Raw genomic sequence first — 144,179 nt, forward strand, 5'->3', positions numbered from 1 at the left:
TGGACCTAAAAGAAGCAGAAGCTATTAAGAAGCGGTGGCAAGAATACACAGAATAACTGTAAAAAAAAGATCTTCACGACCCAGATAATCACGATGGTGTGATCACTCACCTAAAGTATGATCACTCACTTCACATCCTGGAATGTGAAGTCAAGTGGGCCTTAGAAAGCATCACTATGAACAAAGCTAGTGGAGGTGATGGAATTCCAGTTGAGCTGTTTCAAACCCTGAAAGATGATGCTGTGAAAGTGCTGCACTCAATATGCCAGCACATTTGGAAAACTCAGCAGTGGCCACAGGACTGGAAAAGGTCCGTTTTCATTCCAATCCCAAAGAAAGGCAATGCCAAAGAATGCTCAAACTACTGCACAATTGCATTTATCTCACACGCTAGTAAAGTAATGCTCAACATTCTCCAAGCCAGGCTTCAGCAACATGTGAACCGTGAACTTCCTGATGTTCAAGCTGGTTTTAGAAAAGGCAGAGGAACCAGAGATCAAATTGACAACATCTGCTGGATCATGGAAAAAGCAAGAGAGTTCCAGAAAAACATCTATTTCTGCTTTATTGACTATGCCAAAGCCTTTGACTGTGTGGATCACAATAAACTGTGGAAAATTCTGAAAGAGATGGGAATACCAGACCACCTGACCTGCCTCTTGAGAAACCTATATGCAGGTCAGGAAGCAACAGTTAGAACTGGACATGGAACAACAGACTGGTTCCAAATAGGAAAAGGAGTACGTCAAGGCTGTATATTGTCACCCTGCTTATTTAACTTCTATGCAGAGTACATCATGAGAAATGCTGGACTGGAAGAAACACAAGCTGGAATCAAGATTGCCAGAAGAAATATCAATAACCTCAGATATGCAGATGACACCACCCTTATGGCAGAAAGTGAAGAGGAACTAAAAAGCCTGTTGATGAAAGTGAAAGAGAAAAGCAAAAAAGTTGGCTTAAAGCTCAACATTCAGAAAACAAAGATCATGGCATCTGGTCCCATCACTTCATGGGAAATAGATGGGGAAACAGTGGAAACAGTGTCAGACTTTATTTCTTTGGCCTCCAAAATCACTGCAGATGGTGACTGCAGCCATGAAATTAAAAGACGCTTACTCCTTGGAAGAAAACTTATGACCAACCTAGATGGTGTATTCAAAAGCAGAGACATTACTTTGCCGACTAAGGTCCGTCTAGTCAAGGCTATGGTCTCTCCAGTAGGCATGTATGGATGTGAGAGTTGGACTTCAAAGAAAGCTGAGCACTGAAGAATTGACGCTTTTAAACTGTGGTGTTGGAGAAGACTCTTGAGAGTCCCTTGGACTGCAAGGAGATCCAACCAGTCCATTCTAAAGGAGATCAGGTGAAAAGACAGCCTTCTGAATGGGAGAAAATAATAGCAAATGAAGCAACTGACAAACAACGAATCTCAAAAATATACAAGCAACTTATGCAGCTCAACTCCAGAAAAATAAACGACCCAATCAAAAAATGGGCCAAAGAACTAAATAGACATCTCTCCAAAGAAGACATACGGATGGCTAACAAACACATGAAAAGATGCTCAACATCACTCATTATTAGAGAAATGCAAATCAAAACCACAATGAGGTACCACTTCACACTAGTCAGAATGGCTGCGATCCAAAAATCTGCAAGCAATAAATGCTGGAGAGGGTGTGGAGAAAAGGGAACCCTCCTACACTGTTGGTGGGAATGCAAACTAGTACAGCCACTATGGAGAATAGTGTGGAGATTCCTTTAAAAATTGCAAATAGAACTGCCTTATGACCCAGCAATCCCACTGCTGGGCATACACACCCAGGAAACCAGAATTGAAAGAGACACGTGTACCCAATGTTCATCACAGCACTGTTTATAATAGCCAGGACATGGAAACAACCTAGATGTCCATCAGCAGAGTGGATAAGAAAGCTGTGGTACATATACACAATGGAGTATTACTCAGCCATTAAAAAGAATACATTTGAATCAGTTCTGATGAGATGGATGAAACTGGAGCCGATTATACAGAGTGAAGTAAGCCAGAAAGAAAAACACCAATACAGTATACTAACGCATATATATGGAATTTAGAAAGATGGCAATGATGACCCTGTATGCAAGACAAAAAGACACAGATGTGTATAGCGGACTTTTGGACTCAGAGGGAGAGGGAGAGGGTGGGATGATTTGGGAGAATGACATTGAAACATGTATACTATTATGTAAGAATCGAATCGCCAGTCTATGTCCGATGCAGGATACAGCATGCTTGGGGCTGGTGCATGGGGATGACCCAGAGAGATGTTATGGGTAGGGAGGTGGGAGGGGGGTTCATGTTTGGGAATGCATATACACCCGTGGTGGATTCATGTCAATGTATGGCAAAACCAATACAGTATTGTAAAGTAAAATAAAGTAAAAATTAAAATTTAATAAAAAAAATAAAATAAAGGAGATCCGCCCTGGGTATTCTTTGGAAGGAATGATGCTAAAGCTGAAACTCCAGTACTTTGGCCACCTCATGGGAAGAGTTGACTCACTGGAAAAGACTCTGATGCTGGGAGAGATTGTGGGCAGGAGGAGAAGGGGACGACAGAGGATGAGATGGCTGGATGGCATCACTGACTCGATGGACATGAGTTTGAATGAACTCAAGGAGATGGTGATGGACATGGAGGCCTGGAGTGCTGCAATTCATGAGGTCACAAAGAGTCGGACACAACTGAGCGACTGAACTAAACTGAACTGATTTCTAAGTACTTTATTCTTTTCATTGCAATGGTGAATGGAATTGTTTCCTTAATTTCTCTTTCTGTTTTCTCATTGTTAGTGTACAGGAATGCAAGGGATTTCTGTGTGTTAATTTTATATCCTGCAACTTTACTATATTCATTGATTGGCTCTAGCAATTTTCTGGTGGAGTCTTTATGGTTTTCTATGTAGAGAATCATGTCCTCTGCAAACAGTGAGAGTTTTACTTCTTCTTTTAAAATCTGGATTCCTTTTATTCCTTTTTCTGCTCTAATTGCTGTGGCCAAAACTTCCAAAACTATGTTGAATAGTAGTGATGAGAGTGGGCACCCTTGTCTTGTTTCCAACTTTAAGGGAAATGCTTTCAGTTTTTCACCATCAAGGATAATGTTTGCTGTGGGTTTGTCACATACAGCTCTTATTATGTTGATATATGTTCCTTCTATTCCTGCTTTCTGGGGGTGGGGGGTGGAGCGGTTTATCATAAACGGATGTTGAATATTGTCAAAGGCTTTCTCTGCATCTATGGCAACCCACTCCAGTACTCTTGCCTGGAAAATCCCATGGACGGAGGAGCCTGGAAGGCTGTAGTCCATGGGGTCGGTGAGGGTCGGACACAACTGAGTGACTTCACTTTCACTTTTCACTTTCATGCATTGGTGAAGGAAATGGCAACCCACTCCAGTGTTCTTCCCTGGAGAATCCCAGGGATGGGGGAGCCTGGTGGGCTGTCATCTCTGGGGTCGCACAGAGTCAGACAAGACTGAAGCGACTTAGCAGCATCAGCTTTGAGATAATCATATGGTTTTTATCTTTCAATTTGTTAATGTGGTGTATTATGTTGATTGATTTGTGGATATTGAAGAATCCTTGCATCCCTGGAGTAAAGCCCACTTGGTCATGATGTATGATCTTTTTAATATGTTGTTGGATTCTGTTTACTAGAATTTTGTTAAGGATTTTTGCATCTATATTCATCAGTGATATTGGCCTGCAGTTTTCTTTTTTTGTGTGTGGCATCGTTGTCTGGTTTTGGTATTAGGATGATGGTGGCCTCATAGAATGAGTTTGGAAGTTTACCTTCCTCTGCAATTTTCTGGAAGAGTTTGAGTAGGATAGGATTAGCTCTTCTCTAAATTTTTGGTAGAATTCGCTGTGAAGCCGTCTGGACCTGGGCTTTTGTTTGCTGGAAGATTTCCGATTACAGTTTCAATTTCCATGCTTGTAATGTGTCTGTTAAGATTTATTATTTCTTCCTGGTTCAGTTTTGGAAAGTTGTACTTTTCTAAGAATTTGTCCATTTCTTACAAGTTGTCCATTTTATTGGCATATAGTTGCTGATAGTCTCTTATGATCCTTTGTATTTCTATGTTGTCTGTTGTGATCTCTCCATTTTCATTTCTAATTTTGTTGATTTGCTTCTTCTCCCTTTGTTTCTTGATGAGTCTGCCTAATGGTTTGTCAATTTTATTTATCTTCTCAAAGAACTTTTAGCTTTGTTGATTTTTGCTATGGTATCTTTTCTTTTTCATTTATTTCTGCCCTAATTTTTAAGATTTCTTTCCTTCTACTAACCCTGGGCTTCTTTATTTCTTCCTTTTCTAGTTGCTTTAGGTGTAGAGTTAGGTTATTTATTTGACTTTTTCCGAGTCTGAGTGAACTCCGGGAGATGGTGATGAACAGGGAGGCCTGGCGTGCTGCGATTCATGGGGTCGCAAAGAGTCGGACACGACTGAGCGACTGAACTGAACTGAACTGAACTGAAGCCTGTAGTGCTATGAACCTTCCCCTTAGCACTGATTTTATGGTGTCCCATAGGTTTTGAGTTGTTGTCTTTTCATTTTCATTCGTTTATATGCATATTTTGATTTCTTTTTTTATTTCTTCTGTGATTTTTGGTTATTCAACAGCGTATTGTTCAGCCTCCATATGTTGGAATTTTTAATAGTTGTTGTGTTTCCCACCCCACCCCACCCCCAATTGATGTCTAATCTTACTGCATTGTGATCAGAAAAGATGCTTGGAATGATTTCATTTTTTTAAATTTATTTATCAAAGCTAGATTTATGGCCCAGGATGTGATCTATCCTGGAGAAGGGTCCATGTACACTTGAGAAAAAGGTAAATTTCATTGTTTTGGGGTGAAATGTCCTATAAATATCAATTAGGTCTAACTGGTCCATTGTATCAATTAGGGTTTGTGTTTCCTTTTAATTGGCAGTTTTAAGTTCAGAGAAATAAGTGAATTGCTCAGGCCACATTATTCACCAGCCATGGAGAAAGGATTCAGTCACCACCTATGCAATGTCAAGGTCACCATTTTCCCACAGCAGGATTGCACTTCTTGTGAGACTTCCAGGGCTCCTTCCCAAGACTCCTGCAGATAGCTGTTCAGGTTGAACCTCACCCACGGGAGAACTGCTCACATCTATCCCATCCTCAGCTGACCTCTTGTGGCCTGATCCCTGCAGATGCTTCCACCAAAGAAGATGCTTTCTCTTCCTGTTCACCAAGGTGCCTGGCAGGATCACAGCACCTCAACCCAGTCCATGAACAATCAAACTGTTAATCATAATATTACTTTATGACATTGGTTATCAGGGTTACAGTCTGTGATCTACTTCCTGGTAGTCAGTAATTTTTTTCTGGTGTTGGTGGTGTTGTTCAGTTGCTAAGTCATGTCTAACTCTTGTGACCCTATCGACTGTAGCACCCCAGGCTTCTCTGTCCTTCACCATCTCCCTGAGTTTGCGCAAACTCATGCCCATCAAGTTAGTGATGTCATCCGACCATCTTATCCTCTGTCATCCCCTTCCCCCTTTGCCCTCAATCTTCCCCTGCATCAGGGTCTTTATCAGTGAGTTAGCTCTTTGCATCAGGTAGCCAAAGTATTGGAGCTTCAGCTTCAGCATCAGTCCTTCCAATGGATATTCAAGATTGATTTCTTTTTGAATTGACTGGTTTAATCTCCTTGCAGTCCAAGGGACTCTCAAGAGTCTTCTCCAACACTGCAGTTCAAAAGCATCCATTTTTCAGGGCTCAGCCTCCTTTATATTCCAACTCCCACATCCATACATGACTACTGGAAAAACCATAGCTTTGACTAAACAATGCACGTCATGAAATATCCTTCCTGCCCTTGTTGTCTGTGCTCCACAAAGGAGGGAATTTTGTGAGTTTCTCTCTGCTCTTTCCAAGTTCTTGCACAAGCAGTTGCCTGATAAACACTAAATAAACTATGAAGTAAGTTATTGTACACCTCAGATTTGTCCCTGAATGTCTGTACTGTGATGGGTTAAATTGCATCCTGTCCCAAATTTGGATATTAAAATTTCAAGCCTAGTGACCATGTTTGAAAATAAAGTCTTTGCAGATTTAATTCTTTAATCAAGGTCTTGAGAGTGAGTCCCTAATTCAGTTTGACTGGTGTCCTTACAAGGAGTGGAAATTTGGACACAGGCCTTGGGAAGATGAAGGCACAGAACAAGTGATGCTTCTACAACACAATGAAGGGCAAAGATGGCCCATTCATCTCCAGAAGCTGGGACAGCGGTGTGGGACACATTATCCCACACAGACTCAGAAGGCAGCTGCCCTGCTGACCCTTTGATCTGATCTTTTCTATGGCTTAACACACCCAGTTTGTGGCTTTCTGTTATAGTAACCACAGGAAACCATTATATGAATATCTGTTGACTGATTGATCACTCTCTAGGTTAGGTATAACTTGCACACAATTCCAGATATCGAATTTTGTTATCATATGTTTTATCATCATCAAACACATATTGTGTAGAAACCCTGGCATTAAAGAAAACCAGTGAAGCACCAATACGAAATTCCATATAGTGGCTACCTTACATAGTGGGGTGTGTGAGATCCTGATACAGTGTGATATGGTATCATAGACGGCTTCTAATATACTAGAAAATTTACCAATTCTGGACATTCTTCTAAACATGATTCCACAGTATGCATCTTTCATGTCTGCCTTTCTTCACTAAGTACCATGTTAGGAGATTCTTTGTTCTTCTTAAGGTGGTGTAACGTTATGACCAACTTAGACAGCATATTAAAAAGCAGAGATATTACTTTGCCAACAAACGTCTGTCTAGTCAAAGCTTTGGTTTTTCCAGTAGTCATGTATAGATGTGAGAGTTGGACTGTGAAGAAAGCTGAGCACCGAATAATTGATGATTTTGAACTCTGGTGTTGGAGAAGACTCTTGAGAGTCCCTTAGACTGCAAGGAAATCCAACCAGTCCATCCTAAAGGAGATCAGTCCTGAATAGCCATTGGAAGGGCTGATGCTGAAGCTGAAACGCCAATACTTTGGCCACCTGATGTGAAGAACTGACTCATTTGAAAAGACCCTGATGCTGGAAAAGATTGAAGGCAGGAGAAGGGGATGACAGAGGATGAGATAGTTGGATGGCATCATGACCTGATGGACATGAGTTTGAATAAGCTCCAGGAGTTGGTGATAGACAGGGAGGCTTGGTGTGCTGCAGTCCATGGGGTCGCAAAGGGTTGGACAGGACTGAGCAACTGAACTGAATTGAATGGTGGTGTAATAGTCCACTGTGTACATAAGGAAAGTTTTCCAGTATCTAGGTATCTTGAATGGGCACTTGAGTTGTGTCGACCTTTGGTCATTGAGAATAATGCTGCTGTGAATATGCATGAAATAGCTCCTGGTGGTTGAATGCTTTAATCCTTTGGGCACACTCCTAGGAAAGGAAGTTGCACTTTTCTTATCATTAAAAATTCCTATACTAAATGTCCTCCATTTCACATGCTGTGGTTTTCTTTCATCTTTTGGTGGCCCAAGTTTCAGGGCCTTCTTGCTGGACAGGTGTGCCTGGGCAGGGCAAGAGTCTGGGGTTGGACTCCCAGCTTGATCCGCACACAAAGCCAGCACAGAAGCTCCCTTCACTGCACAGTAAGCAGAGCCAGGCCCTTGCAAGGGTGTCGCCATCGTGAGGTGGGTGCCCAGCATGCAGTAGTGGACTTGCTGAGATCTGGCAAGGTTGCAGGCCTTTTGGTGTCACTGGGGATTATTCCTTCTGTCTTTGGGAGAACTTCTTGGCTTTGACTCTTGCAAGTGAAGCAGGAGTGTGAGCGTGTGTGAAGCTACCATCTGTGACAGGAGAGGAGAGAGAGGGCTGGCTTCAGTGGGCAGGGGAAGACACAGGTACTTAATGCAATTTTATTTAAGAAGTCGGAACACCCCCCATCCAACCATTTCCTGCCCTTAGCCCACCAGATTGGCAGCTTTCCCCTCATCCCTCTAGGCTTCTTTCCTGTGTCCTGGGAGCAAGAATCTGCCAAGGGCTCAGTGCTCTTGAAAATGAATGAAGAATGTCCGGATCTCCTTCGGGTAGATGGTGACCTCGGGGCTTCCTGGCGGTGGCAAGGGCCGACTGGAGTTGCCTGGGAGCAGAGAGGGTCTGTCCAGCACGGCCCCTGGACCACCTGCTTCCCCAGGTCCCCTCCTTCCGCATCCCCCTGACAACACAGCTCCTGCTGCGTCTGTGGCTCCCACTGTGGTCACAGCCTTCAGCTTTCCCCTCTTGACAGGACTCCACTTCTGGGGGGCCTCTTTCATTTCTGGCCTCCCCTGAGGGCACAACACTTTGAAGACATGTACAGGGGTCCTTGCCCCACTTGGCCTCATATTTCCATGGGTTGCAGCACCATATATGTGCCTAAGAGCCTTCTCACTGAGGCCATGAGGGGGCCCTGCCCTTGATCTCAATGGGCTCTCCTTAGACACACCCTGGGGTTTAGGCTTCATGCTTGGGATGGAAGTATTTCGTCCATTCATCCACACCTGCTGCCATCCATCTGTCCATCCATCCATCCCTGAATCCAGTTCCTCCACCCATCTATTGTTGTCACTCCATCCAAACTTCAGTCTTCCATCAACCATCCAACTTCTTTCCATCTATCCTCTCATCTATCCACCCATGCATACATCATCCATCCATGTTCCTTCCTTCTTTCCATTAATCTTTCATCCATCAATTATCCAACCATGTATCTTCCCGCATCCATACTTTCCTTCCTTCCTTACATCCTTTTTTTCCAACTAAATACCCTTAATTCCATCAGTTTATAATACACTGGCTAGGTGTCTATGAAAATCACTGCAGATGGTGACTGCAACCATGAAATGAAAAAACACTTGCTCTTTAGAAGAAAAGTTATGACCAACCTAGACAGTACATTAAATAGCAGAGACATTACTTTGCCAACAAAGTTCTGTCTAGTCAAAACTTTGGTTTTTCCAATAGTCATGTATGGATGTGAGAGTTGGACTGTGAAGAAAGCAGAGTGCTAAAGAATTGATGCTTTTGAACTCTGGTGTTGGAGAAGACTCTTGAGAGTCCCTTGGACAGCAAGGAGATCAAGCCAGTCAATCCTAAAGAAATCAGTCCTGAATATTCATTGGAAGGACTGATGCTGAAGCTGAAACTCCAATATTTTGGCCACCCGATGTGAAGAACTGACTCCTTGGAAAAGACCCTGATGCTGGGAAAGATTGAAGGTGGGAGGAGAAGGGGACAACAGAGGATGAGATGGCTCGATGGCATCACTGACTTAATGGACATGAGTTTGAGTAAGCTCTGGAAGTTGGTGATGGACAGGGAAGCCTGGTGTGCTGCAGTCCATGGGTTTGCAAAGAGTCAGACATGACTGAATGATTGAACTGAACTGCAGTGTCTACCTACATACCCAGACTATGCTGTGGTGCAGTAGATAAAGAAGAGATAAACAGGTCAGAGCCAATTGACAAGGAAGGAGGAGCAGAGGAGGCACCTGGCTCAGACGTGAACCTGAGGGAGCCTGACTAGGAGCTGGTCCAGATGAAGATCAAAGGCAAACCAGGTGGAGGGGGGAGCAATGGTAAACGCTGGGAGGCAAGAAGCAGCCTGGGGTTCACAGGAGTAAATGTCGGGTGTGCAGTGTAATGCACACCATGGAGGGTATCACAATCCTTCAGGGTACACATGCAAATCTTGGGTTTATCTAGACCTAGGTGGCATGTGTGGTCTTGAACGCACATGTGCACAAACATTCACACAGCCACACACACATAGACACATACACTCTGTGTGGAGCCCTGGCAGATGGAAACTGAACTGGAACTTAGAGTCTACGATCTTCTTTGGTTGATTCAGGAAGACTGAGACCCAGAGAAGGAGAATGGTCAGCTCCAGGTCACACAGGCCTTAGGGGCAGAGCTGGGGTCTGGCTGGGGTTTAGGCTGGGGACCCGGGGCAGGGTCAGGACCAGGGCGTCCGAACCTCTGTGGCGGTGAGGGTCCCCCATGCTCCAGGTCCAGCGATACATCTCGCTCACATCCCAGGTCTCTGTTAATGAGCGCTCCTCCACAGACACCACAGAGCCCAGTCCCCTCAGCACAGACTGCAGGACAGAGCACAGGGAGGGTGAGCACCCGGACCCCAAATCTTAGCAGAGAATCCAACAGCAGCAGGGCGGCCGCACCAGGGCCCAGGGCCCAGCATCCCCCACATTCATTGTAGTGCAAGTCTGTGCGAGAGGAGGGGCAGTCCCATTTTACAGATGAGGAACTGAAGCTGGGGGGGGGGGGAGGGTGGCGGTCGGGGAGCTGACTACCCAGGGCTGAGGTGGATCGGCACTCCCAGCAGGTGACAGTCACGTTGAGCCACTCCAACATCGAGTGCCTGTCTCTCCGTGATGCTCCTGGGAGCCCTGCATTGCCCTGGGATGATGTCAGTTATGTTCTGCATCCGCTTTCCCCAAATGAGCATCAAACCAGCCTCCAGGCTGAGAGGGGAGGTGGGTGAACACTCTTCCTGGGAAGGAAGGACAGGCAGCTGCCCTGAGAGCAGGGGTTGTTCTGTAGGAGCTTTCCTGACCTGGGGCAGGGGAAGGCATGGAGGGCAGGCTCCCTGTGCTGCTTCTATCTGCCCTCTGCCTTTACATCTGCTCCTAAGGGCCGTGCAAGCTTGAGAGGACAGGGGTCTGGGACACTGACACCCATCAGGTATGCTAAGTGCCAGGCACCTGTGTGCACACAGTCCCATCCCAGCCTCTCAGCATCCCTGTGGGCAAAGACTCTCTCCTCCCCATTTACAGGTGAGGAGACTGAGGCCCAGAGCCCAGGGGCCCAAGAAGCCCAGAGGAGGCATGCAGACTCGCCCCTGGACTGTGTGACTCTGATAACCCACTAGGGAGTCTGTGCAAGAATCTGTTCACTTTCTTATTAAGCATTTAACTTCTGTGTTGTGTAAGAAGATGTACTACAAGAAAAAATGATAAACAAAATACATGTGTGCTACATGATGGTAAATTCAGAAGACCACTGTGAAGGAGGGTGAGGGACCCCCAGTTCCTTTTTGAGACCACCCTGATGCGGTGTTTGCCAGGTGCCATCTGAGTCTGGAGCAGTGGCTGCCCTTTACTGGAGCACCCGTGAAGAGATACCCCATGCCCAAGGTAAGAGAAACCCAAGTAAGATGGTAGGTGTTGCAAGAGGGCATCAGAGGGCAGACACACTGAAACCATACTCACAGAAAACTAGTCAGTTTAATCACACTAGGACCACAGCCTTGTCTAACTCAGTGAAACTAAGCCATGCCCTGTGGGGCCACCCAAGACAGGCAGATCATGGTGGAGAGGTCTGACAGAATGTGGTCCACTGGAGAAGGGAATGGCAAACCACTTCAGTATTCTTGCCTTGAGAACCCCATGAATAGTATGAAAAGGCAAAATGATAGGATACTGAAAGAGGAACTCCCCAGGTCAGTAGGTGCCCAATTTGCCACTGGAGATCAGTGGAGAAATAACTCCAGAAAGAATGAAGGGATGGAGCCAAAGAAAAAACAATACCCAGTTGTGGATGTGACCAGTGATAGAAGCAAGGTCTGATGCTGTAAAGAGCAATATTGTATAGGAAGCTGGAATGTCAGGTCTATGAATCAAGGCAAATTGGAAGTGGTCAAACAAGAGATGGCAAGAGTGAACGTCTATATTCTAGGAATCAGCGAACTAAAATGGACTAGAATGGGTGAATTTAACTCAGATGACCATTATATCTACTACTGTGGCCAGGAATCCCTCAGAAGAAATGGAATAGCCATCATGGTCAACAAAAGAGTCCAAAATGCAGTACTTGGATGCAATCTTAAAAATGACAGAATGATCTCTGTTCGTCTCCAAGGCAAACCATTCAATATCACAGTTATCCAAGTCTATGCCCCAACCAGTAACGCTGAAGAAGCTAAAGTTGAACAATTCTATGAAGACGTACAAAACCTTTTAGAACTAACGCCCCAAAAAGATGTCCTTTCATTATAGGGGACTGGAATGCAAAAGTAGGAAGTCAAGAAACACCTGGAGTAACAGGCGAATTTGGCCTTGCAATGCGGAATGAAGCAGAGCAAAGACTAATAGAGTTTTGCCAAGAAAATGCACTGGTCATAGCAAACACCCTCTTCCAACAACACAAGAGAAGACTCTACACATGGACATCACCAGATGGTCAACACCAAAATCAGATTGATTATATTCTTTGCAGCCAAAGATGGAGAAGCTCTATACAGTCAGCAAAAACAAGACCAGGAGCTGACTGTGGCTCAGATCATGAACTCCTTATTGCCGAAATCAGACTTAAAATGAAGAAAGTAGGGGAAAATGCTGTACCATTCAGGTATGACCTAAATCCAATCCCTTATGATTATACAGTGGAAGTGAGAAATAGATTTAAGGGTCTAGATCTGATAGATAGAGTGATGAACTATGGAATGAGGTTCATGACATTGTACAGGAGACAGGGATCAAGACCATCCCCATGGAAAAGAAATGCAAAAAATGCAAAATGGCTGTATTGGGAGGACTTATAAATAGCTGTGAAAAGAAGAGAGGTGAAAAGCAAAGGAGAAAAGGAAAAATATAAGCATCTGAATGCAAAGAATAGCAAGAAGAGATAAGAAAGCCTTCTTCAGTGATCAGTGCAAACAAATAGAGGAAAAGAACAGAATGGGAAAGACTAGAGATCCCTTCAAGAAAATAAGAGATACCAAGGGAACATTTCATGCAATGATGGGCACCATAAAGGACAGAAATGGTATGGACCTAACAGAAGCAGAAGATATTAAGAAGAGGTGGCAAGAATACACAGAACTATACAAAAAAGATCTTCAAGACCCAGATAATCACGATGGTGTGATCACTCATCTAGAGCCAGACATCCTGGAATGTGAAGTCAAGTGGGCTTTAGAAAGCATCACTACGAACAAAGCTAGTGGAGGTGATGCAATTCCAGTAGAGCTATTTCAAACCCTGAAAGATGATGCTGTGAAAGTGCTGCACTCAATATGCCAGCACATTTGGAAAACTCAGCAGTGCCCACAGGACTGGAAAAGGTCCATTTTCATTCCAATCCCAAAGAAAGGCAATGCAAAAGAATGCTCAAACTACCACACAATTGCACTCATCTCACATGCTAGTAAAGTAATGCTCAAAATTCTCCAAGCCAGGCTTCAGCAACGTGTGAACCGTGAACTTCCTGATGTTCAAGCTGGTTTTAGAAAAGGCAGAGGAACCAGAGATCAAATTGACAACATCTGCTGGATCATGGAAAAAGCAAGAGAGTTCCAGAAAAACATCTATTTCTGCTTTATTGACTATGCCAAAGCCTTTGACTGTGTAGATCACAATAAACTGTGGAAAATTCTGAAAGAGATGGGAATATCAGACCACCTGACCTGCCTCTTGAGAAACCTATATGAAGGTCAGGAAGCAACGGTTAGAACTGGACATGGAACAACAGACTGGTTCCAAATAGGAAAAGGAGTACGTCAAGGCTGTATATTGTCACCCTGCTTATTTAACTTCTATGCAGAGCACATCATGAGAAACGCTGGACTGGAAGAAACACAGCTGGAATCAAGATTGCCGGGAGAAATATCAATAACCTCTGATATGCAGATGACACCACCCTTATGGCAGAAAGTGAAGACGAACTCAAAAGCCTCTTGATGAAAGTGAAAGAGGAGAGTGAAAAAGTTGGCTTAAAGCTCAACATTCAGAAAACGAAGATCATGGCATCTGGTCCCATCACTTCATGGGAAATAGATGGGGAAACAGTGGAAACAGTGTCAGACTTTATTTTGGGGGCTCCAAAATCACTGCAGATGGTGACTCCAGCCATGAAATTAAAAGAAGCTTACTCCTTGGAAGGAAAGTTATGACCAACCTAGATAGCATATTCAAAAGCAGAGATATTACTTTGCCGACAAGGTCCGTCTAGTCAAGGCTATGGTTTTTCCTGTGGTCATGTATTGACGTGAGAGTTGGACTGTGAAGAAGGCTGAGCACCAAAGAATTGATGCTTTTGAACTGTGGTGTTGGAGAAGACTCTTGAGAGTCCCTTGGACTGCAAGAGGATCCAACCAGTCCATTCTGAAGGAGATCAGTCCTGGGTGTTCTTTGGAAGGAATGATGCTAAAGCTGAAACTCCAGTACTTTGGCCACCTCATGTGAAGGGTCGACTCATTGGAAAAGACTCTGATGCTGGGAGGGATTGGGGGCAGGAGAAGAAGGGGACAACAGAGGATGAGATGGCTGGATGGCATCACTGACTCGATGGATATGAATCTGAGTGAACTCTGGGATTTGGTGATGGACAGGGAGGCCTGGCGTGCTGCGATTCATGGGGTCTCAAAAAGTCAGACACTACTGAGCGACTGAACTCAATTGATCTGAGTCTGGGTAGTCACACCAGGGTTTGTCTCCTGAGGGTTCCTCCTCCTGGGGGCCTGACTCAGTGATGTCGGAGAGGGACACGGGAAGGGCAGGTTACCCGCAGGTTCACCGTCACAGGCCGAGACAACACTTGGTCCTGGTCCACCTCATACAGGTGCTGGAGCCGCAGCAGGACACAGCGGAGGTCTGCCTTGGCCTTGTCCTTTCGGTCTTGGGACAGAAGGAAGGTGGCATGAGGACACAGTCTCAGCCTGGCACTTTACACTCTCACCTCCCTTTCACATCTTCACTCTCCCTCGGATGCAGCTAACACAGCCCCACTTTGCAGGTGACCAAACAAGGCTCAGAGAGGGGCGGGCACTTGCCCAGACACACAGCTGGTGTGCATAAAGGAGGGAGGAGGACTCCAACCCAGGGGCAGCCAAAGTGGTCACCTCCCACCACCCACACTGGGGCCGTTGCTGAAGTCTGGAAAGTCTTCGTTCTTATTCACTGGTGAGGTCCTCATTGGGCCTGTCCCTCCAGCCTCCTGTTCTCTGGAAGAGTCTCTCTGCCTCAGCCCCTGTGAAGGGGAGTGTGGCCTTGTAACCCTGAAGATGAGGCACCATCACAAATGTGACTGTACACAGTCACTGCGGTGTTATTTCTGCCACCGAGACATAGGAAATGTGTTATAATACAGCCTCCATCTTCTGGTCCTTTGAGACCAGATGAGGAGAGCAGTCCTGCCAATCCCACAGAACACGGGGACAAAATGACCTATGCTGTGGGAGGACAGTGATGCCGTGGGCTCCTTGTTACTGCAGCCTAAGAGGTCTGCAAATTCTCTTCTTTCCATTCATAGAGCCGAGGTTAGGGACTGGAGCTCTAGAATCAGGGAAGGACTTCTCGGTGCAGAACTTGAAGTTGACGAGCATAATGGTGATGAAGATGGTGGTGACGATAATGATAATGATGGCAATGATCATGCTGGTGGTGATTCCTTGAGGTTTCAAGCAACATGAGGGGCAGCAGGCCTCACAGCATCCCTTGCGGCTGTGGCTCCCCTGGCTCAGTCTATACCAAACTCTCTCTAACAGGATGGACTTGACCTGCCCAGCCACTTTCATCTACAGAGTTGAGCCAGCAACTCAGCAACACCCCTATATCAGGGACAAAGATGACCTTTGGCTTCTGCCTCTTTTTCCTCCTCCTCCTCATTCCACAGACACTTACACTGGAGGGTGACAGCCCTTGGTGGGTCTCTGAGAGCAGAAGGGGGATTGAGGCATAGTGAGCCATGCTGTTGAGATACATGCAGTGTAACAGAGCAGGTACAGTGGAGCAAACACCTTGGTGATATGAATAATGGGTACCTGGCAGTTGTTTCCTCCTCCAGGAAGCCATTCCTGATCACCTGCTGGGGGCTTCCCTCTGTACACAGTCACTGCATCTGATATTATCCAGACCCACCTTGTTCCTGCTTGCTGAGTGATCTGCCTCCCTGTGGGCCTCAGATACCTCATTGGGCAGATAAGGAAACCAGGTGACCTCACAGAGCCTGGACAACTCTGAGGAGGGCCCTTTGTCTGGTGAAGGGTTGGGGGACCAGGCTGACATGGGGAGGCAGGAGTGAGTCTGGACACCTGAACACCTGCCGCACCTTTCTGGAGAGTCCGCAGGTGCTCTGTGTGGTCTGAGCTGTACTTCCAGCCGGGGATGCTGAGGATCTGCAGGTGGACGCCTGGGGGCAGCGTCACAGCCTTTTGCTTCCAGGGACCTGAGCCACGTGGGGCAATCTCTGAAAGGCAGATGGACAACAAGGAGAGGCTTTGGGCCAAACTCTCCTCCTGACTCTCACAGCTTGCCACACTAAGTCCCCCACTTCATCTGATCTCACTCCCTCCCACCTGTGGCCCACACGGCCGGCAGCCTGAAGCACCTGTTGGTGCAAACGCCCCAGCCTGCCTTGAATCTCTGGTCCAGTCAGTTCAAACTGCAGACTGGGAGATGGGAGCAGAGAGAAGATGCCATTTCTTCAAGAACTTGCAGGGAGTTCAGACAGAGACCTGCTCTGAGAACAAGATGTCAGACGCCAGCTCCCGTGCTGTCATCTATCGCTGCCTCTGCCCAGAGGGACTCAGCCCTCCACTTCCAGGAGATGCTCTGTTCAACTCTGGGCTCCAGCTGGAGCTGCCATCTCTTCACAACTCCCAGGCCTTAGTGATTGGCCAGGCTTGGGTAACGTGATTCGATCTGGGCCAATCAGAACCTCTCCCTGGCATCTCTGCTCTTGAAACAGGAGTGTCAAGACTGCTTCCCTGGGGCTTCCTTGGTGGCTCAGACAGTAAAGAAACTGCCTGGAATGCAGGAGACCCAGCTTCGATCCCTGGATCAGGAAGATCCCTGGAGGAGGAAATGGCAACCCATTCCAGTATTCTTGCCCGGAGAATTCCTTGGACAGAGGAGCCTGGTGGGCTACAGTCCGAGGGGTGGCAAAGTCAGACGTCACTTAGCGACTAATACACACACACACACACACACACGCACACGCACACACACACACACACAACTGTATGACCTTTAACAAGTCATTGAACCCTCTTTGCACCTCAGGTTACTCACATTTAAAATGAGAGGCCTGCATCTGAGGCCCCTGATCACTTCCTGCCCCATAGTAGCCCAGATCCCTGCAGGCACCAGCTCAGCTCCAGCACTAGACAGGTCAGCTCGCCCGGGGCAGTGATGACAGGTGCACTGAAAGGACCCCCCACCTCACCATTCATCTCTCTGAGCATCACGACAGGCCGGTGCTGCAGCGCCAGCCCGCTCCTCTGGTGCAGGCCACTGGTGAGGGCCCTGGATCCCAGAAGGAGCCAGAGCACTGGGTGGACGACCGAGGTGTCGTTCAGTGTGAGGTTGTTGCCCAGGGCACCCTTGTCATTGTTCCACAGCCGCCGGTGGAGCATGACCTGCAGGGGACAACTGTCTGACTGGGTCTGCCTGCGCCCTGGGTCCCCGAGAGTGACCAGCAGGGCCTCCTCCTACCTCCACCTGACCGTTCCTTTGGCTGGAGACGCCGTGTGCCTGTGTGGAGAGCAGCACCAGCCTGCTGCGTCTGCTCTGGATGAAGGCTGATTGGACCATGGGGTAGTAATTCTGTGGACAGAAACATTGGCAGGTTGGTGGTGGGGGCAGTGGACCAGGTCAGCCAGCAGGTCCAGGGTCTCCCTCTGGCCCCAGGTGGCCTCCTGCATGGACACAGCAGCAGCCCAGGGTGGTGTGGTAGTGAGGGGAGGGGCTCGGACTTGTGAGATGGACACACTTGGATTCAAATCCAGCTCCACCGCTTCCTGACCTTATGCCCTGGGGGACTCAGCCTGCCAGGCCTCAGTTTTCCCATCTGTAAAATGTGCCCCCAAGATCCCCCTTGTGCAGGGAGTGAATGAGACATTTGTGCCCATCCAGCCTGGGATGCCCCCAGCCAGTGGTTCCCAAGTAGAAAGGGGCTGGTGTCTGGGCTGGAAAGTGCTCATACAATCTTTCGTTCTATTTGTTTGTTCTATTGGGGCAAAATGACCTGTGTTGATGGTCCTGGACCCTCTGGATCCCAGACCACGGTGGGTGAGGGCCAGCCACAGAGATGAAGGGACAGAAGCTCATGGAAGACAGAGCAGTGGGGAACCACACCCCTTCTCAGGGCCCCAGTGGAAGGAGAGACAACTAACAGGGACGGAGGCTCAGGAAGCGCCCAGCATGGCGCTGCCCCTGGATCATCCCAGTGCTCAGCACAGATCTGGGGGAGGTTGCTGTCTTCCCAGGAGAGCACCAAGGCCCAGGGACACCTTGGGACACACCCAAGGTCACGCTGATGGAGGGCAAGGCCCTGGGAGCTGATTGAATTTGGAATTCAGCCCCTGCTCAGCTCTCCCTGGAAGACAGGCTGTGACTCAGCTCAGAGCAGCCAGGGAGGGTCACACCCTATTCAGGCCTAGACAAGTACCAGGTGCTTAATCCTCAAGCAACCCCCAGTAGGTCACCCATTGACCGAAGAGAACCTGCGGGGCACCCAGGAAACCTCAGGGACACACCTCATACGTGGTGGCTCCAGAACTCTGAGACCAGGTCTGAACATGCCTGGGCCACAGGCCTGAGGGGCAGACACCCTAAGGGAGATGCTCTGGGGCTTAAGGGATCTCTCCTGCCTTCTGAAAACCTGCCATCAGGACTATATCTCTGGCTGCTGTGCCCCCAGGACAGCTCAGGACGTACCCGAGCGATGGTGTTGCTCTTGTAGTTCCTGTAGGGCCTGCGCTGCATCTGGTAGCCGTTGTTGTCCGAGTAGAGAGCCCGCCCCGTGTTCAGCTTGGTGCTTGTCCTCAGGATGGCCTAGCGGTTCAGCTCCAAGGGGCCCACCCGGTACTCCTGCTCTATGCGATGGCAGAGCAGCTCCCCGTCAGAGCCCTGGGGCCCGCGGGCCAGCCGGGAGTAGATGGCGAATGTGGGCTCACTGTCGTTCACCTTCCTGGAGGAGAAGAAGGACAGGTAGGTCAAGCCTGAGGAGTCTTCTGGATGCCCTGCCCTTCTCCTTTCTTCCTTCCTCTCCTTGTTTCCCCCCCTCCATCCTTCCTGTAGGTTGGGGGCTGGGTAGCTTGCTTGGGCAATAGAACAGGAGGGACCCTGTCCTCTGAAGACTGGTTACCCGACCAGGCCTGGGGGCTCTGTCTGTCCTGCTCATGAAAACACAAGAACTGCTCTCGTGTCTAGGTCACTGCCACCATGGGCTCCTGTCCCGCCTCTGGACTTAGGTCCCACCAAGGTGACACAGCGCAGGCAAGCAGAGCAGGACTGCAGAGACTGGAGCAGCTCATGACTTCATCGAACTTCCATGGAGGAAGGACCGTGTGCCAAGCCCAGGTCCAGGAGCTGGGTGTCTGAAGCACGACAGGCCCTCATTTCCTCATTCCCCTGCCTGTAAGCACCTCCATGAGCTGAGCACAAGCAGGGGGCCACCCTCACCTGTAGAAGTACTGCCGGATCTCAGTCACCAGCGGTCCCTCTACGATCTCCATCCTCACAGCCTCCCACGACTGGCTCTGCTCTACCATTGGGTGTAAACACATAATTATCTGAAATGGGGCCATGATTGACATCACTCTTCACATGATACTCCCTGAAACTCTGGGTGACCAGTACTGTTCGGTTACTCCGCCTGCACAGAAAGGAAAGAGAAAAGAGTGTCATCGTCATGGACCATGTGCCATCCTTATGCCAGAACCAGGCTCACAGAGCCTCTGTGGAGATGCCAGCCTGGAACCAGGGGTGGACACAAACAACCTCCCCAGCTCTTCAGTGACAGCTATGCGGTCACTGAGTGAAGTCCACACACTTGGCTTGGAGGAGAGCTGGCTGGACCCACCAGAGCCCACGCAGCATCAGACCCTATCTGTGTCCAGGACTGGATTCCACAGAGGAGGGCACACAGGCTTCAGTGCAGGCTCCTGGGGATACAAGTAGAGAGTGTATCATGCCTGCAGAGGCTTTGCCTTCGTTAGCCAGGCCCCATTATCCTAGATGCCAGCAGGGGGTTACCTACTCCTTCAGGAGGTCATCAAGCCAGGACATCGTGGAAGTCACACTGGTGCTGTCCCCATGTCACTTGCCAGGGCCTTCAGTTAACCCTTCATCCTTTTCTCCAGACTCTCACAAGTAGGGATTATGAACACTTCTCAGGGCAGAGGCATAGCCCTCTGGGAGATGCGACCTCATTTCCTGAGATCCCGCACACAGGAAATGCCAAGAAGAACTCAAAGTCACACTTCATTCTCACTCCCTTAGGTTAGGACTGGTGGCATGGATACACCGGGGATAAGGGAGGAATGGGCTCAGAGCCTTGCACACATGGGTTTGCGCTGTTGCCCTGGGTGTGGCCTACGCAAAGGCACAGCTATGCACTTGCATCCCAGCTGGCCCTGTCTGGCAGCAGGGGTTGAAGAAGTGACATGTCTGTGCTCCTTTGCGGATTTCTGTAGGGTTCTTGTGGCCAAGGACAAAAGAGGTCTTGGAGGAGTGCCCTCCTGAGCTCCTTAGAAGAGGGGAGGAGGAAAAGAACCCTTTTCATTAGTCTGGCACCCAGGCCTTTCTCATCTGACCCCAGGCCCCCACCCCTGGCTTCCTTGCATAAGAGGTCCTCTCAGTGCCATGTTGAGACTTGCAAGTCAAGCCCCACTATGGGAGACATTCCCAAGTCACGCACCTAATGATGGATGTGTATCTAGAAAATGGGAAGAACTCATATTGTTGTTGTTGTTCAGTGGGATAATACATGTCCAACTCTCTGTGACCCCATGGGCTGCAGCACAACAGGTTCCCCTGTACTCCACTTTCTCCCAGAGCTGGTTCAGATTTATGTCCATTGAGTCAGGGGTGCTATCCGAGCAACTCACCCTCTGTCACACCATTCTCCTTTTGCCTTCAATCCTTCCCAGCATCAGGGGCTTTTCCAATGAGTCGTTTCTTCACATCAGGTGGCCAAGGTACTGGAGCTTCAGCTTCAGCATCAGTCCTTCCAATGAATATTCAGGGTTGATTTCCTTTAGGATGGACTGCTTTGATCTCCTTGCAGTCCAAGGGACTCTCAAGAGCCTTATCCAACACCACAGTTCAAAGGCATCAACTCTTTGGCACTCAGCCTTCTTTATGTTCCAGCTCTCACATCTGTACGTGACCACTGGAAAAACCATAGCTTTGATATATTTTGGACTTCCCTGCTGGCTCAGATGGTAAAGCATCTGTATATAATGCAGGAGACCCGGGTTCGATCCCTGGGTCGGGAAGATGCTCTAGAGTACTCTTCTTGGAAAATCCCATGGACAGAGGGGCCTAGTAGGCTAGAGTCCATGGGGTCACAAAGAGTCAGACACGACTGAGTGACTTCACTCCTACTTCTTCTTCTTGATATATACGGACCTTTGTTGGCAAAGCGATGTCTCTGCTTTTAATACACTGTCTAGGTTTATCAAAGCTTTCCTTCCAAGGAGTAAGCATCTTTTAATTTCATGGCTGCAGTCACCATCACAATGATTTTGGAGCCAAAGAAAATCAAATGTGTCATTACTTCCATTTTTTCCCCTCCTATTTGCTATGAAGAGATGAGACCAGATGCCATGATCTTAGTTTTTTGAATGTGGAGTTTCAGGATGGCTTTTTCACTTTCCCCTTCACCCTCATCAAGAGGCTCTTTAGTTCCTCTTCGCTTTCTGTCATTAGAGTAGTATCATTTGCATATCTGAGGTTGCTGATATTTCTCTCAGCAATCTTGATTCCAGCTTATGATTCATCCTGCCCAACATTTTGCAAGATACACCCTGTATGTAAGGTAAATAAGCAGGAGACAACATGCAGCCTAGATGTACTCCTTCCCCAGTTTGCAACCAGTCCATTCTTCCATAGCCACTTCTAACTGCAGCTTCTTAACCTGCATACATACTTCTCAGGAGAAGGATAAGGTGGTCTGGTATTCCAATCTATTCCAGAATTTTCCACAATTTGATGTGATACATAGTCAAAGGCTTTAATGTAGTCAATGAAGCAGATATTTTCCTGGAATTCCCTTGCTTTTCTATGATCCAATAAATGTTGGCAATTTGATTTCTGGTTCCTCTGCCTCTTCAAAACTGAGCTTGTACATCTGGAAGTCCTTGGTTCGCTTATTGCGGATGTCTGTCTTGAAGGAATTTGAGCATAACCTAGCTAGAGTTGGTGCAAAATAATTGTGGCTTTTGCATTGTTGAAATTTGCTGTTTGATACTGGAATATATTCTTTAATGAATGAAGTTATATGTCATTTGAATGTGCATTTCTCACTTTATGCTTTTCTGCTAATGACATTGCTTCCTGTTTGTTTTATATTTATTTTAGGCTACAGAAATGATGTTAGATAAAAAGCAAATTTCAACGATTTTCTTATTTGAGTTCAAAATGAGTTGGAAAGCAGCAGAGACAACTTGCAACATCAACAATGCATTTGGCCCAGGAACTGCTAACAAATGTACAGTGATGTGATGGTTCAAGAAGTTTTGCAAGGTAGATGAGTGTCTTGAAGATGAGAATATTGGCTGGCCATCGAAAGTTGACAACAACCAATTGAGAGCCATTATTGAAGCTGGTTCTCTTACAACCAGGTGAGAAGTTGCCAAAGAATTCAATGTCGGAAATCTATCATCATTCAGCATTTGAAGAAAATTAGAAAGATGAAAAAGCTTAATAAATGGGTGCTGGCACCCCACGCCAGTCCTCTTGCCTGGAAAATCCATGGACGGAGGAGCCTGGTAGGCTACAGTCTATGGGGTCGCAAAGAGTCGGACACGACTGAGCAGCTTCACTCGCTCATGAGCTGACCAAAAATTTAAAAATCAGCCTTTTGAGTCTCATCTTTTCTTATTCTATACAACAACGATGAACCAGTTCTCAATCGAATCATGAAGTGTGGCAAAAGTGGATTTTGTTTGACAACCATCAACAGCCAGCTCACTGGTTACCCGAGAAGAAGCTACACAATCTTCCCAAAGCCAAACCTGCACTAAAAATGAAAAGTCTCGGTCACTGCCTGGTGGTCTGCTGCCCATTTGATCCACTGCCTCTTTCCGTATGCCAGCGAAACCATTACACCAGAGAAGTATGCTCAGTAACTCCCAGATGCTTCCACAACCAGCAGGAGACAGAATGCTTTCCAAGAGTTCCTGATACCCTGAAGCACAGGTTTCTATGCTATAGGAACAAACAAGCTTTTTTCTCATTGCCAAAAATGTGTTCATTGTAATGGTCCCTATGTTGATTAATAAAGATGTATTTGAGCCTAGTTATAATTATTTAAGGAGCTTCCCAGGTGGCACTAGAGGTAAAGAACCCACCTGCCAATTCAGAAGATGTAAGCCACGGGGGTTAGATCTCTGGGTTGGGAAGATCATGTGGAGGAAGGCTCGGCAACCTACTCCACTATTCTTGCCAGAAGAATCCCACGGACAGGGGAGCCTGGCATAGGGCCGAAAAGAGTTGGACATGACTGATGTGACTTGGCATGCATGCACGCACATAAGGGATTTAAAATCCACTGTCTGAAACCGCAAATACTTTTGCCCCCAAAAAACGAATTGTTTGTGAAATGAGCACAGTTGTACAGCAGCGGGAACATTCTCTGGCATTGCTGCTGTTAGGGACTGGAATGAAAACTGACCTTTCCCAGTCCTGTGGCCACTGCTGAATTTTCCAAATTTGCTGACATATTGAGTGCAGGACTTAAACAGCATCATCTTTTAGGATTTGAAACAGCTCAGCTGGATTTTCATTACCTCCACCAGCTTTGTTTCGTAGTAATTCTCCCTACGTTGAAAGAACGTTTACAACTCCATAATAAAGAACAACCCAGTTTTGAGACGGGCAAAGGATCTAAAAACACATTTCACCAGAGGAGACGCACAAATGGCCAACAGGCCCATGGAGAGATGTTCAACGCCTGTAGTTTTCAGGGCACTGCAAATCAAAGTCACAATGAGATGCCACATCATATCCACTAGCATAGCTATATCCAAAAGGCAGATAAACGCAAGTGTAGGTGGAGATGTGGAGAAATTGGACCCTCATACACTTGAATAAGAATGCAAAATGGTGCAGCAACGTGGGAAACAGTCCAGCCGTTTCACAAAGAGCTTAACATAAGAGTTTCCTGTGACCTAGTAATTCCACTCCTAGGAACTAACCCAAGAGAAAGAAAAGCTTTTGTCCACACAAAATCTTGTGCATTCATATTCACAGCAGCCTTTTTCACCATAGCCCCAGAGTGGAAACCACCCGCGTGCTCATGAGATGAGGACTGGACAAATGAACCAAGGGATATCTGTCAGAGGAATATTATTGGGCCCTGAAGAGAAATAGAGTTTCACTCACACTGCATTGTGGATGAAACTTGGAAAAGTCAGGAAGATAGACAGCAGGACATGAGTTCTCCTCCTGGGAGGCAATGTGTAAGGTTGTGGCTTAGACGTGAGGCATCTGAAGGTGGGCAGGGAGGGGTTGGGAGCTGGAGCTGGCATTTCAGGGGGTCTGCAGAAGGGGCATAGGGCTCTGATGACAGCTCAAGCTGGCCTGCAGACTCCATCTTTCCCAGCCAGACACTGGAACGGGGTAGCACTCAGAACCTGCTGGGGTGAAACCCCATTTCTGCTGCTCCCCCACACTCTCTGCAGTCTATCCTGCCTCTGTGCCTCATGCCCTCTCAGGAAGGACTTGTGGGCTGACTGGAAGACCGGGCCCCATCGGGGGCAGGGGTGTCCTGGTCTGTTCTTTCAGACTGCTGACAGATGACGGGGCTGAGCTCCAGGTGACACTCACTTCACACCAATGCACCTGCCTTCCTCCCCTTCTCTGTCTGCCTCTTCCTTCTCTTTCCTTACCTCACTTTCTGCCAGATGCTCCCCCAAGCTTCCTGTCCACTCCCCCCACCCACAGACTTCTGCTTTGTTAGGAGACCACATCAGGAAACAGATGTGGATGTGTTGGACAAGAAGCTGAAGAGGAATAGAAACTGCCTGGGATGAAACCTGAGCATGCACATGGAGGCTTCAAACTCTGGGGAGACTTTCCTGGGCTCAGCTGCCAAAGAGTGCTGGTGAGTGAATAAATACTTGAGTGGATGAATGGATGGATGGGTGGATGGATGGATGGAAGGATGGACAGAGGATGGATGAATGAATGGGTGAATAGGATGGATGGATACATTGACGGATGATGGATGGAAACGTGCAGGGTTAGGTGCATAGATGAGTGGGTGGGTGAGTGCATAGATGGATGGGAGTGTGGGTGAATAGATGGATTTTTGTGGCTCTGAATATTAAAAAGTAGATAATACGACTATTACCAATTCCCAGGATGTGATCTGCAATGCCCCATTTTCCGTGAATCAAACTCTTTGGAATAAACAAATTCAAGAATGGCTATATGGATCTGGCCTAGATTCTCACTACTAAACATACACCTGATTGCACTGCAGGGAGCTTCCCCACCATCACACCGTCACCCTGCAGCTGAGGAAATGGAGACCCAGGAAGGGCATTACTTGCCCAGGTCCCAGGGTCCTCCTGGCCTCAGAGGCAGCAACAACTGCACCTCACCTCTCCCAGATGCTGTGCATCAGGTTGGTGTCCTTGTCTAGGAATACGGTGTAGCAGTCATTCTTCACAGGCACTAGGCTTCCGCCCACCTGCTTGCCACTTCTCCTGAGTCTAAGTCCAAACTGCCTGGAGCTGGCCAAGGAGGTCACAGGCTCCCCAGTGTCCTCCTGGGGCCTCCTGCTGGGCTGGATGCTGTAGTGCCTGTAACTGAGTCCTGGGATGGTGGTCAGCACGTGCAGGTCATAGGCAGAGGGCATCTCCTTTGATCTTTGGAACTGAAAGGCATGAGGGACAAGATGAATGATGGATGTCAGATGTGGAAGATGCCTTAGTCTCCTTGGAAACCCTGGCCTTACACACCTGGTGAATGGAGTGCTTGCTCTGCACTGAGATAGCTGGGTCATCCATCACTGGGCTGAGCTGCTTTCCTCTCCTGCATCTTCTCTGCACAACAGAATCAGTCCTCTTCCCCCTTCTTCCTTCTCCAGCAGGGCTGCAAACCACCTGCCCTCCTCCCACACTCCTTCCTGTTCCTGCCTCTGAGCCTTTGCTCATTCTGTTCCCTCAACCTGGAAGCCTCTTCCTTGGAGGGTGGGCTCTTGTCTCTTAATCCTCCAATTTCCCTGAGGAGGGAGGCTTCCAGGTCACCCCTGCAGGCCTTTCTCCATCTCCACATCATCGGATTCAGGCAAGGGAACTGGGTGACACCACTGAATGCACGTGGGGAGTGGGGGATGGGGCTCACTCGATAGGGCACAGATGTCATCTCTGGGTCCTGTGTGGAGGATTTACGGAGCTATGAGCAAGTTCATGTTGCTTCTTACAGCCTCCAGCCTGGCCTTTCTCTGAACTAGCAGACACCCTGTCCCCACCCCACACGCCATACCTTTCCTGAAGGTTTTCCTTCACCACGCTTATCATCTGTCCCTTTCCACGCTTTCTTATTTTCTTCCTGCCTGGATCCCCCACTAGAATAGGAGCCCCCCGAGGGCAGGGACTTTTGTCTACTTGGTTGTTAAAGTTTCTCCAGTGCCTAGAGTAACGCCTGACACATAGTAGGTGCTCAAGAGTATTGAAGTGCATTGACACTTAGAGAGTGCTGCCTTTGGGTGGGGAGGGGGATGTTTCGTGTTGGGTCAGCTCAATCCACCCCCTCCCCACACCTGACCACAACAGAGGAATCTTCCTCTGCTGTCTCAGTTAAGGACTGCTGCCCTGGCCAGCAGGTCATCACTCCGCACTTCAACTCTCTATATCTGTGTCTGTTCCTTGAATTCCATGGGGACTTCAGTGTCAGGGACAAGCACTCAGCTAGGGGCCACACCAGAACAGACATGCAGTCGTGTTTACTGAATGGCTGACTAATGGCATCACCTCCTCCACCTCATCTGGGAAGGGCTGGCTGGGTGACAGTAGGGTCACCTTCAGACAAGTCTAGCTCCAGGTCTGGGAAGGCCATGGGGAGGGACAACACAGGATGTGGGTGTCTTAGAGAGGCGGTTGGGCCCTACCTGTAATACAGCACCTCCATAAAGGTGCACATTTAGGACTTCTGATGGACTTCTCATGCAAAGTGGATATTTTCCTGAGAGCATATATGCTCTCCATGTATCCCAGACCACTGTGAGACCTTATAGGGTAAGCACAGCAGAAGGGACTTCTGGTCAACTCAGATGCCCAAAGCCTAGGGTCAGACCCCTGGGTGGATCCAGACCCTGACGGTGACTCACCCCATGACACTGTCCTCACAGTGAGGGCAGCGTGTCTCATGTTCCCTTTAGACACCCTGTGTCTGGGGGCCCCGCGCAGAGCAGGGGCAGCAACAGTGCACGCACCATAGGCGGGGTGTCCCCCTCACCTGTGCAGGCACAGGGCGGCCTGACTCGTCTGTGATGCTGACATTGGGGAATTCCACAGTCAGGGTGATGATGGTGGTGACCGTCCAGGCCAGCGGGTTGTAGACCACTGCAAAGTGTCCCCCAGGCTCTGGGCCTGCACACAGAAAACAGGCTCTACTGACTGCTGGACCTGACCCACATCTCATCCCTGATGCCCCTCAGAACAAGAGAAACTGAGGCAGGTGAGCCTGGCCTGCAGAGTCCAGAGGGAAGGACAGGTAGACACATGGGCTCCCATGTGCAACTTCCTCCTCATCTGTTCAGGCTGTGTCCTGGATCCCAGGTGGGGTGGGGGAGGCGTCGCCCCAGAGATGAGCTCCTCATTCATCTCTTCCTGTCAGCCCACTTTACTGGTGAGGACACAGGTCCAGAGCAAATGGTCAGCTGTCCAAGGTGACCCATGGCTTAAGGCATGGCTCCAAAGCTTGAGTGCTTGGCAATGTAGACAGAACTCTCTGGACCTTGGAGGGTCAGGGTCAATCACCAAAGTCAGCACTGGAGCACTCTTTGGTATGAACCTGGATTCCCTTTCCACTCCTTCCCCACCCCATATGCCCCAGGCTATGACCATGTTTGATGACTTCTGGATCTGGCCTCTGCCCATGCAGTTCCCATGGCTGGATGCCTTTCTGGGGTCTCCACCTGCTCCTTCCTTGGGGAGCTGCCCCCGTGAGCTCATGGGAATGGCTGGCCTCACCAGACACTGGAAGGACCCAGTTCTACCTCCCTTTCTATGCCCATCATCCCCTCCCACGCCAGTCCCTGTGGACAGGATTCCAGTCTGCTGCACTCCTGACCCCAGGGCCCTTCCAGAGTCTGAAGGTAAGATGGGACTGCACACAGAGCCGAGGGCAGAGCAGGGCAGGGGAGGGGAGGGGCAGGGTGGGGAGGGCACAGTGAGAGAGAGCAGGGTGAGTGTGGACCCTGGGAAGGTGGGCGGCCCACATGCTCCTGCAGGGACAACAGTTGTCTCTGTTGGCCCAGGATTTTCAAGGATGAAGCCCGTCAGCTGCAGGCAAATGGGGTGATACTCACTCTCCACCTGTGAAACCCTCATAGACAAAGAAGCTAGTCACATGGCCGCCCAGATGTGATGTGCCTCCAAGCTGAGCTCAGGAGGGAGTGCAGGGGCCAGACTGGCCAAGGTCCCTGAGAAAACTGCATGCGGTCTGCAGAGCTGGGGAGCACTTGGCGAAGGGTCCCAATCCAACCTGTCTGACCCTGGGCAGGGCCATGAGCTGCGTGTTGTGCATGGGTCCTCAGCTATGAAGTGAGGACAGTGACCATTTCAGCTTTCACGATGTGTGATTCCTGTTAAGTCGCTCAATAGTGCGTGACTTTTTGAGACCCCATGGACTGCAGCATGCCAGGCCTTCCCATCTCTCTCCATCTCCTAGAGCTTGCTCAAACTCATGTCCACTGAGTTGATGATGCCATCCAACCGTCTCATCCCCTGTCATCCTCTTCTCCTGCCCTCAGTCTTTCTCAGTATCAGGCTCTTTTCCAATGAGTCAGCTCTTCACATCAGGTGGACAGACTATTGGAGTTTCAGCTTCAGAATCAGTTCTTCCAAAGAGTATTCAGGGTTGCTACCTTTTAGGATTGACTAGTTTGATCTTCTTGAGTACAAGGGACTCTCAAGAGTCTTCCTCAGCACCATACCATAGTTCAAAAGCATCCATTCTTTTGCACTCTGCCTTCTTTATGGTCCAGTTCTCATATCCATACATGAACACTAGAAAGACTATAGTTTTGGCTATATGGACCGTTCTCAGCAAAGTGATGCCTCTGCTTTTTAATACCCTCCCTAGGTTTGTCAAGGCTTTTCTTCCAAGAAGTAAGGGTCTTTTAATTTTATGGCTGCAAGTCACCATCTGCAGTGATTTTGGAGCCCAAGAAAATAAAGTCTTCCACTGCTTCCATTTTTCCCCATCTATTTGTCATGAAGTGATGGGACCAGATGCCATGATCTTCATTTTTTTTGAATGTTGAGTTGTAAGCCAGCTTTTTCACTTTCCTCTTTTACCTTCCTCAGGGGCTCTTTAGGTCCTCTTCACTTTCTCCCATAATGGTGGTGTCATCTGCATATCTGAGGTTATTGATATTTCTCCTGGCAATCCTGATGCCAGTCTGTGCTTCATCCAGCCCAGCATTTCACATGACGTATTGTGCATGTAAGTTACATACGCAGGGTGACAGTATACAGCCTTGATGTGCTCCTTTCCCAATGTTGAAGCAGTTCATTGTTCCATGTCCGATTCTAAATGTTGCTTCTTGATCTGCATGCAGGTTTCTAAGGAGGCAAGTAAGGTGGACTGGTATTCCTATCTCTTGAAGAATTTTCTGCAGTTTGTTGTGATCCACACTGTCAAAGGTTTTAGCGTAGTCAATGAAGCAAATGTAAATGATTTTCTGGCATTCTCTTGCTTTTTATGATCCAAGGGATGTTGGCAGTTTGATTTCTGATCCCTTTACCTTTGCTAAATCCACCTTGTACATCTGGAAGTTCTCCATTCACATACTGCTTAAGCCTAGCTTGAAAGATTTTGAGCATAACCCTGCTAACATGCAAAATCAGCACAATTGTGTGGTCATTTGAGCATCTTTGGCATTACTGTTCTTCGGGATTGGTATGAAGACTGACTTTTCCAGTCTTGTGGCCACGGCTGAGTTTTCCAAATTTGATGGCATGTTGGGTGCAGCACTTTAACAGCATCATCTTTTAGGATTTAAAAGAGCTTAGCTGGAATTCAGTCACCCCCATTAGCTTTCTTCATAGTAATGCTTCCTAAGGCCCACTTGACTCACACTCCAGGATGCCTGACTTGTAGGTAAGTGATCACACCATTGTGGTTATCAGGTCATTAAGTGTTACATTAAATTGTGCAAACAATATGTTGGCAACATCCAGAATGTGTTAGCATTTTTTCCTCCCTCTAGGAACAACAGCCCTTCCTCAATCATAGAGAGGAAACAGGGCTCAGAGAAGTGAAGGCACCTGCCCAGCTCACACTGAAATGAGGGCCTCCGCTGAATGGGACTTGAGTCTGACGTTCAGATATCCTGGTCCATCCCCTGACCCTCAGGCTCTCTTCTCAGAATGGGGCAGACGCCTGCCATGGCCCACTGTGCCCCCAGGGGCCTCGCTTACCCGAGTGGGCTGGAGACCTGTCCTGGATGATCGAGGCCATCAGCTTGTGCACCCCTTCCATCCTGGTGCTCAGGTGCTCTACAAACATGTCACCAACCTTGACAGCGTGAGTCCCAGTGATGGCGTCGTGGTGCTGGACCTGGGCCCCCAGCAGAGCAGAGCAAGAGTGGGGTCAGGCCAGCCTCTGCTCAGCACCTGCTGTCCTGATGCCCACTGGGCCCTGACTCCCCTTCCCTCTCAGCAGGTGCTGCTGGAGAATTGGGGTTTTCTCATCTGTAAAGTGGACCTGTAGTGACCATGGACTGGGAGGTGTGCTGGGTTGGGAAAGGGGAAGCACACAGCCCAGGAGGGTCCAACCCTGTCCTGTCTCTACGAGGCATTGCATTACCTCGGAGACTGCCCAGCGGAGCTGCTGGAGCTGCTGCAGGCCCCAGGCCGGGTCCAGGAACCAGTGGGGAGCCAACAGCACGTAGCGTGTGAACATGGACTCCCCGACATACAGCAGAGCGCTGGCTCTCCTCGCCAGCCCCTTGAGACCACTTCGGGAGGCGTAGAATCCGGTCCAGGCGTACAATAAATCTAGGAGCAAAAGGCCAGGAATGGGTGTCAGGTCCTGCCCACAGAGGCCCCTGAGCCCCATCTGGGAAATGCTGAGGAAGATGAGGTCAGAGATGGATCTGCCTGGGTTCCCGTAGATACAGTCTAGGCCTGGGATGATCTCAGGGTTCCTGGTCCAGCCAAGTTAGCAATGATACAAGATCCCTGGAAGGTCTGGGCAGCTGGTAGTGTCAGGCGGGACTGGGGCAGGCCTGGAGAATCCCGAGTGCTGAAGGACTGTGGCAAGGACAAGACACCCAGTGTGCACCTGGGCCCCTGGAATGGCCTGTGGGGAAAGGCCCTGGAATGGGGGATGATGGCAAGACCCAGAGGGAAGGGCTGGAGTGTGGCAGCCCTGTATACCTCTGAGGACAAAAGAGATCCTTTGCTGGCCTGCATCTCAGTAGGTCCCTCTGTCTGCCTATCAGGAATGAATGGCAGGGGGGTGGGAGCTGGCATACCCCTGTAGCTACTTCCCTGACCCTGGACAGAGTTCAAAGCAGGATTGGGAGGAAACTGCCAAGCACATGAGGTCTGAGCTGTCTCTCAGTAAGTGTTTCATCTCTCACTCTTCTCGACTCCTATGGCTTCTGCAGACTGTGCTGTGCCTTCACTTCAAACACTCTCTTGCTGAGTGCTCCCAGTTAGGTCCTAGGGTTGGGCAAAGGTGGCTGGGTGGCAGGGCCTGGTCAGGGTCCCTGGGCTGCCCTGGCTCATGGAGTCCTGGCCAGTCTCTCCCCACGCCCACACCCCCTAGCTCCTCTTTCTCTGCAAAAGGAAGCAGGACAACAAGGATCTTTGAAGGATTCTGGCATTGTATGCAGTAAGGGTTTCAGATGTTCAATAATTTCACCAACACCATCCCCCATGGATGCCCTGAGCAAGGGCTGGACTGGGCTGTGGAGGGCATTTCTGTCTCCCCAGCTGTCAGTGGGAGGCTGTGTGTGCATAATTCTTGTCTGGCTTACAGATAGAGGAGCTGGACCTTCTAGAGGGGGTCCGCTTGGAGGTGGGTAGGGCTGGACCGGGAAGAGGCACTGATGCTGGGCTTCCTTCAGGGCATCAGGCCCCTGGCTAGCTTCCTCAGCATGGAGTGCCCACAGCATGTCCAGGATGGCGCCTGGCCTCCCAGGATGGAGATGCTGCTGTCAGTGTTAACAGCTGCATCTGCTGAGCCCTGGCTCTGGCCCAGGCACTAGGCTAAGGGCTCTCCTCATCTCACTTCATTCTCACACTGGATGCGCTAACTAAGATGAACGTCCCTGCTTTCCTGACACAGAACAGTTCCACGGTGCACACAACCCACCACAAGGCTCAGTCCACGACCTTTCACCCTGAGCCTTGCCGGCCACAGCCAAACCCATCCTGGCCTCCAGGACACAGGTTTGTGGGAGACAAGGTCCCCAATAATGCCTCTGTGGCAGTAGGTGAAAAGCGGGGCCCTGAGGGAAAGAGGAGACAGCCGATCGAGACGTAAGGTCAGGAAAGGCTTCCTGGAGGAGGTGACATGCATGCATGCACGCTCAGTCGTGTCCGACGCTGCGGCCCCACGGACTGCAGCCCACCGGGCTCCCCTGTCCATGGGATTTCCCGGGCAAGAATCCTGGAGCGGGTTGCCATTTCCTCCTCCGAGGGATCTTCCCTACCCAGGGGTCCAACCTGCATCTCCTGTGTCTCCTGCATTGGCAGGTGGATTCTTTACCACAAGCACCACGTGGGGATCAGAGGAGGCGACACTACAGGACAATTGGGACTTTGCAGGAAGAGGAGGCGGGCACGGGCCAGTCCTCCGGCAGCACTGCAATAAAAGGCAGAGACGGGACCTGCTGCGTGTGGACAGCGTGAGAGGCTCCGGGAGCTAGGAAGTGGGCAGAGTGTGGAGGGCGTCAGGCAGGAGGGTCAGGGCCTGTACCTCCCCCAGAGCCCCTAGCAGGCTCCAAGCAGAGGCCTGAGCAGGCACTGAGTTTGGGGGCCCCTTTCCTCCCTGGCACCGAATCCCTCCCTGATCCCCCACCAGAGGCTCCTACCTGAGGAATAAGGCAGGAAGTCTTGGTGGTCTCGGACCTTCCAGGAGAGCTGGTGAGCGTGCACAGCCTGGAAGTAGTTGCCCAGCGTAGCGTACTGCACCGAGATGCCGTGCTGGTATGTGAACTTGTTGACCTCCTCCATTACACGGTCCATGTTGCTGAATTGCAGTGAGGCGTTGAAGAACTGCCTGTCACATCCCTGCAGGCCCGGGGACAGAAGCAACGCCCTGCCCTTCTGGGTGCAGAGCCCAGCCTGCAGGGGGAGAGCCCCTCCTATCCCCATGACCACACGCACTCTCCACAGCGGGCATGGATCCCAGGCCCTGTGCTGGGTGTGTCTGCCTCTCTGCCATGTTGAGGGTGTTTCCCCGGCATTGGTTTGTGTTACAGCTGCAGCTTTGTACCCTTTCACAACATTCCCCAATTCTGCACACTCTCCAGGGCCACCTTTGGCTGCCAAAATCTGATCTCTTTCTCTATAAGACTTGTGAAATTCCGCATGTGAGATGATTCAGGTTTTGGCTTTCTGTGTCTGATTGACTTCACTTCCTGACTGTTTTTAAACCCCAGCACATTACTAGATATTACTAACCTTAATTATGGTAAGATACTAAACGTGAATAAAAAGGATAATGGCTTACTTGAATTTACTGACCTTAATTACATCCTCTGAAAGATACCAAAGTATAAAAACCAATAAATTCTTGGAAATATATAATCTAAGCTATGCATAAATAGAAAGAATGAACAATGGATTCCTAGTAATAAAATTGAACCTGGATTCAGATACCTGTCAAGAAATCAATGATCAACTCTCAGTGGAAATTTCTATCAACTACTGAAGAGGAACTGATACACATTCTTGTTAGTCTGTCCCATAAACTAGAACTGGACAGAAAAGTTTCAATATAATTTCTTGGTCAATTACAAGGCCAAGATCACCCTGACATGAAACTAGGCAAAGAAGCCTCAATATCTCCTAGGAACATAGACACAAAATCAACAACACATTAGCAAAACAAATTCAAATACATGAAGACAATATTATACCATCTTCAAGCAGGATTTATTCCAGGAATGCAGGGATTGTTCAACATCCTCAAATCAATCCATGTACTACAGCACACTAAGAAAATGCAAGATAAAAATTGTATGATCATCTCAACAGATGCAAAAAAAGCATATGACATAATTCACCTTCCATTTATGATAAAAACTCTCACCAAAGTAGAACTGAATGGAAAGTAGAGAGATCTTATATGACAGCTGACAACTGACATCAATTCAAGGATGAAAAGATAAAACCTATTCCTGTGAGATCATGAAAAAGACAAGGGTGATCCCACTCACCACTTATTTAACATGGTTTTATAAAGCATAGAGAGCAGCAAATAGGAAAGGAAAGACATGTAAATTGGAGCAGAACCAGTAAAATTCTCACTAATGGCAATTATAATGGTGTTATAGAAATAGAGATCATATAAAACCCGAAAGACAAATCTTAAATGAATAACAGCAGTAAAGTTGCAAGATAAAAATATCAATGCACATAATCACCTGCTGTGGTGTTCCCACACACTAATAACTAATCATCAGAAAGAGAAATGAAGGAAACAATCCGATTTATAGTTACGTCAAAAAGGTAAAATACCTAAGAATACATTTCATGGAGCAGGTGACAGCCCTGTACACTGAAAACTAGATGACACGGTGATGATAGAAATGGAGGAAGACACAAGTGAGTGGGAAAACACTCTGTGCTCATGACTGCAAGAAGAGGGCCTCCTTTTCCAAAGCCATCTACAGATTCAATGCAACACCTATGAAAATTCCAAAGACTTTTTCACAGAAAGAGAACCACCAATCCTAAAATTTGTGAGAACCACAGAAGACTCTGAGTAGTCATAGCAATCTTTAGTGGGAAGAACAAAACTCGAAGCATCGTGCACCCTGATTTCAGACTTCACTGCAAAGTCACAGCAAGCCAAATAGTCTGGCACCAACAATAAAAGATACAGATGGATCAATGGGATAGAATAGAGAGCTCAGGAACAAAGCCGTGTGTGTATGGTAATTATATTACAGCAAAAGGGCAAGAATATAAACTGGGGAAAGGACATCTTCTACCAGAAACGGTCTGGTGAAAACTGAACATCCTCATGTGTAGAATGAGGTGGGACCACTGCCCGACATGGTACTCAAAGAGTAACTCAAGTTAAGCAAAGACTTGATTTAACTCCTGGAACTGTAAGGGCTTCCCTGGTAGCTCAGCTGGTAAAGAATCCACTTGAAATGCAGGAGACTCTAGTTCAATTCCTGGGTTGGGAAGATCCACTGGAGAAGAAATAGGCTACCCACTCCCATATCCTTGGTCTTCCCTGGTGGTTCAGCTGGTAATCTGTCTGCAGTGCGGAAGACCTGGGTTCGATCCCTGTGTTGGGAAGATCCCGTGCAGAAGGGAACGGCTACCCACTCCAGTATTCCGGCCTGGAGAATTCCATGGACTGTGTAGTCCAAGTGTTCACAAAGAGTAGGACACGTGAAACTATAAAACCTCCAGAAGGAAGTGTAAGCAGTAAATTCCTCATCCCTGGTCTTGATGATGAGCTTTTGGATCAGCACCACGTGGACAAGCAGACTACATCAAGCTAAAAGCTTCTGCACAGCAAAGAAACACCATAAATAAAGACAATCTAGGAAAGGAGAGAAAATATTTGCAAGTCATAAATCTGAAAAGGGTTACTATCCAAAATATGTAAAGAACACACACAAATCAGTAGTAGTAATGCAAACAAGTCAGGTGAAAAATGGACAGAGGTCTTGAAAAGACATTTGTCCAAGGAAGACATGGAGATGCCAACAGATGCGAAGAGATGCTGAACAAATAAAATTAGACAGAGGTACAACCTCACAACTATTAGGACAGCTATTGTTTATGAGAAAAGAAACAACTCACGTATGTCAGGATAAGGAGAAAAGGAGATATTCATGCGCTGTTGGCTTGAATGTAAATTGGCCCAGCCATGATGAAAACAGTATGGAGATTCCCCCCAAAATTAATAAAAGAGCTGATTCAGCCATCCCCTCTCTTCATACTTATTCAAAGGCAACAAAAATACTATTTTGAAAAGACTTTTGTATCCTCATGTTCACTGCAGCATCATTTATAATAGTCAAGGCGTGGAATCAACCAACCATCAATGGATGATCAGATCAAGAGAACGTGCTTTACATACACAGTGTTATTCACCATCAAAAGAGGAAACCCTGCCATTTGCAACAACATGGGTGGAACTTGAGAGCATTATGCTCAGGGAAACAGTCAGACAGAGGAAGATGAAATACTGTTGGTGTCATGCACATGTGAATTAACCGAAAAGAGAAAACACGTGAAAAATGGGTTCATGTACAGAGAGAACAGATTGGTGGATGCCAGAAACAGGAGGGTAGGGTGGATGCATGATGGAGGCCGTAAGGTACAAATTGCCCTCTACAAAGTTAGAAGGTTGTAAGGTTGTACTGCACAGAATGGAGGCTGTGGTGAGCAATACTCTATTGTTGAATTGAAAGTTGTTAAAAGGTAAATTTTAAAGTTTGCATTTCAGAAAAAAATTGTGTAACTATTTGTGGTGACAAATATTAACGAGATCTTTGTAGTGATCATATTCCAATACATATACATGCATACATAAAAGTGAAAGTCAAAGTGAAGTTGCTCAGTCATGTCCGACTCTTTGCAACGCCATGGACTGTAGCCCACCAGACTCCTCAGTCCATGGAATTTTCCAGGCAAGAATACTGGAGTGTGTTGCCATTGCCTTCTCCAGGGGATCTTCCCAACCCAGGGATTGAACCTGGGTCTCCCGTATTGCAGGCAGACGCTTCACCGTCTGAGCCACCAGGGAAGACTCATAAGCATACATACATAAATATAATTCTTGAGACAGTAAACATTTCATTGTTTTTTTTTAACTGCCTACATATATGCCTGTCAAGCTGCCAAATATTAATATATTTTGATTTAAGTTATCATACCAGTTTTCCTGTTTACCTAATATATACAATTTTGGTCAAAATTTATTAATATTTGCTCATATATACTGGAGTAGGAAATGGCAAACCACTACGCTATTCTTGCCTAGAGAATCCCATGGACAGAGGAGCTTAGAGGGTTACAGTACACAGGATCACAAAGAATTGGCCACGACTGAGTGACTAACACATACATACACACACACACACTCATATATTAAAAATAATTTAACTTCCCCCCCCCCCCAAAAAAGAGACAGTTGTATGCAAAGAAAGCAGGCTGTATAGCTTTTCTGATGGCCTGAGCACAAATTCCACTTCCCTAGCTGCCCTGCTAAGTACCTGTGTGGCGTCAGAAAGATTCCCTAACCTCTCTGGCTCTCGGTTCCTTATGAGTAGCAGATGGGACACCATAGGGCCTGCCCCTGTGCCCAGTTGGGCAGAGAAAATGGGGGAGACACATGCATCCCATAGAAGAGTACCAGGCACACATTGGGTGCTCCATACAGTTTAGCTGTGACAACAGTGGTGACTGGGTGTTGGGCACTGTCCCCTGGGGGTGTCTTTCCCATCTTGACCTCAAAACTAGCCTATGAAGCAGGTCCTGTCATCATCCCCATTTCACAGATGACAAAAGTGAGGCCCAGAGGGTCCCAAGTCTCACAGCCCCTGAGTAGGGAGCCAGGATTCAGGCCCAGGCCTCTGCTGCCAGCATTGAGAAGGAGAAAGGAGGGGAGAGCTGGGGAGAGGCTGGAGCCTGCGTCGGGGAGGGGATGCCTCAGAGGTGGAGGTGGTGGGGGTGATCCAGGGTGGGGGGAGGAGCTGGTAGACTGGGTGAGGACTTGGGAAGGAGGACTGAGCCAGGGCTGGGATGGCCCATTGCCTGGATGGACACTGGCCTGGCTAACACTGAGCACCAGTCCCGAGTGGACCCATGTGCTGAGATCGGACGCGTGACAGCACGTCCTGGGCAGAATTGAGGAACCAGGGCCTGGTTGGGTCCCCAACTTACCCAGGGCCAGAGGAGGTGTGGTGTCTGGAACCAGGTGGCTCGTTCCCCCACGTTGTACAACATGGCCTCAACAAAGGACTGGAGACTTTTCTGAGTGACAGGTAATTGCATGTTGGGGTACCAGCCATCCGCAGGTGGATGTGGGAAGATGGGTTCACCATCCCAGTAAAATCCTTCACTGAGAGAGGGAGAGGAGTATTAGGGGGCCCAGCCCTGAGAAGGGCAGCAGCCCGAGGTCTGGGAGACAAGCAGAGCTCAGCAAGGTCAGAGCATCGCAGCTTCTGTTGCAGACAGGGTGGTGGTAGGCAGATGAGAGCTATGTGGACAGAAGGTGTCACGTTTCAGTCCTGCAGGACCTTGGCCACATTACCCTGAAAGGCCCATGATTTTTCAGCTGTTCTGTGGAGCACACACCCTCTGCGCCCCAGTTCTTCCACATGGATCAGGTATGATTTGTGTGATCATTCATTCTTTAGGTGACCTCTGGGTCCATCAAATCTTATTCCAAGAACCCCGAGCAGGGCTGTGACCTAAACGACGCAAGTGAGATATTCACCTTTGCACAAAACTTCGCACTTGCAAAAATCTCAGTATCACCATGATGAGATTTTCACACTTTTGAAATAAAATATAATGAAAAAAACATCATGATGAACAGAATCACAAAATTCTGTACAAAGATAGAGCAGCACCACAAAATCCTCAGACTCCAATATGGCCCGGGAGGCTCTGACCCCAGGAAGGAACCTCAGGGCTCTGGACAGCCGCCGGTGAGGGTCTCGCCATTCATGCTGGGCAGCAAGGAATCACACAGGAGGGCCCATTGACCAGCCCACGGGAATGACCAATTTGAAACACTGTGAACCTCAGTCTCCTGATCATAAAATGTATGAAGATCACTGAGAGGACTGACTGAAAGCACTGGTGGAAAAGCTGAGAAGCAGTGCCAGGTGCAGAGTGGAGCCCAATGTCAGTAACCTGCTAGTGAGTCCCCCCAGGTTCTTCCCCAAGCTGCCCCTTCATCCCACTTCCCCCGTTCATGAGGGCTCAGCCCCTGCCCACAGCCTCACAGGCACAGAGGGCAGAGGGGACTGGATGTAGGGCTGCCCACGAGACAGCCCACAGCGGGGCTGAGGACACAAAGGCCCTGATACTGCCTCCAGAGCCCAGTGCAGCTGCCCCGTGGCTGCTACTGTGGGACCTTGGCTGCACGTCCAGGCCACAGTTGTTCTTTCTGTAAGATGGGTGCTCAGTGCGTGCCCTCAGGGCTGGCCATGAGGGGCGTGGCTGAGGTGGTCCAAGGAGGGTGCTGGGATAGGGACTGGCCCGAGGCAGGTGCTCACGAGCAGTAGCCGAAATGGTCCAGGACGTGTGTGAAGATTTCCTGCTGCGCCGACAGGGATCTGGACCCTCGCCACACGAACTGCAGCTGCTGCAAACCCGGAGGGATGGAGTGAGTGCCCAGGGGCAACATGGCTTCCAGCTCCCCCCATCCAGGCCCCACCTGAGTTTCATCGCTCACCGCCCCCACTGCTCTCAGAGGTTCAGGTCAAGATCCTCCTCTGCTGCCCCTTCCTCAAGGTTCCCCCTGACCTCCCAAAGCCACAGGAGGCAGAGGAATCAGCCCTCCAGATGCTGCCTATCTGCACCTTCATCTGACCCTCCTCAGGGCAGGACTCTCTGCCAGGGCCTGCCAGCCAGGCTGTCTGTAACTCGGCTTGAATGTCCCCAAACATTGTGGAGCTCATTATGGATCATTATAGGTGCAGCAGTGTTTTTCAGTTCTGATGGTTAGAACGTGGATGAGTAGATGCAGCTCACGACTCACCTGGTTAATCTGCATGGCCTCCTTCAGGTAGTAGTCAATTCTGGAGATAACATGGGCATTGAAGCCTGACAGGGCAAAGAGGGTGGGGGTCGTGGCAGATGCACCAAATGGGTCGACCTGCCAGGAGAATTGTGGTCGAATCCCAAATGTTTCATAGAGAAAGCTGTGTCCTTCTGCAAAGAGATAAAGCTCCTCAGTGACTGAATGGTGGCCCATCACCCCCTCACTCTCTCAGGCTTCGTGCCCTTCTCCAGGGCTGAAATTCTATTCCAGACCAAGCAGGGTCTTGGTGAAACAGATACGAAGTCAAATGGCCCATTCCAGAATTACCTAAATATTCATCTATTTATTCATGGTTTTCATGGCATCCTTAGGTGCAGAGATCAAGGTGACTACAGAAGTCCCCAGATTTGAGAATCTATTGGTTAAACTTCCCAAAGATGCTCCTGAAATATAATACCTGAATACTCTGAGCTGGGGCTAAAGTCTGCATGTTAAGGTGAGAGAACAAAGCCTCAATGAATTCAAGTGCCTGGTGCCAAGTCAAACTGCCCTTCACTGATGAGCTCACCAGTCTGGGACACTGGCTCTGGCCCAGAAGATTCCAGGGTTCTGGGGCAAAAATGAGATCAGATCCACAAACAAGGCCCAACCAGGAGGTGGGTGACTGCTGGGAGGCTGGGGGGAGCCTGGAGCAGGCTTGGGGTCTGGTGAAGAGGAGGTGATGAAATCCACCAGGTGGCTGGACTGGGGGCGGGCTCTGAGGGCTCAGGGACCAATGGGAGCAGCAGATGGTGTGTATGAAACAGAGGAGACCAAGAAGGAGCAGCTGGAGAGGAGGGGAAGACCTGGGGATGGTGGGTCTGAGATGGGGGGTCAGTAAACTGTGTAGAGCACACCCTGACCCCAGATGGTCTGTCTGAGGAGGGCAGGCCCGATGGGTGTTGATTTGGTGGCCCCTAATTCCACATTCTATTCTTGTCTGGAGAATCCCATGGACGGAGGAGCTTGGTGGGCTACAGTCCACGGGTTGCAAAGAGTCGGACACGACTGAGCGACTTCACTTTCACTTTCACTTTCAATTCCACATTCAGTCTTTACTTCATTCAGGGAACACAAACCCAGTCTAAAGGGATGACATCACTAGTCTCATAGGTCATGGCAAGATCATTCACATCTGCCAGACTTTAAACACAAAGAACAAATATTAAAAGCAGCAAGGGGAAAGCAACAAGTAACACACAAGGTGTCTCTCATAAGGCTAACTGCACATCCTTTACCAGAAACTCTGCAGACCTGAAGGAAGTGGCAGGATAGACTTAAAGGGATTAAAGGAAAAAACCTGCAGTCAAGATTACTCTACCCAGCAAGGACTGCATTCCGGAAAAATCAAAAGCTTTCCAGACAAGCAAAAGGTAACACAGTTCAGCAGCACCAAAGCAGCTTTACAACAAACGCTAAATGAGCTTATCTAGACAGAAAACACAAGAGAAAGAAGAGGCCTAAAAGAAACCCGAAACAAGGAAGTAAATGGTGATAGGGTCACAGGTGTCAATCATTACCTTAGATGTAAATGGACTCGATGTTCCTACAGCAAGATAGGGACTGGCTGAACTGATATAAAAACAAGACGGCTGTGCATGCTATCTACAAGAGATCCACCTCAGACCTAGGGACACACACAGACTGAAAGTGAGGAGCTGGAAAAAGATACTCCACACAAATGGAAATCAAAAGAAAGTGAAAGTAGCAATACTCATATCCGATAAAATAGACTTCAAAATAAAGCCCTTTACAAGAGACAATGAAGGATCCCACATAATGAGCAAGGGGCCAATCCAAGAAGAAGCTACAGCAAGTATAAGTATATATGCACCCAACAGAGGAGCAGATCAATACATAAGGCAAATGCTAAAAACTGTTAAAGGGGAAATCCACAGTAACACAATGACAGTGGGTGACTTTAATACCCTACTCACACCAATGGACAGATCATCCAGGCAGAACATTAACAAGGAAACAGAAGCCTTAAATGATACATTGGACCCTTTGGACTGTTTCATCCAAAAGCAGTAGATTTCACATTTTTCTCCAGTGCACATGGAATATGCACAAGATAGACCACGTCCTAGGTAACAAATCAAACCATGGTAAAATTTAAAAACCGAAATCATTTCAAGCATCTTTTCTGACCACACGCTATAAGGATAGATATCAATTACAGGGGAAAAAATCTATAAAAACACAAACACATGGAGGCTAATCAATATGTCTTGAATAACTAAGAGATTACTGAAGAAATCAAGGAAACATAAAAGAAAAAATACCTAGAAGCACATGACAATGAAATCATGACAACTCAAAGCCTATGGGTTTCAGTAAATGCAGTGCTAAGAGGGAAGTTTACAGCAAAACAAGAAACAAGAGAAAAAGAAAAAAACAAGAAACAAGAGAAACATCAAATAAACAACCAAACCTGACATATAAAGCAAATAGAAAAAGAATAACAAAAAATACTCAAACTTAGCAGAAGGGAAGAAATCATAAATATCAGAGAAGAAACAAATTGAAAAAGAAATGAAGGCGGTAATAACAAAGATTAAAAAAAAAAACTAAAAGATGATTCTTTAAGAAGATAAACAAAACTGACCACCCATTAGTGAGACTCATCAGAGACACATATACCCCAGTTTTCACTGCAGCACTGTTTACAATAAGTAGGACATGTGAGCAACCTGATGTCTGTCAACAGATGAAAGGATAAAGATGCTGTGGTACGTACATATGATGGACTATTACTCAGTCATAAAAAAGTGCATTTGAGCCAGTTCTGATGAGGTGGATGAACCTAGAGCCTATTATACAGAGTGAAGTAAGTCAGAAAGAGAAAACCAAATATATATTAATACACATATATATGGCATCTAGAAAGATGGTACTGATGATCCGATTTCCAGAGCAGCAGTGGAGATGCAGACATAGAGAACACACCTGTGAACACAGCAGAGGAAGGAGAAGGTGGGGCGAATTGAGAGAACAGCATTGAAACATATACATCACCATATGCAAAATTAGATAGCCGGTGGAACTTTGCTGTATGATGCAGGGAGCTCAAATTCAGTGTTCTGTGACAACCTAGAGGGGTAGGAAGGGCTGGGTGGGTGGGGAGGGAGTTTCCAGAGGGACCAGACATATGTATGCTCATTAATGTTGACATAAGGCAGAAATCAATGCAATATTATAAATCAATTAACCTCTAATCAAAAATAAAACTTTTTGAACGACATGCCTGAGAAGCCATGCTACAGCAGCAGAAGGTCAGAGGCCTGCCCTCTCCCAACAAGATCCTGCCCACTCTGACCCCTACCTGAGAAATCATCTTGACCTTAGACTGAGCCCATGTTGACCTCCTTGCTTCATTCTTCCTGTCCAGAGCCTGACACTCAGAGGGGCTCAACAAAGCTGAAGAGGAGGGAATGGATCCAGGACCAGTGAGGTGTGGTCCAGCATGACCCGCCCATAACATCAGAGAAACATGGCACACTGTGGATACAACCACAAGTGGTGGTCCAGGAAATCAGGGATGGTGGTTTGAAAAGGCCCCACTGAAAGTAAGATGTACACCCCTGCCCCTACACACACACACACACACACACACACACACACACACACACACTCACTTGGGGGCACAAGTTACACAGCAGGACCAGATGGGCCCGGCTAGAGTCATTTGACTGCTGGCTGCATGGACGTCCTTGCAGCTCTCTGTGCCTCAGTTTCCTCACCCTGAAAACAGGGCTTGAACACCACCACCTGCCACCAAGCTGTTCAGAGGCCCCCAGGAGAGAACAGATAGGCAAGCACTTGCTTCAGCCTCCTGAGAGAGGGGCTGAGCTCTCAAGCACATTACTGACTGGGCCAGGCTTGGTCAGAATGAGCCCCTCACCTGCTGGCAGCAGGACTCGGGTAAGACTCAGCAACTTTTGAGCCTCAATTCGACCTCAATGAGTGGGCGTTTGTAAGACCCCCTCATCTCTAGGACTGCCTCTTGGACTGAAGGACCGAAGGAATTAAGTGAATGCCTTGTTCTTAGAACAGGAGGTCATTATGGGATGAAGTCAGACCCATCAGCTAGGGTCCCGGCAGCCTGGCTGGTGTTGGAAATGGAGCCCCAAAGAATCCCCTGGGGAGGATCCAGGGGTCCACATCCCTTCCTGTCCCAGTCACGGGAACTCGACTTTGCCTGGATTCTGGCTGCTGTGGTTAGGCCAACAGGGTCAGCTCTGGGGTGTTCAGGACGGTGGGCATCATGGGCTGAGACCAGAGGCAAGGGATGCTTCTGCTGTGGGCACCTGGAGGAGGACGGCTCAGTGCTTACTCCCTCCCTCTGTGCCCACCATCCCTGGTCAGCCCTGGACTAAGTCCTGGGGACCCAGAGAAGAATCAGACGCTGGTCACTGTGGGAGCAACCTGTAGTTCATGGTGAAGACGGGAGGTGCTCGAGTATTGTGGCCCCGGGGAGAGAGCCTGGACCATGAGACTCATCAGCTGAGTCTGGGTGGAAGCAACAGGAAAGCTTGTTCTGAAAGCACAGAAGACTCTGATAGGGAGCCGGTCAAGGGAAGCAGGAGGCAGAAGGAACAGGTGGTCAGAAAGTGATCCCTGAGGCTGCATTTTGCAGGCTGGGGAATTCATATGATAAAACTTAAAGCTTCTCTTGGAAGAAAAGCTATGGCAAACCTGGACATTGTATTAAAAAGCAGAAACATCACTTTATCATCAAAGTGCCACAGAGTCAAAGCTATGGTTTTACCAGTAGTCAAATACAGACGTGAGACTTGGAGCATAAAGAAGGCTGAGCGTCAAAGAATTGATGCTTGCAAATCATGGTGCTGGAGAAGACTCGAAAATCTTGGAAAGCAAAATCAAATTAATCAATCCTAAAGGAAATTACCCTGAATATTCATTGGAAGGACTGATGCTGAAGCTGAAGCTCCAATACTTTGGTCACCTGATATGAAGAGCTGACTCACTGGAAAAGATCCCGATGCTGGGAAAGATTGAGGGCAGGAGGAGAACGGGGTGACAGAAGAGATGGTTGGATGGCATCAACGACTCAATGGACTCAATGAGTTTGAGGCAACTCCGGGAGATGGTCAAGGACAGGGAAACCTGGTATAATATGGTCCATGTGGTCGCAGAGTCAGAAACGACTGTGAGGCTGAACAACAATACAAACTCTACTCAGTATGCTCTGTTTGAAATATCCCAGTTTAATCTTCATAACACTCCTTTAAGGTAGATCTTGCATCACCATCAAGCACTTTCACAGAGGAGGGAACCGAGCCCTAATGAGGCTGCATCATGTGCCAGGGTCACAGGGTTGGGAGTTAGCAGAGTCAGGAACCAGCCAGGCTGGCTCATCTAGAATCCACACCCTCAGCCCCTGCACTCAGGCACACATGGGCACGGCGCCAGCAGTCAGTGCTGACTGGTCAGTCTCCTGCTGAGAGGGGAAGATGGACTCCAGGACGAGGGCTCAGACACCCAGTGTCAGCCCCGCAGGAGGCCGCACGGACCCTGATCTGGGAAAGGGTAATCGAACCTGTGAGCTGGAGGATCTGGTCATCAAAATGAGTCACGGCCTTGTCGTGCATGACCTGGCCTCCAAGGACAAACTCCAGGCGACCTTCGGCCACGAGCTGGCGGACCTTGGCATAGTGGGCAGAGAGAAAAGGCCAGGTTACACCTCCCGGGCTGAGCCAGTTGTATTTTCTGGGCACATGCCCATAGCATCTCATGGTCCTTCTTTCAAACTCCACAGCCTCATTTATTCTGCAAAAGCAGAACGCTGTCTGTCCTGGTTAGCACTGCGTCCAGCTCCGAGAACAGCACCTGTCCCTGGCTGCTGCTTCGTCAGGCGTATACACAGGTACATATGTCCACAGCTTTTGCTTTTGAATGAAGCCAAGATTATGGAAAACTTGCAGGAACTATACCAAAAAACTCCCATAAATCCTCCAGATTATCTCATTGCTAACATTTTTTACCTCTTTATGTTAACACTCCCCCATGTCAATACACACAGTAAGTTTTTTCTAAGCCATTTGAAAGTACAAGTTATCAACTGTATGCCTTTATCTGAATAGTTCAGGTCATTTTTGAAAGAAAAAGATCATTACAGCTGCTCTGGAATGATCACCACTCAGGCTGTTTCACATTAGTAACGTGCGCATGCATTCATGCTCAGGTTCTCAGTCATGTCTGACTCTTTGCGATCCCGTGAACTGTGCCCCACTCGGCTCCTCTGTCCATGGGATTCTCCACACAAGAATACTGGAGTTTATCCTCTAATTTCCAACACTTCCTGAGCATTTGTTTCATATTTTTTATGGTTTCAGGCTAGTACGTTTGTAGAATGCTCTTCAAATTGCATTTGGCACATGCTTGCCTAGCAAATAATTTAGAAGACAAGAATGAAGGAAATTTCCTGGGACTTCAGTGTGTAGGATGCACTTTCAGTGCTGAGGATGTGACTCTGATCCCTTCTTGGGCTTCCCTGGTGTCTCAGGTGGGGGGGGGAATCTGCCTACAATGCAGGAGACTCGGGTTTGATCCCAGTGTTGGGAAGATCCCCTGGAGAAGGGAATGGCTATCCACTCCAGTATTCTTATCTGGAGAATTCCATGTACATAGAAGACTGGCGGAGAAGGCGATGGCACCCCACTCCAGTACTCTTGCCTGGAAAATCCCATGGACAGAGGAGCCTGGTGGGCTGCCGTCTATGGGGTCACACAGGGTCAGACACGACTGAAGTGACTTAGCAGCAGAGAGAGAAGACTGGCAGGATACAGTCCACGGGATTGCAAGGAGCTGGACATGACTGAGTTGCTTTCCTTTTTACTTTAACTAGGGAGCTAACAACCCACAGATCTCATGGTACAAAAATAAAGTATATCCATGAAAGAAGGGAAGAGCGGAAGCATAAATACAGTCAGAGGCCGCGACGCCGAGCACACCGTGCTCCTGGCAGACTGCGGCGCGGATCTGATCCGGAAGGACTGTCTTTGCAGACCGTTCATTCGAGAAATGTGGAATGACACCTGCTGCGTACTGTTTCCAATGTGCACCTGCTTCATGTTGGGCCCCATCCAGGACCTGGAGTCAGCCCACACAACTCACGGAAAATTGCTAGTTTCCAGGGACTTCCCTGGTGGCTCAGACAGTAAAGCGTCTGTCTACAGTGCAGGAGACCCGGGTTCAACCCCTGGGTTGGGAAGATCCCCTGGAGAAGGAAATGGCAATCCACTCCAGTACTATTGCCTGGAAAATCCCATGGACAGAGGAGCCCGGTAGGCTGCAGTCCATGGCGTCGCAAAGAGTCGGACACGACTGAGTGACTTCACTTTCACTTTCAGGGACATATTGAATTTCCTGTCTAGGTCTTAGCCAGCACACCTAGCTGTGAGAGGAGGATTAAGGGACTTGTGTCTGGGCTGTCCATATAAAGAAGGAAGAACTGCCCAGTGGACACCAGAGAGCTATGCTTTGATTAACAGTACTGACCCAGAACCCACCTGTCAGGTATAAGCTGTGTGACCTTGAGCCAGATGCCTGCCCTCTCTGAACCTGGACTAGCTCTGTGCAGTAGGACAAGGGTCCTCACCTTGCAGGCTGTGGGGAGGAGTCAGTAGAGTAACCTGAACAAACCTGAGCCCAGCACTTGGCCCACGGCAGAGCCCATCAGATGGGAGGCCCATCCTCTCGGCTCCACAGGCTGCAGGGTCACATCCCCTCTGGGGACCTGGTGGACACCTGGCTTGACCGTCTGAGCTCTCTGACTTGAGCAGGTGGCTGAGCCTCTGAGTTTCACCATCAGTGACTGCTCTGAGGGCAGGTGATGCCTGGAAGGGACCATGCCCCAGGCACCCTAGGTGCTTACATCCTGGGCACATTCTGGGCACAGCCTCTCTGAGGAGGGAGGATACTCTTGCTTCCAGATGTGGGACCAGCAGCTGCTGAAGAGACAGCCCCACCTGTGACCACACAGGGATCGGGGAGGACCTGGCCCCAGGCACCCCCTGTGATATGGAGTTAATCAGCCCCAGAGGCTAATCCACAGGGATTCCTGCACCCCTGGCTGGTCCTGGGCTCTGGTGCCCATCGGGGCCACGCAGATCCACAAATGAAGTCAGAAGCTGTGGACACAGGGTCACCCCAGAGCGCGCAGTGTCAGAGGTGACCGCATTCACACCAGCTGAGTGCCTGGCTGGGCTGCCAGAGCTTCAGTTATTCAGGAGAAACCAGAAAGGCAGGATCAAACACAAACCTGTCCCCTGGGCATGGGGCTGACCACAAACCTGTACTAAATGGACCCTGGAAACAGCTAAGCCAGGTTGGGGCCTCCTGGATTATGCAGCCCCACCCTGGACTCATGGAGCACAACCCAGGAGCTTCCTGAGGGTCATCCCCAGGACTCCCAAGGCATCTGCTCTCAGCTGCCTGGTGAGGACGCCCTGAGGGCAGCATTACCTGGCCTTTCTGCTTGTCTGAGGCGACGCCATCCCACCACAGCCGGAAATACACCTGCTCCACGGCGATGAACCTGTGCCTCCTCTCAAGGATCAGTTCCTCCACCACGGAGTTGTAGACATTGGTGACATAAGCCTGCATGCTCTCCTGGGGTGGGGAGGGGGAGAGACCATCACTCCAGACCCGTGGGGGAAACCACAGGGCATGGACCAGGGACCGAGGAGGAACATCCAGGGAGACATGATGTGTGGGGGCCACCGGCGCTCCCCCCCAAGCCTGTCCAGGCCCTGCAATCAGCTCCCCCTGCTCCTCAAACAAGGGAGCCTGGTGTCCACTCTGTGATGGACACACGGTGAGCCCTGCACTGAGACAAGGACCCGGGCGGACCCCCTTTGATGGGAGCCTGCCCCTGAGGAGAGTCATGAGGAGACAGACACTCTACATGACAGACGGTTGTGTCAGTCCAGCCAAGGCCCCGGGCCAGCCCAGAGGGGCCTGCTGACCACTCCTGCTGTGGAGGACAGACCAGTCGACAACAGGGCCCAAGGAGTGAGGTCCAGGGACCCTGATGGGCCTTCTTGGGATGAAATGATGGGGAAGCCTGTGTCAAGGGCTGAGGTTGAGAGGAGCTGACAGCTTGAGCATCTCTCTGGATCGATTTACCCCTGCACCCCAAGGCAGGGAGTCCCCAGGATGGAGCTCTGTCTGCTCCCATCTGGATCAGGCTGGCTCAGCATGCTTCCCAGAGATGCTGATAAAGGAATGCAAGGAGCCTTGGGAGGGGGTGAGCGGGCAAGGCGGCGATGTGTGCTGACTTGGGCAGCACCCCAGCCCAGGCTACACTGTCCCTTCTCTAAACTGGGGGTGACGAGCATGCTTCCCTGCATGTCGGCAGTTCCACACGCAGGTGGGTGACCACCCACAGAGGCTGCCCAGTGAGCCGGAACGAGACTCAACCCTCAGCCTCAGGGCCTCTTGCTGCCCGACTCCCTTTAAAATGAGTGCCTCACTTATTAACGACTCATGGAAAGCATTGTATCCATGATCACAGAGTGGTCATATTCACTTATTTCCTTCCTCCTGCCAGAAAAGAGCTTGTGCAGGCCTGGGTAATCATTTCAGTTACCTGCCCCAGAAACTTATGGAAATCAGTCCTGACCTCTTTTCCTCTGCTCTGTTTCATTCGTTCACTCAAGGAATATTTGAGGAACACCTTCCACCCATTGCAGCAGGGGACACATTCTCACCCCTGCCCACAGCCAGCCCATGTGAGTTGCTCATCGTGCCCGACTCTTTGTGGCCCCATCAACTATATCCCACCAGGCTCCTCTGTCCATGGAATTCTCCAGGCAAGAATACTGGTGTGGGTTTCCATTCCATTCTCCAGGGGAACTTCCTGACCCAGGGATCAAAGCAGGGTCTCTGTCACTGTAGGCAGATTCTTTACCATCCAAGCCACCAGGGAAGCCCTCAGCCAGTCCATAGCCCAGTAGTGATGGATCCCAGGCTGAGACTCCTGATGGCAGAGACCCAGGACACAAACCCACTCTGGAGTCCAGATGGAAAAAGAACCGCAGCTTCAAGAGGGGTGCAGGGGTCACTCGGGCCACCTACCTGTACAGTGTGCAGCCAGCCCACGTCCATGTGGCTGTGGGGAACCACAAACACCCTCAGTCGTGGCTCAGAAAGAGCTCCCAGGGGCCACATCAGGCCCAACTGCAGAAGCAGAGGCAGCCAGCCCCGCGGCTTCATCTCCTCGGCCAGCCCAGGGGCTGGAGGACGTCTGCCTGCCTGCAGGGCCCGGCCTCCTGCCAGCTGACTGGGCCTCAGCCTTTGGTGGATGCAGTGGGAAGGAAACCAGGAGTGACACCCACACGGATGGTGTCACCTGAGCAGTGCAGGCAGGTGGCACTCGCTCACTGCCTGGCAGCACTCTGCTCCCATCTGCGGTTTCCTGACCATCTGCCTTTAGACAAACCCCAAATACCGCCTCCCCTGGGGGGACTGCCAGCTTCCCTCTGGCAGGGCCTGGCTCTCCTCACCCCTGTCCTCATGCCTTTCCCTTAGGCCTCTCCCGGTATTTCCCACTGGGCATCTTACCCTTCCCTGCCCCCAACCCACTGGACTGGCTCCTTGACACTGCCCTGCAAAACGTAACACTCAGTGTGGGGCCTGCCACCACCAGGACGCCCACCGTGATACACTCTCCTTCACATGAAACCCCAGACTGAGCCTTGCAATAGCAATTGTAATATCTCTTTTAAGGAGAAACGTTGGCTTCCACAAATAGGACCTGACAACCCAAGGATGCAATTACAAACAAAGCTCAAACTACTGCACAACTGCACTCATCTCACCCGCTGGCAAAGTCATGCCAAAATTCTCCCAGCCAGGGTTCAGCAATACATGAACCATGAACTTCAAGATGTTCAAGCTGGTTTTAGAAAAGGCAGAGGAACCAGAGATCAAATTGACAACATCCACTGGATCATGGAAAAAGCAAGAGAGTTCCAGAAAAATGTCTATTTCTGCTTTATTGACTATGCCAAAGCCTTTGATTGTGGGGATCCCAATAAACCGTGGAAAATTCTTAAAGAGATGGGAATACCAGACCACCTGACCTGCCTCTTGAGAAACCTATATGAAGGTCAGGAAGCAACAGTTAGAACTGGACATGGAACAACAGACTGGTTCCAAATAGGAAAAGGAGTACATCAAGGCTGTATATTGTCACCCTGCTTATTTAACTTATATGCAGAGTACATCATGAGAAACGCTGGGCTAGAAGAAGCACAAGCTGGAATCAAGATTGCTGGGAGAAATATCAATAACCTCAGATATGCAGATGACACCACCCTTATGGCAGAAAGTGAAGAGGAGCTAAAAAGCCTCTTGATGAAAGTGAAAGAGGAGAGTGAAAAAGTTGGCTTAAAGCTCAACATTCAGAAAACAAAGATCGTGGCATCTGGTCCCATCACTTCATGGGAAATAGATGGGGAAACAGTGGAAACAATGTCAGACTTTATTTTTGGGGGGCTCCAAAATCACCGCAGATGTTGAGTGCAGATATGAAATTAAAGACACTTACTCCTTGGAAGGAAAGTTATGACCAACATAGATAGCATATAAAAAAGCAGAGACATTACTTTGCCAACAAAGTTCTGTCTACTCAAGGCTATAGTTTTTCCAGTGGTCATGTATGGATATTAGAGTTGGACTGTGAAGAACGCTGAGCACCGAAAAATTGATGCTTTTGTATTGTGGTGTTGGAGAAGACTCGTGAGAGTCCCTTGGACTACAAGGAGATCCAATCTGTCCATTCTAAAGGAGATCAGTCCTGTGTTCTTTAGAAGGAATGATGCTAAAGCTGAAACTCCAGTACTTTGACCACCTCACGCAAAGAGTTGACTCATTGGAAAAGACTCTGATGCTGGGAAGGATGAGGGGCAGGAGGAGAAGGGGAAGACAGAGGATGAGATGGTTGGATGGCATCACCTACTCAATGGACATGAGTTTGGGTGAACTCTGGGAATTGGTGATGGACAGGGAGGCCTGGTGTGCTGCAATTCATGGGGTTCCAAAGAATCGGACATGACTGAGCGACTGAACTGAACTGAACCTGAGGTTGCACAGCTAGTGGAGGAGCAAAAGGCCTGAAACTCAAAATTACATCTGGATCAGGGACAGTGACCTTGGCAGGAAACCTAAGCTCTCTGGGTCTCAGCAGCCCATCTGTAAAATGGGACGCCCTTACAGGAGCTGGGGCCTTTGAGGGAATGCACGTGAGATGACAACCACAGGATCTCCTTACTGGGGGACAGCTGGCACGGAGGTGCACCTGCAGGGGCCAGAGTGTTGCCTGGGGGTCTCTGTACCCCTCGCTCAGGAGCAAGGGAGTGGGCTCTTCTGTCTGATACTCAAATGCCTGAGTGGCTCTTAATACCGCTGCCAGACCTGAGACTCACTGTCCCTTCTGGCCACCGTGTCCTCTCCCCCAGCAAATACATGTGGAGAACACGGTCTCCAAGCAGGTCTCCATCCTCTCTCCCATCCCCTCCCTGGTACCCACCTGACCTGCCTTGACCTGCACTTTCCTCCCATTGAGTGTCTTAAACAGTAGACATGTATTATCTCAGATCGGAGACGAGAAAACCCCCAGAGAGTTAGGGGTTAGGGCAGATTCTGTGACTTCAGGGCTTGTTGTTCTTCACTGGGTGCTTGCTAAATCACTTTAGTCAAGTCCAATTCTTGGGGACCCTATGGACTCCAGGATCTCTGTTCATGGGACTCTTCATATAAGAATACTGGAGTATGTTGCCATGCCCGATTCCAGGGTATTTATCCAACCCACAGATCTAACTTGAATCCCTTATGTCTCTGGTATTGACAGGCAGGTTCTTTACCAGTAGGTGGCTCAGATGGTAAAGAATCTGCCTGCAACGCAGGAGACCATGGTTCAGTCCCTGGATAGGGAAGGTCCCCTTGAGAAGGGAATGGCTACTCACTCCAGTATTCTTGTCTGGAGAAATCCATGGACAGGGGAGCCTGGTGGGCTACAGTTCTTTGGATCACAGAGCCAGACACGACACAGTGACTAAGACACTTCAAGAGAAGGTATCGGTTCCTTGCAGGGACAGGCTACGGCACAGGAGCGGTTCTTTCTGGATCAGGCTCTGTCATGCTGAGTGGTTCAGTGGAAGAGGCTACTTGAGGTTCTGGGACACATGACCTTGGTTCCTGGCAGCAAAGTGTTGTGAAGCGAAAGGGCAGGTGCACATGTGTTCAGCTCCAACGAGGTGCACCAGGAACTGCACACTGAGCCCGGGCACCATGAGAACACACGGTCCTGGCAGGACCCCACAGCAGTGCCAGCTTGTCCCCAGTGTCACACATGGGTGTGCGGCCTGTGACCTCTTCCTGATCTGGGCCTTAGTGAATCCTGAGAGCGTGAAGCAGGACTCGTGCTGGGTGTTCCAGAGAAAGAACGGCCCGACCCTCCTCTGCGCTGCGTGGGAGTTTGTAAGATGGGCCCACCAGCACCACTTCCATGCGTTCTTTGTGACATGGGGCTGTCTGTCCCCTAGGGCGTGTGACCAGCCTGGGGGCTCAGGATGCCCTGATGGACAGACTGCCTGCGCTACACCCGGTGCCAGGATCCACCCAACAGCCGCAGGGCCCCGGCATCCTCTAGCTTCCAGCCTTCCACGGCTGCCCTGTCTGCCCTCTGGGAGCCTGACCCGAAGCCTGCACCTAGGCCCTCCAGCACATGCCTCCCCCTGCCTTTCTGGCCTCACCTCCCACCCACTCTTCTGCTCAGTCCACCCTGAAGCTGCTGGAAGCTCCACTGCCCCCCATCCTCACGACCCTTTTCCTCTGCTGAGTCCTGGCCTCTGTGCTCCTGGCCTGGAAGGAGCCCCATCCTCCCAGCACCACAGCTGCAGGGTCAGGGCCTCCCTACAGGTTGAGCCCTTTCCCGGGTCAGGCCCTTTGAGGTGCTGCTCCCTCTGCTGGGAAGCATCTTCCCCCACTTCCTGTCTGGCAGGTGCTATTCCCCCTTTATGTCGCCTCATCTCTGAGAGATTTTCTGTGGGCCTCCCATCCAGCCTCCATAGCATTTACTGATGAATAGTTTTCTCTATTAACCTGTGTGTTTGGTCCACATGGGTCCCTCATGTCCTTTGCGGGATCAGCTCCAGGAACAAAGCAGGACCTCTTGATCTTTCGAGAGAAAGAACTCAGGGATGTAACTGTCATGGACATGGCTGCCCCCCTTCTACCATGGACGACATGGCTGATACCCACAGCACAGCATATCAAGCTCAGCTCAGCAGCTCCTCCCAACTCCGCCTCCACCTGCTGTGTGACGAGCCCCTCACTCCTGGAGCAGGGCAGTGCACACCCCCTGACAGCCTGACTCAGAGCCCCGGGCTCCTGACCTGCACAGTGGGCACTCGTAGGTCTGTCCATAGGGTGGTTTGGATACTAAGCTGCTGGAGATGTACGTGCCCCGTCAGTGCCTGACCACAGAGGTAACTCTCCTCATACACAGCAGGTCCACCCCACCCCAGGCTGCAAGGCTGCCTGCACCCCATTCTCAAGTTTCCATCAGTTAAGAGCCACTGAACCCTGACTCTGTGCCAGGCTCTGTGCTGGCGGTGAGGGGACAGGAGTTGTGCTGCCCCCAGGATGTCCCTGTGGGGAAACAGGACTTGGCCGCGGTGGCTCTGACCACAGGAGAATCTGCTCTGCTGGTTTGGACGTGCTTGGAGGACCCTGGAGGGCTTCCTCCAGGAGGGGTGGAGGGCACAGGGTGCTGGGGAGATGGCTGGTCCTGGGCCAGGGTGTGGTAGGAGAGCCAGGGCGAGGCTGGGTCTTGCAGGCTCTTTCTCTCTCTCTGCTCTGGCTTCCTCTCTTTAGAACTCCACCTGTTCCCTCTCCCTGGCCTTCTCTCCTCTAATCTCACTCTGGGGCTGGGAGATGGGTAGGCAGGGTTTCAAGTCCATCCACACTCCTGCACTCTAGGGGTCATTAGTGTCCAGAGGGGAGGCTATTGTTCTGCACTGGGTGAGGCAGCTGGAATCAGAAGGTCAGTCCTCCACTCATCTGTCAAGATCACACGGGGAGCAGCTCTATTTCCCTCCTTGGAACTGGCTTCCAGGGCTTTGTCCAGCTCTACAGGGCATCCCTGGGGAGCAGGGGAGTTCAGACAGCTCTCCCCCCAACAGAGGGCATTTGGGGCTGGGGAGAAGGAAAAGTTTTTCAGGGCAGAGTCAAACATGCGCAGTTTGAGAACCTTCCTCTCTACCCACTCCCGTTCAGCCTGTCTTGCATAAAATGCGCTTCACACTGAGGCAGGCAACCCCAGGGCAGAACCTGGGCACAGAGGCCACCGCCGCATGGCATGACACGCTGGCATATGGCCATCTGCTCCTGCCATCTCTTCTCCCCTTCTTGTGCCAACCTTTCTGAGGGTACCCACCAGCTCCAGAGCCCCTCCGTGTCCTGCTCTGTCTCATAATGGTCACCAGGGGCACCGAGTCCTGAGGCAGCTGCTGTTCTTGGTCCTGAAATTATGAGGCCAGTGGGATCTTTAATATTAATAATCCTTACAGTGGGTTTCCCGTGTTTCACTTGCTACATGATTTCCTTCCATCTTTCGGTGGCCTGAGCTGTAGGAACTTCCTGTAGGGCAGGTGTGGCCAAGCACCAGGGCAAGAGTATGAGATTGGACACAGAGCCTGGCATCACACATCCGGGTCGGTAGGCCAGTGCTGTAGCTCCCTCCCGTATATCTTAGGCATATCCCTCCACAGCAGGGCCGTCTCCACCCTGGGATGAGCCCATGAAGGTGCCCGGGACACAGCAGGGCCAGTGGTAACGCTGGTGGACTTGCTGAGATCTGCAGGAGGCAGGCAGATGCATTTTGCTATCCCTGGGGATTGTTCCTTCTGCCTTTGGGAGAACTTCCTGGCTTCGACTCTTGCAGGTGAAGCAGGAGTGTGAGCGTGTGTGAAGCTACCATCCGTGACAGGAGAGGAGAGAGAGGGCTGGCTCCAGTGGGCAGGGGAAGACATAGGTCCTTAATGCAATTTTATTTAAGAAGTCAGGACACCCCCATCCACCCATTTCCTGCCCTTAGCCCACCAGATTGGCAGTGTCCCAGTCATCCCGCTAGGCTTCTTTCCTGTGTTTTCGGTCCAAGAATCTGCCAAGGGCTCAGTGCTCTTGAAAGTGAATGAAGAACGTCCGGATCTCCTTCGGGTAGATGGTGACCTCGGGGCCTCCTGGTGGTGGCGAGGGCTGACTGGAGTTGCCTGGGAGCAGAGAGGGTCTGTCCAGCACGGCCCCTGGACCACCTGCTTCCTCAGGTCCCCTCCTTCCGCATCCCCCTGACAACACGGCTCCTGCTGCATCTGTGGTCCGTGGTTACAACCCTCAGCTGACCCCTCTTGACAGGACTGCACTGCCAGGGAGCCTCTTTCATTTCTGGCCTCCCCTGAGGGCACAGCACAGTCAAGCCAGGTACAGGGGGCTCTGGCCCTGCTTGGTCTTGTTTCTCCATGGGTTGTGGACCTGGATATGTTCATAAGAGCTGTCTCACTGAGGCCATGAGGGGCCCTGTCCTTGATCTCAGTGGGCTGTCCTTAGACACAGCCTGGGGTTTAGGCTTCCTCCTTGGGATGAAACTGGCTCCTGCATCCATCCCTCTATCCATCCATCCCTGCAGACATCCAGTCACCCACCACACACTCTCCCATCCTTTCATACTGCCCTCCACCCTGCGTCCTCCTGTCCATCTGTTCAACCTCCGTCTACACAACAGTCCATCTGCCGCCCATTTCCCTCCCGTTCATGCATCCTTCACTCATTCCCTTTCCTTCCTTCCTCTTTCCATCCACCCATCACTCAACCATTGACCTGTCCATCATCCATCCTCTTTTTTTCCTTCCCTCCATCTTTTTTTCTATCAAATCTTCCCTTTATCCATCTGTCTATCATACATTGACTACGTGCCTACTCATGCAGCCAGGCTATGCTGTGTGCAGTAGACAGAAAAGGAGAGAAATGGGACAGAGCAAAGTGAGGGAGAGGGGAGAGCAAGGGAGGCTCCTGACTCAGCCCTGGGCCAGATAAAGGGACAAGGGCTTTCCAGGCGGAAGGAACGGCAGAGGCCAGTGTTTCCAGCCAGAAGCAGTGGGTGCGTGCAGCACAAGGCAGAGCAGGGCAGCCGTCCCAACACCTGGGGCTGCACCTAAAGTCTGGGGCCACTCAAGGCCGCAGAGGGTTGTAGTCTTGGACACACAAGTGCATGCACGCACACACACAACCTATCTGTGGCTCTGGCACGTGGAGACTGACCTGAAGCCTAGAGTCTATAACCTTCTGCAGCTGATTCAGGAAGACTGAGACCCAGAGAAGGACGGCCAGCTCCAGGTCACACAGGCCTTAGGGGCAGAGCTGGGGTCTGGCTGGGGGTCAGGCTGGGGACCCGGGGCCGGATCAGGACCAGGGAGCCCGGACCTCTGTGGTGGTGAGGGTCCCGCCTGCTCCAGGTCCAGCGACGCATCTCATTCACGTCCCAGGTCCCTGTGAGTGAGCGCTCCTCCACAGACACCACGGAGCCCAGTCCCCCCAGCACAGACTGCAGGACAGAGCACAGGGAGGGGTGAGCACCCGGACCCCAGATCTGAGCAGAGAACCCGACGAAGAAGGGCAGCCACACCGGGGCCCGGGCCCAGCATCCCCCACGTTCATTGTAGTGGAAGTCCCATGGGAGGAGGGGCAGTCCCATTTTACAGATGAGGAACCGAGGCCGGAAGGAACTGCTCCCAAGTGCCGAGCTGGATCAGCACTCCCGTCAGGTGGCAGGCAGGTGGGGCCACCCCAGCAAACACCCAAACACCAGGGTTTATCTCCTGAGGGTGCCTCCTCCTGGGGGCCTGACTCAGTGATGTCGGAGCGGGATACGAGAGGGGCAGGTTACCCGCAGGTTCACCGTCACAGGCCGAGACAACACCGGGTCCTGGTCCACCTCATACAGGTGCTGGAGCCGCAGCAGGACACGGCGGAGGTCTGCCTTGGGCTTGGGCCTTCGGTCTTGGGGACAGAAGGGAGGTGGCATGAGGACACAGTCTCGGCCTGGCACTTTACACTCTCACCTCCCTTTCACATCTTCACCCTCCCTCGGAGGCAGCTAACACAGCCCCACTTTGCAGATGAGCCAAACAAGGCTCAGAGAGGGGCCGGCACTTGCCCAGACACACAGCTGGTGTGCATAAAGGAGGGGGGAGGACTCCAACCCAGGGGCAGCCAAAGCTACTGCCTCCCACCGCCCGCACTGAGGCCGGTGCTGAAGTGTGGAAAGTCTTCGTTCTTATTCACTCGTGAGGTCCTCATTTGGGCCTGTCCCTCCAGCCTCCTGTTCTCTGGAAGATTCTCTGCCCTGGCCCCTGTGAAGGGGAGTGTGGCCTTGTGACCCTGAAGATGAGTCACCATTGCAAAGGTCATGTGTCAGGTCATTGCCACCAAGACCTAGGAAACGTGTCGTACTAGAGCCTCCACCTCTGGTCGTTGGAGAACAAACGAGAAGGGCCACCCTGCTGGTCCCACAGAGCAAGGGGTTGAAATGAACTGTGCCGTGTGAGGCAGAGAGCGTGTGGGCTCCTTGTTACTGCAGCATAAGAGGTCTGCGAAGTCTCTTGTCTCCATGCAAGTGATGGGTTTAGGGACTGGAGCTCGAGAATCAGGGAAGGATTTCTGGCACTGGAAAATGATGCTGGAGATGATAATGGTGATGCAGGTGATGATGAGAAGGGGGTTGTTTGTTTCTGGGGAGGCAGGCGGCCCTCTTGCCATCCCCTGTGCTCCCCTCACTCAGCTTCTTACACACACACACGTACACATACACACACATACGTTGGAGCCAAATGACTCTGCTGCTGCTGGGAACCCCGTCCACCCCGTCAGATGAGTCAGGTGGGCAGTGGTTCAGGGATGCTGGAGGTCAGGGTCAGTAAGCCACGTGGCTGCAGGCATGAGCCAGCCTTTCATAGATCCAGTTTATCAGGCACAAAGGTAACTTCTGGCCTTGACCTCTTTCTGTTACTCCTTCTTAATTGGGCTGACACTTATATGGGAACACCCTAGGCCCTGAGTGCAGCTTTGGGGACACAGCAGTGGCTGGGGCACTGTCAGCCCTGTCCTGGAACTGCTCATAGCCTAAAGAGGCAGGTAAGGGGTACAGGACCTCTTCGTTTCTGGAAGATCTTGCCTCCACCAGGAAGCCCTCAGTGATGCCCAGCTGGGACTTTCCTCGGATCACTGTCATTGCTCTCTGATGAGCTGCCTGCTTCCCTCTGTGGACAGGGGTGCTCTGAGCCCAGGGATGTTTCCTGTGTCATCCATGGCTCAATCCACAGTGCCTGACATTAGAATCATTTTTCAAGGCATGAACGGAAACTCATCAAAGTCATGCTTGAGCCCAAAATTCAGGTTGGACATCGGTGTAAGTGGCTGCAGGAGAAGACCCTGGAAGAAGCAAGACCTCACAGAGCCTGGACGACTCTGAGGAGAGCCCCTCTTGTCCAGTGATGGGCTGGGGGACCGGGCTGACATGTGGAGGCAGGAGTGAGTCTGGACACCTGAACACCTGCCTCACCTTTCTGGAGAGTCCGCAGGTGCTCTGTGTGGTTTGAGCTGTACTTCCAGCCGGGGATGCTGAGGATCTGCAGGTGGATGCTTGGGGGCAGCGTCACAGCCTCTTGCTGCCTGGAACCTGAGCCACGCGGGGCAATCTCTGAAAGGCAGATGGACAAGGAGAGGCTTTGGGCCAAACTCTCCTCCTGACTCACAGCTTGCCACACTAAGTCCCCCACTTCATCTGATCTCACTCCCTCCCACCTGTGGCCCACACGGCAGGCAGCCTGAAGCACCTGTTGGTGCAAACGCCCCAGCCTGCCTTGAATCTCTGGTCCAGTCAGTTCAAACTGCAGACTGGGAGATGGGAGCAGAGAGAAGACGCCATTTCTTCAAGAACTTGCGGGGAGTTCACACAGAGACCTGCTCTTAAACAAGGTCTCAGACGCCAGCTCCCGTGCTGTCATCTATCGCTGCCTCTGCCCAGAGGGGCTCAGCCCTCCCCTTGCAGGAGATGCTCGGTTCAACTCTGGGCTCCAGCTGGAGCCGCCATCCCTTTAAGTTCCCAGGCCTCAGTGATTGGCCAGGCTTGGGTCACGTGATTCGATCTGGGCCAATCAGAGCCTTTCCCGGGATTTCTGCCCTTGACACAGGCGTCTCAGAGTTGTTCCAAGAGTTGTTCACAGCCGCCTCCCAGACAAGAGGAGAAACAAGGTCTGCAGACAGAAGCTCAGGTGACAGAAAGAGAGGGTGGACAGCCGCATGAAGGGCCCAGCACCCGAGGAAGCAATACACGCTACCCTTCTCTCGGGTGCGTCTGCCCCAGAATAAACGCTCCTCTGGCTCCATCTCAGTACCTTTGGTTTTTCTCTTTGCAGGTGGAAGAGCCCAGTGCCCCAACCTGGGATGGAGCTGGCCACAGCCATGGACAGGACCGTGGATGGAGCTGACCACAGTCATGGAGCCTTTTCACCATGGCAACATCCTCTCTGCTGCCAGGAAGGAACCACTGACTGACACAGGAGCAGCCCCAGCCCAGCTGCCCAAACCCATCCCTCTCCTCAGAGTCTGCCCCTGGACATAGGCGTGGCTGGGCAGGCAGTTCCTGACAGTCCCAAAAGAGACGGACATGACCACCTTCTCCCGAGAGGCTCAGAGCTACCCTGTTTCCCTCCTGCCCCAGCCTCTTGTCCAGCTCTTCCTTCCATTCCGCTTGCTTCCCCACACCCAGCCCAACTACCTGCCCCTTCAGTTTCTTTACTGCCAAACAAGAGAACATCAGCTGTTATCTCTTGAAGTTGATCACTGTACACCACCTGGTCTGGGGTTGCAAACTCCACCAAACAGACAGACATCAGGTCTTTTGTGACCTCTAATTCCTCTTCACCCTGAAGCTGGATCCCATGACTTGTTCCCCAGTAGAGCCCCTGAGAAATCCTTCAGGACAAGAGCTGGGTCAAATGCAGTTAACAGTCTGCAGCATATGTCAGGCACTCAACAAATGCTCAGTGAATGAGTCAGCTACCACCCACCTTCTTGCTAATGCCTTGTGAAGGTCTAGCCTAAATCTCAAACAGGGAAAACCTAAAATTCACCCTCATCAAAACTTCTGCAAGTGATGACAAATAGAAAACAGGTTAAGGATTACAGGCAAAATTTGGAATTAATGTGAGTTTGACTCCATCCACTGAAATAAGTCAAATATTGTAATAAAGCCAGACACAAGTGTCTTGGCTTCATAGTGCATATAAAATTTATGTTTATACTTTAGTATAATCTATTGTGTGCAGTAGCATTATGTCTAAGAAAAAGTTTATATATACATTAGATTTTAAAAGCTTTCTTGTTAAAAAAGTTACCTCAGGTGAGACTTCAGTGATTAGCAATCTTTCTGCAAAAACAATCACAAAGATCGCTAATCCTATAGTAATTATAGTAATAATGAAAAATATTTGAATACTGTGAGAAATAGCAAAATGTGATGCACTGATGTTCACTGATGTGAACTGAGCAAATGCTGTTGAAAGAGCAGTGCAGATGAACATGCTGCATGCAAGGTGCAGCAAACCTTCAATCTGTAAACAATGCAATATCGTCAGTGCTCAAAAAAAAAGGGATTGCATATATGCATATAATGGACAAATACACACTTTGTGTTTATGTCTATAAAATTTAAAAGATTCTCTATAGTAGCATCTTCAAATACTTTCAAACGCACTCACTGTTTAAAGTACTTCATGTCCAACTATTTAGCTATGATACCCAACTGTAGTGAAGGAAATTTATAGAAGTCTCAGGAGAGGCAACTCGTAAAACTTGCAGATCAGGACATAGAATAGAGTCACCCTCACTTGGTGACAATGCACTTAATTCAGATAAAGCCAGCCTTTTAAATGCTTAGCAACCAGACCTGAATGGTGACATATATCATAGGAAGAAGTAGAACGTGTCCTCAGAGAAGGAAATAGAGGAGATTGAGGAAAAAGAGGTAAGGAGGGGATTTCAGTAAGTCCCTGCTGTGAATCTACTAGCTGTATGACCTTGAATGAGTCACTGAACCTCTGTGCACCTCAAGTTGCCCACATTTAAAATGAGGGGCCTGGATGTGAGTACTCTGGTCCCTTCCTACCCCAAAGTAGCCCAGATCCTGGCAGGTACTGAGAGAGTTAATCCTTAGATGGATTGATAAGCAGTCCAGGGTCCTTGAGGAGAAGAAATGGACAAACATTTTTTCTTCTACATTTCTTTGTCTTAGACCCAAAAGATGTTTTTACTTAAACTCTGAGGTGTTATGACAGCAATCTTTAAGACTAACTTTCTTTAAGCCCAGAGCTGATGATTACACAACAAAACTCATCTTGCTCAAAAGTATGTTCTTCTTTAAACTCTGTACTAATGATTAGATAATAAAAAAGCATCATGCTCCAGGACATGTTTCTCCTTCTTAAGAAGTACCTTCCGACTAATCTTATCTTAAGACTTACTTGTGGCAGTCAGTCTGGTAAGACCTCTCTCTTGTTGGTTCTAACCTTGTTCATTTAAGATGTCACTTGTAGGAGTGGGTCTGGTAAAAGTTTATAAGGGCTTGATATGACTACCAAGTGGGGTTCTCCCCCTCCCCCTTCTGATGTCCATGTCAGAGGCTTTCTCTGTCATTTTACAGTGTAATATAACTATTGCCACACAAAAGGTCTGAGTGATCAAGCCTGGGCCCTGTTCCCAAAGCTAAATCTTCATCTTCAGAGATCACAAATCAACATCATTCACCCTTAGCTATCAATACGAGCTCAGCCCCATCCCTGGAAAGGTGGGCTCCCCTGGGGGCAGCAAAGGCAGGAGAACTGAAAGGACCCCCCACCTCACCGTTGATCTCTCTGAGCATCACGACGGGTCGGTGCTGCAGCGCCAGCCGACTCCTCTGGCGCAGGCCACTGGTGAGGGCCCTGGATCCCAGTAGGAGCCAGAGCACTGGGTGGACAACCGAGGGGTCGTTCAGTGTGAGGTCAACAACCAGGTTTCCCGGATCGTTGTTCACCAGCCGCCGGTGGAGCATGACCTGCAGGGGACAACTGTCTGACCGGGCCTGCCTGGGCCTTGGGGTCCCCGACAGTGACAAAAGGGGCCTCTTCCTACCTCCACCTGCCCGTTCCCTTGGCTGGAGACGCCGTGTGCCTGCTCAGACAGCAGCACCAGCCTGCTGCGTCTGCTCTGGATGAAGGCCGATTGCACCATGGGGTAGTAATTCTGTGGACAGAAACATTGGCAGGCTGATGGTGGGGGCAGTGGGCCAGGTCAGCCAGCAGGTACAGGGTCTCTCTCTGGCCCCAGGCGGCCTCCTGCATGGGCACAGCAGCAGCCCAGGGTGGCACAGTAGTCATGGGAGGGGCTCTGACTTGTGAGATGGACACATTGGGATTCAAATCCAGCTCCACTGCTTCCTGACCTTATGCCCTGGGACAGCCAGCCTGCCCAAGCCTCAGTTTCCCCCTCTGTAAAATGTGCCCAAAACGTCCCCCTGGTGCAGGGAGACAGTGAGGCATTTGTGCCACTCCAGCCAGAGATGGCCCCCAGCCAGGGGTTCCCAAATAGAAAGGCGCTGGTGTCTGGGCTGGAAAGCACTCACACAGCTCTTCCCTTTCCTGTTTTGAAGGAAGATGTCCGGGGTGGATAGCCCTGGACCCTCTGGAGCCCAGGGCACAGTGTGTGAAGAACAGCTGTAGAGATGAACTGACAGAAGCTCACGGAAGACAGAGCAGGGAGGAACTACACCCCTTCTCTGGCTCCCTCTGGAAGAAGAGACAACTAACTAGAGGAAGGCTCAGGAGGTGCCCAGCACGGCGCCGCCCCTGGATCATCCCAGACCTCAGCACAGCTCTGGGGGAGGTCGTTCTCTTCCCAGGAGAGCACCGAGGTCCAGGGACACACCCAGGGACTCACCCAAGGTCATCTTCTGGAGGGCGAGGTCTGGGAACTGAATGATTTTGGAATTCAGCCCCTGCTCAGCTCTCCCTGGAGGACAGGCTGTGGCTCACCTCTGAGTAGCCAAGGAGGGTCACACCCGGTTCAGGCCTAGACAGGCACCACGTGCTTAACCCTCAAGCAACCCCCAGCTGGTCATCCATCTGACCGAGGAGGACCCGCGGTGTACACAGACCTCAGGGACACAGCTCAGCCGTGGTGGCCCCAGAGCTCTGAGACTTGGTCTGAACACTCCTGGCCACAGGCCCTAGGGGCAGACTCAGGGCAGTGGGGCTCCAGAGATGATCTGGCCCTAAGGGGACTCTCCTGCTTTCTGGAAATTGGCCATCAAGGTTGGGTCTACAGCAGCCACACTCCAGGACAGCTCAGGACGTACCCGAGCGATGGTGTTGTTCTTGTAGTCCCTGTAGGGCCTGCGCTGCATCTGGTAGCCGTTGTTGTCTGAGTGGAGGACCTGCCCCGTGTTCAGCTTGGTGCTTGTCCTCAGGATGGCCTCGCGGTTCAGCTCCAAGGGGCCCACCCGGTACTCCTGCTCTATGCGATGGCAGAGCAGCTCCCCGCCAGAGCCCTGGGGCCCGCGGGCCAGCCGGGAGTAGATGGCGAATGTGGGCTCACTGTCGTTCACCTTCCTGGAGGAGAAGCAGGACAGGTAAGTCAAGCCCAGGGTGCCTTCTGATGTACCTCCCTTATTCTTTCCTTTCTCTCCTTCCATTTCCCTCCCTCCATCCTTCCTGCAGGTTGGGGGCCGGGTAGCCTGCTTGGGCAATAGAACAGGAGGGACCCTGTCCTCTGAAGACTCTGGTTACCCGACCAGGCCTGGGGGCTCTGTCTGTCCTGCTCATGAAGACACAAGAACTGCTCTCGTGTCTAGGTCACTGCCACCGTGGGCTCCTGTCCCGCCTCTGGACTTAGGTCCCACCAAGGTGACACAGCGCAGGCAAGCAGAGCAGGACTGCAGAGACTGGAGCAGCTCATGACTTCATCGAACTTCCACGGAGGAAGGACCGTGTGCCAAACCCAGGTCCAGGAGCTGGGTGTCTGAAGCATGACAGGCCCTCATTTCCTCATTCCCCTGCCTGTGAGCACCTCCATGAGCTGAGCACAACCAGGGGGCCGCCCTCACCTGTAGAAGTACTGCCGGATCTCAGTCACCAGCGGCCCCTCCACGATCTCCATCCTCACAGCCTCCCACGCTGGCTCTGCTACACCGCTGGGTGTAAACACATAATTGTCTGAAACAGGGCCTTTCCAGACATCACTGTTTGTGTGATACTCCATGAACTGCTGGGTCATGTATACCTTTCGGTTACTCTGCCTGCACACAGAGGAAAGAGAAAGGATTGTCATCATGACAGAAAACATGTCATCCTCATGCTGGAACCAGGCTCACAGAGCCTCCATGGAGACACCAGCCACGAGCCAGGGATGAAGACACCCTTCAACAGGATGAAAGTGGTCTATCTGTACAACAGAATATTATTGAATCTGCAAGAAGAATGAGGGGTCTCATTCACCCTTCAACATGCCTGAAAGTTGGAAACATGACGAGAATTGAAAGAAGGCAGCCTGCCAAGTACCACATATGGAATAATCTCATTGCATGATATGTCAATGTAGGCCAATCTGGAGAGACAGAAAGGAGGTTCGAGTCACGAGGGCTTGATGGAGGTGAAAGATGCGTGGGGCTTGAGCCATGATGGAGCCTAAGTCCACACTCTGACTGCACCTTTCCCAGCCTGACCAGGGAGACTCAGAATGTTCTGGGGCTGTACTCCATTTCTGCTGCTCCCCACACCCTCCCCCTGACCACCTCTGCTGGATCCTGTAGGTCCTGGCTGCTTCTGTGTCCTGGCCTAGACTCACACACTTAGAAATACAGCTCGATGCACTACAGGGAGCTTCAGTACCATCACACCCTGGCCTCAGAGACAGCAACGATTGCACCTCACCTCTCCCAGACGCTGTGCATCAGGTTGGTGTCCAGGTCCAGGAAGACGATGTAGCAGTCATTATTCACAGGCACCAGGCTCCCGCCCACTTGCCTGGCAAGTCTCCTGAGTCGGCCTCCAAACTGCATGGTTTTGGCCACAAAGGGCTCAGGCTCCCCAGTTTTCTCCTGGGAACTCCTGCTGGGGCGGATGCTGTAGTGCCGGTAACTGAGTCCTGGGATCATGGTCAGCACGTGCAAGTCATAGGCAGAGGGCATCTCCTTTGAGGGCTGGACCTGAAAGACCCAAGGGATGGGATGAATGATGGCTATCAGGATGGAAGGTGCCTCCGTTCCCTTGGAAACCCTGGGCTTACACGCCTGGCAGATGGAGTGCTTGCTCGGCATGGAGACAGCTGGTCACCCAACATGGGGCTGAGCTGGCTCCCCTCCTGCACCCTCCCTGCTCAACCACGTCTAATCTCCTCTCCCCTCTTCCTCCTTCTCTCCTGGGGCTGCAAACCACCTGCCCTCCTCCCACACTCCCCTCTGTTCCTGCCTCTGAGACTGCTCACACTGCTCCCTCGACCTCTTTAGAGGGGGCTCCCTTGTCTCCTAGCCCTCTTATTTTTCCGAGGAGGGAGGTTTCCAGGTCAGCCTGCAGGTCTTTCTCTACCTCTGTGTCATCTGACTCAGGGAAGGGATTTGCATGAGGGCACTGGGTCCATGCAGGAGGTTCTTCAGTCTCTAGGAAGCAAGTGTCACTTCCAGGTCTTGTGGGAAGGTCTGGGGCACTATGAGCAAGCCCATGTGGCTCCTCACAGCCTCCAGCCCGGACTTTCTCTGAACTAAAGCAGACACCCATCCCCACCCCACACCCCTAACCTGTCCTGATGTTTCCTCCACCACAGTTGTCATCTGTCACTCCTATCCTTTCTGATTTTCTTCTTTCCTGGATCCCCCACTGGAATAGGAGCCCCTCTGCACAAAAGTGCAGAGACTTTTGTCTATTTGGTTATCAAAATTTCTCCAGTGCCTAGAGTAACTCCTGACACATACTAGGTGTTCAGTAGTATTTAACAAAGAGCATTTGGGCTTGGTGGGTGGTGCCTCTGGGTGGGAAAGGGAGATGTCCCATGTCGGGTCTACTTCACCCAACACCCTTCCCTCCCCTGATTTTGACATAGAGGAATCTTCCCCCTCTCTCTTTCAGCTAAGGATCGCTGCCCTGGCTGCCTGGTCATTACCCCGCGCCTTAACTGTCCATTTCTGTGTCTGCTCCTTGAATCCCAGGATGGCTCCCGAGTCCAGGGATGAGCATTCATCTGGGACCAAGCCCAGCATAGGCTTCAGGAATGTTTGCTGAATGGCTGACTGATGGCATTACCCGATCCATCTCCCCAAGGAAGGGCTGGCTTGGTAACAGGAGGGTCACCTCTATAATCAAGTCTAGCTCCAGGTCTGGGAAGGAGATGAGGAGGGACCACACAGGATGTGGGTGTCATAGCTGGGGCCTGCCCCTATGACAGCACCTCCATAAAGATGCACAGCGAAGACTATTGCTGGCTTCCCCATGAGAAGTAGAAATTGACACAGGGTTATATACATATACACCAAGTCACCTCAGTATTGTCTGACTCTTGGTGACCCCATCGACTGTAGCCCACCAGGCTTTCTGCCCATGGGATTCTCCAGTCAAGAGTACTAGAGTGGGTTACCATGCGCTCATGCAGTGGATATTCCCGACCAGGTATTGAACCCATGTTTCTTGTGGCTCTGCATTATAGGCGGATTCTGGTCAGCTCAGGTACGCAAAGGGCAGGGTCAGGCCACTGGGTGGATCCACTGACCCTGATGGCGACTCACCCATAGGACACCCCTCACAGTCAAGGCAGCATGTCACCTCTTCCCTTTAGATGCCCACTTCGGGGGCCCAGCGCGGAGCAGGGGCAGCAACAGGGCTTGCACCATAGACGGGGTGTCCCCCTCACCTGTGCAGGCACAGGAAGGCCTGACTCGTCTGTGACGCTGACTTTGGGGAAGTCCACAGTCAGGGTGATGATGGTGGTGACCGTCCAGGCCAGCGGGTTGTAGACCACTGCAAAGTGTCCCCCAGGCTCTGGGCCTGCACACAGAGAACAGGCTCTACTGCCCTACCCAACCCAACCTTCACCCCTGGTGCCCCTTAGAACAAGAGAATCTAAGGTAGGTGAGACCAGCTCTGCAGAGGCCAGGGGGAAGGACAGACAGACACATGGGCTCTGATGTCCAACTCCCTCCTCATCTATTCAAGCTGGGTTCTGATTCCTAGGCAGGATGGGGGAGTGTGCCCCTAAAGATGAGGGTCCTTGACCTCCTCACTCATTTCTACTTTTCAGCCAACATTACCAGTGAGAAGACTGAGGTCTATAGCAAAGGGTTAGTTGTCCAAGGTGACCCATGTCCTACGGCCTGGCTCCAAAGCTGGAGCCCTTGGCAATGTACAGACAATTCTCTGGAGCTTGGAGGGTCAAGGTCAATCACCAAGGTCAGCACTGGAGCCCTCTTTGCTATGAACCTGGATTCTTTTTCTGCTCTACCCCCACCCCAGGTGACCATCTATGACCACATTCAACGACTCCCTGATCCTTGAACACTGCACACACACTGTCCAGTCCCCGGTCTCTGCCCGGGCAGTTCCCATGGCTGGATGCCTTTCTGGGGTCTCCACCTGCCCCTTCCTTGGGGAGCTGCCCCCGTGAGCTCATGGGAATGGCTGGCCTCACCAGACACTGGAAGGACCCAGTTCTACCTCCCTTTCTATGCCCATCATCCCCTCCCACCACCAGTCCCTGTGGACAGGATTCCAGTCTGCTGCACTCCTGACCCCAGGGCCCTTCCAGAGTCTGAAGGTAAGATGGAACTGCACACAGAGCCGAGGGCAGAGCTGGGCAGGTGAAGGGAGGGGCAGGGTGGGGAGGGCACAGTGAGAGAGAGCAGGGTGAGTGTGGACCCTGGGAAGGTGGGCGGGCCACATGCTCCTGCAGGGAAGGCACCTATCTCTGATTGCCCAGGATTTGCGGGGGTGAATCCCCTCAGGCAAACAGGGTGATCACTCATCCTCTACCTGTGAAACCTGCAAAGTCAAAAGAACATGTGTATCCTGTCTGCGGAGCCGGGCAGCACAGGGGTATGGGTATCATCCTCCCTGTGTGACCCTGGGCAGCTCAGGAGTATGGGGACCATTCCTTCCTGTGTGACCCTGGGCAGCTCCACGATCTCTGTTCCATGTGTGCCCTCAGCTATGAAGTGAGGACAGTAACACTTCCAGCTTTCAGGATGTGTGAGGTTTTACACTAAATTGTGCAGGCAGTGTGCTTGGCAACATCCACACTGCATTACCATTTATTCCTGCCTCTAGTTGGAGGCAGGAACTAGGCCTTCCTCAATCACAGAGAGGAAACAGCTCAGTGAAGTGAAGGCACCTGCCCAGCTCATGCCGAAATGAGAGCCTCCCTTGGACGGGCCTCGAGTCTGAAGCTCAGGTGTTCCAGCCCGTCCCCTTACCCTCAGGCTGTCTTCTCAGACTGGGGCAGACACCCGCCATGGCCCACACTGTCCCCATGGGCCTCACTTACCTGAGTGGGCTGGAAACCTGTCCTGGATGATGTAGGACATCAGATTGTGCACCCCTTGCATCCCAGTGCTCAGATGCTCCACAAACATGTCACCCACATTTGGAACATGAGTTCCAGTGATGGCATCATGGTGCTGGACCTGGGCCCCCACAGGAACAGGACAAGAGTGGGGTCAGGCTGGCCTCTGCTCAGCATCTGCTGTCCTGATGCCCACTGGGCCCTGACTCCGCTTCCCTCTCAGTAGGTGCTGCTGGAGAACTGGGGATTTCTCCCACTTTACAGAAGAGAAATCTGAGGTCAGAGAGGCTGATGATCTTGCCCCAAGTATTGTTGACCTTGGGAAAACACATAGCTATGTCCCTGATGCTGGACAGAAAACAGACTTCTGGTGAGGACCCTGCCCAGCTTCCCTCTGTGACCCACTCATCCCAGAATTGCTGATAAGCTGTTCCAGACAAGCCCCACACATGGCCTTGTACTCATCTGCACCATGTAGGATGGATGGTCTCCTCTTCCCAGAAGGGAAACATGACCCCGTGCGGTGAAGCCACGTTTCCACTCACCCTGATGGATGCTAAAGTCTATCCCACCACACACCCACATAATGACTGGTCCTGCCAGCAATTCCCTTTAGTGACTATGAATCTCATGGGCTGTGAGGCCCATTTCTGACTGGAGAGGAGACAAGTTATAGGAGATCTTGTGTCTCAGTTTTCCCTTCTGCACAGTGGGGAATAAATAATATGCAGATTTATGAGCAGCTTTCTTTGTGTCACCTACAGAGCCCACCAGCATATGTGTATTATCACATTCAACTGTCCTATTAATGTCCTGAGTGAACATGTAGTTCTCATTTTTCAAGGAGGAAATTAGAGCTCAGAGAGGGGAATCCTGAGCTCATAGAGCTGAGCTGAGATTTGACTCCAGCCAGGACTGTTGGACACCAATGCCGCTCCACTTCGCCCTTACTGCTCTGGGACAGTCTGGCTTTAAATCTTACTGAACCACAGCTGGGCCCTGGCAGGCCATGGTCCTAGCCTTGGGGCAGCTTCATCATGCATGGTCTTGTGACCTCAGTGGTGACCTCAGTGTTCTCATCTATAAAAGGGACCTATAGCAACAAGGGACAGGGAGGTGCGCTGGCCTAGGGAGGGGGAAGCACACAGCCCTGGAATATCCAATCCTGTCCTGTCTCTGGGAGGCACTGTGTTACCTCAGAGACCACCCAGCGGAGCTGCTGGAGCTGCTGCAGGCCCCAGGCCGGGTCCAGGAACCGGTGGGGAGCCAACAGCACGTAGCGAGTAAACATGGACTCCCCAGCATACAGCAGACTGCTGGCTCTCCTTGCCAGCCCCTTGAGCCCACTTCGGGAGGCATAGAATCCAGTCCAGGCATGATACATGTCTAGGAGAAAAAGGCCAGGAGTCAGTGGGAGGGCCTGCCCTTAGAGGCCCCTGAGCCCCACTTGGGAAATGCTGAGGAAGATGAGGTCAGGATGGATCTGCCTGGGTCCCCAGGGACACAGCCTAGGCCAGCAGGTGATTCAGGGTTCTTGGTCCAGCCAGGTCAGCAATGGTACGAGATCTCTGGAAGGCCTGGGCCACTGGCAGGGTCAGGCTGGGCAGGGGCAGGCCGGGGGAGGCCTGACACTGTGAAGAGGAAAGAATCCCAGTGAGCACCTGGGCCCCTGGGATGGCCTGTGGGAAGGGGCCCTGGAGGACTTCAGAGGAGGAGGTAGAGGGATGAGGGCCAAGAAGTCAGGACACAGAATGGAAGGGCTGGAGTGCTGGCCGCCCCTGTGTGCCACTGAGGAAAATCAGGGTCTGGAGAGGCATGCCTTCCACCAGGTCCCTCTGGTTGTCCATGGGGGCAGGCTGGCAGGGCCATTGGGAGCTGAGATCCCTGAAATCACTCTCCTTACCCTGGACACAAAGGTCATGGCATGACGAAGTCCCCACAGGGCATGACCAACCCCCGCCAGTGCCCCAGCGGAAACCAAGGCTGCCTCTGGACATCACTCAAGCCTCTCTTGTGAAAGAAAGGAACCGGCAAAGGAACAGTGGACAACACTGAGCCCGCCTGTATCTGTCCCCACCCCAGGTGGTCCACAGGAGGCAGGCGGGTGAGGGAGGGCTGTCTGACCCAGTGGCCCTGTGGGCTCCACCGGCAGAGCTGAGGAGACTGGGAAACCACATGTCACTGCTTTGGTGACATCTCCCTTGCACCGAATCCCTCCCTACCCCCAGAGGCTCCTACCCGAGGAATAGGGCAGGAAGTCGCGGTGGTCTCGGACCTGCCAGGAGACTTGGTCAGAGTGCACAGCCCGGAAATAGTCGCCGAGCGTGGCATACTCCACTGATAAATTGAACTCCAATGAGTGACTATTGATGTACTCCATTACAATGTCCATGTTGGTGAATTGCAGCGAGGCATTGAAGAACTGCCTGTCACATCCCTGCAGCCAGGGGACAGAAGCAACGCCCAGCCCTTCTGGGTAAAGAGCCCAGCCTGAATAGGGATAGCATCTCTTCATCTGCAGGATGGCCCCCCTCTCCGCATGGTGGACACTGACCCTGCACGGGGCTCACAAGCTCTCTCCTCTGGGAGCACAGCAGGCGCTCCATCCAGTTTGGCTGGGACAACAATGGTGACTGGGTGTCCGGCACTGTCCCATGAGGGTGTCTTTCATTATAAGACAAATTCAGCCAATGGAGCAGGTCCTGTCATCATCCCCATTTCACAGAAGAGGAAAGTGAGGCTCAGATTGTCCAAGTCTCACAGCCCCTGAGTAGGGAACCAGGATTCAGGCCGAAGCCTCTGCTCCCAACATTGAGAATGGGAAAGGAGGGGAGAGCTGGGGAGGAGCTGGAGCCTGTGTAAAGGAGGGACTGCCATGGAGGCAGAGACTGTGGGGATGATCCAGGCTTGGGGGAGAAGCCGGTAGACTGGGTGAGGACTTGGGGTGAAGGGAAGGAGGACTGAGCTGGAGTTGGGATGGCCCACTGCCTGAATGGACACTGGAATGGTTAGAGGTGGACACACAGTCTTGGGAGGAGCCAAGTGCTGGGGTCAGACCGAAGAGAGCAACACCTGCACAGAGTTGAGGAACCAGGGCCAGGGACCCCAACTTACCCAGGGCCAGAGGACATGTGGTGTCCGGAACCAGGTGGCTCGAGCCAACGCATTCTTCACCAGGAGACTGGTAAATATTTGGATGTTGTCCTTGGTGACAGGGATTTGCATTTGGAGGTACATGTCATCCGGGGATGTACCTGGGAAGATGGCCTCGCCATCCCAGTTAAATCCCTCACTAAGGGAGAGAGGAGCATTAGGGGGCCCTGCCCTGAACATGGCAGCAGCACAAGGGCGGGGAGGCAGGCAGGGCTCAGGGAGGCCAGAGCATCGAGGCCTCCGTCTCCCACCAGGGGCTGGACAGTGTGGTGACGGGCAGACGAGAGCTGTGTGGGCAGAAGATGCCCCTGTGTGAGCCCTGTGGGCACTTGGGCAGCTCACCCTGATCCTGCAGGGCACCCAGAACCTGCTAGTGAGTCCCCCTTGCCTCTTCTGTCAGCTGCTGCTTCATCCCACCTCCTCTGCTCAGGGGGGCTCAGCCCCCACCCACAGCCCCCCAGGAATAGAGGGCAGAGGGACTGGACGCAGGGCCCCCCACCAGACAGCCCACAGGAGGGCTGGTGCCAGAACTCGGAAGTTTTGACTCAATCCCCTGAGCCACTCCAGCTGCCCCATGGCTGCTACCATGGGACCTTGGCTGGGTGTCCAGGCCTAAGTTATTCTTTCTGTAAGATGCGTGCTCAGTGCGTGCCCTCAGGGCTGGCCATGAAGGGCATGGCTGAGGTGGTCCAGGGAGGGTGCTGGGATGGGGACTGGCCTGAGGCAGGTGCTCACGAGCAGTAGCTGAACTGGTCCAGGACATGTGTGAAGATTTCCTGCTGCGCCGACAGGGATCTGGACCCTCGCCACACGAACTGCAGCTCCTACAAACCCGGAAGGAACAGGGTGAGGGTCCAGGGGCGACACGGCTGCCGGTTCCCCTCCGCAGGCCCCACCTGAGTCTCCTCTCTGCACTCACTGCTCTCAGGGATTAAGGGTCAAGATACCCCTCTGCTGCCCCCTCCTCAAGGTTCCCCCTGACCTCCCAAAGCCACAGGAGGCAGAGGAATCGGCCCTCCAGATGCTGCCTGTCTGCACCTTCATCTGACCCTCCTCAGGGCAGGACTCTCTGCCAGGACCTGCCAGGCTGTCTCTAACTCAGCTTGAATATCCCCAGACATGGGGAGCTCATCACCATCACTAAAGGTACAGCGGCTTTTTCCAGTTCTGATGGTGAGAAAGTAGATGAGTAGATGCGGCCCACCACTCACCCGGTTATCCTGCATGGCCTTCTTCAGGTTGTAGTCGATCCTGGAGATGACATGGGCATTGAAGCCCGCCAGGGCAAACAGGGTAGGGGTCGTGGAGGATGCACCAAATGGGTCCACCTGCCAGGAGAACTGTGGCCGGACCCCAAATGTTTCATAGAGAAACCCATGTCCTTCTGCAAAGAGATAAGTTTTGTCACTCCCTCAGGGCCCTGTGCCCTTCTCCAGGGCTGAGATGCCACCTAACAGGCAAGGAGGGGTTTTGAAATAGATGGTAATATTAGGACTTCTTCCCAGAATCATTGGTCTATTCACATCTTAATGCATGATTTATAAGCCAGCCCATAGAAGCACGAAGCAGGTGACTGCGGAAAGTCCCAAATTTGATATGCCATTGATTCCAGCTCCCCAAGGGTTTCCCCTCAATATAATCTCATCTCTGGCCAACCCCCCACCACATCTTGGCTACACATACACTGGCCTGGTCACACTCACATGGGCTATCTTGGCTGTTGTCTGCCCTTTATGGCTCACTGCTTCTACTGCGGTCAGGACTGTGCTCAGGAATGCACACAGGCACACGAAAGACGGATGCTTCCCCTAGGAGCCCGAGCTTGGGAAACATTCTGGGGAAACTGCTCTGCTCCACCCCGGATGGCATCAGAGGAAAGGGCCAGTCAAACAAAGGTTTTGGTGGTGTGGAACTACAGCAGCCTGGGATGCTATCAGGTCTACCCCCTGCGCATCTCCACCCCGCCTCAGTGGTAGAACCGAGAGGGACGAGGGAGATGCCTGCGTCGGTAAGGGACTGACAAAGTCTGATCAGGGAAGGAAACCTTTGGGGGACAGTCTGCATACACCCCCATCTAGAGCAGGGAAGGACGCCTCTGGTGGAAAAACAAAAAAAAAAACATGTTTGTGGATGGCGCTTTTTTCTCTCTACAGATGGGAGCTAGCAGTTCCAGAACCACTCCCTTAAACTGTTTTTTTGTTTTGTTTTGTTTTGTTTTGTTTTTAATGCTGGGAGAAGTTGATCCTCAGATCAGATCAGATCAGTCACTCAGTCATGTCCAACTCTTTGCGACCCCATGAACTGCAGTACGCCAGGCCTCCCTGTCCATCACCATCTCCCAGAGTTCACTCAGACTCACGTCCATCGAGTCTGTGATGCCATCCAGACATCTCATCCTCGATCGTCCCCTTCTCCTCCTGCCCCCAATCCCTCTCAGCTTCAGAGTCTTTTCCAATGAGTCAACTCTTCACATGAGGTGGCCAAAGTACTGGAGCTTGAGCTTTAGCATCATTCCTTACAAAGAAATCCCAAGGTTGTTCTCCTTCAGAATGGACTGGTTGGATCTCCTTGCAGTCCAAGGAACTCTCAAGAGTCTTCTCCAACACCACAGTTCAAAAGCGTCAATTCTTCGGCTCTCAGCCTTCTTCACAGTCCCACTCTCACATCCATATATGACCACAGGAAAAACCATAACCTTGACTAAATGGACCTTAGTCGGTAAAGTAATGTCTCTGCTTTTGAATATACTATCTAGGTTGGTCATAACTTTTCTTCCAAGGAGTAAGTGTCTTTTAATTCCATGGCTGCAGTCAACATCTGCAGTGATTTTGGAGCCCCAAACAATAAAGTCTGACACTGTTTCCTCTGTTTCCCCATATATGTCCCATGAAGTGATGGGACCAGATGCCATGATCTTCGTTTTCTGAATGTTGAGCTTTAAGCCAACTTTTTCACTCTCCTCTTTCACTTTCATCAAGAGGCTTTTTAGCTCCTCTTCACTTTCTGCCATAAGGGTGGTGTCATCTGCATATCAGAGGTTATTGATATTTCTCCCAGCAATCTTGATTCCAGCTTGTTTCTTCCAGTCCAGCATTTCTCATGATGTACACTGCATATAAGTTAAATAAGCAGGGTGACAATATACAGCCTTGACATACTCCTTTTCCTATTTGGAACCAGTCTGTTGTTCCATGTCCACTTCTAACTGTTGCTTCCTGACCTGCATACAGATTTCTCAAGAGGCAGGTTAGGTGGTCTGGTATTCCAATATCTCTCAGAATTTTCCACAGTTTATTGTGATCCACACAGTCAAAGGCTTTGGCATAGTCAATAAGGAAGAAATAGATGTATTTCTGGAACTCTGTTGCTTTTTCCATGAGCCAGTGGATGTTGGCAATTTGATCTCTGGTTCCTCTGCCTTTTCAAAAACCAGCTTGATCCTCAGAGGTTAGGAAAACATGCCTGATCTTCTTCTGTGATATTGAATGGTCATGTTATCCTATGAAAGATGGGGAATTCTGGGCATTTGAAGGGTCTCTTAACGATGATACTATTTTATAACTAGACCGGTTCTGAAGAAAACAAGAGAAATGGGTAGAAATGCCATCTGTCTTGCTCTTTATCTCTCTGTGAGACATTCCAGACTTGTGTCCTATGGGTACAGATTTAAGATGTGAAGCCTACAGCTCCCTCCTGTTCTCTTACTTTGCCTCTGTATCTGGGGCTCCAAATGAACAGGCTGAGAATCAGGGCACCTTTCTAGGAGGGGTTGCCTCAGTCTCAGTAGAATATTTAGAGGATCCAAAAGGTACATGGAAGGCTTTATGGGACTAACTTTTCCTTATGACCTTATTTGGTGAGATGTAATGCAAGGAGATCCAACCAGTCCATTCTAAAGGAGATCAGCCCTGGATGTTCTTCAGAAGGAATGATGCTAAAGCTGAAAATCCAGTACTTTGGCCACCTCATGGGAAGAGTTGACTCATTGGAAAAGACTGGTGCTTGGAGGTATTGGGGGCAGGAGGAAAAGGGGACGACAGAGGATGAGATGGCTAGATGGCATCACTGACTCGATGGACATGAGTTTGAGTGAACTCCAGGAGACGGTGATGGACAGGGAGGCCTGATATGCTGTGATTCATGGGGTCACAAAGAGTTGGACATGACTGAGTGACTGAACTGAAATGAATACATGTCTTAGGACAGATGCTGACTCCTGACTCAAGAGCTTGAGTTTTGGGGGAAGTTACTACTTTTGGAGATGAGTAGCTTAAGGTAAGGAGAAAGTGGGAACACGAAATAGCCCTCCTCCCTACTTGCAACCAAGCAGTTCCCATAACAGACTCTCTTTGCTGGATGTATTCGCGCAGGACTCAAGCGAGTGTGCGCTGACTTTTAAATATGCTAAGTTGGCTGACAGAACAGGGAGGGAAGGAAACTCCTGGTAAATTCCTAGTAATTATGGGAGGCTCTCTACACATTTACTGATGTTGACCCTGAAAGTTCAGATGGAGAAATGGTCCTTAAAAATAGATTCCTCACTCAGTCAGCTCCAGATATCTGCCATAATTTAATAAAACAGGCGTTTGGACCAAATCAGTCTTTAGAAAAACTGTTGCAGTTGGCTCAGACAGTATGTTATGGCAGAGAAGATGAGGATGAAAATACGAAAAAAAGAGCCAGGCAGAAGACTGATGCCCCAACAATGGCTGTTAGACCTGCTCTGAAACTGCCTGAGAAAAATGCCCAGACGGACCCAGGTAAAAAGGGATGGGCTTGCTATTACTGTGGAAAGGACAGACATCTCAAGAAGGATTGCCCTCAGGCATCTAAGCTGCCTTCAGCTCCATGTCTAGTCTGCAAAGGAACATACTGGAAAAGAGACTGCTTTCTGAGGTGTAGGCCCCAGGGATCATGACTGAAGGTGTCTTGGGCCCCACACAAGCTCCCCTCCTAATTACACCTGAGGAACTCAAGGTATTAATAACTGCGAAGGGCCAATCAGTCGATTTCTTTTGGAAACAGGAAAATTTCTCTGTGCACACTGAAGACCTCATCCAGTTTCCTCCCAGTCCACTACTGTAATGGGACTGTCAGGACAAGTCATATGCTATTATTTCAGTCATTCTTTAAGCTGTAACTGAGACTCGGTGCTGTTTTCTCACAAGTTTCTGATTGTGATGAAGTCTCCCTCACCCCTTCTGGGGAGAATATACTGAACAACGTCCAGGCCTCTGTTTTCGCGCATATGGAGCTTTCTCTTTCTCTCCCATTAGTTAAACAAAATGTAAATCTCAAAGTGTGGGCTGACGGAAAAACTGTGTGTTGAGCACAAAATGCTATTCCTGTCTTTATCAAGCTCAAAGACTCTCACCCATTTCCACATCAAAAATAGTGCCCACCAATGCCCAAAGTTAAGGAAGGTTAAAGCCAATCATTAAAAATGTACAGGAACAAGGACTATTAATTCCCTGTAACAGTCCATACAATACTTTCATTTTAGATGTAAATAAACTCAAATGATAAATGGAGACTTGTTCAGTTCAGCTCAATTCAGTCGCTCAGTCATGTCTGACTCTTTGCGACACCATGAACTGCAGCACGCCAGGCCTCCCTGTCCTTCACCAACTCGCAGAGTCCACCCAAACCCACGTCCATCGAAATCGTGATGCCATCCAACCATCTCATCCTCTGTCATCCCCTTCTCCTTCTGCCCTCAATCTTTCCCTGCATCAGGGTCTTTTCAAATGAGTCAGCTCTTCACATCAGGTGGCCAAAGGATTGGAGTTTCAGCTTTAGCATCAGTCCTTCCAGTGAACACCCAGGACTGATCTCCTTTAGGATGGACTGGTTGGATATCCTTGCAGTCCAAGGGACTCTCAAGAGTCTTCTCCCACACTACAGTTCAAAGGCATCAATTCTTTGGGGCTCAGCTTTCTTTATAGTCTAACTCTCACATCCATACATGACCACTGGAAAAACCAGAGCCTTGACTAGACAGCGCTTTGTTGGCAAAGTAATGTCTCTGGTTTTTAATATGCTGTCTGGGTTGGTCATAACTCTGCTTCCAAGGAGTAAGCATTTTTTAATTTCATGGCTGCAGTCACCATCTGCAGTGATTTTGGAGCCCAGAAAAATAAAGTCAGCCACTGTTTTCACTGTTTCCCCTTCTATTTGCCATGAAGTGATGGGACAGGATGCCATGATCTTCGTTTTCTGAATGTTGAGCTTTAAGCCAACTTTTTAACTCTCTTCTTTCATTTTCATCAAGAGGCTCTTTAGTTTCTCTTCACTTTCTGCCATAAAGATGGTGTCATCTGCACCTGAGGTTATTGATATTTCTCTCAGCGATCTTGATTCCAGCTTGTGCTTCCTCCAGCCCAGCATTTCTCATGATGTACTCTGCGTATAAGTTAAATAAGCAGGGTGACAATATACAGCCTTGTACACTTTTTCATATTTGACTTCTTCAAGATATACAAATAATAAGTGTCTAATCCTTATATTTTATTGTCTAAAATTTCTGAAGGAGAAATATTTTTCAGTCATTGATTTGATTGATAATTTTTAGAGTTAAACCTATATTAAGTCATCCCCTACCTATGACACTAAGACAAGAGAGGATTTTTAGGAATCAGGCAACTGCCCCATTTGGATTCTGGGTTATGCAGAACTTGCCTGGCCTTTATACTAACTTACAACTGAGACTCAGCAGGTCCAAACTGAGAAGCTGGTTTGGTCCCCAGAAACTCAAAAGGCTTTTAAGACTCTTTAAACTGCTCTCTGGCAGGCTCCCACTTTGAGCTTACCCACAGGATCAGAGTTTAATCCCTTTGTTACTGAAAAAGAGGCCATGGCTGCATTGCTTAAAGGATAATTGACACTACTGTTTTGCTGTTGTGGCCCAGCCCCAGCAGGATCCAGGGGTACCCTCAGGGGAGACAACGTTGGCGAGAGAGATTTAGAAAGAGATAAAGAAAGAATGTTGCAGATAAGAAAATAGAGGAGAGAAAGAGAAAACCAATAAAGCCCCAGCACAGGACTTGTTCTGTTCACGTAGACCACAGGCACCCTCTTGATGGGGAGAAGGTGCAGAGCACCTTCTTGAGAGGGTCTTAGAAGCCTGGGCAGGAAAGTGAACTCAGAGAGCCTCTACACTCCAAGGGATCAGCCTGAAATAGAAAGGGAGAGAGAAAAAATGACATGGGGTGACCAAGCTTCGGTGAGCGAGGCCGGTAACTTTATTTTCAAAAGGAACTTTTATACCTTGACTTGTACGTAGAGGGAAATGAAAGATGCGAAGTCATGCAGAGTCAGCCCAAACATTACATCTGTTTTGTCTTTATCAAAATCAGGACTTTTTCTGTATACCTTTTCTATAAACAATGTTGTGTACATTATCTTCTGGCCTTGGAGGCCTGTGGACATTTTATGACCCTCTTTTAATAAAGGCTGCTCAACCAGAAAACTTATATTCCCTTAAAGTGTTTTTTCTTTATATTTTTAATCTATGTCAGCCTCAGAAAGTATTAAACAGAGTTACATCTTCACGGAGCAAAGGTGCAGTGAGTTACAACAAAGAAAGAACCAGTTAGCTCAAAGGTCTGATGTGGTTAATTCCAAGGCTACTATTTGTTTTTCTTACATCCCAACTATGTTAACTAATGCACAGCCAGGTGCACAGTGGATAAGGGATATGGGAACTTGGCAGCAAGCATTGGCTCAGCAATGAAATCCTACACCAGCACTACTCTAATAGTTTTTAACTCTTCAAAAGGCTCTATATTTTAGAATGTTTTAGGCTTCCCGTGTCTCTCACAGTTGGGAGGCTGTAAACAATCACATGCATAGCTGCAAGAGTCTGGATAAACCAGCCAAGCAAGCTAGAATGCCAACAAAAGGGGTTTGAATTGAAATATTCCTTTCATGCCCAAGAGACTTATCAACTAGAGCCCTAAGTTGATTTTTTCCAGAGAAAGGTGGTCGGAGATAGCCCCCTATTAATGTCAGAAGAGTTGGTGAAAGGCACAAAATAGTAAGACAGATTCTGGTTTGGGGGTAGATGCTCGAGCAGGTCTAGGGGGTCTCTCAAGTCCTGATCAGCCTTGCTCATCAGGTCCCTTCCACATGACCTTGTCATGGGAGGGATCTCCCATGCTGGCTCCCGGCATTTCCCTAAACCTAAAGCTCCTAAGCTTATTAATAGACAAAATCTTACTGTACTGACTTCTCATGACGTAAGTGGGATCTTAAACTCTAAATCTCAGAGTGACAATGGCTCCATCTTTAAAACTACTGTAACTCAAGTGGTGTCAAAAGTTCTAGGAATAGAATACCACTTCACTGTTCCTGGAGACCCCAATCTTCAGAAAAAGTTGGAAAAGCTAATGACATTATTAAGAGGCATCTGTGTAGGAAACTCAGAAACATGAGACAGTTGGTTTAATGTTCTCCCTGTAGCTTTAATGAGGGCTCAAACTCCCCCTAAGAAGAAGGACCTGTCTCTATGACGGACCGTTTTTGTGCACAGATATTGTCATAGACCCTGAAGCCTTAAAATTAACTGTGTGACTCAGCTTTCAACTTGTCAACCTCCTCATCAATTGAGGGCTCCCCATGGTGGGTTTCTCTGCTTCAAGGAAAAGACTTTCTTCAACTCTTCTTCATCTGATGACATCAAAAAATTCTAAGAAGGACTGATAAAACATATTGACCTTAACTGTGGACATAATGTAACTTTTAATTTTGATTATGTTTTAACTTGGTTTAATGCCTGTTTTGCCTTATATCTGTTACTGTTAAATGGGATTTGTTTCTAACTGTCTGAAAGCTGAGTTGGGCTCAACTCTTTGAATTCCCTTGGACTGCTCATATCAGGCTTCCCTGTCTTTCACTGTCTCCCAGAGTTTGCTCAAACTCATGTCCATTGAGCTGGTGGTGCTGTCCATCATCACATTCTCTGTTGCCCTTTTCTCCTCCTGCCCTCAATCTTTCCCAGCATCAGGGTCTTTTCCAATGAGTTGGCTCTTCAGATCCGGTTGCCAGAGTACTGGAGTTTCAGCTTCAGCATCAGTCCTCCAAAAGAACATTCAGGGTTGATTTCCTTTAGACTTGACTGGTTTCATCTCCTTGCTGTCCAAGGGACTCACAAGAGTCTTCTCCAACACCACAGTTTGAAAGCACAAATTCTTCAGCCTCCAGCCTTCTCTAATTCCCTCAGCCATACATGACTACTGGAAAAACCATAGCTTTGGCTATATGGACTTTTGTCAGCAATGTGATGTCTCTGATTCTTAATATTCTGTCTATTTGTCATAGCTTTTATTTCAAGAAGCAAGTGTCTTTTAATTTCATGGTTGCAGTCACCTTTGGCAGTGATTTTGGAGCCGAAGAAAATAATCTGTCACTCTTTTCCATTGTTTCCCCATCTATTTGTCATGAAGTGTTGGGACTGAATGCCATGATCTTAAGTTTGGGAATGTTGAGTTTTAGGCCAGCTTTTTCACTCTCCTCTTTCATTTTCATCAAGAGGCTCTTTGCTGCTGCTGCTGCTAAGTTGCTTCAGTCATGTCTGACTCTGTGCTACCCCATAGACGGCAGCCCACCAGGCTCCCCCATCCCTGGGATTCTCCAGGCAAGAATACTGGAGTGGGTTGCCATGTCCTTCTCCAATAAGAGGCTCTTTAGTTCCTCTTCATTTTCTGCAATAAGGGTGGTGTCATCTGTGTTTCAGGGTTACTGATATTTCTCCCTGCAATCTGATTCCAGCTTGTGCTTCATCCAGCCTGGTATGCATGATGCATTCTGCATATGAATTACATGAGCAGGGTGTCAATATACAGCCTTGGTGTACTCCTTTGTCAATTTGGAACCAGTTTGTTGTTCCATGTCTGGTTCTATCGGTTGCTTCTTAACCTACATACAGGTTTCTCAGGAGGCAGGTAAGGTGGTCTGGTATTCCCATCTCTTGAAGAGTTTTCTGTTTCCTATAATCCACACAGTCAAAAGACTTAGCCTAATCCATGAGATAGATGTAAGTGTTTTCCTGGAATTCTCTTGCTGTTTCTATGATCCAAAGGATGTTGGCAATTTGACCTCTGCTTCCTCTGCCTTTTCTAAATCCAGGTTGAATATCTGGAAGTTCTTGGTTCATGTACTATTGAAGTCTAGCTTGAAGGATATTGACTGTTATCTTGCTACATGTGAAATTAGAGCATGGTAGTTTCAACTTTCTTTGGCATTACCCTTCTTTGGGATTGGAATAAAGGCTGACTCTTTCCAGCCTTGTGGCCATTGCTGAATTTTCCAAATGTGCTGGTCTATTGAGTCAGCACTTTAACAGCATCATCTTCTAGGATTTTAAATAGATCAGCCGGAATTCCATCACCTTTACTAGCTTTGTTTATACTACGCTTCCTAAGGCCCATTTGACTTCACAGTGCAGAATGTCTGGCCCTAGGTGAGTGACCACACCATAGTGGTTATCCAGGTCATCAAGACTTCTTTCTCCAGTTCCTTTGTGTATTCTTGCTACATCTTTAATCTCCTCTATTTCTGCTAGTTCCTTGTCATTTCTTTCCTTTGTGTGCCAATCTTTTTGCATGAAATGTTCCCTTGGTATCTCCAATTTTCTTGAAGAGAGCTCTAGTCTTTTTTATTCTGTTGTTTTCCTCTATTTCTTTGCTTAAGAAACCTTTCTTGTATCTCTCCTTGCTATACTTTGGAGCTCTGCATTCAGAAGGACATATCTTTTCATGAAATCTGCATTCAGATGGGCACATCTTTCCATTTCTTCTTTGCCTTTCACTTCTCTTCTTTCCTAATCTATTTGTAAGACCTCCTCAGGCAACCATTTTTTGTGGTGCATCTCTTTTTCTTGAGGATGGTTTTTGTAACTACCACCTGTACAATGCTATATATTGAGCCTGCAGGATGGGTACAATCACAATATAATGAAATGCCATCCCCGTGGGGTAAGGTTCTCCACGAACTGGGGAACAGTAATACCAAAGAAGCCCTCCCACTTCTGTGAAGCTTCTCAACCACATGTCATGCTTCTCAGTCTGGGGAACCAACAAAGGACCTGGAAATCCCCAGGAAATCTGACCTTGAAGGCCAGTGGCATTTGATTATCAGACTTCTACAGAAATGGGGGGAACAGATACTCCAGTCTTGAAAGACCCAGACAAAATCTTGCACACACAGAGGCCTCCAGGAAAGGAGCAGTAACCCTACAGGACGCTGAGCCAAACTACCTTTTAATGTTGGAGGGTCTCCTGGGAGGCCTGGGTCAGCCAGGGTTCACTTCAGAGGCAGAGGCACTGAGAGCCACAGTCCTAGAAGGTCCCCCTTGCTGTAAATCCTCTTGGAGGTTGCCATTAACCCTACCATAGACCCTGTAGACTGCAGTGCTTGGTCACTTCAGGCCAAACAACTATCAGGAAGGGAGTGCAACCCTACTCATCAGCAAATAATTGGATTGAAGCTTTACTGAGCAAAGATCTGCCCCCTGGAGCAAGATCCAGTTTTCCCCACTGTCAGTCCCTGCCATCAGGCACCTTACCCAAGCCTCTTGGCCTCTTTCATCAGAAGACACAGAAAAAGCAAGAAGAGCCACAGTTCCACAGTGGCTAGAACAAAAACCACATTACAGAAAGTTAATCAGGATGAAAAGGAAGAAAGATATGTCCCAGAATAAGGGAGAAGATAAAACCTCAGAAAGACAACTAAATAAAGTGGAGATAGGCATCCTTCCAGAAAAAGAATTCATAATAATGATAGTGAAGATGATGCAAGATCTTGGGGAAATAATGGAGAAGAGGCAAGAAATGTTTTCCAAATACCTAGAACTAAAGAACAAACAGTGATGAATAATACACTAGAATAATCGCAGAATGACTGAGGAAGAAGAATGGGAAAATGACCTGGAGGACAGGATGGTGGAAAACACTACCACAGAACAGAATATAGAAAAATGAATGAAAAGAAATGAAGGTAGCTTAAGACACCTCTGGGACATGATTAAATGCAGCAAAATTTGCATTATATGGGTCCCAGAAGGAGATGAGAGAGAGTCCCAGGAAGGATAAACCCAAAGAGGAGCACACCAAGATACATGGTAATCAAACTGACAAAAATTAAAGACAAAGATAAAATATTAAAAGCAACAAGGGAAAAACAACAAATAACATATCAGGAAACTCCCATCAGGCTATCAGCTGATTTCTCAACAGAAACTCTGCAAGCCAGAAGGGAATGGAATGATACATTTAAAGTGATGAATGGGAAGAAACTACAACCAAGAATACTCTACCAGCAAGACTCGCCTTCAGATTTGATGGAGAAATTGAAAGCTTTCCAGACAAGCAAAAGTGAAGAGAATTTAGCACCATCAAACCAGCTGGTTTTTTTAATTGGAGGCTAATTACTTTACAATATTACAGTGGTTTTGTCATATATTCACATGAATCAGCCATGGGTGTACATGTGTTCCCCATCCTGAGCCCCCCTTCCACTTCCCTCCCCATCCCATCCCTCTGGGTCATCCCAGTGCACCAGCCCTGAGCACCCTGTCTCATGCATCAAACCTGAACTGGCGATCTGTCTCACATATGATAATATACATGATTTAGCGCTATTCTCTCAAACCATCCCAGCCTTGCCTTCTCCCACAGAGTCCAAAAGACTGTTTTATACACCTGTGTCTCTTTTGTTGTCTCGCATATAGAGTTGTCATTACCATCTTTCTAAATTCCTTATACATGCGTTAGTATACTGTATTAGTGTTTTCCTTTCTGGCTTACTTCACTCTGTATAATAGACTCGTTTCATCCACCTCATAAGAACTGATTCAAATGTATTCTTTTTAATGGCTGAGTACTACTCCATTATGCATATGTACCACAGCTTTCTTATCCATTCATCTGTTGATGGACATCTAGGTTCCTTCCATGTCCTGGCTGTTGTAAACAGTGCAGCAATGAACATTGGGGTACACGTGTCTCTTTCAATTCTGGTTTCCTTGGTGTGTATGCCCAGCACTGGGTTTGCTGGGTGGTATAGCAGTTCTATTTCCAGTTTTTTAAGGAATCTCCATGCTGTTCTCCATAGTGGCCGTACTAGTTTTCATTCCCACCAACAGTGTAAGAGGGTTCCCTTTTCTCCATACCCTCTCTAGCATTTATTGTTTGTAGATTTTTTGATAGCAGCCATTCTGACTGGCGTGAAATGGTACCTCATTGTGGTTTTGATTTGCATTTCTCTGATAATATGTGATGTTGAGCATTGTTTCATGTGTTTGTTAGCCATCTGTATGTCTTCTTTGGAGAAACGTCTGTTTAATTTTCTGGCCCATTTCTTGATTGGGTCGTTTATTTTCCTAGAATTAAGCTGCAGGAGTTGCTTGTATATTTTTGAAATTAGTTGTTTGTCAGTTGCTTCATTTGCTACTATTTTCCCCCATTCTGAAGGCTGTCTTTTCACCTTGCTTATAGTTTCCTTCATTGTGCAAAAGCTTTTAAGTTTAATTAGTTCCCATTTGTTTATTTTTGTTTTTTATTTCTACTACTCTGGGAGATGGGTCATAGAGGATCCTGCTGTGATTTATGTCGGAGAGTGTTTTGCCTATGTTTTCCTCCTGGAATGTTATTGTTTCTGGTCTCACGTTTAGATCTTTAATCCATTTTTAGTTTATTTTTGTGTATAGTGTTAGAAAGTATTCTAGTTTCATTCTTTTACAAGGGGTTGACCAGTTTTCCCAGCACCACTTGTTAAAAAGATTGTCTTTTCTACATTGTATATTCTTGCTTCCTTTGTCAAAGATAAAGTGTCCATAGGTGCATGGATTTATCTCTGGGCTTTCTATTTTGTTCCATTGATCTATGTTTCTGTCTTCGTGCCAGTGCCATACTGTCTTGCTTACTGTATCTTTGTAGTATAGCCTGAAGTCAGGCAGTTTGATTCCTCCAGTTCTATTCTTCTCTCTCAAGATTGCTTTGGCTATTCAAGCCTTTTTGTATTTCCATACAAATTGTGGAATTTCTTATTCTAGTTCTCTGAAAAATACCATTGGTAGCTTGATAGGGATTGCATTGAATCTATAGATTGCATTGAATCTATAGATTGCTTTGGGTAGTATACTCATTTTCACTATATTGATTCTTCCAATCCATGAACATGGTATATCTTGCCATCTATTTGAGTCATCTTTGATTTCTTTCATCAGTGTTTTATAGTTTTCTATATATAGATCTTTTGTTTCTTTAGGTAGATATATTCCTAAGTATTTTATTCTTGTTGTTGCAATGGTGAATGGAACACTTTCTTTAATTTCTCTTTCTGTTTTCTCATTGGTAGTGAATAGGAATGCAAGGGATTTCTGTGTGTTGATTTTATATCCTGAAACTTTACTATATTCATTGATTAGCTCTAGCAATTTTCTGGTGGAGTTGTTCGGGTTTTCTATGTAGAGGATCATGTCACCTGTAAACAGTGAGAGGTTTACTTCTTCTTTTCCAGTCTGGATTCCTTGTATTTCTTTGTCTGCTCTGATTGCTGTGGCCAAAACTTCCAAAACTATGTTGAGTAGTAGTGGTGAGAGTGGAGTGGGCACCCTTGTCTTGTTCCTGACTTTAAGGGAAATGCTTTCAATTTTTCACCATTGAGGATAATGTTTGCTATGGGATTGTCATATATAGCTTTTATTATGTTGAGGTATGTTCCCTCTATTCCTGCTTTCTGGAGGTTTTTTACTCATAAGTGGATGTTGAATTTTGTCAAAGGCTTTCTCTGCATCCATTGAGATAATCATATGGCTTTTATTTTTCAATTTGTTAATGTGGAGTATTACGTTGATTGATTTGTGGATATTGAGGAATCCTTGCATCCCTGGCATAAAGCTCACCTGGTGATGATGTATGATCTTTTTAATGTGTTGTTGGATTCTGCTTGCTTTTGTTAAGGATTTGTGCATCTATGTTCATTGGTGATACTGGCCTGTAGTTTTCTTTTTTTGTGGCATCGTTGTCTGGTTTTGCTATTAGGATGATGGTGGTCTCATAGAAAAGTTTGGAAGTTTACCTTCCTCTGAAGTTTTCTGGAAGAGTTTGACTGGGATAGGTGTTAGCTCTTCTCTAAATTTTTGGTAGAATTCAGCTGTGAAGCAGCCTGGTCCTGGGTTTTTGTTGGCTGGATGATTTCTGATTACAGTTTCAATTTCTATGTTTGTGATGGGTCTGTTAAGGTTTTCTATTTCTTCCTGGTTCAGTTTTGTGAAGTTGTACTTTTCTACTAATTTGTCCATTTCTTTGATGTTGTCCATCATATAGTTGCTGATAGTAGTCTCTTAGGATCCTTTGTATTTCTGTGTTGTCTGTTGTGATCTCTCCATTTTCATTTCTAATTTTGTTGATTTGATTCATCTCCTTTTGTTTTGTGATGAGTCTGGCTAATGGTTTGTCAATTTTCTTTATCATCTCAAAAGCCAGCTTTTAGCTTTGTTGATTTTTGCTACGGTCTCTTTTGTTTCTTTTGCATTTATTTCTGCCCTAATTTTTAAGATTTCTTTACTTCTACTAATCCTGGAGTTCTTCACTTCTTCCTTTTCTAGTTGCTTTAGGTGTAGAGTTAGGTTATTTATTTGATCTTTTTTCTTGTTTCTTGAGGTAAGCCTGTATTGCTATGAACCTTCCCCTTAGCACTGCTTTTACAGAGTCCCATAGGTTTCGGGTTGCTGTGTTTTCATTTTCCTTCGTTTCTATGCATATTTTGATTTCTTTTTTTATTTCTTCTGTGATTCGTTGGTTATTCAGCAGAGTGTTGTTCAGCCTTCATATATTGGAATTTTTAATAGTTTTTCTCCTGTAATTGACATTTAATCTTATTGCATTGTGGTCAGAAAAGATGCTTGGAATGATTTCCATTTTTTTTGAATCTACCAAGACTAGATTTATGGCCCAGGATGTGATCTATCCTGGAGAAGGTTCCATGTGTGCTTGAGAAAAAGGGAAAATTCGTTGTTTTGGGGTGAAATGTCCTATAGATATCAATTAAGTCTAACTGATCCATTGTATCGTGTAAAGTTCGTGTTTCTTTGTTAATTTTCTGTTTAGTTCATCTATGCATAGGCATGAGTGGGATATTAAAGTCTCCCACTCTTGTTGTGTTATTGTTAATTTCCCCTTAGCATTTGCCTTACTCCTATGTTGGGTACATATATATTTATAATTGTTATATCTTCTTCTTGGATTGATTCTTTGATCATTATATAGTGTCCTTCTTTGTCTCTTTTCACAGCCTTTATTTTAAGGTCTATTTTATCTGATATGAGTATTGCTACTCCTCCTTTCTTTTAGTCTCTATTTGCATGGAATATCTTTTTCCAGTCCTTCACTTTCCATCTGTATGTGTCCTTTGTTTTGAGGTGGATCTCTTCTGGACAACATATATAGGGGTCTTCTTTTTGTATCCATTCAGCCAGGCTTTGTCTTTTGGTAGGGTCATTCAACCCATTTACATTTAAGGTAATCATTGATAAGTATGATCCCTTTGCCATTTACTTTGTTGTTTTGGATTCAAGTTAAACACCCTTTCTGTGTTTCCTTTCTAGAGAAGACCCTTTAGCATTTGTTGGAGAGCTCAACCAAACCAGCTTTACAGCAAATGCCAAAGGAACTTCTCTAGGCAGGAAACACAAGGGAAGAAAAAGATCTACAGAAAATAAACCCAAAACAATTAAGAAAATGGTAATTGGATCAAACATATTGATAATCACCTCAAATGTAAATGCATGAAAAATACCAACCTCCACTTACCACGTCAATCTGCTTAACCCACGCAAATAATTTGCTCCTATTTTATATTGTTAGGTTAATCATGTTCCCAGAATCATTTGTAGTTGTAATTATCTTTTATTTTCTCTCTGGCTATTGATTGTGAAAACTGATAAGATCTTTTACCTTTGTGATTATGTAACTTACTCAATACTATTATGTCACGATTATTCAACAGAATTATTATAGAACTGTATATCACCAAAACTACCATTTGATAGAAAAATCTGTAATTACTTTTTAAACTGTAGATATGTATCAGAATTTTCCTGGAATTTTTTTTAATACAAATGACCAATATTGCTTTTATTCTTCCAGAGCTCGAGATATGTTTCTAATGAACCATCATAGTTAAACTGGACTATATGATGAGCTTTTACTTTTATTTGGTTTGTTTCACTTTTGCTATTTAATATTCAGTGCTCCCATTTAATTTAAGAAGAAATTTTCCAATTTCTTCATCTCTTTTTTCTTCTTTTCCACCCTTTATTCAATTGTAGTAGCAATGCTAATGCTTTTGTGTGTGTGTGTATATATATATATATATAATATGCATAACATATACTTATATATCTTAGAATATTCATGAGTTTCTGCCTAAATAAAAATTGTATGACATTTTGATTTCAGTTGTTTGAGTAAGTTTGAATAGAATGCTAGATTTTTAATTTAAAAAATAGATATGCAACAAACAAGAAAGGTGTGCTGTCCAGAACAGGGAACTTCATTTAATACTTCATAATAACCTATAATAAAAAATCATTTCAAGAATAATATGTGTGTGTATGTACACCTGAATCACATTGCTCTGCACCTAAAACACTGTAAGTCAACTGTACCTCAATAATAAATATAATAAGGAAAAAGTAAATAACTTTGTTAAAAAAGACTGAGACCATCACCTGCTGGCAGCATGATTCATGTAAATTTCAGCAGCATTTTTGCCTCATATTCAACCCCCAAGAATGGGGTTTTGTAAGTCTCCCCATCTCCAGGACTGCGACCAGGACTGAAGGAAGGAAGTGTATGCCTTGTTCTTAGAACAGGAGGTCGTCATGAGATGAAGTCAGGGCCCATGTTCTGAGGCTCCCAGGAGCCTGACAGTGTTGGAAATGGAGCCTCAGAGAATCCCCTGGGGAGGATCGAGAGGTCCACAGCCCTTCCTGCCCCAGTGATGGAAACCTGTCTTAGCTTAGATTCTGGCTGCTCTGGTCTGGCTTGCAAGGTCAGCTGTGCGGTGTTCAGGAAGGTGAGCATGGTGGTCTGAGACCAGAGACGAGGAATGGTCATTCTGTAGGTACCGGGAGGAAGACAGCTCAGTGCCCTTTCCCTCCCTCTATGCCCACCAGCCCTGCTCTGGTCAAATCCTGGACTGAGCCCTGGGGACCCAGACAAGAATCAGACACCGGTCACTGCCAGAAGCAAACTGTAGGTCACCATGGAGAGGGGAGGTGCTTGAGCACTGTGGCCCCAGTGGAAGATTCCTGGGCATGAGACTCCATAGGTGAGTCTGGCTGGAAACAACAGGAAACCTTGTACTGAACTACAGGAGGCCATGTCTTAAGGGCAGATCTGGGAAGCAGGAAGCAGAAGGAACAGGAGGAAGGCAGGAGGTGAGGCCTGAGGCTGCATTTTGCAGATGGAGTTTATATGGTCAAACATAAAGATTCCCATGAGCTTATCACTTACATCTAGAAATAAGGCAGTAGAAACTCAGAAGGAAGGAAGCACAGGTTAAAGAGCTGAAAGGAGGGACAGGGTAAGAAAATCCAAAGAGAAAGCCCAGTGCCATGGTGATCTCCTGCACAGGGTCCAACTTTAGTGGAGTGACAATGGGCTAGAGCCCAGCCCACACTGCAGTCAACCTGGCTCTCCCAATGACACTTTGCACGTCTTGTAGCTTCCATCTTAGTGTCTCTTCTACGAAAGAGACTGAGAGCCTGATGCCCTCTGGACACCCTGCCTTCTCGGGTGAGTGAAGTGATGCCTGTGAAAAACACCTGTTAAGTAGAGGAGAATGTGCCCTTCGTGACAGTATGTGTGGTGATGGAGGTTGTGAAGGTGATGGTGGTGCGACAGTGGTGGTGTTAGTAATGCATATGGAAGAGACGATGGTGGTGGTAGTGGTGGTATTGACGATAGCTGTGTTGGTGATGACGGCTGTGGTGACAGTGGTTGTGGTGTTGACAGGGATAATGATGATGTGAATGGAGTTGGTGGTGATGATGATGGTAGTGAGGATGGTATAGGCGGTGGCAACGATTATCAGTTTCCTGTTAACGCTGTTGGCATGGATGATGGCGGTTGTCCAGGGGTGGTACAGTTAGCCCTGGAGGTTTCGGTGGTGCTGCTGGAAGTGATGGTGCCAGAAGAGGTTGGAGTGTTAGACATCACCATGAAGGTGATAGTGCTGGTGATTCTGGTGGTGCTTGTGGTGGTGGAGATAGTGTTGCTGGTGGCAGAGGGGGAAATGTCAGCGGCAGACAAGCTGCTGTTGGTTTTCATGGTGGTGAAGGTGATGAGATTTGGATGATAGTAGAGGTGTTGGTGTTGTGATGGTGTGGATGTAACAGTTAAGAGAGTGCTTGTATGCACTGGTGTTGGAAGCGCTATTGATGTTGGAGGTAAAATGAGAAATGGGGAAATGGGAAATGAATACATTTTCAATAGGTTTCCCATATTTTTCTACATTTGCTTTTTTTTTTTGTCCTCCTTCTCTATAAGAATGGTGTTTAAAAAAATTAATACGCTTTTAATTTTGATGGTGATAGGAATGCGAATAGTGAGAAAGAATGTGGTGGTTTTGGAAGAGGTGCATGATGGGTAGGCTGTGGTAATGGTGGTAATTTTGGTGTTGCTGTTGGAGGTGTTGGTGTTAGAAGTGATGCAATGATGGGCTGAGGTGTTAGTGGCGATGATGGTGGTGCTGGAGGATTCATTATGGACTTGGAGGCAGTGGTATTGGAGGTGGCACAGGTGGAGATAGTCATGGTGACATTGGTAATGGTGGTGGTGGTGATGGTGATGGTGCTGATGTTGGAAGTGTTGGTATAATAGATTATGCGATGACATGCCAAGATGTTAGTGGTGGTGATGGTGGTGTTGGGGCATTCATAACAGACTTGCACGTGCTGGTGTTGGAGGTGATACAGGTGTGAGTATTGCTGGTGGCAGTTGTAATGGTGGCAATGGCAGTGGTGTTGGAGGTGTTGGTATTGGTTGAACAGTTGGCAGGTGAGGTGATGGCAGAGATGGTATCTGACCCTTATTGATCATTGATTAGAGACCCACATGCTGTACTCAATGTGATCTATCTGAATTATTTATATTTAAACTTTATAACACCCCTTTGAGACAGATCATACATCATTATCAAATATTTTTATACAGGAGGCAGCTGAGGCTTATTGAGGCTGCATCACTTGCCCAGTTTCACAGTGTTGGGAGTTAGCAGAGCCAGGAACCAGCCAGGCTGGCTCATCTAAAATCCACACCCTCATCCCCTGTACTCAGGCACACATGGACACACGTCAGTAATCACAGTGTTGACTGGTGACAGTCTCCTGCTGAGGGTGGAAGACAGAGCCCAGGACCAGGGCTCAGACACCCAGTCCCAGCCCCGAAGGAGGCCACAGGGACTCTGGTCTGGGGAAGAATAATCAAACCTGTGAGCTGGAGGATCTGGTCATCAAAGTGGGTCACGGCCTCGTCGTGCATGACCTGGCCTCCGAGGACAAACTCCAGGCGACCTTCAGCCACAAGTTGGCGGACCTTGGCATGGTGGGCAGAGAAAAATGCCACGTTACACCTCCCAGGCTGAACCGTTTTTCTTTGCTGGTCTCATGCTAATGCATCTCCTGGTCCTTCCTTCAGACTCCTCAGCCTCATTTCTTCTGCAAATATCAGGACACTGTCTGTCCTGGTCAGCCCTGTGTCCAGCTCTGAGAACAGCACCTGGCCATGGCTGATGCTTCATCAAGCATATATACAGGTACATATGTTCACAACTTTTGTTTTGAAATAATTTCAAGGTTATGAAAGCATTGCAAGCATTGTAAAAAACACTCCCCTCCCATAAATCTTTCCACAGATTGTTGTTTTTCAGTTGATCAGTCATCTCTGACTCTTTATAACCCCATGGACTGAAGCACTGCAGGCTTCCCTGTCATTCACTATCTCCCAGAGTTTGCTCAGTTGGATGTCCACTGAGTTAGTGATGCCGTCTAAGCTCCTGATCCTCTGTCATCCCCTTCTCCTCCTGCCTTCAATCTTACCCCGCATGAAGGTCTTTTCCAATGAGTTGGCTCTTCTCATCAGGTGGCCAAAAATTGGAGTTTCAGCTTCCCCCAATTATCTCACTGTTAATATAGTTTACCCATTTCCTTAACACTATTTATTTATTTAAATCCAAGATATGGTTTACTTAAACCAATTGAAAATAAACGTTAGCAGCTTCATGTCTCTAATTCCATAGTTCACTAAGTGTTGAGCAAGAAGATCATTATAGCACTTATATAATCACCTAAATCAGGAATTTAATCATGCTACCAATGATTAGTGCACGTTGACATTCTAGGAATCAGTGAACTAAAATGGACTGGATTGGGTGAATTTAACTCAGATGACCATTACATCTACTACTGCAGGCAGGAATCCCTCAGAAGAAATGGAATAGCCATCATGGTCAACAAATCAGTCTGAAATGCAGTACTTGGATGCAATCTCAAAAACAACAGAATGATCTCTGTTCGTTTCCAAGGCAAACCATTCAATATCACAGTTATCCAAGTCTATGCCCCAATCAGTAATGCTAAAGAAGCTGAAGTTGAACGGTTCTATGAAGACCTACAAGACATTTTAGAACTAACACTCAAAAAAGATGTCCTTTTCATTATAGGGGACTGGAATGCAAAAGTAGGAAGTCAAGAAACACCTGGAGTAACAGGTAAATTTGGCCTTGGAATACGGAATGAAGCAGGGCAAAGGCTAAAAGAGTTTTGCCAAGAAAATGCACTGGTCATAGCAAACACCCTCTTCCAACAACACCAGAGAAGACTCTACACATGGACATCACCAGATGATCAACACCGAAATCAGATTCATTATATTCTTTGCAGCCAAAGATGGAGAAGCTCTATACAGTAAACAAAAACAAGACCAGGAGCTGACTGTGGCTCAGATCATGATCTCCTTATTACCAAATTCAGACTTAAATCGAAGAAAGTGGGGAAAACCACTAGACCATTCAGGTATGACCTAAATCAAATCCCTTATGATTATACAGTGGAAGTGAGAAATATATTTAAGGGTCTAGATCTGATAGATAGAGTGCCTCATGAACTATGGAATGAAGTTCATGATATTGTACAGGAGGCAGGGATCAAGACCATCCCCATGGAAAAGAAATGCAAACAAGCAAAATGGCTGTCTGAGGAGGCCTTACAAATAGCTGTGAAAAGAAGAGAAGTGACAATCAAAGGAGAAAAGGAAAGATATTCCCATTTGAATGCAGAGTTCCAAAGAATAGCAAGAAGAGATAAGAAAGCCTTCTTCAGCGATCAATGCAAAGAAATAGAGGAAAACAACAGAATGGCAAAGACTAGAGATCTCTTCAAGAAAATTAGAGATACCAAGGGAACATTTCATGCAAAGATGGGCTCAGTAAAGGACAGAAATGGTATGAACCTAACAGAAGCAGAAGATATTAAGAGGTGGCAAGAATACACAGAAGAACTGTACAAAAAAGATCTTCGTGACCAAGATAATTACGATGGTGTGATCACTCACCTAGAGCCAGGCATCCTGGAATGTGAAGTCAGATGGGCCTTAGGAAGCATCACTATGAACAAAGCTAGTGGAGGTGATGGAATTCCAGTTGAGCTATTTCAAATCCTGAAAGATGATGCTGTGAATGTCCTTCACTCAGTATGCAGCAAATTTGGAAAACTCAGCAGTGGCCACAGGACTGGAAAAGGTCCGTTTTCATTCCAATCCCAAAGAAAGGCAATGCCAAAGAATTGCTCAAACTACTACACAATTGCACTCATCTCACGTGCTAGTAAAGTAATGCTCAAAATTCTCCAAGCCAGCCTTCAGCAATACGTGAACCGTGAACTTCCTGATGTTCAAGCTGGTTATAGAAAAGGCAGAGGAACCAGAGATCAAATTGACAACATCCACTGCATCATGGAAAAAGCAAGAGAGTTCCAAAAAAACATATATTTCTGCCTTATTGATTATGCCAAAGCCTTTGACTGTGTGGATCACAATAAACTGTGGAAAATTCTGAAAGAGATGGAAATACCAGACCACCTGACCTGCCTCTTGAGAAACGTATATGCAAGTCAGGAAGCAACAGTTAGAACTGGACATGGAACAGACTGGTTCCAAATAGGAAAAGGAGTACGTCAAAACTGTATATTGTCACCCTGCTTATTTAACTTCTATGCACAGTACATCATGAGAAATGCTGGGCTGAAGGAAGCACAAGCTGGAATCAAGATTGCCGGGAGAAATATCCATAACCTCAGATATGCAGATGACACCACCCTTATGGCAGAAGTGAAGAGGAACTAAAGAGCCTCTTGATGAAAGTGAAAGAGGAGAGTGAAAAAGTTGGCTTAAAGCTCAACATTCAGAAAACGAAGATCATGGCATCCGGTCCCATCGCTTCATGGCAAACAGATGGGGAAACAGTGGAAACAGTGTCAGACTTTATTGTTTGGGGCTCCAAAATCACTGCAGATGGTGATTGCAGCCACGAAATTAAAAGACGCTTACTCCTTGGAAGAAAAGTTATGACGAAAATAGACAGCATATTCAAAAGCAGAGACATTACTTTGCCAACAATGGTCCATGCAGTCAAGGCTATGGTTTTTCCAGTGGTCATGTATGGATGTGAGAGTTGGACTGTGAAGAAAGCTGAGTGCCGAAGAATTGATGCTTTTGAACTGTGGTGTAGGAGAAGACCTTGAGAGTTCCTTGGACTGCAAGGAGATCTAACCAGTCAATTCTAAAGGAGATCAGTCCTCGGATTTCTTTGAAGGGAATGATGCTAAAGCTGAAACTCCAGTACTTTGGCCACCTCATGCAAAGAGTTGACTCTTTGGAAAAGACTGTGATGCTGGGAGGGATTAAGGCTAGGAGGAAAAGGGGACGACAGAGGATGAGATGGCTGGATGGCATCACTGACTCTATGGACTTGAGTGTGAGTGAACTCCAGGAGTTGGTGATGGACAGGGAGGCCTGGCGTGCTGCGATTCATGGGGTCACAAAGAGTTGGACACAACTGAGTGACTGAACTGAACTGATGCTACCAATGAATTCACATGCAGCTGAAGAGGTCAGTCCCAACCTTGATGACACGGAGAGGGGGAGAGGACCTGACCCTAGACTGTCCCTCCCAGGACCATGGCCTCTGACCCGCTGTGATACAGAGTTGATCAGAAGGTTAATCCACAGGGACTCCTGCACACCTGGATGGTCACTGGCTCCAGTGTACATGGGAGCCACACAGATTCATAAATGAAGTCAGAGGGTGTGGACACAGGGTCACCCTGGTGTGGCCAGGGTCAAAGGTGACCCCATTCACACCAGCTAGTGCCCGGCTGGGTTGCCAGAGCTGCAACTTTTCGGGAGGCACCAGCAAGGTAGGATCATACACAAACTTGTCCCCTGGGCATGGGGTTGAACACAAACTTGTGCTAAATGGACCCTGGGCATAGTTCAGCACGATTGGGGCCTCCTGGTCTATGCAGCCCCGGCCTGGTCACACAGAGTATAACCCAGGAGCTTCCTGCAGAGTTGTCCCTGGGACCTCCAGGGCATCTGCTCTCAGCTGCCTGGCGAGGATCCCCTGAGGGAAGCATTACCTGGCTTTTCTGCCCGTCCGAGGCAACGCCATCCCACCACAGCCGGAAATATTCCTGCTCCACGGCGATGAACCTGCGCTTCTTCTCAAGGGTCAGTTCTTCAACCACGGAGTTGTAGACGTTGGTGACATAAACCTGCATGCTCTCCTAGGGTGGGGAGGGGGAGAGACTGTCACTCCAGATCCGTGGGGGAAACCACAGGGCATGGACCAGGGACCGAGGAGGAACGTCCAGGGAGACACGGTGTCCGGGGGCCACTGGCACTCCCCCCAAGCCTGTCCAGGCTCTGCAATCAGCTCCCCCTTCTCCTCAAACAAGAGAGCACATTGTTCAGTCTGTGATGGACACATGGTGAGCCCTACACTGAGAGAAGGATCCAGGTGGACAACCTTTGATGGGAGCCTGCCCCTGAGGAGAGTCATGAGGAGACAGACACTCTACGTGACAGAGGGATGTGACAGCCCAGCCAAGGCCCAGGCCTGCATCCCAGTGGGGTGTGCTAACCACTTCTGCCTTGGAGCACAGACCAATTGACAACAGGGCCCAAGGTGTGAGATCCAGGAACCCTGATGGGCCTTCTTGGGATGAAATGATGGGAAAGTGTGTGTCAAGGGCTGAGGCTGAGAGAAGCTGACCCTGCGAGTCATCTCTCTGAATCTATCTCCTCTCCAGAGGCTGGGAGCCCCCAGGATGGAGCTGAGCATGCTCCCATCTGGGTCAGGCTGGCTCACCGTGGTGCCCAGAGATGTTGATAAAGGAATGCAAGGAGCCCTGGGAGGGGGTTAGCTGGCAAGACAGTGATGTCTGTGACTTGGGCAGCACACCATCCCGGGCCTCAGTGTCTCTTCTCTAAACCGGGGGTGATGAGCATGCCTCCCCACATGTCAGCAGTTCCACATGTAGGTGGGTGACCACCCACAGAGGCTGACCAGTGAGCCAGGACCAGATTCAAGACTCAGCCTCAGGGCCTCTTGCTGCCCAACTCCCTTTAAAATGAGCAACTCAGTTATTAACATCTCATGGAAAGTATTGTATCCACGATCACAGAGTGGTCCTATTCATTTATTTCCTTCCTCCTTCCAGAAAGAGCTTGTGCAGGTCTGGGTATTCATTTCAGTTACCTGCACCAGAAATTTATAAAAATCGGTCTCTCCCTCTTTTCCTCTGCCCTGGTTCATTCATTCACTCAGTGGAATTTCAAAGGACACCTTCCACACGCTGTGGCTGGGGACACATTCTCACCCCTGCCCACAGCCAGTCTCCCTTAGTTGCTCTGTCGTGTCCGAATCTTTGTGACCCCATGGACTATAGCCCACCACACTCCTCTGTCCTTGGGATTCTCCAGGGAAGAATACTGATGTGGGTTACCATTTCCTTCTCCAGGGGATCTTCCTGACCCAGGGATCAAACCTGGGTCTCCTGCATTGTAGGCAGATTCTTTACTATCTTAGCCACCAGGGAAGCCAACATCCAGTCCATAGCCAAGTACAGGTGGGCCCAAGGCCAAGTTCCCTGACAGCAGAGACCCAGGACACAAACCCACTCTGGAGTCCAGATGGAAAAAGAACCGCAGCTTCAAGAGGTGTGCAGGGGTCACTCGGGCCACCTACCTGTACGGTGTGCAGCCAGCCCACGTCCATGTGGCTGTGGGGAACCACGAATACCCTCAGTCGGGGCTCAGAAAGAGCCCCCAGGGGCCACATCAGGCCCAACTGCAGGAGCAGAGGTAGCCAGCCCCGTGGCTCCATCTCCTCGGCCAGCTCAGGGGCTGGAGGACGTCTGCCTGCCTGCAGGGTCCGGCCTCCTGCCAGCTGACTGGGCCACACCCTTTGGTGGATGCAGTGGAAAGGAAACCAGGAGTGACACCCACACAGATGCTGTCACCTGAGCAGTGCAGGCAGGTGGCACTCGCTCACTGCCTGGTAGCACTCTGCTCCCATCTGTGGTTTCCTGACTATCTGCCTTTAGACAAACCCCAAATGCCGCCTCCCCTGGGGGGACTGCCACCTTCCCTCTGGCCAGGCCTGGCTCTCCCTACCCCTGTCCTCATGCCTTTCCCTTAGGCCTCTTCCAGTATTTCCCACTGGGCATCTTGCCCATCCCTTTCCACAACCCATTGGACTGACTCCTTTACACTGCCCTGCAAATCATAACTCTCAGTGTGGGGTCTGCCACCACCAGGAAGCCTGCCCTGATACACTCTCCTTCACATGAAACCCCCAGTCTGAGCCTTGCAATAGGAATTGTAGTTGCTCTTTTAAGGAGGAAAGTTGGCTTTCACAAATAGGACTTGACAACCCGAGTTTGCACAGCTAGTGTAGGAGCAGAAGGCCTGAAATTTTCAGAATTAGGTCTGGATCAGGGATAGTGACCGTGGCAAGATGCCTAAGCTGTCTGCATCTCAGCAGTCCATCTGTAAAGTGGATGCCCATAGATGTGCTGGAGACCCAAGAGGAAATGCACAAGAGATGACAATAGCGGTGTCTCCTTCCTGGAGGATGCCTGGCACAGGGTGCAGCCTACAGGGGTCAGAGTGTTGCCTGGGGGTCTCTAACACTGACTCAGGAGCAGGGGTCTGGAAATGGGCTCCTCTCTCTGACCTCCAAATGCCTGAGTGGCTCTTTCTATTGCTGCCAGACCTGTGACTCACTCTCCCTTCTGGCCACCTTGTCCACTCCCCCGGCAAACACAACTGGAGAGCACAGTCTCCAAGCAGCTCTCCATCCTCTCTGTCCCATCCTGTCCCTGGTATGCACCTGACCTGACTTGATCTTGACTTCCTCCTATTGAATACAGGATCTGCGTCTTCTCCCTTTGAAGCTGGTGAACTTGTGACTGTCTAGGAACCAACAGAATGGAGAAAAGATGGCCTGTGACTTGGAGGTTGTCAGAAGTGGCAAGACACAGTTTGCCTTGGTCCCTGGTGGGCTTATGTGTGGATCCCGGCGTGCCCAGCTGCGGGGAGTCCTAACCAGGCCCTGTGGAAGGAGACGTGCAGCAGCCCTAGGAGCCCTACAGAGAGAGGGGCAGGCCAGCCCTGCTGCTCCAGCCCCTGCCCCACGCGCCTGCACCCATGTGGAGATGCCATCCACATCCCACAGGTGTCTACCATCGTCCCTTCCACCAGGCCTGTGCATTAGCTGTTCTTGTAGATCATGCAGGATGTGGAAGATACTCATGTCCCTACCCAGCATCCATCTCCTTTCACCTCCAGTGTGCACCTGTGCTGGTATGATGCTGACCTGGTGGTACCCAGAGCCTCTTTCCTGAGGGCCTGACCCTTGGTCAGCATGGCTTTTGAGCCACAGCCCCTACCTATCCATTCAGCATCCAGATGAAGAATAGTAGACCAGAGATGCCCATGTGAACTCCAAACCGAGTCTTCTCGGCCTCCTTGTACTCAGCCGACCTGACCTACCTCCTCACATGATCTGGGTCAGTTTTCCCCACTACATTGCTGACTCTTGTCTGCTGGCCTTTTGGCAGGAGTAACTCATAGTGACCAGGCCAGCAAGAACTTCTCCCTTGGTGGAAGCATCCCCACTTTGAATGCCCAGACCTCTGAACCGGCAGTGTCCAGAGTCGTGTATATGAGATTCCAATTCCCAAGTAGGTCCCTGCAAGTGATGACAAATGGGCCCCACCTGTTTCCTTCCCACGTATTCTACCCCTTGGGAACACCTGGCTGTGGTCGTTGGTTTGGGGTGTACATGCCTCCTAGAGGGCGGTGCCCCGGTGTCACAGGTGCCATCTCCAAGCCCCTGCTCAACAGAACCTCCACTGGTTGCTCCATTTCTCTCTCAGTCTGGCAGTTCACAATCGGACCAGTAGTCCTCATGGTTGTGTACCCACTGCCACACCTCCTTACTAAAATGCATGCCACTGACTGGCACCCTTTGCCTCCTAACCCACTCATCCTTGATCCCTTCTCAGAGGCCAGTGTCAGGGTCACCCATGTCATCTGTTCATCTACTTTGCCCCTAAGAGTCCTGGTTCCTTGTAACCATCTCCATAGCCCAGAGTGGGCTTGCTGCCCCTTTTGTCTTGAAACATCACAGTAATTTACTGACTTTCCTTCTGACAACTACGTTCAGACACCTTACTTCTGATTCTCGCATCGTATTACCTCAAGTGCCACCGTGGAGCCACTTCTGTAATCTTGTGTCTACCATCAGCCCTGGTCTACAGCCCAGCCCTGTGTCTGAGCTTGTTGGTGATACTGGTGCTCAGTTTGTGGAAGGTCCTCTGGGCCTCTGACCTCACCAACCACCACCATCCAGCCTATTCCTACATCCCTGCATCTTTAATCCTCCCTCCTCCACCTGTCATGGCAGAGTTGGCATCTCTTTTTCACTCAGTGTAGACCAACCCTGTCCTCCTTCCAAGTACTCTGCAAGCTGTTAACATGCCTCCTGCTATTAAATCCCTTGTGATTGGTGTTTAATCTGCCATAACAGGATACCAGAGAAAGGACATAAACAGCAGATGTATCTTATCTTACAGATCTGAAGATTGCAAGGCCCGCCTCGGGAGGCTATGAGTCAGGGCAGCTTCTATGTCAGCCTCAGGGGCTCACTGTTCTTCACCATGAGTTGGCATTTCCCTGCAGGGACAGGCTACAGGGCAAGAGCAAGTCTTTCTGGAACAGGCTCTGTCACCCCCAGTTTGAATAGGCTACTTGATGTTCTGTGATTCATGACCTTGTTTCCTGGAAGCAAATTGTCAAGCAAATGGGATGGTTCTGCATGTGTTTTGGCCGCTCCAGTGAGATCACCAGGAACTCCATATTGAATCCAACCTGGTGAGGAGAACGCAGGGTGCGATACTTCCCTCGCAGCAAAGTCAGCTTGTTCCCACCTGTGGGCCTGTGGCCTGTGAGCTCCTCTTGATTGGGCACAGCGGCTTGTGAGAGTGTGAAGCATGACTTGTGTGGGTGTTCTAGACAAAGAACAGCCCAGCCCTCCTTTGTGCTGCGTGGGAGCTTATGGAGTGGACACACGAGCACCGTTCTCATGCATTCTTTGTGGCATTAGCATTCTCTGTCCTCTTTGCTAAGTGAAATGTCTTGGGGAGTTCAAGCTTGTCTTGATGAGCAGACTGCCTGGAGCTGCACCTAGTGCCAAGCGCCTCCCCACAGCAGCAGGGACCCAGCATCCTCTAGCTTCTAACCTTCCACAGCTCCTGTGTCTGCCCTCTGGGAACTGACCCTCAGCCTGCACCTCAGACCCTCTAGGACTCATCCCCCCTGCCTTTCTGGCCTGTTTACAATGAGAGCATTTTAAAAATATACCAATTTAGAAATTTATTCCATCTAAGGATCCATCATCTCCCATTGACAAATACTATCTCAATTGCTATTCAAACCAATAAGAGGCAAGAGGCGTCCCTACAAGGGAGTGCAAAGTATATTGCCTTCACAAGCTCTAGAAAACAGCCCAAGAAAGTAAAGGCCTTCATTGCTTAGCAGATGCAATGGAGGTTGAGATGACACAGGCCTTTATAGAATGGGACCCTGTATGACAAATTTCCCTGAGAGCCAACACAGCCAAGAGACTACTCGGAAACCCAGTTTGTCTGACCGGCTGGAAGCTGTACCCCATATTATGTGTACCTTCTGGACTGCAGAGACCAAGCTCTCAAAATAGAAACAGGACACCTAGCAGTTCAAGTACAACATATACATCTCAAAGGCACAGGGAGATAAATTCAAGTTCCTCCCAGAAGGGCTTTTGTTCCTTTAAGGTCAGAATTCTGAGAAGATATTTTATCAAGACAACTTTCTCTAACTGCATACACAAAATTCAAAATGTGCTTTGGAGTATCAACAGAGCTCCATCTTGGGTGAGTTCTCAATTAAGTGAGTACTTGCAAGTGTAAGTCCTGTACCTATATAAACCCTGGGTTGGGGTGTAAGCTGAAGGCTGGCAACCTGTCATCCCTCTTCCTTTTAATTTGAAAGGTTTCTTTCCCATTTTAAAGTTGGCTAGTCAGGATAAAATCACACTGATAGCTGAGTGATAGGCTAAGGTGCTACTTGTGAGCATAACTTCTCTCGGTGTCACCCTAGAGTTGTTCAACTCTTACATTTCTCAGTTTCTCCCTCCTGCAGTCTAAAACCACGGTGAATGTTGAGAGCATTGGCTGTCCAACTTTTTCTGCGGGTCCCTGTGAAAGATTTAAATCTTAGGCAGGCAGTCCCTTTAAGGTGGAGATGAACATTCTCTCTCATGCTTTCCTTCATCCTTGTTCAATAATGTATCTTGCCTGAGAACTGGCCTTTCCTTAGGTCCGGAACTAATGACCACAGAGCACAAGGTCTTACTCATGGAAATGCTTTTCTTAGGCTCCATGTTAATAATTATAATTGTAACAAATTTTGCCTGGGAACCTGTTTCTCAAGACTTGTACCCCTGATTACACAGCAACAGTATATCTTGCCCAGAGACATTGACCAGAACCCATTCTCCCTGGCCAATCTTGTGCCAAAATTATCTTAGGATGTATGCCTTGGGAAAGGCTCTGGTGGAACTCTTACAACCTTGAGGTATTTTTTTTAATCAATTCTCAGCAGCAAGTTGAGAAGTATATAAGGTCCTGCTTAAACCAGTGAGGCAGGTACTCTTTCTACCCCATTATGGTGTCTATGTCAGAAGCTTTCTCTGTCCTGTCACTCTAAGTAAAACTTTGCACACAAAGCTCTGAGTGACTGACTATCTTTGGTTCCAGAGTTAAATCTTCTCCGTCAGAGAACACAAATCTGGTGGTGCCATTCACTGTAAGCTATTATCTGCACAAGCAAACTTTAAATTAATAAATGAGTTTCTCTATGGGACCACTTTCACTCATCTCACATGCTAGTAAAGTAATGCTCAAAATTCTCCAAGCCAGTCTTCAGCAATACGTGAACCGTGAACTTCCTGATGTTCAAGCTGGTTTTAGAAAAGGCAGAGGAACCAGAGATCAAATTGACAACATCTGCTGGACATGGAAAAAGCAAGAGAGTTCCAGAAAATCATCTATTTCTGCTTTATTGACTATGCCAAAGCCTTTGACTGTGTGGATCACAATAACCTGTGGAAAATTCTGAAAGAGATGGGAATACCAGACCACCTGACCTGCCTCTTGAGAAATCTGTATGCAGGTCAGGAAGCAACAGTTAGAACTGGACATGGAACAACAGACTGGTTCCAAATAGGAAAAGGAGTACATCAAGGCTGTATATTGTCACCCTGCTTATTTAACTTATATGCAGAGTACATCATGAGAAACGCTGGGCTGGAAGAAGCACAAGCTGGAATGAAGATTGCCGGGAGAAATATCTATAACCTCAGATATGCAGATGACACCATCCTTATGGCAGAGAGTGAAGAAGAACTAAAGAGCCTCTTGATGAAAGTGAAAGAGGAGAGTGAAAAAGTTGGCCTACAGCTCAACATTCAGAAAAAGAAGATCATGGCATCCAGTACCATCACTTCATGGAAAATAGATGGGGAAATTGTAAAAACAGTGTCAGACTTTATTTTGGGGGGCTCCAAAATCACTGTAGATGGTGACTGCAGCCATGAAATTAAAAGACGCTTCCTCCTTGGAAGAAAAGTTATGACCAACCTAGATAGTATATTCAAAAGCAGAGATATTACCTTGCCGACTAAGGTCCATCTAGTCAAGGCTATGGTTTTTCCTGCGGTCATGTATGGATGTGAGAATTGGACTGTGAAGAATGCTGAGCGCTGAAGAATTGATGCTTTTGAACTGTGGTGTTGGAAAAGACTCTTGAGAGTCCCTTGGACTGCAAGGAGATCCAACCAGTCCATTCTGAAGGAGATCAGCTCTGGGATTTCTTTGGAAGGAATGATGCTAAAGCTGAAACTCCAGTACTTTGGGTACCTCATGCGAAGAGTTAACTCATTGGAAAAGACTCTGATCCTGGGAGGGATTGGGGACAGGAGAAGGGGACAACAGAGGATGAGATGGCTGGATGGCATCACGGACTCGATGGACGTGAGTCTGAGTGAACTCCAGGAGATGGTGATGGACAGGGAGGCCTGGCGTGCTGCGACTCATGGTGTTGAACAGAGTTGGACATCACTGAGCGACTGAACTGAACTGAACTATAAAGCTTATGAAATTAAGCTTTAATATTAATAGTATGTTTAGGTAAAAATGAAACCCTATTTCTTTTTTACTTTCATCTATTAAAGGACAAAAGTTTTGTGGACTGTTGGACTGCTCCTGAAAAGATCCTGAAAGATTTTTTCCCCCTTTTAAGCAATCCACTTAGAGAGCCAAGGTGTTGTGTTTCATCAAAATAATTTTGCCTTTATCAGGTGTTTGACAGTTTCAGAAAACTAAGTCTTCCTAATATTAAGAGAGCTAAGTTTTGCTCACAACTATGTAACCTTTTGTATTTTCCTTTGAAATATTTTTGTTGTCACTTTGGTCAAATATGTGGTTACGTATTGTTTCATATGATCTGTCATCCTAGTTAATCAAATATCCAAACCTTTTTATTTCTTTTGACATGCTATCCCAAATCAAGTTATATATGAAGTCCTTTTGACCTCAAGTTTATCTGGGGACTTTTCAGAGGTCCCCGAAACATCTCAGAAGATTTTTGCTCTTTATGTAAAGAAAGATATTACATGAATTAGCCTTATTTCACATGTTAAGTTATATAGGGGAGACTGTCAAATAAGTCATGCTAAAACTTCCTTAGATTATATTTTTGTCATTTTCTTATTGGTGGTAGGGGAGAAGATCAAGATGGTGGAGTTAAAGCATGTGATACTCACCTGCTCCCCTGAACATACCAAAAATATATGTACATATGGAACAGTTCTCACTAAAAACTTAACTGGAAACTGACAGAAGAATTCCTATATAATCAAACCTATAAGAAAGATACACACGTAAGATACACATATAATTGAATAGGAAAGGGAAAAAAGGTGATGTGGTCAAGACCAACGCCTGGAAGGGGACTCAGAGGAAAAGTGAGATTGCAGATGAGAGTCCATGCAAAAGGAAATCAAAGACAGTTGGGATAGTAATATTCGTATCAGAAAAAAAATAGACTTTAAAACGAAGATGATCACAAGAGACAGGAAAGGATACTACACAAGGATCAAAGTATCAATCCAGGAAGAAAATATAACAATTGTAAATATCTATGGACCCAACATAGAGGCACGTCAATAAATAAGGCAAATACTAACTGCTATCAAAGGGGAAATCAACAGTAACACAATACAACTGGGATATTATAACACCCTACTCACACTAATGGATAGATCATCCAGACCAAAAATTAATAAGGAAACACAAGCCTTAAATGACTTATTAGATCAGATTGATTTTATATCTACAGGATAGTCCGTCCAAAGGCAGCAGAAATTTACTTTCTTCTGAAGTGTACATGGAACATTCTCCAGGCTAGATCATACCTTGGGCCACGAGTTATGACTCGGCAAATTTAAGAATATTGAAATCATATCAAACATCTTTTCTGAACCACTTCATTGTAAGAAATCAATTATAGGGAGGGAAAAACTATAAAAACACATGAACGTTTGGAGGCTAAATGATATGTTACTAGACAACCAAAGGATCAATGAAGAAATCAGAGAAATGAAAAAAAAAAAAAGTACCTAGAGACAAATAACAGTGAAAACAAAATGATTCAAAACCTACGGGACACAGCAAAAGTAATTCTGAGAGGAAAGTTTATAGCAACACAACCTTACCTCAGGAAACAAACAACAACAAAAAAAAAATGCAAATAAACAACCTAACCTTACGTTTAGAGCAACTAGAGAAAGAAGAACAAACAAAACTGAAGTTAGCAGAGAGAAAGAAATCATAAAGAACAGAGCAAGAATAAATGAAATAGAGATGAAGAAAACAATAGCAAAGATCAATGAAACTAAAAACTGGTTCTTTGAGAAGATAAACCAAACTGATAAACCTGCAGCCAGACCCATTAGGAAGAAAAAGGAGAGGATCCATATCAACAAAATTAGAAATGGAAAAGGGGAAGTTGCAACGGATACCTCAGGAATCCCAAGGATCATGAGACTACTATGGACACCTGTATGGAAGCAAAATGGGCAACCTAGAAGAGATAGATAAATGCTTAGAAAAGTACAACTTTCCAAGAGTGAGCCAGAAAAACATGAAAATATGAACAGACCAATCACAAGTACTGAAATTAAAACTGTGACTAAAAATATTCCCAACTGTTGACTAAAAAAATTGGCCACAACCTGAAAATAGAGAGTTATTTTATTTGGTGGGAATGTTAAGGACTCTGATTCAGGGAGGCAGCATCTTAGTAGCCCTGAGAAAACTGTTACAAGGAGTCAGGAGAGGGATTCAGGCTATATACAAGTTTGCAACAAAGGGGGAAGGCAGTATGAGCATCAAAGATTATTGTTGAGGAAGGAAAACCAGACACCAAGCTAAGAAACTTATCTGGAAATCCACTCCAGTACTCATGCCTGGAAAATTCCATGGATGGAGAAACCTGGTGGGCTACAGTCCATTGGCGTCGCAAAGAGTCGGACACGACTGAACGACTTCACTTCACTTCGCTTCTATGTGTGGGAAAATGCAAGCCTCCAGACTCACTGAATTCATTCCTTTCATATGCACCTCCAGAGCCAAATCCTTGATTGTTTCTTGATTGTTCCCACCCTTAATACCTTGTTCACTGAAGAAGTGAAGTGAAGTCACTCAGTCGTGTCTGACCCTGTGACCCCATGGACTATAGCCTGCCAGGCTCCTCCATCCATGGGCTCTTCCAGGCAAGAATACTGGAGTGGGTTGCCATTTCCTTCTCCAGGGGACTCTTCTTGACTCAGGGATCGAACCCAGGTCTCCTGCATTGCAGGCAGACTCTTTACGGCCTGGGTGGATGGCTACTGCTTGTATTCCCCTGAATTCCTCAGAAACCACCATGGGGGTGGGGATGGCAGCGTCTGTTGGATCGCAGGCATTGTTTTCCACTTGGGGAGCCCTCATTCACATTTGGAGGCCCAAAATTGCCAATGGCTGTGACATTTCTTGCCTGCTGACATGGCAGGAATATTTCATTTCACACAACAGACAAAGGTCCAGGACTAGATGGCTTCATAAGTGAATTCTATCAATTAGAGAAGAGTTAGCATCTATCCTTCTCAAACTATTCCAAAAACTTGCAAAAGGAACACTCTCCTCGTTGTGTGAGGCCACAATCACCCTGATACAAAAACCAAATAAAAAGACCACACACAAAATATATGTATATATAGGCCAATATCACTGATGAATATAGTTAAAAATATCCTCAACAAAATACTAACAAACTGAATCCAACAACACATTAAAATGATCATATACCATGCGCAAGGGTCATTTATCCCAAGAATAACTGATGAAAAAACTCAAAGATGGCACAAACAGCAGGGAAGATATCTCATGTTCTGAGATTGGAAGAATCAATATTTTCAAAAAGACTATACACCCAAAGTACTCTACAGATTCAATGCATTCCCTATCAAAGCCAATAGCATTTTTCACAGAATTAGAATAAAACACTTTACAATTTGTATGGAGACAAAAAAGCTATCAAATAGCATGAGCAACTTGGAGAAAGAAAAATGGAGCTGGAGAAATCAGGCTCTCCAACTTCAGACCATACTTCAAAGCTACAGTAATCAAGAAAGTATGGTATGAATGCAAAAAAAGAAATACAGATCAATGGAAGAGGGTAGACAGTCCAGAGATAAACCCTTGCACCCATAGTCACCTAACCTATGACAAACAAAACAAGAATATTCAACAGAGAAAAAAACAGTCTCTTTAGTACATGGTGCTGGGAAAACTGAACAGCTATATGTAAATCAAAGAAATGAGAACACACCCTAACAACCTACACAAAAATAAACTCAAAATGGATTAAAGACCTGGATGTAAAGCCAAATATTATAAAAACTCTTAGACAAAAACATAAGCAGAACACTCTCTGACTTAAATCACAGCAAGATCTTTTTTGGTCCACCTCCTAGAATAATAAAAATAAAAACAAAAATAAACAAACAAGGCTTAATCAAACTTAAAAGCTTTTGCACAGCAAAGGAAACCATAAGCGAAATGAAATGACAACCCTCAGAATGGGAGAAAATATTTGAAACGTATGCAACAAACAACGGTTTAATCTCCAAAATACACAAATACCTCATGCATCTCAGTATCAATTAAAAAAAAAAGCCACAATCAAAAACTGGGTGGAAGACCTAAATAGACATTTCTCCAAAGACAACATACAGATGGTTTAAAACCACATGGAAAAGATGCTCAAAATCACCAAATATTAGGGAAATGAAAATCAAATGGCTGTTTGAGGAGGCCTTACAAACAGCTGTGAAAAGAAAGGACCCAAAAGCAAAGGAGAAAAGAAAAGATATACCCATTTGAACGCAGAGTTCCAAAGAATAGCAAGGAGAGATAAGAAAGCCTTACTCAGCAATCAATGCAAACAAATAGAGGAAAACAAAAGAATAGGAAAGACTAGAGATCTCTTCAAAAAATGAGAGATACCAAGAGAACATTTCATGCAAAGGTGTGATCAATAAAGGACAGAAATGGTATGGAACTAACAGAAGCAGAAAATATTAAGGAGAGGTGGCAAGAATACACAGAAGAACTATACAAAAAAAGATCTTCACGACCCAGATATCACGATGGTGTGATCACTCACATAGAGCCAGAAATCCTGGAATGTGAAGTCAAGTGGGCCTTCAGTTCAGTTCAGTTCAGTTCAGTTCAGTCGCTCAGTGTGTCCGACTCTTTGCGACCCCATGAATTACAGCACACCAGGCCTCCCTGTCCATCACCAAATCCCAGAGTTCACTCAGACTCACATCCATCGAGCCCGTGATGCCATCCAGCCATCTCATCCTCAGTCGTCCCCTTCTCCTCCTGCCCCCAATCCCTCCCAGCATCACAGTCTTTTCCAATGAGTCAACTCTTCACATGAGGTGCCCAAAGTACTGGAGTTTCAACTTTAGCATCATTCCTTCCAAAGAAATCCCAGAGCTGATCTCCTTCAGAATGGACTGGTTGGATCTCCTTGCAGTCCAAGGGACTCTCAAGAGTCTTCTCCAACACCACAGTTCAAAAGCATCAATTCTTCGGCACTCAGCTTTCTTCACAGTCCAACTCTCACATCCATACATGACTACTGGAAAAACCATAGCCTTGACTAGACGGACCTTAGTCGGCAAAGTAATGTCTCTGCTTTTGAATATGCTATCTAGGTTGGTCATAACTTTTCTTCCAAGGAGTAAGCGTCTTTTGATTTCATGGCTGAAGTCACCATCTGCAGTGATTTTGGAGCCCAAAAAAATAAAATCTGACCCTGTTTCCACTGTTTCCCCATCTATATACCATGAAGTGATGGGACTGGATGCCATGATCTTCGTTTTCTGAATGTTGAGCTTTAAGCCAACTTTTTCACTCTCCTCTTTCACTTTCATCAAGTGGGCCTTAGGAAGTATCAAACTAGTAGAGGTGATGGAATTCCAGTTGAGCTATTTCAAATCCTAAAAGATGATGCTGTGAAAGCGCTACACTCAATATGCCAGCAAGTTTGGAATACTCAGCAGTGGCCACAGGACTGGAAAAGGTCAGTTTTCATTCCAATCCCAAAGGAAGGCAATGCCAAAAATTGCTCAAACTACCACACAATTGCACTCATCTCACATGCTAGTAAAGTAATGCTCAAAATTCTCCAAGCCAGGCTTCAGCAATATGTGAACCATGAACTTCCTGATGTTCAAGCTGGTTTTGGAAAAGGCAGAGGAATCAGAGAGCAAATTGCCAACATTTGCTGGATCATCAAAAAAGCAAGAGAGTTCCAGGAAAACATCTATTTCTGCTTTATTGACTATGCCAAAGCCTTTGACTCTGTGGATCACAATGAACTGTGGAAAATTCTGAAAGAGATGGGAATTCCAGACTACCTGACCTGTCTCTTGAGAAGTCTTTATGCAGGTCAGGAAGCAACAGAACTGGACATGAAACAACAGACTGGTTCCAAATTGGAAAAGGAGTATGTCAAGGCTGTATATTGTCACCCTGCTTATTTAACTTATACGCAGAGTACATCATGAGAGGAAGCACAAGCTGGAATCAAGATTGCCTGGAGAAATATCAATAACCTCATATATGCAGATGACACTACCCTTATGGCAGAAAGTGTAGAAGAACTAAAGAGCCTCTTGATGAAAGTGAAAGAGGAGAGTGAAAAAGTTGGCTTAAAGCTCGACATTCAGAAAACTAAGATCATGGCATCTCGTCCCATCACATCATGGCAAATAGATGGGGAAACAGGGGAAACATTGTCAGACTTTATTTTTTGGGGCTCCAAAATCACTGCAGGTGGTGATTGCATGAAATTAAAAGACGCTTACTCCTTGGAAGGAAAGTTATGACCAACATAGCCAGCATATTCAAAAGCAGAGACATTACTTTGCCAACAAAGGTCCATTTAGTCAAAGCTATGGTTTTTCCAGTAGTCATGTATGGATATGAGAGTTGGACTATAAAGAAAGCTGGGTGCAGAAGAACTGATGCTTTTGAACTGTGGTGTTCGAGAAGACTCTTGAGAGTCCATTGGACTGCAAGGTGATCCAACCAGTCCATCCTAAAGGAAATCAGTCCTGGGTGTTCATTGGAAGGACTGATGTTGAGGCTAAAACTCCAATACTTTGGCCACCTGATGCTAAGAGCTGACTTGCCAGGGTCCAGCCACGGTGGATCCAGGGAATTCAAAGCGGGAACAGCGTTGAAGAGGGAAAAAACTTATTTATTTATTAATATAAGACTAGATTAGGAAGAAATAGTGTAGTAGGAAAATTAAGTGGAGAAAAGAGGCTGAATAACTTGGTTTACGTGGAAAGCCAATAAAGTTCCAGACAAGGAGCTTGCACCATCTACATTAGGCCATAGGCGTCCATTTGAATATCGCAGAGTGCCCCGCCTTGGGCTCTCTCTCTCTTATGGATCTTAGAAGCCGGGACAAGTAAGTAGACATGGCGAGCCTCCATGCCCCAGATGGGAATTCAGCCTGAAATTAAAGAGGAGACACGGGGGAAACCAGTCCTTCCAATGACTGGCCCGGCCCCTATTGTCCAGAAAGACCTTTTATACCTTTTTTTTGTACATAGACATCAATGGATAATATAAAGTTATGCAGCATCAGCAGCCCTGACTCTTTTCAAAACCAGGCTTTCTTTCTGCATACCTAGTTGTATACACAAGTCTTAGGTGATTTACATCATCTTCTAGCCAGAGGGCCAGTTAACATTTTACGGCCCTTTCCTGATAAGGGTTTGTCAACCAGAAGACTTATTTGCGTTGTTCTTCCCAAAGTCTGGTGCCACTCTCAGAGAACACTAATTAAAGTTACATTCTTACATAGCAAAGATACAGCAATTTATAACAAGTAAAAGGAGTACAGTGATTTATAACAAAAGAAAAGTAATTAACTCAAAAGTCTAGTGTTGCTAACATCAAAACTACTATATACCCTAAATTTTACATAATGAAAGATACAGAGTTATGCAGGGGCAGCAGTCCTGACCCTTTCTGCATATCTTTTTGTATACAAAAGGTCTCAGGTGATTTACATTATCTTCTGGCCAAGAGGCTTGCTAACACTTTTTGGCTCTCTTCCTTAATGAATGTTAATCTCATTTCCCCTGAAGTGTTTTTCTTTAATCTGCATCTCCTTAAAGCACTAAAGTTACATCTCTATAGAACAAAGGCGCAGTGGGTTAACAAAGAAGGTACTTAACTCAAAGTTCTAATGTTGCTACTTGTTTTTTCTATATACCAACTATATCAACAAATAAAAGATATGAAAATTTGGCAGCAAGTATTGGCTCAACAATGAAACGCTTAATCAGTTTTATTCTAATAATCTTGACACCTCGGAAGCCCCAGCAATCCTAGGATTTTTTAAGCTTCCTGTGCCTCCTGCCTTCAGGAGGCCTCAAACAATCACATGCGCAGCTGTACGAGTCCTGCAGGCAGGCTAGAAAGCCATCACAGGGGTTTTTGGATTGAAACACTCATATTATGCCCAGGAGATTTATTATCTAAAAGCTCTAATTTTTCCAGAAAAAGGTGGTGGGGGGACAGCCCCCTGTTAATGACAGAAGAGTAGGTGGAAAGCATAACACAGTAAATCAGGCAGACTCTGGTCTTGGTGGGTGGATGCTCAGGAAATTCCAGGGGGAATCCCTGAAGCCTGATCATGTCCTTGCATTTTGTCAGGCTTCCTTCCGCATGACTTTGTCACGGGCAGGATTCCTCACGCTGGCCCCCAGCACTGATTCATTTGAAAAGATCCTGATGTTGGGAAAGTTTGAAGGCAGGAGGAGAATGGGACGACAGAGGATGAGATGGTTGGATGGCATCACCAACTCAATGGACATGGGTTTGGGTGGACTCCGGGAACTGGTGATGGACAGGGAGGCCTGGAGTGCTGCAGTTCATGGGGTTGCAAAGAGTTGGACACGACTGAGAGACGGAACTGAACTGAACTGAAGTTAAAACTGAGATATCACCTCACAGTGGTAAGAATGGTCATCATCAAAAAATCTACAAACAATAAATTCTGGAGAGGATGTGGAGAAAATGGTACCCTCCTACACTCTTGATGGAAATGTAAATTGGTACAGCCACTATGAAGAACAATAAGGAGGTTCTTTAAACATTTAGAAATAGAGCTCCCATGTGATCCAGCAATCCCACTCCTGGTCATATATCCAGTGAAAGTGAAAGTCACTCAGTTGTGTCCAGCTCTTTGCAACCACATGGACTATACAGTCCATGGAATTCTCCAGGTCAGAATCCTGGAGTGGGTAGCCTTTCCCTTCTCCAGGGGATCTTCCCAACCCAGAGATCAAACCCAGGTTTCCTACATGACAGGCAGACTCTTTACCAGCCTAGCCACACCAGAAAAATATATAATTTGAAAAGAATTATACACCATAATGTTCATTTCAGAATTATCTACAATAGCCAGGACATGGAACCAACCTATTATATATTCATCAACAGAGGAATAGCTAAAGACGATGTGGTACCTATATACAATGGAATATCGCTTGATCATAAAAAGAGAAAACAATGCCATTTGCAGCAACATGGATGGACCTAGAGATTGTCATACTGAGTGAAGTATGTCAGACAGAGAAAGGCAATGTCATATGGTATCACATATGTGTAATCTAAAAATGGCACAAATGAGTCTATTTACAAAACAGAAATAGAATCAGAGATGTAGAAAATAAACTGATGACTGCCAAGGGGGAAAGAGGGGAGAGGGGTGAATTGGGAGACTGGAATTGACACATACACACTACTCTATATAAAATAGATGACTTACTGTATAGCATAGAGAGTTCTACTCAATATTCTGTAATGACTTATATGGGAAGAGAATCTAAAAATACTGGATATATGTGTGTATATACATATATATGCAAATACAAATATATATATATATATAACTGATTCATTTGCTGTATTGCAGAAACTAACACAACTTTATAAATCAACTATACTCCAATAAAATTTTAGAAAAATATCAGCAAGAATCAATTACAGGAGATTAAATGATTCAATGAGGATGACTATCATTTTTATGATTCTTTATGCTGGTTCTCTAATATTTTTTCTAGATATAAGGAAACTTTTCCTCTTAAGTTAAATATGACTTAAAGTAATTTGGTACCTTCTAACTTTGTAGGAAGAACTGAAACATTCATCTTATTCTCTCTACCTAATCCTTCCAGAATTTGGAAACTCTTAGTGAGTATTCTTATTTTTGTGGCAATATAAGTATTTGCATAATTTCTATAAGATTCGATTTTGTTTATAACAGAACATAATTGAAAACATTTTTTGTAGTGCCAACACTTTGGTTGGAATACCCAGTTTGAAAATGTTCATAAATTCAGATATAAATAGACAAACTTTAAGGAACTGACTGATGTTATGGGAGCATAAATGTCCTTAAAAGAATAAACTAGTCCTTTGCCTATAGGTTTCTCAGTGGCTTTAGCAGATGAGTAGGGAAGGTCACTTCTTGGTGTCTGCAGGAACCTCAGGTTATTTAGGAGACCTCAAGAAGAGAGCAATTTGCTCATATCTTTAGGCATTGAAGATGAGTCTGATGGCAATCCTTTGGCTTGGCTTCCTGGCAGCAAGAGGCCTTTAAAAGTTCAATCTGAGACTCCTTATGAAAAAGTTTCAGCAAATCAGATTTAAAAGACCCTCTATGATAGTTCCAGATGGTTCACTGGTAAAGAATCTGCCGGCCGATACAGGAGACATATCAGATGCCAATCTAATCCCTGAATAGGAAAAATTCCCTGGAGGAGTAAATGGCAACCCATTCCAGTATTCTGGCCTGTAAAAATCCATGGAACAAGGACACTTGTAGGCTATAGTCCATGGGGTCACAAAGAATTGGACATACATGGGGAAACAGTGTCAGACTTTATTTTGGGGGCTCCAGAATCGCTGCAGATGGTGATTGCAGCCATGAAATTAAAAGATGCTTACTCCTTGGAAGGAAAGTTATGACCAACCCAGACAGCATATTCAAAAGCAGAGACATTACTTTGCCAACAGAGGTCCGTCTAGTCAAGGCTATGGTTTTTCCAGTGGTCATGTATGGATGTGAATGTTGGACTGTGAAGAAAGCTGAGCGCTGAAGAATTGATGCTTTTGAACTGTGGTGTTGGAGAAGGCTCTTGAGAGTCCCTTGGACTGCAAGGAAATCCACCCAGTCCATTCTAAAGGAGATCAGTACTGGGTGTTCTTTGGAAGGAATGACGCTAAAGCTGAAACTCCAGTACTTTGGGCACCTCATGTGAAGAGTTGACTCATTGGAAAAGACTGTGATGCTGGGAGGGATTGGGGGCAGGAGGAGAAGGGGACGACAGAGGATGAGATGGTTGGATGGCATTACCAACTCAATGGAGGTGAGTTTGAGTGAACTCCAGGAGTTGGTGATGGACAGGGAGGCCTGGCATGCTGCAATTCTTGGGGTTGCAAAGAGTTGGACATGACTGAGCGACTGAACTGAACTGAGCACCCACATACATACATATGATCTTTCACTATTCCTGTTGTGTGTAAGTCACTTCAGTTGTATCCAACTCTTTGTGACCCCATGGACTGTAGCCCACCAGGCTTCTCCATCTATGGGATTCTCCAGGCAAAAATACTGGAGTGGGTTGCCATGCTCTCCTCCAGCGGATCTTCCCAACCCATGGATCAAACCCGCATCTCCTGTGGCTGTGGCATTGCAGGCAGATTCTTTCACCACTGAGCCACTTATGAAGCCCTTTCTTGCTGCAATTATGTAAATAAAGAGGACAAATTTGCTGAATTTAGACTTAACTTGCTAACAAATTAGTCTTAATTTGGCTATCTTTGGTTAAAAGGGGGCTACTTCTAGAGAGAAAAATTACATTTTAGTAATAAACCTTTGTGGCTATTACATTTAAATGCTGTGCACAGTCTTTTAACATTTTGTTTTCCACCACTAACAACTGGATCATGAATTCTAGTTTCCTCCTATTTGAGGACAACTCTTCAAACTAAAATTTTGAATTTTTCTCCCACCTTTCTGACATGGAATCATTAAGAACTAGGACTTCCCAGGTGGCTCTAGTGGTAAAGAATCCTCTTGTCAATACAGGAGATACAAGAGATGGAAGTTTGATCTCTGCTTCAGGAAGATCCCCTGGAGTAGGAAGTTGCAACCCACTCCAGTACTCTTGCCTGGAGAATTCCATGGACAGAGGAGCCTGGCATGTTACAGTTCAGTTCATTTCAGTTCAGTCGCTCAGTCATGTCCGACTCTTTGCGACCCCATGAACTGCAGCACACCAGGCCTCCCTGTCCATCACCAACTCCCACAGTCCACCCAAACCCATGTCCATTGAGTCGGTGATACCATCCAACCATCTCATCCTCTGTCATCCCCTTCTCCTCCTGACCTCAATCTTTCCTAACATCAGTGTCTTTTCAAATGAGTCAGCTCTTCACATCAGGTGGCCAAAGTATTGGGAGTTTCCGCTTTGATATCAGTCCTTCCAATAAACACCCAGGACTGATCTCCTTTAGGATGGACTGGTTGGATCTCCTTGCAGTCCAAAGGACTCTCAAGAGTCTTCTCCAACACCACAGTTCAAAAGCATCAATTCTTCAGCGCTCAGCTTTCTTTATAGTCCAACTCTCACATCCATACATGAGCACTGGAAAAACCATAGTCTTGACTAGATGGACCTTTGTTGGCAAAGTAATGTCTCTGCTTTTGAATATGCTGTCTAGGTTGGTCATAACTTTCCTTCCAAGGAATAAGCGTCTTCTAATTTCATGGCTGCAATCACCACCTCCAGTGATTTTGGAGCCCCACCCCCCAAAAAAATGAAGTCAGCCACTGTTTCCACTGTTTCCCCATCTATTTGCCATGAAGTGATGGGACCGGATGCCATGATCTTAGTTTTCATAAGGTTGCAAAGTGTCAGGCATGACTGAGTGACTGTGCACAAACACTCCAAACTAACATTTTAAATTTTTTCTCCCACTTTTCAGATGTAGAATCACTGAGAACTAAAACTGACCTTTTTAAAAGCTGTTCAAGGTACTGTTGGACAAATTGATGTAAACTGCCTAGAGATCAGCATAGTGGTTCATGTGTGGACAATCTTTGTGCCTGCTGCTGTGTGGCTGCTCAGAAAGATGACTGGAGACATTCCAATTACAAATTAACAAAACCTATCAATATGTCATTGTCTCCATATCTTCACTCCATTTGAATGTCCTTTGAGCTGGACATCTAGAAATCTTGGCTGGTTTTCTTCAGAACTCAGAAACCAGGATTATAATTAGCTCCAGTCAGTATTGTTCCCTTTTAGTTTCCACAGAAATGCTTAGTTGCTCAGTCGTGTATGACTCTTTGCTACCCCATGGACTGTAGCCTGCCGAGCTCCTCTATCCATGGGATTTTTCAGGCAAAAATACTGGATTGGGTTGCCATTTCCTCCTCTAAGGGATCTTCCCTTCCCAGGGATCAATGCCACATCTCCTGTGTCTCCAGAAATGCAGATCGATTACTTGCCCACTGAGCCATCGGGGAAGCCCTTCCACAGAAATGCCTCTTATTAAGTACCTGATTACTTGTACCACAGTTCTAACTTTGGGAGCCTGCCTTCATCACCACCTCTTGAAATGAGACACAGCCATTTGACTGAACTGAACTATTCTGGGGACTAAGAGACTGGTTCAGTAAGATGAAGCATCTACCAACTCAACTTCTGGACTGTGAATTTCTTGGAGAATTTTCAAAGGCTGGACTGAAGGTGATCAGAACAAGCCTCCACAAGATGTGCCACTTTGCATGTGGATTATTTTGAGCTAAAAGCAATCAAGACCCTGCAGGCAAGAGACACTTCCACCCCTCACTTAACTACCTAGAAGAATTGAAATTATGGGATGTGGGGCGGCTGGCAGGGTGGGTGGGTGGGGAGTGGCGGGGAGTGGTGTTTCTCAGAATAAGAATCACTACCAGTGATAAATTTTATCTGAGTGACCTATCTGTATAGCACGTCACACATCTTACTAACAAACACTTGTTCTTCTTCCAATTGTCTTGAATATCTCCCTTCGAAGCCCCAGGTCTCTTTCCAGTCCCCTGGCTCAGAAGGACATGTATACTTTATTTTACCTACTGTCATTGAACTTCTGAAGTATGCAGGATTCCTGATGTCTGAAATTATTTTCCTCCTCTTAATCTGTCTCATGTCTCTTTGACTGTTAGACCAGCTGAAAGCAACTTTGAAGGGTGAAGAAAGCTCTTCCCAACCTATTCCTGCATCTCCTCCCCCACCCACACGCCATGCCCCCCTCCCTTGATCTCCATCTCCTGGCTGTGACTCTGCTCCAAGCAGGGGATGGGGAGTACGGGGCACCTGTCAGAGGACAACTCCAGGGTTTGGTCACAAGGTGATGGGGTGGGTGGAGCCTTGGGTCCCAGATGACAGTGCGCTGACAAGTAGTCACTGCGGCCACTTCTCCGACGCTCAGTGACTGTATCACGTGCCTGTTTATGGTTCCCATCTCATGGAGAAGACACTGAGGTGAGGACAGCGAAAAACAGAGCAGCTGGCCAAACCAGAACTCAAACTAACTGTTCCCACCCAAACATAATGCCTGCTGGGGATGGGGTTACAGTTCTCCCCACCATGATTTTGGCATAATCTATAAAGTGGAGCAAGGATTAGGAAGGCAATTAAGAGGAGGGAAAATAGAGGTGCCTCAGAGTGATCCTGAAGGCCACGTGGTGGACTGCCTGTTCCCAGCTACCTCATTCAACATGACAGCAAAAGTCTATCATTCAAGACACAAATGTATCTAAAGCACTGGGTGGGTGGACTTGAATACCTTTCCTGCCCCTCCTCCAGCCTCAGTAAAGAAGTAGAGAGGAGATGGGCACAGCAGTGGTCCAGCTTCAGCTATGAAGAGAGGAAGGGGGAGCACAGGGGCAGAAAGAGCCTGCAAGACCCAGCCTCGCCCCGGCTCTCCTCCAACACCATGGCCCCCGACCAGCCATCTCCCCAGCATGCTGTCCCCTCCAAACCTCCTCCAGGAAGCCCTCCAGGGTCTTCCAAGCACCTCCAGACCACCAGAATAGATTCTCCTGTGGTCAGAGCCACCATGGCCAAGTCCTGTTTCCCCACAAGGACATCCTGGGGGCAGCACAACTCCTGTCCCCTCACCTCCAGCACAGAGCCTGGCACAGAGTCAGGATTCAGTAGCTGTTAACTGATGGAAACTTGAGAATGGGGTGCAGGCAGCCTTGCAGCCTGGGGTGGGGTGGACCTGCTGTGTATGAGGAGAGTTACCTCTGTGGTCAAGCACTGGGGGCAGGGCATATACATCTCCAGCAGCTTAGTATCCAGACCATCCTATGGAAAGACCTACGAGTGCCCACTGTACAGGTCAGGAGCCCAGGGCTCTGAGTCAGGCTGTCAGGAGGTGTGCACTGCCCTGCTCCATGAGTGAGGGGCTCGTCACACAGCAGGTGGAGGCGGAATTGGGAAGAGCTGCTGAGCTGAGCTCTATATGCTGTGCTGTGGGTATCAGCCATGTCGTCCATGGTAGAAGGGGGGCAGCCATGTCCATGACAGTTACATCCCTGAGTTCTTTCTCTCAAAAGATCAAGAGGTCCTGCTTTGTTCCTGGAGCTGATCCAGCAAAGGACATAATGGACCCATGAAGCCTGTCTGGTGGGTGAGGAGGGTGTGGACCCAGCACACAGGTTAATACAGAATAATATTCTTCAGTAAATGCTATGGAGGCTGGATGGGAGGCCCACAGAAAATCTCTCAGAGATGAGGCGACATAAAGGAGGAATAGCACCTGCCAGACAGGAAGTGGGGGAAGATGCTTCCCAGCAGAGGGAGCAGCACCACAAAGGGCCTGACCTGGGAAAGGGCTCAAACTGTAGGGAGGCCCTGACCCTGCAGCTGTGGTGCTGGGAGGATGGGGCTCCTTCCAGGCCAGGAGCACAGAGGCCAGGACACAGCAGAGGAAAAGGGTCATGAGGATGGGGGGCAGTGGAGCTTCCAGCAGCTTCAGGGTGGACTGAGCAGAAGAGTGGGTGGGAGGTGAGGCCAGAAAGGCAGGGGGAGGCATGTGCTGGAGGGCCCAGGTGCAGGCTTCGGGTCAGGCTCCCAGAGGGCAGAGAGGGCAGCCGTGGAAGGCTGGAAGCTAGAGGATGCCGGGGCCCTGCTGCTGTTGGGTGGATCCTGGCACCGGGTGTTGGGTGGATCCTGGCACCGGGTGTAGCACAGGCAGTCTGTCCATCAGGGCATCCTGAGCCCCCAGGCTGGTCACACGCCCTAGGGGACAGACAGTGCTATGTCACAAAGACCACACGGAAGTGGTGTTTTGGGTCCATCTTGCAAACTCCACGCAGCACAGAGGAGGGTCGGGCCGTTCTTTCTCTGGAACACCCAGCACGAGTCATGCTTCACGCTCTCATGAGCTGCTATGGCCCAGATCAGGAAGAGGTCACAGGCCGCACACCCGCCTTTGACACAGGGGACAAGCTGGCACTGCCAGCACCCTGCATTCTTCTCACGGTGCTTGGGTTCAGTGTGGAGTTTAAGGTGCATCTCATTGGACCTGAACACATGTGCACTGGCTCTTTTGCTTAACAAAATTTGCTGCCAGGAACCAAGGTCACGGGTCCTAGACCCTCAAGTAGTCTCTTCTGCTAGGCTATTGGGCGTAACAGATCCAGTCTCAAAGATAGCCTGTCGTTATCTCCTGTGCATTCCCTCTTGGGTCTCCAGCATATCTATGGGCATCCCACTTTACAGATGGACTGCTGAGATGCAGACAGCTTAGGCATCTTGCCACGGTCACTATCCCTGATCCAGACCTAATTCTGAAAATTTCAGGCCTTCTGCTCCTACACTAGCTGTGCAAACTCGGGTTGTCAGGTCCTATTTGTGAAAGCCAACTTTCCTCCTTAAAAGAGCAACTACAATTCCTATTGCAAGGCTCAGACTGGGGGTATCATGTGTGAAGGAGAGTGTATCAGGGAAGGCTTCCTGGGGGTGCCAGGCCCCGCACTGAGAATTATGATTTGCAAGGCAGTGTAAAGGAGTCAGTCCAGTGGGTTGTGGAAAGGGATGGGCAAGATGCCCAGTGGGAAATACTGGGAGAGGCCTAAGGGAAAGGCATGAGGACAGGGGTGAGGAGAGCCAGGCCTGGCCAGAGGGAAGGTGGCAGTCCCCCCAGGGGAGGCAGCATTTGGGGTTTGTCTAAAGGCAGATAGTCAGGAAACCGCAGATGGGAGCAGAGCGCTGCCAGGCAGTGAGCGAGTGCCACCTGCCTGCACTGCTTAGTGACAGCATCTGTGTGGGTGTCACTCCTGGTTTCCTTCCCACTGCATCCACCAAATGGTATGGCCCAGTCAGCTGGCAGGAGGCCGGACCCTGCAGGCAGGCAGACGTCCTCCAGCCCCTGAGCTGGCCGAGGAGATGGAGCCACGGGGCTGGCTACCTCTGCTCCTGCAGTTGGGCCTGATGTGGCCCCTGGAGGCTCTTTCTGAGCCCCAACTGAGGGTATTGGTGGTTCCCCACAGCCACATGGACGTGGGCTGGCTGCACACTGTACAGGTAGGTGCCCCGAGTGACCCCTGCACACCTCTTGAAGCTGTGGTCGTTTTCCGTCTGGACTCCAGAGTGCATTTGTGTCCTGGGTCTCTGCCATCAGGGAACTTGGCCTTGGGCCCACCTGTACTTGGCTATGGACTGGATGTTGGCTTCCCTGGTGGCTAAGATAGTAAAGAATCTGCCTACAATGCAGGAGACCCAGGTTCGATCCCTGGGTCAGGAAGATCCCCTGGAGAAGGAAATGGTAACCCACATCAGTATTCTTCCCTGGAGAATCCCAAGGACAGAGGAGTGTGGTGGGCTATAGTCCATGGGGTCACAAAGATTCGGACACGACAGAGCAACTAAGGTAGACTGGCTGTGGGCAGGGCTGAGAATGTGTCCCCAGCCGCAGCGTGTGGAAGGCGTCCTTTGAAATTCCACTGAGTGAATGAATGAACCAGGGCAGAGGAAAAGAGGGAGAGACTGATTTTTATAAGTTTCTGGGGCAGGTAACAGAAATGAATACCCAGACCTACACAAGCTCTTTCTGGAAGGAGGAAGGAAATAAATGAATAGGACCACTCTGTGATCGTGGATACAATACTTTCCATGAGATGTTAATAACTGAGTTGCTCATTTTAAAGGGAGTTGGGCAGCAAGAGGCCCTGAGGCTGAGGGTTGAGTCTCGTTCCAGCTCACTGGGCAGCCTCTGCGGGTGCTCACCCACCTGCGTGTGGAACTGCTGATGTGTGAGAAGCATGCTCGTCACCCCCAGTTTAGGAGATGGGACACTGAGGCCCAGGGTGGGGTGCTGCCCAAGTCAGCAAACATCGCCGCCTTGCCTGCTCACCCCCTCCCAGGGCTCCTTGCATTCCTTTATCAGCATCTCTGGGCACCATGGTGAACCAGACTGACCCAGATGGGAGCATGCTCAGCTCCATCCTGGGGGCTTCCAGCCTCTGGGGATGAAATAGATCCAGAGAGGTGACTTGCGGGATAAGCTTCTCTCAGCCTCAGCCCTTGACACACACTTCCCCATCATTTCATCCCAAGAAGGCCCATCAGGGTCCCTGGACCTCACTCCTTGGGCCCTGTTGTCGACTGGTCTGTCCTCCAAGATAGGAGTGGTCAGCAGGCCCCTCTGGGTTGGCTCAGGGCCTTGGTTGGGCTGTCACATCCCTCTGTCACATAGAGTGTCTCTCTCCTCATGACTCTCCTCAGGGGCAGGCTCCCATTAAAAGTTGTCCGCCCGGGTCCTTGTCTCAGTGCAGGGCTCACTGTGTGTCCATCGCAGAGTGGACACCAGGCTCCCTTGTTTGAGGAGCAGGGGGAGCCGATTGCAGGGCCTGGACAGGCTTGGGGGGAGTGCCAGTGGCCCCCGGACACCGTGTCTCCCTGGATGTTCCTCCTCGGTCCCTGGTCCACACCCTCTGGTTTCCCCCACGGGTCTGGAGTGACAGTCTCTCCCCCTCCCCACCCCAGGAGAACATGCAGGCTTATGTCACCAATGTCTACAACTCCGTGGTAGAGGCACTGACCCTTGAGAAGAAGCGCAGGTTCATCGTCGTGGAGCAGGAGTATTTCCGGCTATGGTGGGATGGTGTCGCCTCGGACACACAGAAAGGCCAGGTAATGCTTCCCTCAGGGGGTCCTCACCAGGCAGCTGAGAGCCAATGCCCTGGGGGTCCTGGGCACGACCCTTCAGGAAGCTCCTAGGTTGTGCACTGTGAGACCAGGTTGGAGCTGCATAGACCAGGAAGCCCAATCGCGCTGAGCTATGCCCAGGGTCCATTTAGTACAGGTTTGTGGTCAGCCCCATGCCCAGAGGACAGGTTTGTGTTTGATCCTGCCTTTCTTGTTCCTCCTGAAAAGTTGCAGCTCTGGCAGCCCAGCTGGGCACTCAGCTGGTGTGAATGGGGTCACCTTTGACCCTGGCAACCTCAGGGTGACCCTTTGTTCACACCCTCTGACTTCATTTATGAATCTGCATGGCTCCCACAGACACTGGCTCCTGGATGGCGTGCAGGAGTTCCTGTGGTTTAACCTTCTGATTAATTCTGTATCACAGGGGGTCAGAGGCAATGGTCCTTGGAGGGGCAGTCTAGATCCAGATCTTCCCCTCTCTTTGTGTCATCACAGGATGGGGCTGGCCTCTGCAGCTGCACGTGAATTCATCAGTAGCATGATTCATGTTAAATTCCTGATTTAGTTAATTATATAAGAGCTGTAATGATCTTCTTGCTCAAGACTTAGTGAACTATGGAATTAAGGACATGAAGCTGCTAACGTTTATTTTCAATTGGTTCAAGTAAACCATATCTTTGATTAAAATAAATAAATCGTGTTAAGGAAATGGGTAAACAATATTAACAGTGAGATAATTGGGGGAAGCTGAAACTCCAGTTCTTTGGCCACCTGATGAGAAGAGCCAACTCATTGGAAAAGACCTTCATGCGGGATAAGATTGAAGGTAGGAGGAGAAAGGGATGACAGAGGAGAAGGAACTTAGATGGCATCACCAACTCAGTAGACATCCAATTGAGCAAACTCTGGGAGATAGTGAACGACAGGGAAGCCTGCAGTGCTTCAGTCCATGGGGTTACAAAGCGTCAGAGATGACTGATCAACTGAAAAATAATTGTGGAAACATTTATGGGAGGGGAGCGTTTTCACAATCCTTGCAACACTTTCATAACCTTGAAATCATTTCAAAACAAAAGTTGTGTACCTGTATATATGCCTGATGAAGCATCAGCCATGGCCAGGTGCTGTTCTCAGAGCTGGACACAGGGCTGACCAGGACAGACAGTGTCCTCATATTTGCAGAAGAAATGAGGCTGAGGAGTCTGAAGGAAGGACCAGGAGACGCAGTAGACATAAGACAAAGAAACAAAATGGTTCAGCCTGGGAGGTGTAACGTGGCGTTTTCTCTGCCCACCATGCCAAGGTCCGCCAGCTCGTGGCTGAACGTCGCCTGGAGTTTGTCCTCGGAGGCCAGGTCATGCACGACGAGGCCATGACCCACTTTGATGACCAGATCCTCCAGCTCACAGGTTTGATTATTCTTCCCCAGACCAGAGTTCCTGTGGCCTCCCTCGGGGCTGGGATTGGGTGTCTGAGCCCTGGTCCTGGGCTCTGTCTTCCGCCCTCAGCAGGAGACTGTCACCAGTCAACACTGTGATTACTGACGTGTGTCCATGTGTGCCTGAGTACAGGGGATGAGGGTGTGGATTTTAGATGAGCCAGCCTGGCTGGTTCCTGGCTCTGCTAACTCCCAACACTGTGAAACTGGGCAAGTGATGCAGCCTCAATAAGCCTCAGCTGCCTCCTGTATAAAAATATTTGATAACGATGTATGGTCTATCTCAAAGGGGCGTTATAAAGTTTAAATAGAAATAATTCAAATAGATCACATTGAGTACAGCATGTGGGTCTCTAATCAATGATCAATAAGGGTCAGATGCCATCTCTGCCATCACCTCACCCGCCAACTGTTCAACCAATACCAACACCTCCAACACCACTGCCATTGCCACCATTACAACTGCCACCAGCAATACTCACACCTGTATCACCTCCAACACCAGCACCTGCAAGTCTGTTATGAATGCCCCAACACCACCATCACCACCACTAACATCTTGACACATCATTGCATAATCTATAATACCAACACTTCCAACATCAGCACCATCACCATCACCACCACCACCATTACCAATGTCACCATCACTATCTCCACCTGTACCACCTCCAGTACCACTGCCTCCAAGTCCATAATGAATCCTCCAGCACCACCATCATCACCACTAACACCTCAGCCCATCATTACATCACTTCTAACACCAACACCTCCAACAGCAACACCAAGATTACCACCATTACCACAGCCTACCCATCATGCACCTCTTCCAAAACCACCACATTCTTTCTCACTATTCGCATTCCTACCACCATCAAAATTAAAAGAGTATTAATTTTTTTAAACACCATTCTTGTAGAGAAGGAGGACCAAAAAAAAAAAAAAAAAAAAAGAAGCAAAGGTAGAAAAATATGGGAAACCTATTGAAAATGTATTCGTTTCCCATTTCCCCATTTCTCATTTTACCTCCAACATCAATAGCGCTTCCAACACCAGTGCATACAAGCACTCTCTTAACTGTTACATCCACACCATCACAACACCAACACCTCTACTATTACCCAAATCTCACCACCTTCACCACCATGAAAACCAACAGCAGCTCGTCTACCACTGACATTTCCCCCTCTGCCACCAACAACACTATCTCCACCACCACAAGCACCACCAGAATCACCAGCACTATCACCTTCATGGTGATGTCTAACACTCCAACCTCTCCCAGCACCATCACTTCCAGCAGCACCACCGAAACCTCCAGGGCTAACTGTACCACCACTGGACAACCGCCATCATCCATGCCAACAGCGTTAACAGGAAACTGATAATCGTTGCCACCGCCTATACCATCCTCACTACCATCATCATCACCACCAACTCCATTCACATCATCATTATCCCTGTCAACACCACAACCACTGTCATCACAGCCGTCATCACCAACACAGCTATTGTCAATACCACCACTACCACCACCATCGTCTCTTCCATATGCATTACTAACACCACCACTGTCACACCACCATCACCTTCACAACCTCCATCACCACACATACTGTCACGAAGGGCACATTCTCCTCTACTTAACAGGTGTTTTTCACAGGCATCACTTCACTCACCCGAGAAGGCAGGGTGTCCAGAGGGCATCAGGCTCTCAGTCTCTTTCATAGAAGAGACACTAAGATGGAAGCTACAAGACGTGCAAAGCGTCATTGGGAGAGCCAGGTTGACTGCAGTGTGGGCTGGGCTCTAGCCCACTGTCACTCCACTAAAATTGGACCCTGTGCAGGACATCACGATGGCACTGGGCTCTCTCTTTGGATTTTCTTACCCTGTCCCTCCTTTCAACTCTTTAACCTGTGCTTCCTTCCTTCTGAGTTTCTACTGCCTTATTTCTAGATGTAATTGATAAGCTCATGGGAATCTTTATGTTTGACCATATAAACTCCCTCTGCAAAATGCAGCCTCAGGCCTCACCTCCTGCCTTCCTCCTGTTCCTTCTGCTTCCTGCTTCCCAGATCTGCCCCTAAGACATGGCCTCCTGTAGTTCAGTACAAGGTTTCCTGTTGTTTCCAGCCAGACTCACCTGGAGTCTCATGCCCAGGAACCTTCCACTGGGGCCACAGTGCTCAAGCACCTCCCCTCTCCATGGTGACCTACAGTTTGCTTCTGGCAGTGACCGGTGTCTGATTCTTGTCTGGGTCCCCAGGGCTCAGTCCAGGATTTGACCAGAGCAGGGCTGGTGGGCATAGAGGGAGGGAAAGGGCACTGAGCTGTCTTCCTCCCGGTACCTACAGTATGACCATTCCTCGTCTCTGGTCTCAGACCACCATGCTCACCTTCCTGAACACCGCACAGCTGACCTTGCAAGCCAGACCAGAGCAGCCAGAATCTAAGCTAAGACAGGTTTCCGTCACTGGGGCAGGAAGGGCTGTGGACCTCTCGATCCTCCCCAGGGGATTCTCTGAGGCTCCATTCCCAACACCATCAGGCTTCTGGGAGCCTCAGAACATGGGCCCTGACTTCATCTCATGACGACCTCCTGTTCTAAGAACAAGGCATACACTTCCTTCCTTCAGTCCTGGTCGCAGTCCTGGAGATGGGGAAACTTACAAAACCCCATTCTTGGGGGTTGAATATGAGGCGAAAATGCTGCTGAAATTTACATGAATCACACTGCCAGCAGGTGATGACCACATTATTTTCTTAAAAAGTTACTTACTTTTGCTTATTATATTTATTATGGAGGCACGGTTGGCTAAGAGTGCTTTAGGTGCAGAACAATGTGATTCAGGAGTACATACACACAAATATCATTTTTGAAATTTTTTCTATTATAGGTAATTCAGTTCAGTTCCGTTCACTCAGTTGTGTCTGACTCTTTGCGACCCCATGAATCGCAGCACACCAGGCCTCCCTGTCCATCACCAAATCCCGGAGTTCACTCACACTCACATCCATTGAGTCAATGATGCCATCCAGTCATCTCATCCTCTGGTGTTCCCTTCTCCTCCTGCCCCCAATCCCTCCCAGCATCACAGTCTTTTCCAATGAGTCAACTCTTTGCATGAGCTGCCCAAAGTACTGGAGTTTCAGCTTTAGCATCATTCCTTCAAAAGAAATCCCAGGGCTCATCTCCTTTAGAATGGAATGGTTGGATCTCCTTGCAGTCCAAGGGACTCTCAAGAGTCTTCTCCAACATCACAGTTCAAAAGCATCAATTCTTCAGCACTCAGTGTTCTTCACAGTCCAACTCTCACATCCATACATGACCACTGGAAAAACCATAGCCTTGACTACATGGACCATTGTTGGCAAAGTAACATGTCTGCTTTTCAATATGCTACTAGGTTGGTCATAACTTTCCTTCCAGGAGTAAGCATCTTTTCATTTCTTGGCTACAGTCACCATCTGTAGTGATTTTGGAGCCCCAAAAAATAAAGTCTGACACTGTTTCCACTGTTTCCCCATCTATGTCCCATGAAGTGATGGGACCAGATGCCATGATCTTCGCTTTCTGAATGTTGAGCTTTAAGCCAACTTTTTCACTCTCCTCTTTCACTTTCATCAAGAGGCTTTTAGTTCCTCTTTGCTTTCTGCCATAAGGGTGGTGTCATCTGCATATCTGAGGTTATTGATACTTCTCCCACCAATCTTGATTCCAGCCTGTGCTTCTTCCACCGCAGCATTTCTCATGAGGTACTCTGCATTTAAGTCACATAAGCAGAGTGACAACATACAGCCTTGATGTACTCCTTTTCCTATTTGGAACCCATCAGTTGTTCCATATCCAGTTCTAACTGTTGTTTCCTGACCTGCATGCAGGTTTCTCTGGAGGCATTAAGTAAAGTTCCCTGTGCTGTACAGTACACCTTTCTTGCTTGTTGCATATCTATTTTTTAATTAAAAGTCTAACATTCTATTTATACTTAGTTAAACAACTGAAATCAAAGTGTTATACATTTTTTATTTAGGCACAAATTCGTAAATATTCTAGAATATATAAGTATATGATATGCATATTATATATACATGCATATACACATACACAAAAGCATTTCTACTACACTTGAAGAAGGGGAGAAAAAGAACAAAAAAAGAGATTAAGAATTTGAAAAACAAAAACTAAATGAAATGGGAACAGTGACTATTAAATATCAGAAGTAAACAATCTAGATAAAAGTAAAAAATCATCATATAGTCCAATTGTTTTTTAACTATGGTGGTTCACTAGAAACATATCTGGAGCTCTGGAGGAAAAAAAGCAATACCTGTGCATTTGTATTTTAAAAAAAATTCGAAGAAAATTCTGTTATGTATCTGCATTTTAAAAAGTGATTACAGGTTTTTCTATGAAATGGTAGTTTTGGTGATATAGAGTACTATTATTTTTCTGTTCACCAATCACGACACAATGGTATTGAGTAATAGTTACATAATCACACAGAAATGTTATGGACGTAACAGAAGCCGAAGATATTAAGAAGAGGTGGTAAGAATACACAGAAGTACTGTGCAGAAAAGATCTTCACGACCAAGATAATCATGATGATGTGATCACTCTTCTAGAGCCAGACATCCTGGAATGTGAAGTCAAGTGGGCCTTAGAAAGCATCACCACGTACAAAGCTAGTGGAGGTGATGCAATTCCAGTTGAGCTATTTCAAATCCTGAAAGATGATGCTGTGAAAGTGCTGCACTCAATATGCCAGCAAATTTGGAAAACTCAGCAGTGGCCACAACATAGGAAAAGGTCAGTTTTCATTCCAATTCCAAAGAAAGTCAATGCCAAAGAATGCTCAAACTACCGCACAGTTGCACTCATCTCACAAGCTAGCAAAGTAATGCTCAAAATTCTCCAAGCCAGGTTAAGCAATACATGAACCATGAACTTCCTGATGTTCAAGCTGGTTTTAGAAAAGGCAGAGGAATCAGAGATCCAATTGCCAACATCTGCTGGATCATGGAAAAAGCAAGAGAGTTCCAGAAAAATATTTATTTCTGCCTTATTGACTATGCCAAAGGCTTTAACTGGGTGGATCACAAACTGTGGAAAATTCTGAAAGAGGTGGGAATACCAGACCAACTGGCCTCTTGAAAAACCTATATGCAAGTCAGGAAGCAACAGTTAGAACTGGACATGGAACAACAGACTGGTTCCAAATAGGAAAAGGAGTACGTCAAGGCTGTATATTGTCACCCTGCTTATTTAACTTATATGCAGAATACCCCATGAGAAATGCTGGTCTGGAAGAAGCACAGCCTGGAATCAAGATTGCCGGGATAAGTATCAATAACCTCAGATATGCAGATGACACCACCCTTATGGCAGAAAGTGAAGAGGAGCTAAAGAGCCTCTTGATGAAAGTGAAAGAGGAGAGTGAAAAAGTTGGCTTAAAGCTCAACATTCAGAAAACAAAGATTATGGCATCTGATCCCAACACTTCATGGGACATAGATGGGGAAACAGTGGAAACAGTGTCAGACTTTATTTTTTTGGGCTCCAAAATCACTGCAGGTGGTTACTGCAGCCATGAAATTAAAAGACGCTTACTCCTTGGAAGAAAAGTTATGACCAACCTAGTAGTATATTGAAAAGCAGAGACATTACTTTGCCAACAATGGTCCATCTAGTCAGTTCAGTTCAGTTCAGTCGCTCAGTCATGTCCGACTTTTTACGACCCCATGAATCGCAGCATGCCAGGCCTCCCTGTCCATCACCATCTTCCGGAGTTCACTCAGACTCACGTCCATTGAGTCCGTGATGCCATCCAGCCATCTCATTCTGGGTCATCTCCTTCGCCTCCAGTCCCCAATCCCTCCCAGCATCAGTCTTTTACAATGAGTCAACTCTTCACATAAGGTGGCCAAAGTACTGGAGTTTCAGCTTTAGCATCATTCCTTCCAAAGAAATCCCAGGGTTGATCTGCTTCAGAATGGACTGGTTGGATCTCCTTGCAGTCCAGGGAACTCTCAAGAGTCTTCTCCAACACCACAGTTCAAAAGCATCAATTCTTCGGCATTCAGCCTTCTCCTCATTCCAACTCTCACATCCATACATGACCATAGGAAAAACAATAGCCTTCACTAGAAGGACCTTAGTTGGCAAAGTAATGTCTCTGCTTTTGAATGTACTACTAGGTTGGTCATAACTTTTCTTCCAAGGAGTAAGCGTCTTTTAATTTCATGGCTGCAGTCACCACCTGCAGTGATTTTGGAGCCCAAAAAAATAAAGTCTGACACTGTTTCTACTGCTTCCCCATCTATGTCCCATGAAGTGATGGGACCGGATGCCATGATCTTCATTTTCTGAAAGTTGAGCTTTAAGCCAACTTTTTCACTCTCCTCTTTCACTTTCATCAAGAGGCTTTTTAGCTCCTCTTCACTTTCTGCCATAAGGGTGGTGTCATCTGCATATCTGAGGTTATGGATATTTCTCCCAGCAATCTTGATTCCAGTCTGTGTTTCTTCCAGTCCAGCGTTTCTCATGATGTACACTGCATATAAGTTAAATAAGCAGGGTGACAATATACAGCCTTGACGTACTCCTTTTCCTATTTGGAACCAGTCTGTTGTTCCATGTCCACTTCTAACTGTTGCTTCCTGACCTGCATACAGATTTCTCAAGAGGCAGGTCAGGTGGTCTGGTATTCCCATCTCTTTCAGAATTTTCCACAGGTTATTGTGATCCACACAGTCAAAGCCTTTGGCATAGTCAATAGGCAGAAATAGATGTTTTACTGGAACTCTCTTGCTTTTTCCATGAACCAGCAGATGTTGGCAATTAGATCTCAGATTCCTCTGCCTTTTCTAAAACCAGCTTGAACATCAGGAAGTTCACGGTTCACGTATTGCTAAAGGCTGGCTTGGAGAATTTTGAGCATCACTTTACTAGCATGTGAGATAAGTGCAAATGTGCGGTAGTTTGAGCATTCTTTGGCATTGTCTTTCTTTGGAATTGGAATGAAAACTGACCTTTTCCAATGTTGTGGCCACTGCTGAGTTTTCCAAATTTGCTGGCATATTGAGTGCAGCACTTTCACAGCATCATCTTTCAGGATTTGAAATAGCTCAACTGGAATTCCATCACCTCCACTAGCTTTGTTCATAGTGATGTTTTCTAAGGCCCACTTGACTTCACATTCCAAGATGTCTGGCTCTAGATGAGTGATCACATCCTCATGATTATCTGGGTCATGAAGATCTTTTTTGTACAGTTCTTCCATGTATTCTTGCCACCTCTTCTTAATAGCTTCTGCTTCTGTTAGGTCCATACCATTTTTGTTCTTTATTGAGCCCATCTTTGCATGAAACGTTCCCTTGGTATCTCTCGTTTTCTTGAAGAGATCTCTAGTCTTTCTCATTCTGTTCTTTTCCTCTATTTCTTTGCATTGATCGCTGAAGAAGTCTTTCTTATCTCTTCTTGCTATTCTTTGGAACTCTGCATTCAGATGCTTATATCTTTCCTTTTCTCCTTTGCTTTTGCTTCCCTTCTTTTCACAGCTGTTTGTGAAAAGGCCTCCCCAGACAGCCATTTTGCTTGTTTGCATTTCTTTTCCACGGGGATGGTCTTGAGCCCTGTCTCCTGTACAATGTCATGAACTTCAGTCCATAGTTCTTCAGGCACTCTATCTATCAGATCTAGGCCCTTAAATCTATTTCTCACTTCCACTGTATAATCATAAGGGATTGGATTTAGGTCATACCTGAATGGTCTAGAGGTTTTCCCTACTTTCTTCCATTTAAGTCTGAATTTGGCAATAAGGAGTTCATGATCTGAGTCATAGTCAGCTCCCAGTCTTGTTTTTGTGACTGTATAGAGCTTCTCCATCTTTGGCTGCAAAGAATATAATCAATCTGATTTCGGTGTTGACCATCTGGTGATGTCCATGTGTAGAGTCTTCTCTGGTGTTGTTGGAAGAGGGTGTTTGCTATGACCAGTGCATTTTCTTGGCAAAACTCTATTAGTCTTTGCCCTGCTTCATTCTGCATTCCAAGGCCAAATTTGCCTGTTACTCCAGGTGTTTCTTGACTTCCTACTTTTGCATTCCAGTCCCCTATAATGAAAAGGACATCTTTTGTGGGTGTTCGTTCTAAAAGGTCTTGTAGGTCTTCATAAAACCGTTCAACTTCAGTTTCTTCAGCATTATTGGTTGGGGCATAGACTTGGATAACTGTGATATTGAATGGTGTGCCTTGGAAATGAACAGAGATCATTCTGTCGTTTTTGAGATTGTATCCAAGTATTGCATCCAAGTACTGCATTTCGGACTCTTTTGTTGACCATGATGACTACTCCATTTCTTCTGAAGGATTCCTGCCCGCAGTAGTAGATGTAATGATCATCTGAGTTAAATCCACCCATTCCAGTCTATTTTAGTTTGCTGATTCCTAGAATATCAATATTCACCCTTGCCATCTCTTGTTTGACTACTTCCAATTTGCCTTGATTCATGGACCTGACATTCCAGGTTCCTATGCAATATTGCTCTTTACAGCATCGGATCTTGCTTCTATCACCAGTCACATCCACAACTGGGTATTGTTTTTGCTTTGGCTCCATCCCTTCATTTTTTCTGGAGTTATTTCTCCACTGATCTCCAGTAGCATATTGGGCACCTAATGACCTCGGGAGTTCCTCTTTCGGTATCCTATCATTTTGCCTTTTTATACTGTTCATGGGGTTCTCAAGGCAAGAATACTGAAGTGGTTTGCCATTCCCTTCTCCAGTGGACTACATTCTGTCTGGCCTCTCCACCATGACCCGCCCTTCTTGGGTTGCCCCACAGGCATGGCTTGGTTTCATTGAGTTAGACAAGACTGTGGTCCTAGTGTGACTAGATTGACTAGTTTTCTGTGAGTATGGTTTCAGTGTGTCCGCCATCTGATGCCCTCTTGCAACACCTACCATCTTACTTGGGTTTCTCTTACCTTGGGCATTGGGTATGTCTCACGGCTGCTCCAGCAAAGCACAGCCACTGATCCTTACCTTGGATGAGGGCTATCTCCTTACCACCACCATTCCTGACCTTCAATGTGGGATAGCTCATCTAGGCCCTACTGTGCCTGCGCAGCCACCGCTCCTCCGGTTTCTCCTCCTGGCCGCCGGCCCTGGCCTTGGGCGTGGTGGCTCCTCCCAGCTGCCACCCCTGGCCTCGGGCTCGGGGTGGCTCCTCAAGGTCACCACCCCTGGCCTCGGGCGTGAGGTGGCTTCTCCAGGCGGCTGCGAGCCGGCTCGCTAGGCGCAGTCAAGAGGAGCTACCCCACATCAGAGGTCAGGGGCAGCAGCCTAGAGTGCTAGGCTGCAACAGCGCAGAAATGGCAGAGAGGAGCTACCCTGCGTCCGAGGTCAGTGGTGGCGGCTGGGAGGAGCTACCCCGCGTCCAAGATCAGGGGCGGCCAGGAGAAGCTATCTAGTCAAGGCTATGGTTTTTCCACTGGTCATGTATGGATGTGAGAGTTGGACTGTGAAGAAAGCTGAGTGCTGAAGAATTGATGCTTTTGAACTGTGGTGTTGGAGAAGACTCTTGAGAGTCCCTTGGACTGCAAGGAGATCCAACCACTTCATTCTGAAGGAGATGAGCCCTGGGATTTCTTTGGAAGGAATGATGCTAAAGCTGAAACTCCAGTACTTTGGGCACCTCATGTGAAGAGTTGACTCACTGGAAAAGACTCTGATGCTAGGAGGGATTGGGGGCAGGAGGAGAAGGGGACAACAGAGGATGAGATGGCTGGATGGCATCACCGACTCAATGGATGTGAATGTGAGTGAACCCCAGAAGTTGGTGATGGACTAGGAGGCCTGGCATGCTGCAATTCATGGGGTCGCAAAGAGTCGGACACGACTGAGTGACTGAACTGAACTGAACTGAACTGCATAATCACAAAGGTAAAAGATTCTTGTCAGTTTTCACAATAAATAGCCAGATAAAAAATAAAAGACTGTTATAATTACAAATGATTATGGAAACATGATTAACCTAACAATATAAAATAGGAACAAATTATTTGCAAGGGTGAAGCAGAGTGACCTGGTAAGTGGAGGCTGGTGATTGTCATGCATTTACATTTGAGGTGATTATCAATATGTTTGATCCAAGTACCATTTTCTTAGTTGTTTCGGGTTTATTTTCTGTAGATCTTTTCTTCCCTTGTGTTTCTGCCTAGAGAAGTTCCTTTGGCATTTGCTGTAAAGCCAGTTTGGTGGTGCTCTCCAACAAATGCTAAAGGATCTTTTCTAGACAGGAAACACAGAAAGGGTGTTTAACTCAAACCCAAAACAACAAAGTAAATGGCAAAAGAAGTATACTGATCAATAATTATCCTAAATGTAAATGGGTTGAATGCCTCAACCATAAGACAAAGACTGGCTGAATGGATACAAAAACAAGACTCCAATATATGTTGTAAGATCACATACAGATGGAAGGTGAAGGGCTGGAAAAAGATATTCCATGGAAATAGAGGCCAAAAGAAAATGGGAGTAGCAATATTCATGTCAGATAAAGTAGACTTTAAAATAAAGGCTGTGAAAAGAGACAAAGAAGGACACTACATAATGATCAAAGGATCAAGCCAATAAGAAGATATAACAATTATATATGCACCCAACATAGGAGCACTGCAATATGTAAGGCAAATGCTAACAAGGATGAAAGGGAAAATTAACAATAACACAGCAGGAGTGGGAGACTTTAATACCCCACTCACGCCTGTGCATAGATCAACTAAACAGAAAATTAACAAGGAAACACAACTTTAAGTGATACAATGGATCAGTTAGACCTAATTGGTATCTATAGGACATTTCACCCCAAAACAGTGAATTTTGCCTTTTTCTCAAGTGCACACGCAATCTTCTCCAGGATAGATCACATCCTGGGCCATAAATCTAGCCTTGGTAAATTCAAAAAAAATTGAAATCTTTCCAAGCATCTTTTCTGACCACAATTACAGGAGAAAAACTACTAAAAATTCCAACATATGGAGGCTGAAAAACATGCTGCTGGATAACCAACAAATCACAGAGAAGAAATCAAAATATGCATAGAAACGAAAGAAAATGGAAACACAACAACCCAAAACCTATGGGACACTGTAAAAGCAATGCTAAGGGGAAGGTTCATAGCAATACAGGCATACCTCAAGAAACAAGAAAAAAATCAAATAAATAACCTAACTCTACACCTAAAGCAACTAGAAAAGGAAGAAATGAAGAACCCCAGGGTTAGTACAAGCAAAGAAATCTTAAAAATTAGGGCAGAAATAAATGCAAAGGAAACAAAAGAGACCATAGCAAAAATCAACACAGCTAAAAGCTGGCTTTTGAGATGATAAATAAAATTTACAAACCATTAACCAGGCTCATCATGAAACAAAGGGAGAAGAATCAAATCAACAAAATTAAAAATGAAAGTGGAGAGATCATAACAGACAACACAGAAATATAAAGGATCCTAAGAGACTACTATCAGCAACTATATGCCAATAAAATAGACAACTTCAAAGAAATGGACAAATTAGTAGAAAAGTACAACTTTACAAAACTGAACCAGGAAGAAACAGAAAATCTTAACAGACTCATCACAAGCATAGAAATCGAAACTGTAATAAGAAATCGTCCAGCAAACAAAAGCCCAGGACCAGACAGCTTCACAGCTGAATATTACCAAAAATTTAGAGAAGAGCTAACACCTATCCCACTCAAATTCTTTCAGAAAATTGCAGAGGAAGGTAAACTTCCAAACTCATTCTATGAGGCCACCATCACTTTAAAACCAAACAAAGATGCCACAAAAAAGGACAACTGCAGGCCAATATCACCGATGAACATAGATGCAAAAATCCTTAACAAAATTCTAGCAAACAGAACCAAACAACACATTAAAAAGATCATACATCATGACCAAGGGGGCTTTATCCCAGGGATGCAACGATTCCTCAATATCCGCAAATCCATTAATGTAATAAACCACATTAACAAATTGAAAGATAAAACCCATATGATTATCTCAATGGATGCAGAGAAAGCCTTTGACAAAATTCAACATTCATTTATGATTAAAAACCCTCCAGAAAGCAGGAATAGAAGGAAGATATCCTCAACATAATAAAAGCTATATATGACAATCCCACAGCAAACATTATCCTCAATGGTGAAAAACTGAAAGCATTTCCCTTAAAGTCAGGAACAAGACAAGGGTGCTCACTCTCACCACTACTATTCAACATAGTTTTTAAAGTTTTGGCCACAGTGATCAGAGCAGATGACACCACCCTTATGCCAGAAAGTGAAGAGGAACTAAAAAGCCTCTTGATGAAAGTGAAAGTGGAGAGTGAAATAGTTGGCTTAAAGCTCAACATTCAGAAAACGAAGATCATGGCATCCGGTCCCATCACTTCATGGGAAATAGATGGGGAAACAGCGGAAACAGTGTCAGACTTCATTTTGGGTGCTCCAAAATCACTGCAGATGATGATTGTAGCCATGAACTTAAAAGACGCTTACTCCTTGGAAGGAAAGTTATGACCAACCTAGATAGCATATTGAAAAGCAGAGACATTACTTTGCCAACAAAGGTCCGTCTAGTCAAGGCCATGGTTTTTCCAGTGGTCATGTACAGATGTGAGAGGTGGACTGTGAAGAAAGCTGAGTGCCGAAGAATTGATGCTTTTGAACTGTGGTGTTGGAGAAGACTCTTGAGAGTCCTTTGGACTGCAAGGAGATCAACCACTCCATTCTGAAGGAGATAGCCCTAGGTGTTCTTTGGAAGGAATGATGCTAAAGCGGAAACTCCAGTACTTTGGCCACTTCATGCGAAGAGTTGACTTATTGGAAAAGACTCTAATGCTGAGAGGGATTGGGGGCAGGAGAAGACGACAGAGGATGAGATGGCTGGATGGCATCACCAATTCGATGGACATGAGTTTGAGTGACCTCCAGGAGACAGTGGTGGACAGGGAGGCCTGGTGTGCTGCGATTCATGGGGTTACAGAGAGTCAGACATGACTGAGTGATTGAAATAATGGACTAATCAGAACAGACAAAGAAATAAAAGGAATCCAGATTGGAAAAGAAGTAAACTTCTCACTATTTGCTGATGACATGATCCTCTACATAGAAAACCCGAAAAACTCCACCAGAAAATTGCTAGAGCTAATCAATGAATATAGTAAAGTTGCAGGATATAAAATTAACACACAGAAATCCCTTGCATTACAACTCACTAACAATGAGAAAACAGAGAAATTAAGGAAGCAATTCCATTCACCATTGCAACAAAAAGAATAACACACTTAGGAATATATCTGCCTAAAGAAACTAAAGATCTACATATAGAAAACTATAAAACACTGATGAAGGAAATCAAAGATGATACAACTAGATGGCAAAATATACCATGTTCATGGATTGGAAGAATCAATATAGTGAAAATGAGTATACTACCCAAAGCAGTCTATAGATTCAATGCAATCCCTATCAAGCTACCAACGGTATTTTTCAGAGAACTAGAACACAAAATTTCACAATTTGTATGGAAATACAAAAAAACTCAAATAGCCAAAGCAATCTTAAGAAAGAAGAATGGAACTGGAGGAATCAACCTGCCTGACTTCAGGCTATACTGCAAAGCTACAGTCACCAAGACAGTATGTTACTGGCACAAAGACAGAAACATAGATCAGTGGAACAAAATAGAAAGCTCAGAGATAAATCCGTGCACCTGTGGACACGTTATCTTGGACAAAGGAGGCAAGAATATACAATAGAGAAAAGACAATCTCTTTAACAAGTGGTGCTGGGAAAACTAGTCAACCACTTGTAAAAGAATGAAACTAGAGCACTTTTAACACCATACACAAAAATAAACTCAAAATGGATTAAAGATCTAAATGTAAGACCAGAAACTAAAAAACTCCTAGAGGAAAACATAGGCAAAACACTCTCTGACATAAATCACAGCAGTATCCTCTATGACCCATCTCCCAAAGCAGTGGAAATAAAAGCAAAAAATAACTAATGGGACCTGATTAAACTTAAAAGCTTTTGCACAATGAAAGAAATGATAAGCAAGGTGAAAAGACAACCTTCGGATGGGAGAAAATAGTAGCAAATGAAGCAACTGACAAAGAACTAATCTCAAAAATATGCCAGGAACTCCTGCAGCTTAATTCTAGGAAAATAAACGACCCAATCAAGAAATGGGCCAAAAAACTAAACAGATATTTCTCCAAAGAAGACATACAGATGGCTAACAAACACCTGAAACGATGCTCAACATCACTCATTATCAGAGAAATGCAAATCAAAACCACAATGAGGTACCATCTCATTGGCTGCCATCCAAAAGTCTACAAACTGTAAATGCTGGAGAGGGTGTAGAGAAAAGGGAACCAACCTTCTTATACTGTTGGTGGGAATGCAAACTAGTACAGCCACTATACAGTGTAGAGATTCCTTAAAAAACTGGAAATAGAACCGCCATATGACTCAGCAATCCCACTGCTGGGCATACACACTGAGGAAACCAGAATCAAAAGAGACACGTGTACCCCAATGTTCATCTCAGCACTGTTTATAACAGCCAGGACATGGAAACAACCTAGATGTCCATCAGCAGACGAATGGATAGGAAAGCTGTGGTATGTATACACAATGGAATAGTACTCAGCCATTAAAAAGAATACATTTGAATCAGTTCTAATAGCTGGATCCTATTATACAGAGTGAAGTGAGTCAGAAAGAAAAACACCAATACCATAACTAACACAAATATATGGAATTTAGAACGATGGTAACGACAACCCTATATGCGAGACAACAAAAGAGACGCAGGTGTATAAAACAGTCTTTTGGACTCTGTGGGAGAAGACAAGGCTGGGATGATTTGAGAGAATAGCGCTAAATCATGTATATTATCATATGTGAAACAGATCGCCAGTCCAGGTTTGATGCATGAGACAGGGTGCTCAGGGCTGGTGCACTGGGATGACCCAGAGGGATGGGATGGGGAGGGAAGAGTAAGGGGGGCTCAAGATGGGGAACACATGTACACCCATGGCTGATTCATGTGAAAGTATGACAAAAACCACTGCAATATTGTAAAGTAATTAGCCTGCAATTTCAAAAAAAAAAAAAAAAAATCAGCTGGTTTGATGGTGCTTTTGCTTGTCTGGAAAGCTTTCGATTCCTCCATCAAACCTGAAGGAGAGTCTTGCTGGTAGAGTATTCCTGGTTGTAGTTTCTCCCGTTCATCACTTTTAATGTATCATTCCATTCCCTTCTGGCTTGCAGAGTTTCTGTGGAGAAATCAGCTGATAACCTGATGGGAGTTCCCTGGTATCTTATCCATCATTTTTCCCTTGTTGCTTTTAATATTTTATCTTTGTCTTTAATTTTTGTCAGTTTGATTACCATGTATCTTGGTGTGCTCCTCTTTGAGTTTATCCTTCCTGGGACTCTCTCTCATCTCTTACTGGGACCCGTATAATGCAAATTTTGGTGCATTTAATGATGTCCCAGAGGTGTCTTAGTTTGCCTTCATTTCTTTTCACCATTTTTCTGTATTCTGTTCTAGGCAATGATTTCCACCGTCCTGTCCTCCAGGTCATTTTCCATTCTTCTGCCTCCAGTTATTTTGCGATGAATTCTTTCTAGTGTATTGTTCACTGCTGTTTGTTCTTTAGTTCTTACAGGTCTTTAGAAAATATTTTTTGCCTCTTCTCCATTATTTTCCCAAGATCCTGCATCATCTTCACTATCATTATTATGAATTCTTTTTCTGGAAACATGCCTATCTCCACTTCATTTAGTTGTCTTTCTGGAGTTTTATCTTGTCCCTTATTCTGGGACATATCTTTCTGCTTTTCACCCTGATTAACTTTCTGTAATGTGCTGTTTGTTCTAGCCACTGTGAAACTGTGCGAGGCTTGAGAATGCAGGCTCCAGCTAGAAGTCTATTCCCCTGACCTAACTGGGTGGGGTGGGGGTCTTCCCTGGTGGCTCAAGGGTAAAGAATCCACCTACCAATGCAAGAGATGTGAGTTCCATCCCTGGGTTAGAAAGAGCCCACTGGAGAAGATTCCACTCCAGTATTGTGATCTGTGAAATCCCATGGATAGAGGAGCCTGGCCAGCTAAAGCCTACATGATAGCTTACTGTGAACGATATCAGATTGGCGATTTCCGAAGGCAAAGATTTTCCTTCAGGACCAGGAACCAGTCTTGATCACTCAGGAGATTTTGTGTAGCAGAGTTTCATTAAACTATGAAAAGGGACAGGGGAAGCTTCTGACATAGACATCAGAAGGGTTCAGAGAATGCCCCCCTCTCTAGTCTTGCCAAAGGAATTGCATAGTTTTTAATTGGTTATTACAATGAATCAAAAGAATGTCCCAAGGTTGTAAAGACCTTTCTAGATCTACTCCCATAACATACATTTTAAGATAACAGGATTAGTCAGAAGGTTTTCAGGAAGGAGAAACATGACCTCAAGCAGGATACATTATTGTTATATAACCCTTAGTAAGGAAACATAAGGAAAATAGCGTTTGTCCTTTCTTCCTCCTTGAGAACTCCAGACCCCTATCTCCTCCTTGAGAGCCCCAGACACCTGTCTCCTCCTCGGAGACCCTGGACTTCTGATCAACCTGCCCAGGGATTGACTCTCTCAATCCCCCTTTTTCTTTTGGGAAAATTATGTTGCCAAGGGAAAGGGGCATCATTTTCATTCCATAACTACTTCCTGCTGTTGAGGGGCATTGTCCCTAAATTGTTGATGTAACATATTCTCCTCACCCTCATATTGAGGGTCTCTGATCCAGAGGACCCAAGTAGTAGTTGGAGGAGGTTGTGGCTCTTATAGGAGCTTGGACAACCACCTGTAACTTAAAAGCTTTCAGACAGTTAGAAACAAACCCCATTTAACAGTTATAGATATAAGGCAAAATAGGCATTAAACCAAGTTAAAATATCAAAATTAAAAGTTACATTATGTCCACAGTTAAGGTACAATATGTTATATCAGTCCTTCTTAGAATTGGTTGATGTCATCAGATGAAGAAGAGTTGAAGAAAGTCTTTTCCTTGAAGTGAAGAAACCCACCATGGAAAGCCCTCAATTGATGAGGAGATTGAAAAGTTGAAAGCTGAGTCACATAGTTAATTTTAAGCCTTCAGGAACCATGACAATATCTGTGCACAAAACCAGTCTGTCATAGAGACAGGTCCTTCTTCTTAGGGGGAGTTTGAGCCCTCGTTAAAGCTACAGGGAAAACATTAAACCAACTGTCTCATGTTTCTGAGTTTCCTACACAGATGCCTCTTAATAATGTCATTAGCCTTCCAACTTTTTCTGAAGATTGGGGTCTCCAGGAACAGTGTAAGTGGTATTCTATTCCTAGAGCTTTTGACACGCCTTGAGTTATAGTAGTTTTAAAGATGGAGCCATTGTCACTCTGAGATTTAGAGTTTAAGACCCCACTTATATCATGAGAAGTCAGTACAGTAAGATTTTGTCTATTAATAAGCTTAGGAGCTTTAGGCATTAGCAAAACAATAGCATCAATTATCCTTTAAGCAATGTAGCCATAGCCTTTTTTTTTCAGTAACAAAGGAAATAAACTCTGATCCTGTGGGTAAGCTCAAAGCGGGAGCCTGCCAGGGAGCAGTTTAAAGAGTCTTAAAAGCCTTTTGAGTTTCTGGGGACCAAACCAGCTTCTCAGTTTGGACCTGCTGAGTCTCAGTTATAAGTTAGTATAACGGCCAGGCAAGTTCTGCATAACCCAGAATCCAAATGGGGCAGTTGTCTGATTCCTAAAAATCCTCTCTTGTCTTAAAGTCATAGGTAAGGGATGACTTAATATAGGTTTAACTCTAGAAAATATCACTCAAATCAGTGGCTGAAAAATATTTTCTGTTTCAGCAATTTTAGACAATTAAGTGTAAGGATTAGGCACTAATTATTTGTATGTCTTGAACAAGTCTCCGTTTATCATTTGACTTTTTTTACACTCAAAATAGGAGTCTTGTATGGAC

The 144,179-nt window shown here is 47.4% G+C and overlaps 2 protein-coding genes and 1 pseudogene across 2 annotated transcripts in view; 1 reads left to right on the top strand and 2 right to left on the bottom strand.

Annotated features, from left to right (window-relative positions):
* LOC102189389 lies at positions 7,989–50,492 on the bottom strand (annotated as a pseudogene).
* LOC102188844 (epididymis-specific alpha-mannosidase-like) lies at positions 56,435–99,518 on the bottom strand. The gene is made up of 19 exons (XM_018049756.1): positions 99,381–99,518; positions 97,771–97,917; positions 93,565–93,670; positions 74,282–74,454; positions 73,806–73,894; positions 73,032–73,209; positions 72,156–72,354; positions 71,113–71,303; positions 69,900–70,038; positions 68,274–68,407; positions 66,305–66,579; positions 65,479–65,670; positions 64,732–64,984; positions 63,510–63,620; positions 63,235–63,432; positions 59,899–60,034; positions 58,225–58,337; positions 57,762–57,882; positions 56,435–56,554 (listed from the first exon to the last, which is right to left on the bottom strand). The coding sequence occupies exons 1-19, from the start codon at positions 99,516–99,518 to the stop codon at positions 56,457–56,459; spliced, it is 2,991 nt and encodes a 996-aa protein (XP_017905245.1). The 3' UTR covers positions 56,435–56,456.
* LOC102173830 (epididymis-specific alpha-mannosidase-like) overlaps positions 122,865–144,179 on the top strand; it is a 42,360-nt gene continuing 21,045 nt past the window's right edge. The window contains exons 1-3 of the mRNA XM_018049956.1: positions 122,865–123,023; positions 124,485–124,631; positions 125,950–126,055. Of these exons, the coding sequence (XP_017905445.1) occupies positions 122,886–123,023; positions 124,485–124,631; positions 125,950–126,055 (391 nt within the window). The 5' untranslated portion in view covers positions 122,865–122,885. The remainder of the gene's footprint in view (positions 123,024–124,484; positions 124,632–125,949; positions 126,056–144,179) is intronic.

The sequence above is a fragment of the Capra hircus genome, chromosome 6 (assembly GCF_001704415.2).
Source record: "Capra hircus breed San Clemente chromosome 6, ASM170441v1, whole genome shotgun sequence".
NCBI lineage: Eukaryota > Metazoa > Chordata > Mammalia > Artiodactyla > Bovidae > Capra > Capra hircus.

Excerpts from the sequence above, each read along its gene's own strand:
- LOC102188844 (XM_018049756.1), bottom strand. The coding sequence starts at position 99,518 with ATGGAGCCACGGGGCTGGCTACCTCTGCTCCTGCAGTTGGGCCTGATG. Across the intron at positions 97,918-99,380 it reads GCTGGCTGCACACCGTACAG|GAGAGCATGCAGGTTTATGT; the intron begins GTAGGTGGCCCG and ends TCCCCACCCTAG. Across the intron at positions 73,210-73,805 it reads GACCAGTTCAGCTACTGCTC|TGAGGGATTTAACTGGGATG; the intron begins GTGAGCACCTGC and ends TCTCTCCCTTAG.